A 144179-nucleotide genomic window follows, 5' to 3' on the forward strand; every position below is an offset into this window, starting at 1 on the left:
CTGTGGGATTGCAGCCTAGCCAGAAAGAACAACAGGCTGGGGATAGCACCAAGCCAAGAGGATGCTCAAGGTTATGCCAGCTGGAGCGTGGTCTAGGAGACCTGGATTCAGGTCCTGGCTGGGAATGCAGGTAAAGAAGTTAACATGTGGATAAAATTAGAGCTAATTATTCACACATTGAGATTGTTTTGAAAATATCAGAGGCCAGGCAGCAGTGGCGCACACCTTTAATCCCAGCACTCAGGAGGCAGAGCCAGGCAGATCTCTGTGAGTTCGAGGCCAATCTGGTTTACAGAGCAAGATCCAGGACAGGCACCAAAACACAGAGAAACCCTGTCTCAATATATAATATATATATATATCAGGTATAGAAGACTGTAAATGTAAGAAATTATATCAAAGTATAATGTATTATAATCCCTATCACAACACATTATGTCACATAAATATGATCTATGAGAGATAATTGCTACTGCAGCCAGAGTCTGTGTTGATGTCTGTGGCCTGTGTCACCACTAATGGCCATGCAGATGTCCATGGTCGGTGCTGCAGCCTGAACCCAAGTTGATGTCCATGGGCTGTGCTGCCTCTGAGGGCCTTGTCTGAGTCTGTGGTCCTACTGCAGCTGGGAGGCCATGTTCGTGATCTATGCTGTAGCCATGTGGAAGCCCACAATCGGTACTCCCACTGACTATGACGAGCATGGAGGCTACTTTTGCAGTGACATCGATAACTGCAGACACACAGTTGAAAGGGAGGGACAGGGAAGACTTCTGTGACAACCACTACCCCTACCCCAACTTCTCCAAATAAAAGGTAACAGCCTAGACAGGAAGCCACCGAAGAGAACTCTTAAAAAGTGTGATGGGGATGCTGAAGTGTAGTTCTCCACAATTGCTGGCTTCTGGTGAGGGTGCAGGAGGGGAAAGACTCAGATGTATTTAAGGGGCAGGCCCCTGAGAGTTTGACAATGACCCAGTGAGTATATAGATAACACAAATTAGACTCTTTTTTTCTTATTTTTTCATTCTTATTTTCATTTTTACTTTTTGGGGGAGGGAGGTCACAAGGGTAGAGGGAGGAACATGGAAGGACTGGAAAATGGGTGTCACAAGGTGCATGATGGGAAATTCCCAGAGAGTCAATAAAAATTTGTGTTTTTTTTTTTTTAAAGAAAGTATCAGTCATGGAAGGCTGTAAATGTAAGAAATTATATCCAAGTATAATTTATTATAATTCCTATAACACATTGTGTCACATGAATATGATCTATTAGAGATAATCACTATGATACATTGTATCATTTTAAAATATGTAGTATTACTTTATTTTTAGATTTATTGGTTTCTGATGTGTCGATGATTAAGTTGTTGCCCATACATAACTAGAATCACTAAGGTAACCATCGTTGTAGTTTAACCCACATTCGAAGTTAATTAAGAGGTGGTGGGGGGGGACAGAAGGGACATGGAGACCAGACTCTGAAAGGAAAGTGACAGAGAGAGTGAGGAACGGTGGAACTTGCTTTTAAAGGGGGCTTAGCGCATGCGTACAGAGGCTTACTCAGCCACTCAGCACATAGTGACATATGGCCAGAAGACCCTGGGCTAAGCATTTGCTGAGTACTGAAAACGCATGGGCAGCCATAGGACCCTGTGGCTGGCTAGGTGATGCCGGAAATGCTAGCAACCATGCTTTTTTTAAAGGATTAATTTATTATTTTTATATAGATGAGTGTTTCTCTATATGTATGCATGCGTACCACACACACACACACATAAATACACACAAATACACGCACACAGTGCCTGTGGAGGCCAGAAGAGGGTCTTCTATCCCCTGGAACTGGAGTTACAGTTGTGAGCTGCATGTAGGTGCTAGGCGCCAAACCCAGGTCCTCTGCAAGAGCAGCCAGTGTTCTTTTCTGTGGAGCCATCTCTCCACCTCTACGGACAGTAATACATTTGATGCAAAGACTATACAGTAGTAAATGTCTTTGTTGTCCTTAGAATCCAGGACCAGTGCACACCTTGCTCTGCACCCTCATCGGGTCTGATTAACCTCTGACCTCGTATGTACTCCACATAAGTACAGCAGAGAGGTTAGGATGATAGTCTCAGAGCTTTCCTACCTATCCAAAAATTCTGATTCTCTTACAAAGAATTTGGGTTCAGCATCCAAGTACCCAGTGGCCCTGTGAGTAATCTGCTTCTGCATGCAGCATCTACTCTCATTGTTTTTGGGTCAGAGCCCAGACTCTGCCAGGCTGACAGTTCCTGACTCAGGGGCTCTTCACCGGTCTCCACCAAGCTCTCAGTCAAGGCCACCACCATCACAGGATGAGCAAGGGGAGGATCTTCTAAGCTTACACACACACACACACACACACACACACACACACACACACACACACACACTCTCTCAGGTAGCAAAAGAAGGCTCTAAGGTCTTTATGCCCATCTACACATTTTTTTTCTCAGTAAAAAGAGGACATTAACCTTCCCTGGAGCTGTTTCTCAATTCTGTGCACCTGTGAGAACTTCACACACACCATGACTCCGGTATGCTTTCCTGTTAAAAACACTAATAAGGGCAAATGAGATGTGCAGCAGATGAAGACACTCGCCACCAAGCCTAGCAACCTGAATTGAATCCCCAGGGTCCACACACTGGAAGGAGGGAACTGACTCCCTCAAGTTGTCTTCTGAACCACACACACACACACACACACACACACACACACACACACACACACACGGGGTGGGGGGAGAGAGAGAAATAATTTATTTCTGAAAAGAACTACCAATTAGACAAGCTAATCCTGATCTCTAAATACTATAGTAAAATGCGGAAACAGGGACACTGTCTAAAAAGAACCTCTCTGCCCCTCCCCCTGCCTCTGCCTCAGCCTCAATGCTTTGCCTGTGGTAAATGTTTAAATGTTGTAAGCAAGATGACATGAACAGCACACTACCTCGCAGTCCCAAGAAGGAAGTGCTCTTGACTAAGAGTATTCTTTGAAGTCTTCCCAAAAGAAAGAAGGAATTTATGTTGGCTTTCCTTTGAAATGAATGTTTCCTGTAAAGTTTGGACAGCAGTTCCTGATGGAGAGAGGGCAACGAGATAGAAGGCAAACCCCCGTGGGACGCGCAGTGGCTAAAAACTGGAGAGAGCTGTTTATTTCCTCGGGTCTTCACACCCAGAGCCTTTGGAGTTTCCTGCCTCCTTTGATCATTCTTGATGCCGAGACTCAAAGGGGCAAATGTTGTCTTCATCAAAGGCAAACTACTGTGTGCTGTGAGCCTGTCGTCAGCCATCACGAGAAGTTACTCTATGGGGCACACACGTCCCCAAGTGGGTCAATGGTGTCCTCCAAAACTCCTTGCTTATTTACAAGCTCAAAATGTGACCCTATTTGGAAATAATGTCTCTGCAGATATAATCAGTTAATGATCTTATGATGTCCCTCGATTTAGGGACAGTCCTAAATCCAGTGTCTAGTGCCCTTGTTTAAAAACAGAAAAAGAGGACACAGACGTGACAAAGGACATGTGGAAGCAGAGGCAAGGATTGTGTTTGTCTACTATAAAACTGTGATTTATAGTAAGATTTATTATATGTTATATTGGCCTTTCTCTCTGGTTTCCAGCAGAAGGCTTCTAAAGTCCCTGTCCATTCCTGAGCAATAGGGACTGAGGGAGAGTATTTTTTCTAATATTTGGTCTTTGACCTTGGCTCCTGAAACAGAGTTCCCAGTCCTAGGGAATGTTATGCATCATGGAAGCATCTTTTGTCCTAGTGAAATATTCATGATAGATCCTCAGATAGCAATTGTAGATTTCTAGAGGCCCTCTGGTGTTGAGCACATTCATATGCTGAGAAACTGCCACACCCCCCACTCCACAGGGACAGAAACCCCGCAGTCAGACCCTGGAGACCTCATTCTGTGTATCTTTTCATGTGGCTGTAAGTCTAAGTTCTGTACCATATTCCTATTGAGATAATAAACTAAGAAACAGAAAAGGTTCCCTGAGTTCTGGAGGCCTTTCTAATAAATTATTCAAATCCAAGAGGGAGTTCCTGGCAGCCTCCAATACACAGACAAGTTAGACAGAGGCTGTGAGCTGTGGTTGGTGTGTGTAATTAAGAACAGTTTTATGGAATGGGAATCATAACCTACAAGATTTGAGACGACCTTTCAGATAGAGTGAGACTAGCTCCCCACGATTGCGGAGTCCTCATATCTCTGGTCACAGAAGTTTCTGTGCTGGATGTGTTGAATACTTTGGTTTTTCCTCACGTTTGCAACTTCAACAGCCAAGAAATACTGGAATCATTAGAAGCCACAAGAGCAAAGAGAGCTCAGACCCAAAATATGAGGTCCTGTGGACCAACTAGTCCCAGACCTGTGGCTTCCATAACTGTGAGAGAAGATCCTATTGTTCTGAGCCACTGAGTTGGTAGTAACTCAACAGCAAGCCAGTCCCCAGACACCCAGAACTATGTGTGAGCCCCAAACCAGCCGCATCAATTATTATATCCCCAATGTGGGTGCTTAGTCTCCAAGGCCTCCTGCACCCCAGATGATCATTTTCTGCTTGAGAAATATTGTACAGGAGGAGAAGAGAAGCACGGGAAAGTGAAGTGTCTGTGAATTGTTGGAGCTTGTAGCCCAGGCCATCCCTGGTATTGATTGCCCTATCGCTGCTCTGTCCACCAGGCTAACACACTCCAGCTATCCCAAGAATCTGAGAGAGCTGAGAGAGCCATTCCTTCACACAAATGGGAAAGCTGAAAATTCTGCAGAGCAGCATCTGTTGATGTGAAGTGGTTTCTGGCTCTTCCTGTGATCACTGAGGCAGAGGGGACTAACTGTGTGCTTGAGTCAGGGTTGATGCAAGATGGGCAGCCAAGAGGCAGCTGGCTGGGGTTCTTTAGCACCAGACAGAAATGCTAGGAAGAAGGAGGAGCTCTTCAAGGGCCAGCCTGGAAGCTTTGGTTTCCCGTGTTCATCAGCAGTGAGCGGCAGCAGCAGGCAAGTGGAAGCATCTGTAGGCAGAGTCCCCCAAGGTTACAGGCTTTGGTATTGTGGCCCCTAGATTTACAAGGATTACAGATTACAAGGTGGTCAGGATTCCCTAGTCTTCACACAAGCCAGTGTTAACAGATCTTGGTTTGGGATGCTCAAGGCCCTTGGCCCCAAAGACCTGACAGCTCTCTTATCTTATGGCTGACAGTTTCTCTACTTTGTCTTTTTACAGCCTTTTACCAATCGTCATTCTTAGTAACCTACCATTTCCTTACTGCGGTCCTCCCCAGCCACTCCTGAACTGCTCAGCTGATGTCTCTTTAGCTGTCAAGAAGTCAAATGTCCTCCACTCTCTAAGTTTAGCCCACTGACTGCCCAGTGACCACTGCCACTCAGCTGCCTCAACCACTGCCACTCAAACGATTATGCTTTCTTTCTTTGTGTTACCAGCTTAACACACACTATGGAAAGTAGTTGTGTAAAGTAAGCTAAAGTCATCTGAGAGGAGGGAGCCTCAATTAAGAAAATGCCTCCATAAAATCAGGTTATTTAGGCAGGCCTGTAAGGCATTTTCATAATTAGTGATTAATGAGGGAGGACCTAGGCTATTATGGGTGAGGCCTGGGCTGGTGGTCCTGGGTTCTATAAAAAAAAAAAAAAGTAAGCTGAACAAGCCATGAGGAGCAAGCCAGTAAGCAGCACCCCTCCATGGCCTCTGCAACAGCTCCTGCCTCCAGGATCCTGCCCTATTTGAGTTCCTGTCCTGACTTCCTTTGATGATGCACTACAATGTGGAAGTGTAAGCCAAATACACCCTTTCCTCCCCAAGTGGCTTTGGTCATGCGTTTTTATCACAGCAATAGTAACCCTGACTAAGAAGTAATCAAAGACTACTGGAAAGAAGTTTTTATTGGGCCTAAGGGATGACACCAGAGAAAACAGCACAGGAGAGGCTCCCAGACTACACACCAAGTAAGCCTGAGCAGCCTATGTATATAGCCAGAAGGAAAGGTGTAAGGGGGTGGGGACAGTCAGTATTTACACCAATCACAGCCTTGCCTCTTCAGCACCTGTCACAGCATCGTTCTGCCAGGCCACAAGGGGAAGTGCTTCCCTTCCCACCTAGCTGGAAATAGATACAGGGTGGTCTGGAGACCACCATGGCCGCTGCTCCACCAAGAGCCAGGATAATCATCTATAATCATCGCGTGTTTTCCTCAAGGCATCCATGGAATGTTCATTCCTCACAGCCAGCATTGACACAAAGATAGCCTGGCTGGCTGTTCAGTTGGCATCTTTTTGTATAAGGCAGCCAGGGCCATAAGGGAGATTCGAATAGCTGATAATTAGGGAGTTGGAACAAATGCTTACAATAAGATCTTGAAAAACTGATCAACACCAGCAGTGATTTTAACTCTGTTTAATACCCACCCAATACCCCAAGGAGAAAAGTCCCCTTCCTCTGTCTCAAGGGAACAAAGGTTGTGCTGTTTTAGCACCAGGATCTTGGTGTTGGGCTAGCTCCAAAGGTGAACTTTTATTTTGTTTCTTGCTAGGTGATCTTGGGTGAGTCTATATCTTGCGAATTTTCAACTGGGTTAGTTATAGTAATTATGTAACACTATAATTCTGAAAGTTGATGCAATAATTTTCATAAAAGTGCAAGATAACATGCACTAAATTATGAATAACACATAACTTAATAAGTTATTATCTCTTTAAGATATTTGTTCCAGGTATTTATCACTGTGATGGAATTCTAGCAAATATAACTCCATTTGTTATTTTATATTAGTTCTTGGAGAGTTTCATGTAATCTATATTGATGATATTTACCTCACATCCAAATTTTCCCAGATTCATCCCCCTTTTCCTACTCACCCAGCTTTTTAAAACCATCTCTCTCTCTCTCTTAAACCCATCAAGTCCATTTATGCTGCCCACATACTCTTGGCTATGTGGCTGTCCACTGGAGCATGGTTGACCTGTCAGGAGCGACACCATTGAAGGAAACTGACTCTCCCTCTCCCAGCATCTACACATTCCCAATAGCTCACCAGCTAGGGAGTGGCACTTCACACCCACTGCCATGCTGGGGTTTTCTCTGGCTTGAGCAAATGCAGCACTTGCATGTGCTGTCGTGACTGCCATGAGCTCCTGTGTGGATCTGCCACCGCATTTCTGGAAAGCACTTCCCTGTGTAGTTGTCCACTGCATGAGTCACTTCACTATCGCTGAAATAAGACACCATGACAAAGGCAACTTACAGAATTGGTTTATTTGTAGCTTAGAGTTTCAGAGGATTAGAGTTCATGACCATCGTGGTAGACAGCATGGCAGTGGGCAGGCATGGGTTACAGGCATAGAACTGTAACCAAGAGCTTACATCTTGAACATAAAACACAAGGCAGAGAAAGAGCTATTGGAGAATGTCTTGGGCTTTGGAAATCTCAAAGCCCACTCCCAGGTGTAGCTAGAGTTTTCCTGCCTGGCCCACAGTCAGTACAAATCTCTGTCACCTGCCAGTCCCACAGCCGCTCAGACCCGACCAAGTAAACACAGAGACTTATATTGCTTACAAACTGTATGACCATGGCAGGCTTCTTGCTAACTGTTCTTACAGCTTAAATTAATCCATTTCTATAAATCTATACCTTGCCACATGGCTCGTGGCTTACCGGCATCTTCACATGCTGTTTCTCATCGTGGCAACTGGCAGTGTCTCTGACCCAGCCTTCCACTTCCCAGCTTTATTCTCCTCCTTGTCCTGCCTATACTTCCTGCCTGGCCACTGGCCAATCAGTGATTTATTTATTGACCAATCAGCAACACACTTGACATACAGACCATCCCACAGCACCCAGGGACACACACCTTCTTATCTTTCCCAAACAATTCCAACTGAGGAACAAGTATTCTAATATGTGAGACTGTGGGGTCCCTTGATTCTCGTCCAAACCACCACATCCACCATGGCTGGCTTTTACAACTTTCCTCTTTCTTCTATATTTACCACACTACCTCTCCCTAAGGAGTCCCCCTTTTCCCATTTGCCCAATCACATCACTTGCACACTGCTATTAGCTACTTTATTTGCTCCCCAACACACTTGGCTGGTGATGGTCCCTTTTCACTTTCCAGCTCTACAATTACTCTGGGCTGTATAGTCACATCTGAAGTTTGGAGCTAGGGACCTCTGATGATAGAGAACATGCAGTATTTGTCTTTCTGGGTCTGGGTTACCTCACCCAATATGATCTTTTCTAGTTCAATCCATTTACCTGCAAAGTTCATTATTTCATTTTCTTTACTAATGAATAGTATTTCATAATGTATACATGCCATATTCTTATTATATATTCATCATTTTAGAGATACTCAGGTTGTTTCCATTTCCTAGCTATTGTGAGTAGGGCAGCAATAAACATGGTCTTTTTCACAATATTAAATCTACCAATCCATGAGCATGGGATATCTTTCCATTTTCTAGTGTCTTTATCTCTTTCTTCAGAGCTTTAAAGTTTTCATTGTAGAAGCCCTTTGCTTCCTTGGTTAGGTTTATTCCTACCAGGAGGTTGTTTTCTTTCAGGCTATTGTGAATGGAAGTATATCCATGATCTCCTTCTCTGTATCTTTGTTGGTAGTGTCTAGAAAAACTATTGATTTGTGCAGGTTGATTCTGTATCTTGCCATATTTCTGAATTTGTTTATGTTTCTAAAAGTTTTCTGGTAGAATTTTGGAGATCTCTAATGCACAGTATCATGTCACTTGCAGCTAGACATAGTTTCACTTCTTCTTTCCCTGTCTGTATGCTTTTAATTTTCTTCTCTGGACTTATTGCTCCAGCTAGTAGTTGAGAACAGTATTGACAAGGCATTGACATCCTTATCTAATTCCCGACTTCAGTGGAATTGCTCCAAGCTTTTCTCCATTTAGGGTGATGTTGACTGTGGGCTTATCATACATAGCTTTTATTGTGTTGAGGTGTGTTCTCTCTAGTCCTACCTTCTCTTAGACTTTTTTTTTAATGAAGTCATGTTAGAATTGTTCCATGGCTTATTCTGCCTCTATTAAATGATCATGTGATTTTTCTTGTCTTCAAGTCCATTGATGTGGTTTATTACATTTATTAACTTGTATATTGAGCCATCCTTTCAGTTCAGGGATAAAGTCAACCTAGTCAAGGTAAATCATTTTTTTGATGTATGACTGTATTCAGTTTGCAAGCATTTTATGGAGCATTTTTGAGTCTATGTTTATTAGGTAGGTTTTTGTTGTTGTTGTGTTTTTACTTGGTTTTGGTATAGAGTGATACTAGCTTTGTAGAAGGGGTTTGGGAGCCTTCTCTTTCTTTCCTTCATGTTTAACAGTTAAGAAGGACTGACTGTAGATTTCCTTTGAATGTGTGATGAAATTCTGCTGTGAATCTTTCTGGCTCTATTTTTTTTTTTTTTTTTTTTTTTGCTGGAAGGCTTTTTATTACTATTTTAAGCTCATTTGTTGTGGGTATGTTTAGGTTGCTGTCTTCTTGGTTTAATTTTGGTGGTTTATGTGATCTAGAAATTTATCAATTTCTTTTAGGTTTTCCAACTAAATGGAGTATATTTAGTTATAATATTCTGAATTTCTTTGGTGTCTGTTGTAATGTTTCCCTGTTCATTCCTGATTCTGTTAATTTAGGTACTCTGTTTTTTTCTTTTGGTTAGTTGGCCCAATCAATCTTGTTTATCTTCTTTTTTTTTTTTTTTTTTTTTGGTTTTTTGAGACAGGGTTTCTCTGTGTAGCTTTGCGCCTTTCCTGGTACTCACTTGGTAGCCCAGGCTGGCCTCGAACTCACAGAGATCCGCCTGGCTCTGCCTCCCGAGTGCTGGGATTAAAGGCGTGCGCCACCACCGCCCGGCTTGTTTATCTTCTTAAAGAACCTACTCTTATATTCATTAAAATTTTGTATTGTTTTCTCTGTGATTCACTGATTTATACTCTGATTTATAGTATTGTTTGCCATTAGTTATGTATGGATTTATTTTTTCTTGTTTTTCCAACTTTTTTAGTTGCATCATTAAGCCATTTATTTGTGCTCGTTCTGATTTGTAAATGTAGGCAGTCAGAGCTATACATTTCTCTTGTGAGATAGTTTTCAGTGTGTCACAAAGGTTTTGTTGTGCTGTGTTTTCTTTTTCATATGCTTTCAGGAATTTTTTTTTCTTTCTTGATTTATCCTTGTATCTATTCATCATTCAGTAAAGAGTTCCTTAATCTCTGTGAGTTTACATATTTACTAGAGTTTTATGCTGACAATCTTAAGCCGTCTTTCATTGTGGTCAGATAGGATGCAAAAAGTGATTTATTATCTGGTCTATTTTAGAAAAGCTTCTTTGTATATTCTTTGAGGTTTTGTAGAATACTCTGTAGCAATCTATTAGATCTACTTGGTGTATGATGTCAGTTAACTCTGATGTTTCTCTGTTTTATTTTGATCAGATCACCTGTCTATTGGAGAAAGTGGGGTATTGAAATCATCTACTATAAATGGTTGATATTAATTTGTATCTTTAAATCCAGTAGTAATTTTTTATGAAATTGGTCACTGCAGAGTTTGTTTGCTGTATGTTTAGGATAGTGATGTCTTCTTGGTTAACTGTTCCCTTGATTAGAATGAAATGTCCCTCTTTAGCTCTTCTGATTAATTTTAGATTGAAATCTGTTATGTAATATTATTTTAAGATGTGTTACATTTGTTTATGCTGTGGAACATTAATGATGCAAAGATGCATTGCATAATTTTATGTTGCATTTGTTTAACTACATGAAGCTTTGTTACTTTGCCTGTCTAACACCTGATTGGTCTAATAAAGAGCTGAATGACTAGTTGCAAGGTAGGAGAAAGGATGAGGGGCTGGCAGGCAGGCAGAATAAATAGGAGAAATCTGGGAAGAGAAGATCAAGGAGGGAGAGAAGGAGAAGGAGAGAGGATAGCAGGGGCCAGCCACCCAGCTACACAGCCAGCCATGGACTAAGAAGTAAAGAAAGGTATATGGAATAGAGAAAGATAAAAGCCCAGAGGCAAAAGGTAGATGGGGTAAAAGTTAAGAAAAACTGGCTAAAAACAAGCCAAGCTAAGGCCGGGCATTCATAAATAAGAATAAGTCTCCACTTGTTTATTTGGGAGCTGGGTGGCGGGCCCCCAAAGAGCAAAGAGCCAAAGAGTGAAAACAAACAAGTAGAGAAATCTGGTCAGACACTAGGCTAGTGATGCTGCTTACTTCCTGGTCCCCTGACTGGAGCACTTCTGTCCATCCTTTTACTTTAAGGTGGCACCTGTCTTTAAAACCAAGATATGTTTCTTGAAGACAACACACAGGTAGATCTTGTTTTTGACTCATTCTGTTATCCTGTGTCTCTTGCTATTGATATTTAAAATTATTATTGAAATGAGTATGTTAATTGTAGCTAATTTGGGGTGTTTTTGTCTGTGTTCTCAGTAATATTTTGGGCTTTAATAATTACAGCTTTGTATTCTTTTCATCCCTGTTTTCAGCCTGAAATAATGATTCTCATATTTTATTTAGGTTTGGTTTGTCAAATATAAATTTTTTAGGCTGTTTAAGTCATGGAATTTCTTTTCCTCCTTCAACTATGGCAGATTTTTTATTAATACTGGGTGTATTAATCTAGGTTGACTGCTACAGTCTTTTAAAACCTGGGAAGCTCTGCTTTAGTCTGGCTAGCAAAGTTCCCATTGAGAAATCAGTTGTTATTCTGATGGGTTTTCCTTTTTCTGTGGCTTGCATCTGCTTTTTCCTTAAAGCTTTCAATACATGTTCTTAATTGTGTATGCTTAATGTTTTGACTATGATATGCTCTGGGTGTTTTCTATTCTGGTGTTGTCTATTTGGTGTTCTGTGTGTTTCTTTTATCTGTATGGTTGTGTCTTTTCTTCATCTGGAACACTTTTTCTTCCATGATTTTGTTGAACATTTGGTATATTCCATCAACTCTGCATTCTTCTTCCTCATCTATGCCTATAATGCAAAGGTTTGGGTTTTGTTCACGGTAACCCATATGTTCTATATGTGCCTTTCCAGTTGTTTTTCAATGTCATAGTCCTTCCATATTTGGTCTAGCTTCCCAATTGTATCTTCAAGTCCTGCTATTCTATCCTCTGCTTGCTTTGTTCTATTTGTAAGATTTCCTTTGACTTTCTTAACTTAATTATTGTGTTTTTCAATTCTGTCTTCATTTCAGCTTGAGTCCTCTTCAGTGTTTCTATCTCCTGCTTGAATTCTGATCTCCAGTCCTGGGCTGTCCTTGTCGATCCCACATTTGTGATTTATAAGCTTCACTGGGCATTTATTCTTCTTAAACTCTTTCTTCTTCATTTTACTGGGGTATTTCTTTGTGCCTTCTTTAAACTCCTTGAATTCTTTGAAGAAGTTCATTATTGTTCTTTTAAATTCTGTGTCCAGGGAACATTTCTACAGGACTAAATGTTTTGGAGAGACTATAGTGGCTTGATCTTTTGTATTGTTGGTATTTTTGTGATGAGGTCTGGCATGTGGATTTGTTTTTGTTAGTTCTAAATCTGATATGGACAGAGCAAGTTAGGGCAGAAGAGAGGAAGTGTGAGCAGGTTCGTCCTAGAAGTTGGAAATGGCTTGGTTTGAAATGAAGTCAAGTGGACAGAGGGGGCTGGACTGGTGTACTGGCTGTGCTTCCAGGTTCAAGCCTGGTGTTTGAGGGTAGATCTAGATGGGTGGGAAGGTTAAATGTGGTGTGGGAGGAGCCTGTGGCATGGGTAGGGAGAGGCCTGTCCAAAGCCTAGTGGATGTTCACAGTCCAGGCAGGGGAGGGTGTGGGATCCAGCCAGATCTGGTGGGTTGGGGAAGAAACATAGATCTGAGTATCAGGAAGGCTGATACTCACTAAGCTGGACCCTTGAGAGGGGTGTGGAAAGCCTGGCTGGGCAGACAGGTTGGATGGCAATCAGAAGGGATCTGTGAGTGGTAGAAGGGAGGGTGGGAGCCTAGAGGTTGGCTCCTGCTCAGGCAGGGTTGTCCAAACTAAGGCAGGGCACTGGATGTGAGGCCTGACTGGGACACTTACTTTTTTAAAATGAGTGTTAACTAGCTTATACTAGAATATAATTTCATTTTTGGTTTAACAGATTTATATAAATTAAAATATACATAGAGCTATACTGTCCAGTACACCAGCTGCTAGCCTTACAGGGTTATTGAAAACTTGAACTGAGACTCACATGAACTGAAACATAGACATAGTCACAAGATTCATACTGCATCTTAAAGATTTATTATGAAATCTTTTAAAATGTTATTATCTCACTAATGACTTTATATTGTGTGGTGGTTTGAATGGGGATGGTTCCCCTAGGTGCGTATGTTTGAATACTTGATCCCCAGTTGGTGGAACTGTTTGGGAAGGGTCAGGAGGTGTGGCCTTCATGGAGAAGATGCACCAGTGGTCTGAGCCTTGACATTTCCAAAGCCCAAACCATTTCCAGTTAGTTGTCTCTTTGCCTTGTGCTTGTGGATCAAGATGTGATCTCCACCTGTTCCTGCTGCTGTACCTTTGCTCCACCATCATTGACTCCAGCCCTCTGAAACTGCAAGTCCAAGTACATGCTTTCTTTTATAAGTTACCTTGGTCATGGTATTTTGTCATAGCAGTAGAAAATTAACTAAAACGCTCTTTCTTGTGGATAAAGACGTGAGCTCTCAGCTACTTCTGGCCATTTGTTGCCAAGCCTTCCTTTTCCTATCAAAGACTCAAATGTTCTAGAACCATAAACTCAATTAAATTCTTTCTTTTATAAGTCATCTTAGAATAATGTTTTTGTTTGTTTGTTTTTTCACACTAATAGAAACCTACCTAAGACATATTGACTGTGTGTTGAAATGGTATTTCTAAGATATTTAGGTGTTGTTAATGTTAGTTATGTTTGGATATTTTTTTTCCTTTTAATATGCCCTCTAGAATATTTTAAATCGTGTATGTATTTGCAATGTGAAAGTATAAGTGAAACTGTCTAGGGTGACAAAAGGTACCATGGGGTGTGGGGGAAGTAAGGAGGTGTGGGTGTGCTCAATATATACTTTTATGAGAATTCCTCTGTGTAACTGCACCACATCCATCAATATGCACAATGAGAATTAAAGAAGGTCTTTTTAAAAGGAAAATTTAAGTCCTAAAGGTCTCGCATTTTCCTGTATGTGCTCACTGGTCCAGCGGCACTGGGCAGTAAGAGGCACAAGCCTCTAACCTGTGTGCATTTATGCATTAACACTGCCATTGTCGGCCCTTGGAATTGAGAATGCACAGAAACACACAACAGCCTTTCCTCCACAACAGGGCTTAGAGATTCTTGAGTTGGAGTGAAGTGTGTGGAGAGACCATGGCTGATCAGAGTGACCCAGCCCTGTAATCCCCCCACTCCATGCCCAGAGTGACTCAGCCCTGTAATCTCCTCACTGCATGACCAGAGCTCAGCCTTGTAATCCCCCCACTCCATGCCCAGAGTGACTCAGTCCTGTAATCCCCCCACTCCATTACCAGAGCTCAGCCCTGTAATCCCCCCACTCCATGCCCAGAGCTCAGCCCTGTAATCCTCCCACTCCATGCCCAGAGCTCAGCCCTGTAATCCCCCCACTCCATGCCCAGAGTGACTCAGCCCTGTAATCTCCACACTCCATGCCCAGAGCTCAGCCCTGTAATCCCCCCACTCCATGCCCAGAATAACTCAGCCCTGTAATCCCCCCATTCCATGCCCAGAATAACTCAACCCTGTAATCCCCCCACTCCATGCCCAGAGTGACTCAGCCCTGTAATCTTCACACACACTCCATGCCCAGAGCTCAGCCCTGTAATCCCCCCACTCCATGCCCAGAGTGACTCAGCCCTGTAATCCCCCCACTCCATGCCCAGAGTGACTCAGCCCTGTAATCTTCACACACACTCCATGCCCAGAGCTCAGCCCTCAATCCATGCTGCTCTCTGTGCCTGGCTGCTCTTTCTGTCACAGCCATTCCTTCTTCTATCCTCCAGCCCTCTTCCTCTGCTTTTCCAGCTCCAGAAGGAACCCAGCATTCTGATCTGCACAAGCAGAAGCAAACAGAACCTTCCCTAAACCTCCTGCACAGAGCTGGTTCCCTGAGGGGAAGCCTGGGTTTCTGAATTCCTTTCTAAAGGGCAGCATAGTCTTTGTCTTGTACTCTGAGGTTTGTTTAAAAAAAAAAAAAAAACCTCCAACAATTTTTAGTTCTCAATAAAATTCTGCTTGCCTTTATCTCTTCCCCTCATCTCTCTCAACTTGGAAAACTCCTGGTCTATCATAGCATAACACATGCTTGGACCCAGCCCGTTACAGTCTAGTCCTTCTCCTTAGCTCTCACTGTGGAGAAAATCTTAACAAGTGACAGGTACTCGCATATGTTTGTGTTTAATAAAACTGCCTTTCTTTTTTTCATAGCAAATGAATACATATTCTTGTGATGCTTTCATTTGTGTTGGGTCTTGCCCCTTTGTTGTTCTATCTAGGTTCTGAGGCAGTCAATTATTTCATGGACTCTCGGGTTCTGATTTTCTGAAGCTTGTTAATGTCTGTCTGTTTGGAGGCCTCACCCAGATGATCTTGGTGTTCCATTAAGCAAATGAAGCATCACTTTAAAGTATGAGACAAAGAACCCTTGCACCCTCCTCTTCATCTTTATTTATCTTCACTAAGTATTCCTGATCAGAGGGCCAGGGCTGCCTTATTGATTCCAGTTCAGCTTGCAGCCTGTGCCCTTTCTGACACTCTTGGTTCGGTTACCCTGCAGCTTAAAATTTGCCAAAAAAAAAAAAAAAAAAAAAAACCAACTCAAAATGATTATTTGAGGGTCTTGTAAGTGAAATAGCATAAAACAGGAGTTCTGCCTCCCCGAGAACAAGCTTTCATGGTACCAGAAAATGCTGTATAAGCTTCCAAAGTTTGGGAAATGACCAACAGTCCTACCTAGCTATGACACCTATGAACCATAAAACTGGCCAGCACAGTAATTCTAATGGTACAGTAGAAGCACACATACCTTGATGTAACCAACATCTCTCTAATTGGACCTAAGTGTTGCTGAATAAGAGGAAAATCATGCCAAGTCCTGGAAACCTAGCCAGCTACCCAGAGCTAGTGAAGTCATGGGCCTTAGAGGGGATCCTAAAATCTACAACCACCACTTTCCTAAACTAGAATAATCTTTAACCACATTCTAAGTATTTGTCCTTACACACATTGATAAGTGTAGTCCTCATCCCTCATCAGGAAAACGTCTTGTAGTAACAGCCACTACAGAAAACCACCCCTGATCAAAATTGGAGTTGTGGAGTCATCTACAACACAACTCCTGGACCTAAGGCTTGGGGATCGTTGTGCAGAAAGATTGTAAGAGCCCAAGGAACAGGGAGTTCACTGTGAGTTTAAGACTCTGAGAAATGTCAGAAAATACACTCAGAAACACAGCTGAACATGACCTGAACAAGGATGGAACCAAGACATGCCAATGTGGAAGAGGAAAAGCTCACAAGACCTCAATCCTAGATCTACAGACAACTAAGGAATGCTGAGAGCAGAAATAGTCTTCCCCCAGGGAAGAGCACAGCAGTTGCTTCTCAATATCAAATGATCAGCCCTGAAAAATATATGCGTACAAGTAAGATTATACAGACTAAGTTGTATTTATATACTTAAGGATACACACACACACACACACACACACACACACACACACACACACATATGCACTCATACACATGACAACAATAAATAGGCCATGAATTTGAAGGAGAGCAAGGGGGCAGTATATGGGTGGGGATTTGGAGGGAGGAATGATGTAATTATATTAATCTTAAAAAATTGGAGCACTGGTCTTTTTTATCTTTTAGCTTCTGTTATTCTCAACAGTGAAAAATGCACCTGCTACTTAAAATCATAATGCATTTGGCAGCAGTCTCTTGGTCAGAATCAGATTTCTTTTTCCTTCCAAATAACAGATATATCCACTGTTATTTTCTTCTGTATATTGATAGTGGGATACCACAGCATCTCCTAGCCCTGAAGATGTTTGCATCATCTAGTTCCAAAGCTTCTAGAGAACTCAGAGAGAAACATAAAAGACTGTGAATTTGGAGTCCAGGAAAGACTTTGCATGTGTTGTTTCTATTTTTAGCTTGTCTATATGTGGGGTTAATGTAGGGTTTGCAGTATACAGTGTGTTACTGTGGCTGAAGACATAACTGATACCGAAAATAATTTTGTCAGTTGATAAGAGTTCTTCAGCCAAAAGCTAAAATACAGAAATATTAAAATCATACAGAAAAGTAAGTTTTTTTAAAAATGGGAAGGAAATGAAAGCCAAGGTTTTAAATAAATCTTCGGTTTTTTTTTTATTTTTATTTTACATGTATGAGTGCTTTGCCTCTACATATATATATGAGTACCACATGAGTGCCTGGAACCTGTAGAGGTCAGAATGAGGTGCCAGATCCCTTGGAAATGGCGTTCCAGATGGTTGTTAGCCACCATATGGCTGCTGGGAACTGAACCCAGGTCCTGTGTAAGAGCACCCACTTCTCTTAACCACCGAGCCGTCTCTCCAGACCCTAGGTAAATCTTTCAGTAGTCTTTATTTGAAAGCCCTGAGTCTAAAAGTGAATGCATCTCTATTACAGTAAATAGGACCATGTGGGTAAGAGCATAAAGAAGAAAGGAATTAGTTTAGTTTTAATTGTATATTTTTACGTAGGAAAAATCTCTTTACGATTGTGGGATCCTCTCACCCTTCTCACTGCCTTCCAAAGCAGTGAGATCTAGAACAAGATCTCACACCCCAAGCTGCAGTCAGGACTCTGTTCCTTCAGATCCACTGAACTACACTGTGAATCTAGAGACTCCATTATTTGGCACAGAAGGTGAGGGCAGGGCCAACCTGTTTCAAACGTCATAATTATTACCATGACCCTCTCCCACACTATGAGCTTGTGAGGGGCTCAGAAATGCTAAAAGCTGTCAGAATGCCATAAATCGAAACATGCCTGTCAGATATACTTTTTAAGAGAGAAGTGTGAAATTTGACTACTACATGAAGAAGCACACTTGAATTCAACCTCACACACTCTCTGGTCATCCTGCCCTTCTGTGTGGCACAGTTAACTGGTACCAGAAACTCACAAGAAAAATGTCTCCTTGCCAGGAAGTCCTTTACAATTTGACCTCTAGTAAGGTTACATTAAGAACACTAAAGGTAAAGGCTCACAGTGGTGTCAACATTAAGCTCCATGTCACAAAGGATTGGGAAAAAAGAAATTTAAGCTACACAACAAATAATTTTAGCAGAACGGCAACAAACACCAAGATCCTATTGTTCCCTTTGAGCTAGATTTTTGTCAAATGCATAAAACCATCGTGTCCTGTGGTGATATACTGCATACCCTAATAAAATTTGCCCAAAGATCAGAGAACAGAACAAGCCACTAGATTAAACATAGAGGCCAGGCAGTGGTAGCACACACCTTTAATCCTAGCACTAGGGAGGCAAAGATCCATCTGGATCTCTGTGATTTCAAAGCCACCCTGGACTATATGAGATTGACTCAGTCTAGGAGAGAAATAAAGCCAGGCAGTGGTGGCACACACCTTTCATCCCAGTACTGGGAAGCACCCATGCCTTTAATCCCAGGAAGTGATGGCTGCGTGGAGAAAGGTATATAAGGCATGAAGAGACAGGAACTAAGGAGGAGTTGGTGAAGTAAGAGGTGGTGGCTGTGACTTGTTCCTTTGTCTCTCTGATCTTTCAGCATTTACCCAATATTCTGACTCCAGGTTTTTATTAAAAGACCTATTAGAGATTCATGCTGCAGTGTCCCAAACTTTCCTCAGCCCTGTAGCTTGCGTTTTCCTGCCTGGCCCACAGTCAGGACAAATCTCTCTCACCCGCCAGTCCCACAGCTGCTCAGACCCGACCAAGTAAACACAGAGACTTATATTGCTTACAAACTGTATGACCGTGGCAGGCTTCTTGCTAACTGTTCTTACAGCTTAAATTAATCCATTTCCATTAATCTATACCTTGCCACATGGCTCGTGGCTTACCGGCATCTTCACATGCTGTTTCTCATCATGGCGGCTGGCAGTGTCTCTCTGACTCAGCCTTCCACTTCCCAGCTTTATTCTCCTCCTTGTCCCGCCTACACTTCCTGCCTAGCAATGGCCAACCAGTGTTTTATTTATTGACTAATCAGCAACACATTTGCCATACAGAACATCCCACAGCACAGCCCCATCTCTGTACTCTCTGAAGACGGGCTGTATTATTTCACTGTGCTGCTGGCCCTATGTCCTGCTCCTCTTGAGCTCTGCTCTCATTCTGAGCTGAGCTTTGGAAGAAACTTAAAGCAAATTGTACTTTGGTCTGGCAGATGCCGATAACGAGTTAGCAGCCCCATACATTTGTTTTCCATTATGGAGCCACCCCTTACAAACTACATTACAAAGTAAGTCACCCGGTCTCCTTAACCCCTCAAGGATCCCACTGTATGTTAATGATAACACTCAGTGTGGAGAGCACTACCAAAGTCCCAGGACTAGGGACCTAATTAGAAGTAGGATTAGTATGGTCCTCTAGTTTTTTAACTGGAGCCTTTAGAAGTATGAAAATTCCAGAAGCTCCTTTCATGTGCAGAGCCCTGCGTGGGTCCTAAGAGGAGCACAGAACCCCCAATGGAAGCAGAATCTGCTGTGTGATCACAGCAGAACCCTGAACCACACAGAATCAAAGCCCCATAGCAGAAAAAGCACTCCTGGAGGCAGTGCTGAGGCTTAACCCCAAATCTCTGAATTCCCCAGTAGGCCTGAGAGAGTGGCTGTTTCCCTGAGCTCTGAACGCTGTTTTAATCCCCTTCTGAAAACTATTTAAAATTGCTTCAGTCCACTGCCCAGGCTCCTCTCCCGGGCACACGAGCACTCAAGGACATCCCTAGCTCTGAAGAGTCCAGGCTCTGGAACACAGCCAGGCAGCCTTGGCCACCAGGGATGTCATGTTACAATTAGAATCCAGGTCACCAAGTTGACATCTCGCTGTTACCAACAGGAGTTTCCTACAGAAGTAACAACATCCAACAAAGTCCAGGATTGCGGGCTTCCTCATTTTTAGTTTGACTTCCGGTTTTCACTGATTATAAACCCAGCACTATGTACCAGACTACTAAAGGAAGAGAACCAAGTGCCAGGCGCAACTTAACCATGGCCTTCATTAATGGCCTTTCTCCTAAGTCTTTGGCTTCAAGCAAAATTTTTGTTCAGCATCCTGTGCTATCAAACTGAGACTCTCCTACCAAGTGGAAGTTTGGTTTCAATAAATAAATAAACAAGCAGGTCTCATAATTTACCTGAAGTAATATTTGAGAATTTGTCTAGATTCATGCACTGAAGACAGGTGACTTCAGAGAAGTCTTCTGCTCCTCCCCTATTGTCTGGGTGAATCTGTAGGAAAAGCAAAATGGAACCCTCCCTCCTGGGTTCTGGAACCGCCCTACTGGGTGCTGGAACCCACCCTACTGAGCTCTGAGGACTGGTCCCTGTGGTGAGACCCCTGGCAGGACTTGGTGATGTGGGCACTCTCAGGTTTCCCTTCATACAGCACATTCATACTGTGATTACAACTCAGAGCTCCCCCACCCCTCCACCCCCAGTTTCCCTGGTCACAAAAGAACCAAAGCTATAAAGATGCAAGTGAGCAGAATCACAAACCCACAGATGCTAACGGCAACAGCTTGCCTCTGCTGAGAAGGGAAGGACACCCCATTAGTCCACAGGCCCGATGAGGCAAAGACTGACTCCAGCACTCTGGAGACTAAAAGCAGGCACGTATAATTGGAGCCTTCCTACTCACAGGAGGTATAAGCAGTGAGGTCCCAGTTTACCTGGGCAAGCATCACCAACCCCACCTCCCACCCGCTTCTACCCCAGCAGCTGAGGGCCAGATAAGAGATACAGCCCCAACTTGAGGATCTGGCCAACAGCTGTTTGCCTCCTAGAGGAAATAGATACTGCACAAATAGGAGATGGAAGGGAAACTGGGCAGGGACAAGACTCCAGCTGTGGGTAAACTGAGTTCAACTGATTGGTCAGATTCAGGTCTCCATGGGGGAAAAGGCCTTCTAGGATTTTTTGTGATTTCTCTCCAGATGACTAGGACTGGCGTGTTAATGGGAATATGAGTGGTTTCACATGCATACTTGTTTGGGGTTTTTTACACATCTTGGAAACAAATATTTCCTTTCATGTTCAGAAACACTGTTGGGATGATGAGAAGCACCCCAAACATATTCTGTGTGTGCCAGCTTCTTCCCTTCCCCCGCCCCAACCTACGCACCCCCAGCCATGGCAGACACCACTTTGAGCAACCGTCCTTTAGGAATGAGGAAAGATAAGACAGGTGGCCTGTCGCCAGGCTGAAGGAACTGGCTCAGCGGCAGTGTGGAAGAGCAGTGTTCTGCAGCTGCACCCCAACCAGGGGAGCAGGAAGCTCAGGCAGCCCAGAGGACAGTAGGCTCAGACATCTGTGGAAACAATAGCTTCCGGTGGCAGCTGGAGCACGATGGCATGAGGGCGCCGATCTGCAAGTCTCTCTACTCACAGCAGAGCTCTGCTAATCTAGGCTAGCCCAATTCCCTGCTGCAGGCTGTGTGGCATTTCTACCCTGGCATCACTGGAGCTGGAAACCCAGCTAAGCAGCTTTCATACCCCAGTTCTGCTGGAGCTGGCTGTCACGAATGAGGTATGTTTTGGTCCCAGGTTTGAACACACAGAGGAACCCAAAATATCCCAAGTGACTGATGTGAGCTCGAGTCCAGGGAACAGGACTTCTGGGATAATGTGAGGAGTCATGGGTGGAGAACAGCACAGGAGATCAGGCTCTCCCACTGTCTGCAGAACCCTGAGTTGCTCTCTGGTCTGAGCTAGGCTCAGAGCCTCCACTCCCAGCCCAATATGGCCATGTTCTTGTGGTATTATTCTCTGGATGACCTCACCCTGCCCTAAAGCCTCTGTTCAACATAGCCATATTTGGTCAGTTCTTATGCAGAGCACCTTCAGATTGTTCTTAACCTCATCCAGTTAGTCCAAAATGGCCCACTGAATGTTCTGTGTATAGAAGTAGTAATTAGTCACACCTACCTTGGTGCCTCTTCCTGAGCCCCTGCAGAGGAATCAGCAGTGGGCTGCACAGGAAGAAGAAAGTAGGCGTGTCGACCACAGGACCTTGACACAGACCCTGAAACACCTTCATTCCCTGCCACTGATACAAGGCCACTAGCAGCATCCAGTTGGAGGAGAGTTCTCTGTCTACGGCAAAGTCTGTGGTGTTCACCAAATGTTCTGGCTGCTCTCCTCCACTTCTCGGCCATTTCCAGTACGCCCAGCTCTGTCACCAGTGTTCCAGGGGACTGTGGGAAGATGCTGTGGGTCACTGGGTAGAGAGGGGCAAGCCCTGAGTGGGTCTCATTCTCTCTTTCCACGCCTCACTCAGTTTCCAGGGCCATTCTAGCCCTCCAGAGCCGAGTGACAATGACAAGCAGAACCCCACTAAGCACCATCACCCCAGTTCACAGTGGATAAGTAATAGATGCAAGAAACGACCCCTTTGCCTGTCCTGAGACCCCTGGTCACAGTTAGCCTCCGTTGTCAGCCTCACACACCGGGGAGGAAATAACCTCAGTTGAGGGGTTGACTCCGTCAGATGGGCCTGTGGGCATGTCCGTGGGGTGTTTTCTTGGTTGTTAATTGATGCAGGAGGGCCCAGCCTGCTGTGTGTGGGGGCGTGCCATCACTGGGGGAAAAGGGCCTGGACTGTATAAGGAAGCTAGCTGAACAAGCACCGAGAGCAAGCCGGTGAGCAGTGTTCCCCCATGGTCTCCGCCTCTGCGCCTCCCTGAGCTCTTTCCTCAACTTCACCTCAATGACAGACTAGAAGCGGGACAGGACAACCAAATAAACCCTTTCCTCCCCGGTGGGCTTTTGGTCAGTGTCTTATCACAACCACAGCAAGCAATCGAGAACACACCCTGAAACACTGCCTCTTCTTCTCAATCCAAACTGAGAGAATGTCCTTATTCCCACAAGTCTCAGCCACCCACCCACAAATATGAGATGACAGCCACAACAATGTGAAGGGAACATTTGACCAAAATGCAGTCTGCCTCCGTCTTCACATTGCCGCCTCCTTGCCGTGTCTGCCTCCAAGCTCCCTCTGCCTCTTTTGGATGCATACCATTATATTTAGGGTCCACCAGACAAACTCCTCCTGTGAAGAAACCTACCTAAATCACATTTTTTTGGACACATAAAGAACTCTTCACAGGTCCTACAGATTAGGATGTGGGCACATGACTCAGTTGAAGAGTAGGGCACCCTTCTGTCCCGGCACCTCACAGAAAATGGAATTTCCATTCTGTAGTATTTGTTAAATAGATCAGGAATTAGTAAGCGAAGGAATGGTTCCTCAAAGGCTTGGCCTCGTCTGTAACGTCTGGTGATCCTGCCCCAGGCTCACTCTCCATTCCCACTTGCTGGTTGTGATTCTGATCCTAGACTTCCCTTCCCACGACAGGCCTGGGGATTCCTCAGCTACATCTTTATGTCCCGTCCGTCCATCACCCCCACTGCTCCTTGGTACGAACTGTGTGCACATCCCAACTGCTTTGCTCTCAGGCCTCAGCGAATTCTCTGGCACAAAATTAAATGTTCCTTGAGCAAATATGTGAGTTCATACTAAACTAACAACAAGAAATAGGAAAAGCATTGAATTGCTGCAGTGCCTACCCCTGTACATTTTCCTGGATTGCAAATACTACATTGGGTTGGTTGTAATGCTCCTCGGTGTCTAGGAAAAGGTGCACTTGGCCCCACCCCAAGCCTGTGGCCTGGCATTGGCTCAAACGCAGGCAACACGAATTGTTCCCCATCATCCTTTGGGCGCACACAGACTGAGCCAATCCCTGTGGGGTCCAAGGCCTTGCTCAGTCAGAGGGGAGGATTAATCAACACTAGTAAGGCTTCTTTCTTTCCCCAGTCAGCAGGAGCTCCGGCTCAGAGGGAAGCTTACCAGATGGAAGGAAGGCTGGAATCCAGGCACCACCCCACACAGAATCAACACTCTTAATTATTAGTCACATTAAGAGTCAGCATAACTGAGCAGAGAGGCCAGCTATGGAGACCAGTGTGGCAGGGATGGGGTGGGGTCAGCACAGTCTCTGAGGTGACCTTACAGAAGTATCTAAGATTGGTCTGCTTTTCTCTCATAGGAGAATCCAACAGAATCCATCTTCCTCTTGTAGATAAGTGAGAGCTTTGTTTGGCTAAATCTTGGGCATAATCCAAGGTCTGCATTCTCAGTCAGGGAAGTCCCTGGCTGCTGTTAATGTTAGGACAGACTGACTTAAAGAACCATCAGATTGCAGCTTCTGGTTGCTGCCGGCTCTCACCAGCACTAAGCCATTCTCTGAAAGTGAAGAACATTTGGTAAACGCACAGAACTGGGAGCCCCCCCCCCCCTCCCTGCAGTCGTCAGTGGAGAGAACACAATTGCTCCAAGTGGAGGGCTGACATCAAAAGTCGAGCCAGCACCCTCCTTATCCAGGCAGGCATGACACAAATACACATTTACTAGGAATGTCTGGGCTCCCTCAGGAGTCCTGGGCTTGCAGATCAAAGCTGAGGCCAGCACTCCTCCTGTCAGGGGAACCAGAACCGCTGTGAGAGGAACAAGGGCAAAATGACCTTTTAGCAAAGAGGCGGCAGCTGGAAAGAGCTGGGGCTCTTCCTGTGGAGTGTGAAGGCCAGACTTGTGGACAAAGGGAAGCTCCTGCTCCTACACACTCTGGCCTCGCTGCCCCTGACCCTGGCCCCTGCTGACAGGGTTAAGCCATGAAAGTGGCCCCTGTTTGTAAACATGAGAGTGCACACCTACCCCCCCCCCCACACACACACACCCAACACACAGCCATTTTACAATTTCTCTTTGTGGCTTTCACACACACTGTCATTTAAAGCTGCCGCAGCTTTCTCTGGCTAGCTGCGTCTCACTCCAGCCCTCTCAGCAGCAAGCCCGGAGAGGCGGGGAGGAAGAAAGCAACCTCCATTAACCGTGTCTTCACACTAGTCAAGTGTATTAGCCTGACATTTTAGAAACGAAGGCACATACCCTTCTGCATACAAATAGAAAAACTACTGGGGAGTGTACAACAAAATCTAAGCCATGGTGCTCTGATCTGGAGGAGAGGGAGAAAGAAAACAGATCTTGGCTACATTTTTGTTTCGTTGGATTTTTTTTTTTTTCTGCAGTGTTCCTATACACATTGCAGTTAGAGGAAATCAATGTGGATATTTTCTATCTTAAATGGGGGGAGAGTGAGTTCATTTTTGCTTCTTACTTTGCCAGGGAAACGCAGGACGATGTCTGGGGTAGGGTGTGTGTGTGTGTGTGGTGTGCACACACTTGAACGTCTAGTAACAGTGGAGCGTGCAGGCGCATGGAGAGTGGTGGCACTTGGGTGTTGCCTTCCATCTGCAACCCCCTGCTGAGTGAAGGCGCCATCTGCATTCTCCTGGCTGTGCTGAGAAACAGTCAACACCTCCTTCCTCCTCTCACAGCTCGAAGAGTATCAGGAACCTGTCTGCCACTGGGGACGAGGCTCCTTCTGGTGTGCGCCAGGAGTCTTCATGGAAAAGCTGCTTCCTTCGTGGGGCTTGAGTAACTCGTAGGACGTTAACTAGCAGGGACATGAACACACAGTCAATTAACCAAGCAAACGAAACATATTCAAGCAAATAAACAAGAAAGCAAAGGAAAACCAGAGAGGAGGAAGTAGGAGTGTTAATATGCTGTACATTACATTGACAAAATATTGGAAGCAAGCTAACTTTTTAAAGAAAAGTGGGGGAGGGGGTTCCTCTCTACTCGATTATTTACTTCTGGCAAGGACTTCACGGTAGATGCTGGCATAGACAAAGAAATACATGGGGAATAAGAATTCACAGGTAGGTAAGAAGCATGAGAGGCTAGGTGGAGCCAGGATCAATTCTGCAAGCATTAACCAGGGTCCAGGAAGAACTGCTCTGGTTCCTGCTGCAGCATTCTTGACAACCTAATAACCTCCCACCAGGCCCCACCTCCACGGGTCCTACCTCCTGAGGACCCAACATCCAACACATGGGCATCAGGGAGTCAACTACATCTAAACCATAGCTGTGGAAATTGCAAAGTAACTGAGGGAGAAATGGAGCCAACTAAAGGCCCTGACAGTGAGAAGCATGAGCCCAGACAAGGAAAACACAATACAGAAAATCCCAGCTTAGAAACATAAACTCTCAAAGAAGAGTGCGCATTTCTGTTCTGTCTCTAAAGGAAAAGGCACAGTGGTCATATATATAACAGGAAAAACTGCAGCAAAAAGCAGGTTAGCAACATTTTCTGAACTTTCAGACACCCGGATTCACAAGGCAAACATCTATCCAAAGATAAAGAGAAACAGGCCACATATGGGGGCGGGGGCGGGGGCAGCCACACGCATCACCTAGGCAAAGGGTGCCAAGTGCAAATCCAGTGCTAAGATTTCCCTAGAGTTTTAGAGTTAAAGGCTGGAGCATCTCAATGAGAGTGTGAAGCTCCTACTGCCCACAGACAGGAGGGCAGGAGTCTAAAGCCTTCTCTTTGTGGAGTGTCACTCTGTAAACCCCACCAGACACTTACTGGAAAATCAGGGGAAATCCCGAGAAAGCTTTTGTCCAGAGAATACCAGGGACATTGCAGAAACCCCCAGACCCACCTTCCTGCATTCTACATGGAAGGGTTTTCATCACGGGGGTGGGAGGGGTGGGAGTGGGGAGCAGTACCTCCGATGAGATCTACCAGTGAGAAGGGAGCAGGGTTGTTAAAGCCCCACCTGCAAGGAAAGGCAGGGTCATGCTCTAGGATGACCGAGGCTTCTGAAAACAGGTGCACTTGTGAGAGCCACAGCCCCAGGACCCAAGCTCCCAAGACCTGCCTGAGACTGAAGCTACAGTGGAAATCTGAGAGCAACACCCTCATCACCCACACAGTAGCGGACATCCGTGTCAGTAGACCATGAAAGAAGAAACGACGTTGGGAGGGGCATATGGGAAGAATGGGAGCGGTGGCAGAGGAGGAATGGGGCTGGTATGATCAAGACAAAGTATATACATACGTGAGAGTCTCAAAGAAACAACAAAGCATGTACATACATGAGAGTCTCAAAGAAACAGTACAAAGGTTAAAGTAAAATAGTGCAAAATAAGCCGGGTGGCGGTGGTGGCGCACGCCTTTAATCCCAGCACTCAGGAGGCAGAGGCAGGCAGATCTCTGTGAGTTCGAGGCCAGCCTGGGCTACAGAGAGAGATCCAGGACAGGCACAAAGCTACACAGAGAAACCCTGTCTCGGAAAAACCAAATAGAAAAAAATGCTTGTGGAAATTTCTCTCTAGGGAGAAAGAGCAGAAATCTTCTGATAGAGTAGTGACCACATCCTCAAAAGTAAGGAATCATTGAAGAAACGCAAAGCCTGTGCTACACCCTGGGTTACTTAGCCCAGCTCCTCCCTAGACCTGTGATACCCCACACTCAAGCCTGGAAAAAGAAAGAGAAATGCCAGTTTCCAAGCATTAAAAACACTACTTAAGTACCTTTTGTTCTTAAATCGTTCAGACACACACACTCAAGCACACACATATTCACACTTACAGACATGGCAAAAGATAATTTTTTTTTCCTCAGAGCACATTCTGAGAAGACAAAATAATCACCAGTAACGGATTTGGAACTCCTCAAGAAGAGAACAGAACAGGATAGATGAAATTCTTCAAAGAATAACGGCTAAAATTTTTCTAAAATTAATGACACTAATCACAAATCAAAATCATAGAAAACATCTAGCAAAACAAATACAAACACCCACAAGGTACATACACACATCTAGAGTTATCATCTGAAAACTGAAGGGAAAAAGGAAGTGAAATAAACAGCCAGGCAGGTGGTGGCATTAGTGACAGAGACAGTATAAAACCATGTGAGATGTCACCATGCACCTAGCAGAGGAATTCAACAGCCTGGCAATATCAAGTGTTGGTGAAGATGTGAAAAAACCCAGATGACAGTGTTCGGTGATACAAAATGGAATGACTACACTGGAAAACCGTTTTCTGGTTACATATGAAGATGAATAGACTCTTACCATACGATCAAGGAATCCTAAATCTAGATATTTATCCTACAGAAATGGAAATGCATTTGGACAAATGTTTGTTGTGACCCTACTCCAATTCCAAAACTTGCAAACAACTCAAGCATCCTTCAGTGGGTAAACGAGTAAACACAATGCACTTCTCCCATGAACTGGGATGGCTCAACCATGAGAAAGAATCAACTATTGATGCACATAGTAGAGATGCCTCTCCAAGGGTGCAGACTAAGAGACCATTTCAAAAGTCCAGATGCTATTTGATGCCATTTGTATGACAATCTGTCCGAGGCAAGGCTACAGAAAGGGGCAACGCCTCCGTGCACCAGGTCTTGATGGTTAGGGATGATCAGGGGTCCAAATGGCAACATCCAGAATTGTGGATAATAGAACAGTTTGTATTCAAAATGTGGTTTTTACACAAAGATATATGTATTTTAAATTACCCAACTGTATCTTCAAAGGATCAGTTTTATACTGCATTTATTTTTTTAAAAAGCTTTAAGACAAAAGAGGAAATAGAGACAGAGATCGATTTTATAACCAGGAAACGTGTACTCTAGCTAATGAGCTTGCTCTTCGGTGACCTTTGAATTAATTAATTCAAGTCCTGACTTTTTAATTATGTGGGACTACCTTGATTCTTAGCAAGGTTCTGTTTACATGGCAGCATAGTGGCCTTTGCCTAGCTACCTGGTGTCGTGCAGTTTGCACTGGGTTTGTGGTTTGCTGGGCAGAAGGATGGCATTCCAGTGGCTAGAGGGATTAACAGCCGCATGAAGAATGGATATAACATGCAGCTAACATGTTTCGGTTCATTCTGGTTCCACTGCAGATTCCTGTTGAGTTGTTAATTTATGTTTTACTCTTTTGATAATTTTTTTTCTCTTGCCTCCACGCTACAAAAGATATATAGCCTTTTGTTAGCTTTGCTTCAGAGGACCTCAGAGGAGGGGACTCAAGTCAGCTACTCTTCTTGGCTTTCCTTTATGTAAATCTGGACTAACAGAAGGTATGATGTTTAGGATTAAGGATGATGGGGCATCATTAGAAATCCTCAAGGGATAGATCCATAACCCGGATGCAGGGAGGACGAAACTTTCCAGGTTCTAACAACTGATCGGTGCCCTGAGAAAAGCTGGGAAAGGAAAAGCAAATTGTGCTCGAAGAGACACGGTTTGGGCCTTAAGCTCCCAGCTGTGGCTAAATTCTGGACATTAAAAAGCCCTTATGATTGAAACAACAATGCAAAGATGGCCAGGGCTCACCAACCTATCTTCTTGGCAAGAGTCTTCTGTCCCCCATGAAGAAGCATTCACACGTCTTACTTCTGTCCTAGCGCCAGAGCCTGAAAAGGTGAACCCACTAGGGCTGGCTGGGGGAGAAGAGGAAAATTTGTTCCAGAAGGAACTGTCTGAGGGATTGAGTTTCTGTATACAGACAGGGAAGAATTGTCAGTTGGTAAAAAGCATAAGGTGGCTTGTCTCTAATTAAAAAAAAAAAAATCTTCTGGAACCATTGCGCAACCTACCACAGACAAGACCAGTGATGAATGGAGTTAAATATTCTGCCAGTCCAGGCGGGCAAGGGCTTGCAATTAGATTCTCAATTATAGACAGCAAAAGTACTATAAAATTTCTTGAATATACCTTATTAGAGCCCTATCCCTATGCCTTCAGGACTCATCAGTTTCCAACTGCTGAAACCCCCCCAGAGGTGCCTGAGGGAGGCCAGGCTACTGGGTTGGCTCCACCAACAGAAGGGCTATCCAAGAACTTCCTGCCATTATCTTCCTTTGATTCTGTCTCACTTCAGTGGTGACTTCCTACATTAATGTCATTTTCTGTGTTAGTTTCTCATCACTGTGATAATCCCTAAAATAACAACTTCAAAGAAAAAATATTTCTCTCGGCTCAGGGTTTCAGAGACATCAGCTCCTAGTGGGCTGGATCCATTGCTGTAAGCCTGAGCCAGCCTGAGCATCATGGCAGGGAGCAGATGATGAGGTAGAGCCACTCATTCACGATGGACAGGAAAACAGAAAGGACAAAAGGTGAGGGACAAGATAGAATTCTTCAAGGTACACCCCGACACACACACACTCACACACAGGGACCTACTAGCCCCCCACTCTTACCCTCCACCACATTTCATTAATGCCATCATTTTATGAATCCATCAACAGATTAATTCATTGATAAGATTAGAGCCCTCAAGATTCAGTCACTTGTCAAAAGTACATCAGCTGTCAGTCAAGTTCCCCAAATACAGCCTTTACTGGAACTCTGGGATCAAACAATATATAAACTGCTATTTAAAATGCTTAGACCAAAATCCCTGACCCATGGTCTGCTTTAGAGCAGCCCAAAGTGAGCATTCCCAAGGTCTTGGCTACAAATTAGTATCTACTCCATGTTCATATTTTTAAATAATTGTACTGATTGTTATTGGAGAGAGCATAATTCCCCCATGATTCCACTTTCCATGGGGGAAAGGATACCTCATCACTTTCAGATTTGTATTGCCCACTTACTTCTCCATGGGAAGAGTTAATTATCAGATTGGTAAGTTTAGGAAAATGAGTTGAGAACATTTTGCTCAGCTCAGTCTATCTGGGCTCATATTCACTTTAGACCTGTTGGCCTCCAGCCCTGTGACAGGACCAAGGAGAGGTATATCTGTTACTGTTCAAGTAGATTGTCTCACTCAGAGGTTCACCGTTACTCTTAACTCAATTTAATCAGAGATCTAAGGGAGTCTCCAATTCTCTAATCAACTTCATCAGTAGTAAACTTAATATTGATCTCTGTTTCTCACAGTTTCTTTCTTAACTGATACCGAACTTTGAAGAACAAGAAGGGAAAATTGGTCATTGTTGTTTGAATGTTGCTCAAGTGTTCTCAAAATCAAGCCCATGATTTACTTGTTGACTGGCTACTTACCACAGTGTGTTCTTTGAGTTCTTCAGCAACCTCTCTCCACCATTTTGGTTTGGGGGAGATGATTCTGTTATTATTTTTTATTTTGTATCTGATACATCTTTTCTGTCCACTTTTAACAATTTCTTATCACTGGTTCTGAATATTTAGAATGCTATAGGCCTTAGACTGTCGTGTCCGCCTCGACCAGCAAGGAAGACGCAACACCAGGCTCTTCTCCAAGCAGTTTATTCAGGAACCTTGACCAATCTTCTGACCCCGGGGAAAGCCATCTTCTGACTCTGGGGAAAGCCAGCCCACGCCCTTTATAGCCACTGGGCAACCAACCCCGTAGTGCCACGTGGACAATGCCGATAGGGTCAGACATATGCAAGCAAGCCAGATTCCACGCCCAAGCCAAATAAGGAGTTGTTTATCCCAGAGAATACCTGCCATCAGGAAGGCAGAAACCGGACCCCGGCGCCATCTTTGAGGCGCGGCCTTGCACGGCTCTCTACATTAGATATTTTTCATATTTTATATGCTTGGAGTTTGCTGGCTGTTTGGATCTACAGGTTTACAATTTTCAAGTCTGAAAGCTTTTCAGCCATGATTTATTCAAATGCCTTCTGTTTTGAGCCATCTCCCAGTGCTCTACTCACGCATACATTTGGCTGTTGGGTACTGTCCCATAGTGCCGAGTGAACTCCGAGGTTTTCCAGTCTGACTTACAGACACGGTGAACTGTTTCCACTCTTACTCTGCACTTCCTTAAGTCATTTCTTCAAATGCACGTGCTGATCATTACTCTGCTGAAGACTCGAGGAATCCTTTCTGTGCCTCTAGAATCCACCCACAACACTCATTCACTGGGCTTTGGCTTAAGTACTCCAGACACTCTGATCCTCCTTGGCTTCAACCCGAGGATGCCTGTGGCCTCTGTTTGAGTTACACTGCCTGTGCTATGACCTACTGAGGACAGTAGGCCGGGGGCAAGTATACAATCACCTCGTTTAATTCCTATCTGTTGTCATGTCAAAACTAGGATGAAATAACTTTTTTTTTCAGGAAAACAAAAGAGGAGTGAAATCATCATTAACAGAGCTTTTATAACACAAATATTAAAAGTTCTTCTGGCGGGAGAAAAATTATTCCAAATGGAAACTTAGAGGACCCAGGCTTTGTCCCCAGCACCCACATGGTGGCTCACAATGGTCTGTCTGTAACTCCAGTTCCAGGGGATCAGATGCCCTCTCTGGCCTCCATGGACACTGAATACCTGTGGTACACCTACATATATGAAAGTAATCAAAATAACTTTTGAAAAATATATAGAGAGAGAAATATCAAATCCTTTTATTTAAACAAACAGCCAGGTTTTAGTACCAGTCATGAAATACTGTCTATGAATTTTCTACTGAAATAGAATTGTACCCTTATTACTGTCTTATTTAGGTTTTTTATTGCTGTAGTTAAACACCATGACCAACAATATCAATTTGGGGTGGGAAGGGTTTATTTTAGCTTATGGCTTTTAGTCCATCATCCAGGGAAGTCAGGACAGGAACCTGGAGGCAGGAGCAGAGTTTGTGGAGAAGTGATGCTTACTGACTTGCTCCCCATGCCTCACTCAGCCTGCTTTCTTACAGCATCCAGGACCATCATCAGCCCAGGGGTAGTACCACTCCCAGTGAGCTGAGCCCTCCCACATCAATCATTAGTCAAGAAAATGTACCACAGGCTTGCCTATATACCAATCTGGTAGGCATTTTCTCAACTGAGGTCCCTTCTTCCCTAATGACTCTAGCTTGTGTCAAGTTTACCAATAACTAGTCAGCACAATTACGTATCAAACTTATCTAAGTATAATTGGACCTGTTTGTATATTTGTTATTTTATTCCAGTGATCCATTTGCCTATAACTGCATGAAAGTGCCTTTCCAGTTTTATTTCAGCTACCACATAATTTAATTTTTGTATGTAGATCTTACCATATTATTAATCTTTTAAATTTATTTCATGAGCATATTTCAACATAATAAAGTCTATAGACAAGAATATATACAAATGGGGAAAACTCATAGCATTTCCGCTAAAATAAGAAGCAAGGGTGTCCATTTTCTCCACTCTTATTCAAGACAGCACTTGAAGTCTTAGCTAAAGTAGTAGGACAAGAGAAGGAGGTCAAAGGCATGAAGTCAAATATTCTATTTGCTGACGATATCATTCTATAGATAAGAAATCCTACAGTCTACCAGAAAAATATTAAATATGATAAACACTTTTAGCAAAGTGACAAGATATAATACTAACATGAAGAAATCATTATGTGTTTACCAACATACCCAATAATACATGGTATGCCAATATAATTAGTAATAGAAATTATAATAATATATACTATAATAAACGTTCTAGGGTAGAAATCAAAGAAACAAAAACATTAAAGTTTCCTTTAAAAGAAGAAAGAAACTTTGTAATAACCTACCAAGGCAGTGAAGAACTTTATGAAATTAAAACTTTAAAACATTTAAGGAAAAAATTGAAGATATTACAAAATGGAAGGACTTCCCATTCTTAGAATAATTAATGTTATAAAATCTCATCCCAAAATCAACCTATAATGTAATTCCCATCAAAATTTTGATGTCATTCTTCCGAATAATAAAAAAATTAAAATTCATGTGGAAGCACACAAAAAATTAAAAACCAAATAGTCAAAGCAGTCTTGAGCAAAAATAATAATATTCCTGATTCCAAATTATACTATAGAGATATAGTTAAAAAACAAGCATAGTATGGTATAAATACAAACACCTAGATCATAAAATGTAATAAGAGGATCCAGAGATAAGCCTACACAGTACAGTTGCCTGATTTTTTTCATGCAAGACCTCACTATGTATTCCTAGCTGAACTAGCAATGTAGACCAGGCTGGTCTCATACCTGCCTATGCTCTATGAGTGTTAGGATTAAAGGCATGAACCACCATACCCAGCTCAGCCACCTGATTTTGACAAAGAATTGAAGAAATGATAGCCTTTTCAACAAATGGTGCTAGGAAAACTGGATCCCCATACTTGGAAGACAGAGATATAAAGTACTTATCTCTCTCTGTCTACCAAAGTAAACTCTAAATTTATCAGACACTTCAATATAAGACCTAAAACTCAATGGTAATAGAGAGAGAAAAAATGGGGAAAAGACTTTGAGAAAGAGGCAAGGACATTCTGAAGAGGACATCAACAGCTCAGGAAATAAAGACAGTTAACAAATAGGCCTTGTGAAATTACAAAGCTTTTGCAGAGCAAAGCAAACAGTTAACCAAGTAAAGAAACCACCCACAGAATGCAAGAAAATCTTTGGTAGCTGTACATCTAACCAATAATTAATATAGAGAATAAACAAAGAACCCAAAAAAACTAAACAAGAACTCAAATAACCTAATCTGTAAATGGATTAATGAAATGAACAGACAATTCTCAAAAGGATAAAATGGCCACTAAGTCTGAAAAAACCACACATTTAACTTCATCAGTCATTAGAGAGATGCAACTAAAACCACTGTAGCAAGCTTTCTTTGGGGCCACCAACCAGCTCCCAAATCATGACACGGAGATGTATTATGAATTATGAACGTTCGGCCTTAGCTTAGGCTCCTTTCTTCCTAGCTCTTAGAACATAATTTGACCTGTTTCTCTTCATCTACATTTTGCCTCAGGGCTTTTTACATTTCTTTCATTCTGCATGTACTACTCTGTTTCTGGCTGGATGGTGACTGGCTGGATGGATGGCTGGTCCTAGATATCTCCCTTTCTTTCTCCCTCATTCTCTTCTTCTCTCTCCTCTCCTTATTTTCTCTTCAGCCAGCCCTGCCTATCCCTCTACTGCCTAGCTATTGGCCATTCAGCTATTTATTAGACCAATCAGGTGCCTTAGGCAGGCAAGACATCACATCTTTACATCATTAAACAAATGCAGCATAAACAAATGTAACACACCTTTACATAGTTAAAGTAATATTCTGCAATATAAACAAATGTAACACATCTTTACATAATTAAAGTAATATCCCACAACAAACCACAATGACAAATCTCTTCCAGTCAGAATTACAGTTACTAAGAAAGCAATACTGGCTAGGATATGCACTAAACAATGTATCCCTATACGCTGTAAACAGTGCATACACTGGTGGTGGAAGTGTAAACTAGCTCAGCCACTATGGAAGTCAGTGCAGAGGCTTCTCTTTTATACCACCCAGCTACATCAGTCCTAGGTATTTACCCAAAGGAGTCCAATGTTGCGGGACATTTGATCACACTGTGAAACTTCAAGACCGTGTCAGTTAAATTAACCTTGGATCAGGGGGCAGAGCCAGCTATTAGCCATAGAGAGTATGGAAGACCCAGGAATACAGACAGAGAGACACACAGGAAGGAGTAGGGAGGGACTTAGAGATTTTCAGTCTTTTTTTTTTTGGTTTGGGATGAGTGGAGAGAAGCTTCTCTTGCTGGGTCTCCTGCCGAAAAGGAAAGTCAGCTTCTCGGCTACTCTGACCTAGCAGGTTTTCACCCCAACATCTGACTCCTGAGTCTGTATTGGTAACAAGAATGAGAGACTTCGTTAAAAACTACATTTGGCAGCTGCACAGCACAGACAGTAGTTAAAATATCAGTAGACTCAGGTGCAGTCATGAAGCCCACAGATAGATAAACAACAGTCCAAGCCTATGTATCGTAGAGACACCTGCACACTGATGTGTATTGCAGCGCATTCCACATTTCACAAAGGAATGGATAAAGGAAATGTGCTATACAATGGGTTTTTTCAGCCACCCAGAAAAAAAGAAGCTACATAATCTGCAAGGGAATGGATGCGCCTGTAGATCATCACACTAAACAAGCCAGTCTCTGCCAGTCTCAGAGAGTCAAGTGTATGCTTCCTCTTGTTTTTGGTTCCTAGAGTTTAGGATTTAAATTTTATTTTATTTATGTGAAGGTATAATGCATGTATGTGGATACCTGTGGAGCCCAGAAGAGGATGTCAAATCCCTTGCTGGTGGTTGTAAATCACTTAGTGTACTGGAACCAAATTCAGGTCCTCTGGAAGAAAAGGAAGTGCTTTTAACTGTTGAGCTGTCTCTGTCTCTACAGCGCCATTTAGATTTTATGGAGATATATAAAATCAAGCGTGTCTATATGGCATCAAGTGGGTGTCGGTGGGAACACAGGGCTAACGAGAGGGGGAAGAGAAGAAAAGGGGGAGATGCAGGAGGGAGCATACTTAACATCCAATATGAACTCATGTGATAAAAATTGTCCTCTCTACAACGGTACCATGGACAATGAATGTACACAATGAAAATTTTAGTACCTTTAAACTTTTTATTAAAATATATTCGATAGGGCTAAAACCACATAATCAATATCAAGAAATGTCATGAAATTAAATAATTGCCTTATTAATGAAAATAAAATGGAACATACACATGAAACAAAATTCCCTTCACAATTTCCCTATGTTTAGTCTGCACTTTACACTTAAAAGTCAATGTGTCCACTACCTTGTGCAAAAACATAAATTCCTGTTGGGATTCTGACTAAAATTGGAATGAGATCAGAGAACTGTAAATTCTCCATGTAACAGTTAACCAACAGCATGTTTCCATGACACGGCTTGCTAGTGAAAGAGATGGAGGGCACGGGAAGTGCTGGGAATTGAGCTGAGGCCCTGGCAGCTCCTGACATCACTCAGTAAGTGCTGGGTGTTGCTCTGTATGTCAGCCAAGAAGCGGGGAGGGAAGAATATATGTACAGGACAATAAATCTGATGTGCCTGGCTTGGGAATCTCTCCTGAAAAATTAGCTTCTTTGGGGGGGATGACTTTAATTCCAAAAGGTCATCAAAAGGAGAACTGGGAGAAGGGTTGCTGTAGCTGAGGTAGTGTGTAGATACAGACAGCGGAGGGAAGCCTTCAGCGCTTGTCCAGGCACTAGCCCAGGGCTCTGCCTCTCGCTTGTGTGTGCTACTTGGCAGTCTCAACATAAAAGTAAAAGAAGAATGACATCATGGTTTTCTTTTCTTTTTTTTTTTTTTTTTTTTTTTTTTTTTTTTTTGGTTTTTCGAGACAGGGTTTCTCTGTGTAGCTTTGCACCTTCCCTGGAACTCACTTTGTAGACCAGGCTGGCCTCAAACTCACAGAGATCCGCCTGCCTCTGCCTCCCAAGTGCTGGGATTAAAGGCGTGTGCCACCACGGCCTGGTGACATCATGCTTTTCAAATGACGTAAAAATACAGAAGCATTAAATAAATCTTCAAGTAACAGGTGAAACATTACAGAATCTAAGGAATATTTTTCTCTTCATGCGGGGGGAGGGGGGCTGCTTCAGTGGGGTCCTTTGCAATAAACCTATGTGGTAGGTGACTAGCCATCTTCCCTTAAGAAACTTGGAGCTCACTGTGGGGGTGAGGGCTGGGTGGAAGGCAGGAGCTGCTGGGCTCTGATCTTCCCCAAGCTGCTGTCACAGTGCTCTTCATCTCACTGACGGCAGGGAGACACTGAAAGGAAGCCTTCCTTATTCTTAGACTTTCTGCGGGGTCGTGGTTCTGTGCTAACATGGTTGTACTTCCCCATTGAAGGGCTAAACTGTGAAGTCTCGGAGATAAAGGCTTGTGGCACTCAAATATAAATGTGCTCATATTTTGCCCAAATCCTTTCATATAGGAATTTCAGAGCAGTGTGAAAACTATATGTCAAGTTCATACATCCTGGTCTCTCTCATGTGAGACAAGAGAGGAGCAGGGAGTTCTGAGGGCTTTTGAGCGGCAGACCTTGGAGCACCACACTGACTGCATCAGATAGTCCCTCTAGCTCAGGACTATGCCTGCCTGGGAGGGAGTTTATTAACCACACACGCAACAGATTTAGCAATGATTTCTTGAACTAAATTCTCAGCTCTGAAGTATCTACCAGGCAGGTTCAAAGGAAGGATGAAAGAAATCTCTGATGCCAAGGGGTATTATCTACTCAGGGGGGAAACACATTGACACGATGTAGGCAAAAGCATGGAGTCCTTGCACATAGTCTGATTTCATCAATGTTGTGTTCCCCAGGCCTGACTATTTAAAAAAAAAAAAAGCCACTGAGCTAAACATTCCCACAGTATACAAATGGCAGTGTGGATTACCAGCACCACATAGGTCCCCAGGACAGAGAGGACTCTTGATGGGCAAAATGGAGTGGGAACAAGTGCTAGCCGAGAGACTGACCTGGATCTCCAAACTCCTGAGAATGAATGTCTAGATGACAATTGACCTCACAGATTTCTCACTCTGTTCTGGGGAACATGAGAGAAAAAAAGATATCCCAAGCAGTTCTTGTCATTACTCAATAAGGACCAGTTCAGTCATCCCATAAATGGTTTCAGCCCATGGCAGCCTTTATAACCCAAGGGCCCAGGCTTGGAAAGATGAAGAACTTAAGTAACCCTTGTCCTGTTACAACATCGAGTTCTGGAGGATGTCTTCCCTTGCCTCGGCCTCCCGCCTGTGTCCTAAGACATTCTCCATGTCAGAAGCTGACATGTGCTCTCCTTTCTCTTTTGACCTGAAGAACACAGGCAAGAACTGCTGTGACTCTGTCACGGTGACGGAAAGGTTGGCGCTGACTATGAGCAGGTTACTCCCAGGCCCTCAGGCAACCACAAATGAAAAGAATCTGTCACGCTCAACGTCTCCTGGGATGGCTGCTTTGGGATACTCCCTTGGGAAACACTGACTAGACACAACACACTTTTGTGCTAACCGTCACCCATCACCCTTGAGGAAAGAGCGAGACTGTGGATAGTTCTGGGATGCTGTAATTAGCTGCAGGGTTCTCTTAGCATCAAGGAAATCAGATGGGAATCCAACCCCTGCAACCTGCCCCTGTCTCCTGCCTTCCTACTATTAGGTTTTCATTCTGTTTTTAACATTCCTCCTCTGGGGCAAAATATGGACTGTCTCCCACAGACCTCCACTGTAGCAGACCAGATGTGCCCTGGTGCAGTCTCTGGCATCATTGGCAGTATATCTGTTCTTTGACCTTGTCTGAGGATCTTCACTGTTTAGCAGAGATTGGGAATCCACTGCCCACATTCCCAAGCTAGCCACTACCTATTTTTGTAAATGAAGTATTAATGAGTCACAGCTCTACCCATGCACTTACATTACCACCTAAAACTGCTTCCCTGATACAACAAAAACATTGAGTAATTGTTACAGAGACCGTGCTGCCGTCAAAGCCTAATATACATGCTGTCCAGTCTCTCACAGAAAGTTTGATAACTGGCAATACAGAACAAAAGGAATCCTGTGCTTTTCAGGTTTTAAGATTCGTTTTTATTTTATGTATATGGGTGATTTGCCTGCCTGTATGTCTGTGCACCACATGCATGCAGAGCCTGCAGATGCAAAAAGAAGGCATCGGATTCCCTGGAACTGGAGGTACAAGCACTTGTTAAACAGCCACCACATGTGTGCTGGGAATCAAACCTGGGTTCTCTGGAACAGCAGGCCACAGAGCCATCTTTCTAGCCCTCAATTCTGTATTTTTCATAGTACCCAACATGCAATTGCATGTGTAAATAAAATGTATTAATTCCTACCCTCTTCAGATAATAGAAATTTTCTACGTTGATGGGTAATTTGTCTTTGCTCAAAAGAATCTAATAGGATAGTTTCTGTGTTTCTGATTTATTGGCTCCCTGTGTGGCTATGGGCTTCAAAGCAAGGTTGATAAATACAGAAGCAAAACATTTTGGGATATCCTTACATGAAGTTTCACAAGATAGAATCATAAAACTAAAATTTGGTGGCATTATCTTGTTTTGACACATACCATTCTTCCTGGTATAAAACTATCAAGTGGAAGAGAGCTGACAGAAAAATAATATTAATTTCACTTTTAGTTAGGACAAAAGGAAGTAATTTCAAAGATTTGAAAGAGAATTGGGCCTGGCTAGAAGGCAGGAGTTGCAGATACATGACAGTCTTTCCCACATAAATGGGATGTACTGAGGAATTGCATACAGACAAGTGGCCATCTTGGCTGCCTGATTAGAAGCAATCTGTAGAACTATATACTCTCAGCTAGCTGACAGTTGTTGGCTTCTATGTTTTCTTGAATTTGCTGGACTTTTCCCCCTTTTAGGAGGAAAGTTTGCTCAGTTAACAAACATCTCACATACCAGCAGAGCACCCCAGGCATGCTAAATAAAATATCTGCTCCTTAGAAGTGAGACTCCACTGGGCACTGTAGAGGGTCCCAGGAGTGGATCCCACACAGGAAGCCTCAGCTAGCATTGGGTATGTGGAAAGTATGAAACTTACTTACAAGTGGTATAATTTACTTAACTACAAAAATAAGAAACGTTTAAATATTATTAGGTGGAGCTCTGGGAACCCCACATTAGATGGGAGGAAGGATTGTAGGAGCCAGGGGCATCAGGAACACCACAAGAACACGGCTCACAGAATCAATTGAGCAGGGCTCCTAGGGTCTCACAGAGACAGGAGTAACAATGATGGAGCCTGCATGGGTCTGAGCTAGGTCCTCTGCATATGTGTTACAGTTGTGTTGCTTGGTGATCATGTGGGGCTCCTAACAGTGGGACTGGAGGCTGTCTCTGGCTCTTCTGTGACCCTTTTTCTCCTACTGGGTTGCCTTGTCCAGCCTTGATATGAGGGTATGTGCCTAGTCTTATTGTAACTTATGCCATGTTTGGTTGATATCCCTGGGAGGCCTGCTCTTTTCTAAAGGGAAATGAAGGGGGAGTGGATCTGGGAGAGAAGGGAGGTAGGGGGAGGAACTAGGAAGAGAGGAGGGTGCTGTGGAATAGTCCTTTTGTCACTGTGAAGATGTGCTGCTCTCATTGGTTTAATAAAGAACTAACTGGCCAATAGCTAGGCAGAAAGAGATAGACAGGAGAGTCAGACAGAGAGAATGCTGGGAAGATGGAGGGTGGAGTCCCCAGGAGACTTGGAGAGAAGGAAGATCAACATGTCATGTTAAAGAAAGGTACTGAACCACGTGTAGAACGTAGATAAGAAATATGAGTTAATTTAATTTGTAAGAGCTAGTTAGCAACAAGCCTAAGCTATTGACTGAGCATTTATAATTAATAAGTCTCTATGCCATTTATTGGGGAGCCAGTGGTCCCAACAAAAAACCCTGCCTGCAGGAAGGATGGGAAATTGTGATTGAGATGTAATATATTTGAGTATAATAAACAAAAATTTAAAAGAAACATATATTTTCAAATGAATAAAGGAATCTGTCAACAAGATTGAAGAGAAGATAATACACAAGCATGGAAGGTCTTTCTCTATACTCAAAGTATTTAACTGAAAATGGAGAGTAGCCATTCATATTTGCTATGACAATGGGGCGGGTAAGGGGTTCCTCCTCTCCAAGAGTCACGAATCTGACAGCTCCCCACTCTTCCCTGGGACTCTGAGGACTAGGCTATTCCATATGCCTGTTCTGTATTGGTTCCTATCAGCAATTTACATGGGGCAATTCTGACTGTGCTGAACACAGTCTTAGTTATGTCCAGCTGTCCACTTCCCCTCTCCTCCTAAATTCTTTCACTGAGATCTTTATACTCTTAATCTGATATGAGAAAATCTGACCTCTTGACAGTTGTTCACAGAAAATGCCTCCTTTCTTAGCCCTCTGACAAACAAGCTACTTTTCCTTCCATGTATCATGTTTCCTCAGGACCCGAAAAAAAGTAAGCATTGTGATTAACCATTGCTGCTTCTGACTCAGAGACCAGTAATGTCTTCTCTTTCTTCAAAATCCTTACTCCTTGCCCCTCAAACTCCCACTTGATTATTTTGTCTTACTGTCAACTGACAGAATAAAAGCAATTATTGAGGAGCTCTCCTTCCTAGTATAAATACATGGACTGATGACTCTCGGCCACGTTTTGACCCCCAGAGGATGTCTGGCTGTGTCTATAGACATTTGGTGATCACAGCTGAGGCAGAGGTCAGGGATGCTAGAAGTTGAACAAATATGCTCTAGAACACCAATAGTGTTAAGATCTAAATCAGCTTGTACAAACACATCTTTCTTCTGCTGTTTGACAGAATAACTCAGCCCCCATCAATTATCTTGGGCCAGAGAGATAGCTAAAGACATTCACCACACAAGCCTAGAACCCTAAGTTCAGTACCCAGAACCCACATAAAAGGGTGAAGAAAAAAATAATTTCACAAAGTTACCCTATGAACTGCACACACATGCCATGGCATGTACATCTACACACACACACACACACACACACACACACACACACACACACACACACACACACACACAGCATGTGCATACACATGACTGTAAATCAATTTTGGGCCAGTGAGATAGTTCAGTGGGTAGAGCCAAGCCTGACAACCAGAGTTTGATTCTCTCAGATCTAACCCACAGATACAAGGACCCACCCCGGAAGTAGCTCTCTGACCCCCCCACACACATTGTGGCCTGCACCCACACACATGCACACAAAATAAAGAAGTGCACTAACATACTTTAATTTTTAAAATGAACCATTTCTCACTTTCAAGGACTTTCCTCCAGAAATGATTGCTTCAGCATGTTTTCAGGTTTTCCCTGTCAGTTATTCAACAAAAATGATTCTATGGCAGATACATTTTTAATTAGTTCTTTGAGAATTTTGTATAACATATTTTGAGCATATTCACTCCCTCTCCCCCAATTCTTCTTAGACCCAATCCCATTCCCTCCCCACCAAACATTGTGTCCATTTTTTTTTATCCCCAACCAGGCAAATTTGTGCTACCCAAATATCTTTGGATGTGTGGCCTTTCACTGTAGCATGATTCATTTATCAGGGGTTATACTCCTAGAGAAAACTGACTCCCGTTCTCCCAGCAGCTAATGATTGACAAGAGTTCCTTTGGTAAGGAACGTCATGCACAATTCTACTCCCCCTGATGGGAATTGATCTGGTTTAGACTTGGGCAGGTCTTGTACATGCTGTCACAACCACTGTGAGTCCATATGCACAGCTGCCCTGCTGCGTCCAGAAGACAGTTCCCTTGTAGACATCCACTGCCTCGGGCTCCTATATTCTTTCTGACTTCTCTTCTGCAATGATTTCTGGGACTTTGGGAGGGGTACAGTACATATGTTCCATTTAGGGTGACCATTCTGAAGTCTCTTTCTCTCTGTGCCTTGGCTGCTTGTAGGTCTCTGTGCTAATCATCATCTACTGCAAACAGAGGCTTCTCTGGTGAGAGTCAGGAGAGATGCATTGATCTATGGGTATAATGATAAGTCATTAGGGGTTGGTTTAGTACTACATCCATTTAGCAGAATAATAGTAGTAGATTCTCTCCTAGGATCTATGATTTGTCTAGGTACAAGTTCTTGTCCTACTAATTATGCCAGGTATGGGTGTCACGTTGCAGAGCAGGCCTTAAATCCAATCAGAAAGTGATTGGTTATCCCCCAACATTCATGCCACTATTGCACGTGTGGGCATCTCTTGTCAGGTAAGTCATTATGTTAGTTCACAGGGTTCACAGCAGGGTAGTAGTGTGCACATCTTCAAGTGCTATGAAAGCTAGCCAATAGGGATGAAGCTTCCAGATTGATTTTTCCATGTTCTGGATTCAGGTGCATGGTGTTTGCAGCCATATGGTCTTATTGTCAAGTTCAGGAGGGTAACCAAGAGCATTGGTGATAGCCTGTCATATTTGGGGGGTCCTTGGTACCTTACTGGCCAACAATTCTGAAAGAAGTAACCCACTCCTGGAAGTAGGTTTTGTACTTGTTTGCCTCTGGTGTGTAGTGGGGCATTGCCACCCCAATATAGGATAATCCATTTGAACTCTTTTATGTATGTGTACATACTTAGTATCAGGTCTCCATGTGACCTTTGGGAAAAAATTCTTAGTGTTGTTTATCCCTCTTCCACCCTTCCCTCTGCTGTCCCATCCCAATTTACCCCTTCTTTGTTCCATAATTCCTTCTGAACCCTTCAGACCATGCATTCCAGATGTTCTTTGTGATGAGGGTACCAGACAGATGAAAATCCCTGCCCCTGTGCAATTCACATCTTGGGAAGAAAAGGAAACCAGTGAGCACCACACCAGTGGTGGGTTAAAGGAGGAGGAAATCGGTGAGCAGAGTAGAAGACACGCAGGCGTACAAGTGTGGAACCTGGAAGGAAGGTGGCCAAGGAAGGCCGACAACTACACCAAGAGTGAAGGAGATCCAGACGGAAGTTAAAAAGACAGGAGCTACACAAAATCTGGGGACGAGCATCTAAGGTAAAGGCAGCAGCAACCAGGAGGGGTCTGACACACCAAACAAAACCAAGCCTGGGAAACGAAGTGTGAGCACAGATTAGCTTGGTGGATGGAACCAACTCTGGAGAGGAGACAGGCTTTCCTATGTCTTCTTCTTCTTCTTCTTCTTCTTCTTCTTCTTCTTCTTCTTCTTCTTCTTCTTCTTCTTCTCCTCCTCCTCCTCCTCCTCCTCCTCCTCCTCCTCCTCCTCCTTCTCCTCCTCCTCCTCCTTCTCCTCCTCCTCCTCCTCCTCCTCCTCCTCCTCCTCCTCCTCCTCCTCCTTCTTCTTCTTCTTGAGACAGGTTTCCTCTGTGTAGTTTTGGTGCCTGTCCTGGATCTCACTCTGTAGACCAGGCTGGCCTCGAACTCACAGAGATCCGCCTGGCTCTGCCTCCCGAGTGCTGGGATTAAAGGCATGTGCCACCACCACCCAGCTATGTCTTCTTTTTAAATATAATATATTGCAACCAAGGAGCATTATTTTGAATATTTTTTAATAGGCTAGTACAGAAAAAAAAAAAACACATTACCTGGATTGAACTGGGAGTGATGTTTCTCTTACAGTTGTTTTGGTATACTTAGCAGTGAGCTCAAAGGCACGAATGAATAGTTTCCCAGGTCACTATTGTTTTCCATTTCTTTCTCACATCCACACACTCTGGCCTTCAGGTGCTCCAACCCCAAGACGCAGTCCTGATGTGCCTCCTTCCAGACACAACTCAGTTTAACTGCTTTCTCCCTTTACCTGGAGCATCCCACACAGGCCCTTGTCCTCATGCCTGGGAGCCGTGCAAGCTGCCACTCTACTAAATAGGCAGCAACAGTGCTGTGGAGAGCCATGTTGCACTTGAGGCAAAAGGAAAAGCCAGAAATGGTGGTACTGCTTTTCCTTTAAATGCTGTTATTGTATCCATGTGGACTTTCCATGGCTTTTGCCTTTTAGTATTCCATTACTGCCTCAATGTGTTTTCTGTCATTCCCCTACATTCTAACCCAAGGCATATGCCTCAGTGGTACTGAAGCCAAGCCTGCTGGGCCAAGACAGAAAGGCAAGAGACACTAAGATGAGCGACCCCAGAACCCCATAAGCTATCTCATGCACTGACAAAGGCCGCTGGACGACACTGAGCCCTCTACCAAACGGCTGCTCTACCCAATACAGCGATCCTAGCCACATGTGGCTGTGTGAACTTCACTTAAGAAACAAGCACAGGAGAGGAGGGAGCCCCTGACACACCTGGAAGCCTCTGCCAGCTCCTCTCACCTTCCCCTCCCCTGTCAACCTGCCAAATCCCTCACCTACTTATCAGAAAAGAATGGTGCATATCATCTTAGGAGATGTAGTCATTTGTTCCTTCATCCTTCAGTCAACAAACGTGTATAAGTGCCTACTGTGTGCTCTTCTCATCAACAGGTGTAAGTGCCTACTGTGTGCTCTTCTCAGTCAACATGTGTAAGTGCCTACTGTGTGCTCTTCTCATCAACATGTATAAGTGCCTACTGTGTGCTCTTCTCATCAACATGTGTAATGCCTATGTGTGCTCTTCTCATCAACAGGTGTAATGCCTATGTGTGCTCTTCTCAAACAACATGTGTAAGTGCCTACTGTGTGGTCTTCTCAATCAACATGTGTAAGTGCCTACTGTATGCTCTTCTCAATCAACATGTGTAAGTGCCTACTGTGTGCTCTTCTCAGTCAACATGTATAAGTGCCTACTGTGTGCTCTTCTCATTAACATGTATAAGTGCCTACTGTGTACTCTTCTCAATCAACATGTATAAGTGCCTACTGTGTGCTCTTCTCATCAACATGTGTAAGTGCCTACTGTGTGCTCTTCTCAGTCAACATGCATAAGTGCCTACTGTGTACTCTTCTCAGTCAACATGTGTAAGTGCCTACTGTGTACTCTTCTCAATCAACATGTATAAGTGCCTACTGTGTGCTCTTCTCAATCAATCCCTTGAAACCCACATCATGTTGGCCTTCATCCTGAAGCCCTGGGTAAGTTCTCATGGATTTTCTTCATTCCTGAACAAAGTTGCATTCTATAGAGGTAACCCACCAATGTGGGAGGTATCTCTCTAAATCTGACCATTAGCTAGGGCTCTGTTATTTAAGTTTCAATCCTTATTATCTCCCAGTGAGTCAAAAAATATTCAAAACCCTGGTGGTGGTCTTCACAGACAAGAACCAGTAAGGCAGTGCTTAGCACTCTGTCTCAGTAGACTATACAGTGACAGGTTGGCTTTGTTGTCCAGTGCCCAGAGGTCCAGGAGGTGCTGGGGAGCCAAGGCAGGGGATACTAAAAGATTAGGGAAGTAACTACTTCCTAACCAGTATAGAGCCACCGAGTCTACAAGTGCCCCTGCCACTCATTGCCTAGCAGCTGAACACGGGCCCTGTTTACAGCTATGTTCATAACTATAGAAACAACTCTGGTTTCTGCCTGATCACTGGGCCTTACAATTACAGCCTTGGGCTCCTGCAGCAGGATGGTGAAGGGCAGCTAACTCTTCCTCATGTGTCAGTGAGTGAGCTCCAGCCCTCAGCATGGCCCTCACAGAAGGGGCAGGAGTCTTCCTCGAACCGTCGGGCTGCAAAGGAAGATTCGTGTGGATGGGATTCACCCTCCTCAAGTTGTCTGGTGATGACTAGCCTGAGTGTACGGTAAACAGCTGCTCCTTTCATATCGGGCATTCAAAGCATGTTCCCAGTCACTGAACCGACAGCACGCAGACCTACTGAGAGCTCACACACCCAGCATAATCACTGATGCAACACAAGCTCATTTGTGACCCTGACAAGTGAACTTGAAGCAGACCGCCCCCACATTCCCCTGCCTCGCGCTCCTCACTGTATGGAAAACTACAGCCACTTCCTGGAAAATGCCGCTGCCCAGGCAGCTGTCGCTAAATTCTTGGCCTCTGCTAAAGATTCTCTAGTTTGCTAGCATCTAGCACAAGGCTGAGTACAGAGAGTGGAAAGAGGCAAACCTCTGCCCCCCTCAAAGAAAAAAAAAGAAGCAAAGTTGGGTTTGTGTGAGGACACCTCATGCTGTCTCTTTGAAGTTCTACTCTACCTGCTGCCTCCAGAGAATTCATTCTGCTCATCTTGCCTGAGAGGCACGGTCACTGGACATGTGTGGAGGTTTTCGTCTTGTCTATCATGCTACCCTGTCAGCTGAAAACATTGGCAGAGATTCCGGACTCACAGCGGTGAAACAGGCAAGCATATCCGCCTGCTGTGCATACAGAGCCCTCTCTCCACCAAAATGTGAATATGGCGTTCCCCTTTCCGGAAACCACCAGCTCTGGGTCGTAACTGGCAGAGCAAGGAGGGAGCTGAGTGCCGAGGGGCACTTAGAGAGCATGCTGGGAGAAAGGGAGGTGGATCTGTAAAGGAGGTAGCTAGTGCGATGGGCTGTGGACTCAGGGGCGTAAGAGTGCACAGAGGCTTGCTGCTGCAGCAGCTGGTACTAAAGTATCCGGAGCTTAGCTTAGGTTTCCTGTTGTGGATTTGATTTGGTCCATCTACTGTGCAAGTTATGAAGCTACCATTCATTTTCAAAAGAAAAATATCAACATTTATTGGTTCGTTTGTTTATTTAATATGTGTGTGTGGCAGTCAGAGGACACCTGGGGGAATCAGTTCTCTCCTTCCACCTTGTAGGGATCCAACTCAGAGCATCACCCTTGGTGGTAAGCACCCTTACTGACTGAGCTACTCCCTTGACTCTGTGGTTACTGCTTTTCAAATGTAAAGAGAAATGAGCCACATCAAGAGAGAGGACAGAAATGTGGATTCATCCATGAATGAGAAATGGAAGCCAATTTCTAGAAAACAAAATGCAAATGAAAACTGTTCAATGGATGAACAGATGGAAAAAGAGACAACCTAGAATATCCCGCCAGGAGAGAGTTCTAAGAAGGGCTACCTTCGCATGTGAGACCCAGCACACAGCAGTGATAGTCACTGTCCTCTCAGTGCTTCCAGGCCATACCCTACGCACGCATTTCCTGACACGATCACATTTAACATCCCCATGACAGCAGATGCTGAGTGAATGCGTGAGAACGTATGTGAAGGGGGAGAGGGTACATGGATAGGTGGGTTGACAGGCAACTCCACCATCCCAGATCCAAATGCCCCCCAAATAGCATGCCACGTTACCTCCGTGGGCTCGAAAGCAGCGTATAAGGCTGGCAGCCGGCTAGACATGGTGTCCATAAATATGAGTTAAAGCTTGCAGGGTTCGGGGACCCCGGATCACAGAAGAACAAACTCAGAGAGAGGAGAGGTGGGCATCAGAAATGTGGGGCACGGGAGATGGCTGTCAGGCAGGGAAAGGCTCGGAAAGCGCCGAAGCTTTGAAAGAGAAGCCAATGATGACAAGATGTCCTGACTAAAGGGACCGGCGCCAACACAGTGCGAGGACAGACTCTGTTGCGGCTCTGATTGAACAAAAAAGCCAAGAGGTAGTAGAGCGTGACGTGGAGCCACGGGCTCCGTGAGTCAGGTGTGTACTATATTTATTTGTATATTTATATCCTGCTTGGCTCTGAGAAGAGCGTGCAGCCCCTAACAAGGACACGAGAAGAACAAAGAAGTAAAATGTCTGTGGGAAAAGGGAAGTCTAATAACAGGGAGAGAGCACTCCAAGACGCTGCACGCGAGCAGGCACACATCTGCCTCTAAGCGTTCGAGAAGCCAGCTTTTAATTAACCACACCCTGGAGAGTGTGTGCCTGCACGCACACACACACACACACACACACACACACACACACACACACACACACACACACACACACACACACACACACACGATAGAGACAAACCAATTGCTCAGGAGAAAGACAGCTTTTCTGGAACTGAAGCCAGACAAAGAATGCCTCCTTTTGTTCCTCCTCATGGAGACGGTCTGTTCATCCTTGGAAACAGCCTTGTGAAGCACTTCCTGCAAACTGCTTCTATCCCAAGCCCAATTCTGGTCTCAGGCCTAGGGCCCTTTCCTGACTGCAAGAACAAAGCCAGACCCCGGGCCTTCCAGACTCAGGCTCCAGGGAAAGTCAAGACCCATGTACTCCCCAGGCACAGTCCAGACTAGACCAAACTTATTTTTTTTCCCATTTATCTTTGTATGTAGTTACTGCCAACCACTGGGAGAGGAGGCAAAAAGGGAAAAAATGACAAGAGCCAGAAGAAGAAAACCAAGCCCATGCTTAGGGGAGCATGCTCCACTCCTGTGTGTGTGCATGGAGACACAACTAGAGCTCCTCCAGCCTCTTCCCACACTCTTTTCTCCCACTCTTCACAGCAGAGGAGCCCTGACTGGCAGGTGACACCACAGCAAAGCTCTCTGGATTAGGTGAGTATGTCTTCTAGAGATAGTGACAGACACTGTTGGTACAGACTTCGGCTTCTTTCCATCCCTCCTTATCCTGAGTCCTCTTGGGAAAGTGCCTCTGGCTGCCCACAGAAACCTGCCCCAGGAAAGACAATCCCAAGGGCTGGGCTTGAGCCAGTGGAAAGCCCGGGCCAGCCCCTCAGCTGCACAGTCTGGCCATACGTGTGAGCTGGCTGTTGTCATTTGAACGTCCATGTGCCTGGTCCCCATGCCTGTATCTTCACTAACACTCCCACTGCTTGGGAGAAGAAGAAAGCAGCCACTGTGACTCCTCCAAAGACACATAGGTCCTCTGCATCTGAAGGAAGCTAAAAGCTGGAATGAGCCATTTGCTCTGATTGGAATGCTCGTGTCTATGTGAAATACAAATCCTCACTGTGACAGTGACAGGCTTCTGCCCTCTCCAGTGGAAATTAATGCCATTACAAGAGATTTCTGGCTGCATAGAGCGCAGTGATAGACCACTTGCTTAGCATGTGTGAAGCCCTGGGTTTGATATCCAAAATATGTACACACATGGGGGGCCAGTGGGGAGAAATTCAGAGTTTCCTGGTCCGTGTACCGTGTAAAGGTGCAGCAAGAGATATAATATAACATGACACCAGATCTGCCAGCACCTTCCTATCGGACTTCCCAGCCTCTAGAATTGTGAGAATAAACTCTTGTTCCTAAATTATCCAGACTAAGGTAATTTGTTATAGCAGCAGGAACAGACTTAGATATCACTCAAGGACAGGGCATGCTGCATGTTCTAGCTCTGTATCACCACTGGTTATCAAAAGCCCTTGTAACTAGTGGCTTTCAATTATTGTTTATTTAAAAACCTCCTGTGATTTTTTTTTAATGAAAAACGTTCAATTTTCATCGACAAAATCTAACTTGATTTTTTATTTATTTATTTATTTATTTTATTAGGTAAATTTCATTCCTGGATTATCTATAGTAGAAGTGTTAGATGGGTTAGATGCAGTAGGTGATGGGGAGCTGGTCCTGAGGTCATGGTCAGAGCTTGAGGCTCCTGCTACCCTGGGTGCCTTTCCCTGAGGTCTGACTCAGCATTAGCGCACTTCCTAGAACGTGTTGGCCCAGTGGTTAGGATCTGCAGGGAAAGGATGCTGTAGCTCCTAAGCATGAAGGGAGTCCTCTCTCCCACTGCTTTCCTTGAGGGAACTCGGCGCTCCTCATATGACCTGAGTTTCAGTCTATTTCTGACTCTGTGTGGAACAGCAAGTCTGGTAATGGGAGCATTAGCATCATGTTATTTTTAATCTTCTTCCCTGGCTAATCAATTCTTTCCAGCACAGCTAAGCCTTCCACCTCAGGCTGTCCTGCCTCAGACAGTTCCTCCTAACTCAGAGCCTCAGGGCCCACAGAAGCAGCAGGGGGCCATGGGAATCTCTGAAGGAGTCTTGCAGGCCTAAGAGCTGAGCTGAATCCTGAAGGACATTTTAGGACACTTATGGACAGCTTTCTTCAAATCCATCTCTTAGCTATCACCTCTTTCAAAAGGCTTTCCAAATGAAGCTAATTTCATGAGCTGATGTGGTTTTTATATGGGAAAACTGGCAGATGTTGGCGTCTAGTCACTTCTGTCCATGAAAATAATGAGCATGTGCGTCCATTCTGTCCAGCGGTTGTGGTAACCAGTCTTCATGGAAGAGAAGCATGAAGATAGAAATGCTTACCTCAGGAACAATGAGACAAATAACCTGGTTAAATAACCTCAGCTGATCCCTGCACACTTCGACAGCCTCAGCATTTCTGACAGGTCTTCTCATGAGTGTTCTTGCACAATTCAGGAGAGTGGGCCATCAACACGTACCAAAGTGTAGAGTTCTGACGCAATCCAATTCCACCCTATGAAATTTCCTTAAAGCAAAAAAACAATAATAATTATGTACAACTATGTTCACTGTGCTCTTGTTTATAGTAGTAGCAAATCCTAAATAACCTTACTCTTGGCACCAGGAGAATGTTTGCAAATGAAGGCATGTTAACTCAATGCTGTGTTGCTACCGACATGAGTTTTCATTCAATTCATACTTAACACTATTATTGAAATGCTATTGCTTCCATGACTCATGTCTGTCTTTCCTCTGTTCCTTTTACTGTCTTTTTTGTTTTAAATAAATAAATGTGTTTTAGTGTTTAATTTTAGTCCTTCCGTTGATTTTTTTAGTTACATATTTAAAGTTATTTTCTCACAGGCTTCTGTAGGAATCACAATGTGAATATTTACTTTATCATAATTAACTTCAGTTCAACACTGACTTAACTTCAGAAGAATACAGCAACTTGATTCCAATGTAACTCCATTCTCCAACATTGATATTATTATAGCTATATGTATCCTTCATTATAGATCATGTTTACTTAAGTATCTTACATAATCATAGAAAAGGTAAGATTTCATACAACACACATAATATACCATGTTACACATTATATATTTCATATACTATACACACAATAATATGGTGCCATTAACAAACATGCTTTTTGAAAAATTAAGGGGCAAAAATAAAAACATATAAACCTCCGGTGCCTTGTTTTTAATAACATGTTTTACAGTTGGTTCCTTTTCATTTCTTCCTATAGATGAGTCACCATCTGCTGGAGCATCTCAGTTGAAGTAGCGATCTCGCTTCAGCACTGTCTCTAAAGCAACACATCCTCTCCGTTTCTGTTTCTCTGGGAACATCTTTATTTCATCTTTATTTTTGAAGGACAGTTTTGTTTGATGTAGAATCTGTGGCCGACAGCCTTTTTCTTTCAGCAACTTGAGTATATCACTCCACTGGCTTTGGGCCACCCTTTAAAAACAAAAAACAAAAAAAAACAGAGCTCTCTAATGCTTTCCAATGTTTTACTGTTTTGCTCTTTATTTTAATATAGCCATATTCAGATGGGTTCCTTTATTTCCATATTACAAATTCTTCCCTGGAAGAAGGAAATTTGTTTGATCCATGTATCAGACAAACATGGTGCCCTTTGCTTTCTGAATTTGCAATGGTTTGCGGCCACTGCTGCTCATTTACCGTTCGAGGCTCCATGCTCGTGGATGGTGGGCGACTGAGCCTGGGCTCATTTTCCTACAAAGATATGACTTGGTGTTCAGTCCCGTGTAACTGAAGCTAGGGATAGATCAGAGCTGGTGCAGTGAGGACCTGCAGCAGCACCTGGGCATGCAGATGCCCAGAGGAAGGTCCAGCAAGCGGTGACAGGGGGAGTGACAGACAGCTAAGGCAGTCGACAGAGCAGGGAGGTATGCCATCAAGGGTGCCTGTGAAGAGGCTCACAATATCCATCCAGATGACTGGGTTCAAAATAGGATACAGTGCGGCTCCAGGACGCACAGCTCACGCCTGCTTATGTAATCTTGAGTAACGGACCACCTTCTCTGAGCCTTACTTCCTGTTTCTTAAATAAGGCTAACAATTCTTATTATTACAAAGTTAATTTGCTGGCTATAATTATTTTGCATACATTTTCCACACACTACACAGGACATGGCAGTTATAACTACCTGTATTGTTAGAAATGAAAGGGCTCATAATTTAAACAGATCCTTGATCATAATAGCTAGTCAAACATAGGTCCAGGCACTTGGTGAACGAGGAGATGATTCCATTTTCAGAACTAAGAAACAGGATAACATTCAGCCTACCTGCAGGGGTGCAAAGGTCAGACCTGGGCTATGTCCAAAAGTCACCTAAATGGATTGCTCATATTTCTATCTGAAGTATCTGGTAACACTGGTACTAAATGGGCATTGTTCAGCAGTCTGTAAAGTTCCTCTTTCTACAGTGGATCCATGCGGTTCTAGTTCTCATGATTCAGTAACAAATAATATAAGAAAATTAAAATAATGAATGCATTTAGTTTGCTTGCACTTCTTCAGCATGGATGGGTCTGAACAAGGCAGTGGCAACTAGGTGACTAGAAAGCTGGGAATTGCCATCATTTGAGGACTTGTCACTCCCATGATGCTGGCTGCCAGCTAAGACCTTAGCAGGGACCATGGTCTAGAATACCTAACCAGGATGTCTTCAGATGATGTGACCTGGACTGTTTCTTTGTCCTCTCACAGGACAGCAATTCTAAGAGAGAATGGTGAGGGGGAGTATGGCATGAAAGAAAATCAACATTACCATTGAAAGCAGGCTCGTTGTTGTGTGATACAGTGATGGCTTCATGTTTAGAGGAAAAATCTGTAACTAAGAAGAGTTTAAGACAGCAAACTCAAAAGTAAAAGAAGAGCCAGACTTCTCATGTCCTCCTCCAGGGTCTGACGTGGTGAATCTCCCTGACCTCTCGATCCACACATTCTTACAATCAGCAAGAATTAGCCTTGCTCCCACATTGTATTTCCTAGCCTAATTTGACCATCCCCACCTTTACTGCAGCCAACTTCTAAGTCAACCAGGACTCACCCTACCTGCAACTATCAACAGGTCCCTTCTGCTACACTTCCAACCACACCACCCACCCAAACTTTTCACAGCTTCCTCCAGAGTCTAGCCTAGTAAGTCTCCATGACATCTCCATGTATAACTTCTCCCCAACATGTCAGGTCTAGCCTGGAGCCCAACCACAATGCCATGACCTAAACTGGCTTCCCCTACCAATACCACAAATGACCTTTAGACTGTGTCTGGGACACTCCCTACCTATCTCCCAACCCACAGAACTCTCCCTCACCTTATCCAGTCTTTCCACCCAGCCAGATCTACCCAATACTCCAGACTTGGACAGGAAACACACCCTGCACACCAACCCAGCCCCCTCTGCTCACCTAACTTCTTTCCAAGCAAGCCATTTCCAACTTCTAGGCCCAAATCACCCACACACCCTCTCCCCTGCCAAAGCCTTCTCTGTCCATAACAGACTCAGAACTAACAAAAGAAGTCCACATGCTGAGATCTCATGACAAAAATACCAACAATATGAAAGATCAAACCAGTATATTCTTTCCAAAACCTACCAGCTCTGTAGACATGTTTGCCCATGAGAATTACCTAGATGCAGCCCAGGAAATAGAATTTAAAAGAATAATCATATGCTTCATGTAAAAATTCAATGAGTTTAAAGAAGACACAAACAGCTCAATGAAGTTAAGAAGAATAAATACCCAAGTGTTTCCAAGGAAACACAAATGTAAGGTTGATGGAAATGATGAAGACACCCCAGGACTTGAGGACAGAATTCAATAAGGAGATAGAAACATTGAAGAGGACTCGAGCTGAAAAGAAAATGTGATTGAAAACCCCAATAACTCAACTGGAAAACCTGAAGGAAAGAAAGCTTGCAAATAGGACAAACCAAGCCGACAATAGAATACAAGGACTCAAAAATCAAGTATCTAGATCAAATAAGCAAAACACATATAAAAAATTTTAAAACACACAAAAAAGCACATACTGAAAATGTGGAACACATTTCAGGTAACTCCAGCTTATGTCAAGTTGACATAAAACTAGCCAGCATAATATCCCAGGCTCATAGATTGGTAGAATTAATATAGTGAAAAATGACCATTTTTACCAAAATCTATTACAGATTCAATGCAGTCCTAAGTGAAATCTCCATCTCATTCTTCATAGAAATAGAAAGAAAAAAAACTGTCCTAAAATTCATATAGAACCACAAAGTCCCCAGATAGCTAAATCAATCCTGAACAAAAAGAACAGTGCCAGAGAGATTGCAAGTCCAGATCTTAAGATATTACAGAGCCATAGTAATAAGAACAATATGGGACTGGCACAAAAACAGATATGTAGACCAATGGAACAAAATCCAAGACCCAAACATGAGTACATATAACTCCAGCCTCTAATTCGACAAAGATACAAAATATATACGGTAGATAAAAAGAAAGCATCTTCAACAAACATTGTTGGGAAAACTGGGTGTCCACATGCAGAAGAGTGAAACTAGATCTGTATCTATCACCGTGCACAAAACTAACCCCAAATGGGTCAACAACCCAAAAGTAAAAACTGAAACACTGAAAGCAATAGGAGAAAACATAGGCAGCACCCTATATGATATAGGACAAAACTTTCTAAATAGGACTCCATTTGTCCAAGAACTAAGTCCAACAACTGACAAGTGGGAAGATTTCCGAGGAGCTAAAGAAACAGTCAACCTGGTGAGGAGGAAGCCCACAAATGGGAGAGATTGTAGCCGGAAGTTTCTCCAGTCCCACCAGGCCCCACGGACCTGCAGCTGCTTATAAAATAATCACTCAGAGGCTTAATATTAATTATAAACTGTATGTCCTATGACTCAGGCTTCTTGCTAGCTAGCTTGTATAACTTAACTCAACCCATAACTATTAATCTATGTATCGCCATATGTTCCATGGCTTTGCCTGTGTCCCATTACATAGTTTTTTGGACCATGGGTTGGCATCTTGTCCCGCTCTCCTTTCTTCTCTCACTACCTCTCTTGGATTTTCCCTCCTGGCTCCATCCTGTCCTGCCATAGGCCAATGCAGCTTTATTTATTAGCCAATGGGAGCAACACATATTCACAGCATACAGAAAAAAAAATCCCAACAGCAGAGAATCTTTGCTAGCTATGCGTCTCATAGAAGATTAACATACAAAATACATAAAGAAACAAGAGTTTAAAAAAAATCCAAAGAGTCAAATAAATCTAAATAACCTGGGACCTAAGCAAAGAGTTCTCAAAAGAAGGGAAAATGGCTAAAAAATATCTCAAAAAGTTTTCATCATCCCTAGCAAAACAACTTTGGTATTTCTTCTTATCCCAGTCAGAATGGCAAAGATCAGCAAAATAGCAGACAACAAATGCTGAAAGGGATGTGGGGGAAGGGAATCCTCATTCACTATTGGTGGAGTTACAAACTGATGGCGTCACCATGAAATTTAGTGTGAAGAATTCTCAAAAAGTGAAAAGTAAGCCACTCCTTGGCATATGCCTAAAGGACACAACACCCTACTCCACAGTTCAGCTGTGTTCATTGCTAGTCTATTCACAACAGCCAGGAAATGGAAACAACCTGAATGTTCTTCAACCTGCAAATGGATAATGAAAATGTGGTGCATATACATAAAAAGCTGAATAGTATTCAGCTTTTTAAAAATGAAATCATGAACTTTGCAGGTAAATAGATGGAACTAGGGAAGATCGTATTTAGTGAGGTAACCCAGACCCCTGCCCGCCCCCCCAAAAAAAAATAACATTGCATGCTCTCTTATCAGAGGCTTCTAGCTCCAAATCTTCAGATGTGAGCACACAGCCTGGAGTAACTGCAGAAGTCAGGAATGTAAAATGGGACCACTGTAATGATGGGAGTTGGGGAGCAATAAAGGGGGATGTCAAGATACAGTTGATCTTACGGGGAAATGGAAAAGAAGGGCTCTTTAGGAAGATGGAGGAAGTTAAATACAAAAGGATAGACACAATAGCAACGATGTCTAAAATGTCATTGGAATCATGCTAATAACTATTTATCTCAAAAATCTATAATACACATAATTCTGTGTATAAATGTACACATATAGTTTAAATGAAAATTTTTCATTTGGGTTGACAATGCTTTCTCCAAGAGCCAAGACCACCTAACAAAAACCCCAACACCAGACATGAGAATCTCTCTTTTGAGTTGTTGTCCAGAGCTGTACAAGAGACTTCCAAAATACACAGAGTATTGCTATTGCCCTTTGTTGACCCTGCAGAGGTGGAAGTTAAGTCCCTATTGCAGAAGACACAACATACTTCATCAGGAACCAGAGTACCCTGAGCTGGAACTGACATAAATGCCTCGTCTCTGAGGACCAGAAGGCACCATGCAAGATTCCAAAGGAAGGAAACAACCAATCATCCCACCCAGCTATGACACCTATGAACCACATCAATGACCAGCATGACATGATGATCCTAAGGATGTATTAGTGTGGCACACATACCTTGGCAGTAACCAACAGCTCTCTAGTTGAACTTAAGATCGGCTCAACAAGAAGGATACTGTGCACTAGAAAACTAGTTAAATACTCAGTGCTAGTGAAGTCATGGTTATTGGAGGAGCATCTACAACTACACATTTACCAAACCAGCATAATCCCTAACAATACTCTATAAACATTTGTCCTTATACCTACAGGTAACTGTATGTGGAGTTTTCCTGTCCCGATTGCCTGATCCCAAATAACCAGTAGCTGCTTCCCAAATTACAACACAGAGACTGAATATTAACCACAAATGCTCAGCCAATAGCTTAGACTGTTACTAACTAGCTCTTATGACTTAAATTAACCCATTTCTATTAGTCTACATTCTGCCACATGACTCATGGCTTTTACCTGTCCTCCAGCGTGTCCTGCTCGCTCTGCAGCTCCTACTGTCTCTTCTGACTCTGCCCTTCTTCCTCCCAGAGTCCTCTGTGTCTGGCTGTCCCACCTGTACTTCCTGCCTGGCTACCAGCCTGTCAGCTTTTTATTAACCAATGAGAGTGGTAGATTATTCCACAGCAGTAAGTGTCGTCTTCACTCTTATCAAGGACACTTCTCTTTGCAACGGGCAGAGATGATTACAGAGAACCACAACCAATCAATGTGCAGAGTTGTGGAGTCAGGTCTCAATGGATATATCTACAAAATACTCCTCACCTAAGGCTCGGAAAACATTGCAGGAGATGAGGTAGAAAGAGTATAAGAGACAGAGGATAATGGAATTTGTTGTGTCTCCTACTAATGTAAGATGCTACACCCATAAAGTCTCACTGAAATGACTGCCTAAACATGAGCTGAACAAGGACAGCAATAATAGACATGGCAAAGTGGACAAGAGAAAGCCCACGAGACCTAAATCCCATATAAAGAAGTACCAGATGTGTAAGGAATGCTGAGTGGGAGAGACAGTCTTCTCCAAGGAAGAGCACACTGATTGGTTATTCGATACCAAAAAGTCAGCCCTGAAAACACACATATAATGAATACTATACAGACTGAGCAGGTTAGGAATGTATGTGTATATACATATACATACACATATACATATAACATATAAGCATAGAAAAAAGAGCCTATGAATTTGAAAGATAGTAAGGATGGTCATATGAGAAGGTTTTGAGGGAAGGGGAGAGGGAAGAAAGGGAAGGGAAAGGAGAAAAGTATTTTAAGTAAAAGAAATTGATTTAGCACAGCAGTTTGAGCTAAGCAAATAGTCCTGAGATGGAATTTGTTCCTTCAGCTGCACATAGTAACTTGCATTTTCCCTCAAAACAACTGCTGAGTTTTGAAAAATAGTCCAGTACTTCTCAGAAAAGTTCTCCTCTGTCTTCCTGTGGTCAGTTACATCAGGGCAGTCTCCTGTGCTGATGACTTACTTAAGCAATTGGACACAAGTCACACACTCATCACCAACTTTCTGGAGATGTAAAAACTCAGCATTTCATGAAACGTTTGCTTTTTGGTCTCATCATCAGTGAAAGAGTGTATTACAAAATCAACAAGAAACCCCAAGTAATAAAATAAATTGGATGATCCCATATAGTAGAATATTATTCAGTCTTAAAAAGGAAGGAACATCTGACACACACTACAACATGTAGGAAACGTGGGGAGCTTAGCTACTAAAGCAAGGCAGTGGCAAAGGACAATGTCTGTGTTCTATAAACCTAGATCAACTGACTGCTCTATGTGTCCAGTGCTGGAAGGGGCTTGAGGAGTCAATGGTGATTAGATGCAGTGTTGGTTTTGAGGATGGTAACAAGTTCTGACAGTGAATGGTAACTATTGACACAGAACAACATTAACATGCTTACTGCCACAGAACAGTACACTGAAAAGAGTTATGTGCAAAGTTTCTGTGTTATACAGCTCACTTAATAAAAGAGCTAATAACAAACAATGGATATGTTATTTGGTACTGTCTTAGTTTGGGTTCTTATTGCTCTGAAGAGACACAATGACCATGACAACTCTTATAAAGAAAACATTTAATTGAGGGGGCTCTCTTAACAATTTTAGAGGTTTAGTCAATTATCATCATGGCAGGGAGCATGGTGGCATGCAGGCAGACATGTTGCTGGAGAAACAGCCAAGTGTCCTACATCTTGCAGGCAACAGGAAGTCAACTGACTCACTGGGTTGTATCCTGAGTATATGAAACCTCAAAGCCCACTCCCACAGTGACACACTTCCCCCAACAAGGCCACACCCACTCCAACAAAGCCATGCCTCCTAATAGTGCCACTCCCTATGAGAGTATGGGATTATGGGGAGGGGCAATTACATTCAAACTACCACAGGTACCTACATGTTAATACTCCGAGGAAATGACAAGGCAGTCTATAAGCTATTCTGTGAGCTCCGTTGAAGGACTGTCCTGTCTTCATATCTTGCATATATTTCACTTCTCTTGCAAAGCCTGCTACTTCCAAATTACCTCCACTGATCTCAACAGCTCATCGCTCCAGCCAGATGGCTTGCATGAGCACTCAGTTGGTCACCTAGTCACTAGCTAGGAGGTGGCAGCAATTACATCACCTGAAAAGAAAAGAGATAGCTATTATAAAGTCTGGGTGAAGGCTCTCAAGAACATGTCCTCCTGCCTGCTGCATGTGGAGAGATGCATCCGCTCAGGGTGAAGAGGAAAAGGGGCCAGATTTGAAATGCTGAAGCAAGAATTCTGCTCACTGCACATTTGCCCTACTCACTGTTGCACAGACCAGTGCAGAGGCAGGAAGTACTCCATAGATGTGCATCAACTATCCCATATTGTTTTAGTGCAATCATTAATAATAATGCTGTCATTAAAATTGAAAACATCTAGAAGAGAGAAATAGAGAAGGTGAATCCTGGGGCGAGAGCATAAAATAAGTCTGCCTGAGAATATGAGCCGGTATATGAGTGAGGCTTGCGTCATAAAACAGGAGTAATAATAGTTAAACATGCCTTACAGAAAGAGTCAGCATGAGCTTTAGATGAGATGATGTTATGAAATCACTTTATATAATCTAGTGTTGTAGAAACAGTTTTCTATATTGATCTGTCTATGAGTCCTTGTCCACAGATTATTTCCAAATGAGTTTTACTATCACTTCCTAAATTTCCATAAAGTATCTTGCTGTGATCTTAATAGGCATTGCAGTAAATTGATACACTAATCTAGGGAGACTTTGTCACTATTTTTAGTCTTCCAGATAAATAGTATGGTACAACTCCCTTAATGATTCTCATTAAAATGTTATAGATTCTTTTAATAAATCCTTTTGTCCTGAGTTACATTAGTAGCCAAAGATTTAATGTTCTGTTGCTATTTTAGCAGAATTGCACTTTGGTCACATCACTAGGTCTCACGTCACTAGTGTGTCTGGAGACTTGGTCTACGTGCCAAGGTAAGCTTATGTCCTCTCCTCACACCTTTGCCCCATTTCACCTCATTCCCTCCCATGGTCTCCATTCCGAATTTTCTACCCTGAACTCCACCCACTAAAGGGTCAGGCACATTTACATAGCACCTCCAACTCAACACAACCAGAGGAAACTTCTCCTTCCTCCAGAAACCTTTTGTCTGCTGTGCAACAGAAACTCAGAAGGCAGATGTGATCCTGCCTTCTTTCTCACACTTCCAGCTCATCAGATTCCAAGTCACACACACACACTCCTCTCCAGCCCCTGGTCTTATCTAGCTTCAGTTTCTGAGTGAGAAATAGGTTTTTGGTTTGGGTTTTGAATTTTTGGCTGTTCTCTCTCCCTTCATTTTGCCTAGCTTCCCCCCACCCAATTCTTTCTCTATCCTTCAACATATGCAAGTATTGCCATACTATAACCAAAAGGATCTTTCTGGAACCGATGTGCTTCTGCTAAGAATCCTTCCAAAGCTACCCATAACTTTTAGAATAAAAACAAGCTTCCTGGCCCTCTCTGAGGATGCACAGAGCCTATGGCTTGGTCTACCTGCATCCACACCCCCACGTTTCAACACTGAGCCTGTTGCCTAGCCTTCACCCCATTTACCACAGTCATGCTGACTCCTCTGTTGCGGTCTAACGCAGCTGCCTTGGCCTCTGAACTCTCTAATAGCCATTTTTTCCACTCAAGGATACTCTCAAGTCTTTCTCCTGTAACAGACTCTCAGTTCCAGGAAGCCTTCTCTCACCTCCTTGGGTTTTGATTGACAGATGCGAATTCATGTGTATCAGAGGTGGCATCCTTGAAGTAGGTTTTTGCTGAGGACAATATAAAACATTTCTTGTTCTTGGAGTCTTAATATCCCATAAGAAAAGCAGATGGAACCTGAAATGGAGCGGCACTTGCAGCTACTATTTGTTCAGCATGCATGCTAAGTACAGAAGAATCACAGTCACAGTGGACTCAAACCCAGGATGGTCACAGAGGTAACTGCCACTCTGTGCCAAGCGGTGGTTTTGCAGCTTCTGCCAGGACTGCTGACTAGGGACAGTGGTCAGGTGAGCAGAGTTGTGAGGTAGGCATTTCAGGGGCTGCACACGGCCTTATTCACATGAGGGACCCTTGTTGGCTATTTATTTCACACTTTTAATTGGCAGCTTAAAAATAAAGGGCATATTGTTTGGGTGCTAAAGCCCTGAGAAATACAATGATCAGGAACAGCACCACAGCCCGAGGACTGGTCCCCTAGGTTCTGGACCAGTCAATAGCGGCGCGGGGGGGGGGGGGGGGGGGGGGGGGGCAGCAAATATATATCAATAGACGTTTACATGTTTAATTTTGTGGTGAATTTCTAACATTTAGTGTGTTAAAATGCCGTGTACCTACATGTCCCTCAACAGAAGAATGGATAAAAAAAAATGTGGTACATTTACACAATGGAGTATTACTCAGCCACTTAAAAAATTAAAATCATGAAATTTGCAGATAAATTGATGGAAATTTAAAAAAATCATAATCCAGAGATAAGCCAGACACAGAATGATAAATATGGTATGTATTAGATTATATGTGGATATTAGCTATTAAGTCAATGATAACCAAGCTACAATCCCTAGAACCACAGAGGTTAGGTATAGAGTAAGGAATGCAGAGGGGGTGCAGATAGATCTCCGTAGGAAAGGGAAATAAAAATAGATAATTATGGCCAGATGGGGGGGGCTGGAACTGGAGGATCCAGTGGAGAGGGGGAGTAAAGAGAGGAACAAAGGAGGGAAGACAGGGAGAGACAGCTAAAATGAAGGGCCGTTTGAAGGGTCTTAGGGAAATCTAATACAGTAGAAGCTCCCTAAAATGTACGCATATATGAAGGGGATCTAAATGAAATTGCCAAACAATGAGGAAGACAGAACCCCAGCTGGCCATCCCTTGTCACCAAATGAAGCTTCCTGGATGAGGATTGAGTTACAACTAATTGAGTTGTTGGCCAAAGGGGTCCCATGGAAATCCCCAAACAAGCCAGACTGTTGTCAAGACTATAGGTTGCTTTCCAGACACTGACGGTAAGACACCATTGCTGAAGACAACACCTACACAACTCACTGAACATGGAGATGTCCAGCTGGTGCACATAGAGCCTTCACCCCTATGTGCTAGCAGTTTGGGTACAGGAAAACACTTTGCACACTACAAAGGAGAAACAGAAACACCAACCCTGCCACAAACCATTTGATCCACAATGATGTCCCGCCTACAAATATTCTAGGGCAATGGTAGCACAAAGCTTGTGGGAATAACCAACCAATATCTGATTTGACTTAAGGCACAATCCATGAGATGGAACTCATACCCAACACTGCTTGGGTGACCAAGAACTTGAGACTAGATAGCCCAAGGACCTATGGTAAAATCAAATACTACTGTCCTAAACAAACAACAAAACTAGCAATAAAATGACCCCTAATGACATTCTACTATACTCATAGATCAGTGTCTTATTCAGCCATCATCAGTGAAGCTTCCTCCTAAAGCAGATGGGAACAAATACAGAGACCCACAGTCACACAATGTATACAGAGTGAGAGATCTTGGAACACTTAGCCCTAAACAGAATGTCTCCATCAAATCCCCAACCCCTACCCCCAGGGTTTAGGAAACACTGTAGAAGATGAGACAAAAAGTGTGTAAGAGCCAGAGGAGATAGAGGATACCATAAAAACAAGTTCCTCTAAATTAACAAGATCAAAAAACATATGAACTCACTGAGACTAAGGCAGCATGCACAGGGCCTGCATGGGTCCACACCAGATTTAGTTCTAGAGTTGAAAGGGGAAATGGATACATACCCTCATCCCTAACTCAGAAGCAATCTCCAATTGATAACCACTTGCAAATGAAATTAGTTTCCTTCAAATAAGTATCACTAGCAAAATAAACTACTCTTAAGGGTAGGCTGTATGCCCAACAGTAGATGACCAACAGAAAAGGAACTCAATGGCATCTTTGAAAGTTCCTTGTCTCATAATGTCATGACAGGGCTTTTCCTTCTTTTTCAAAAATTTATCTTATTATTTTTTATTTTAATTATATATTTTTTCTTCTCTCCTTTTACTCTGAAGGTTCTTTGTGTATATTTTATAGCTTCCAGTTTAGTGTTTTTATGAGATTCCTAAGTGTGCAAATGAGTAGGTCTCTGTTTCTTGTGTCTTCTCTCGGGGTCTTTTATTTCTGTTGGTTTGTTTTATCCAATTTGGATGTGCTTGTTTTTGTTTCATCATATTGTATTAGATCATATTCCCTTAGAAGTCTGTTCATTTTCTAAAGAGAACCAGAAAGGGTGTGATCTGGATGGAAGAGAAGGTGGGGAGGAACTAGGAAGAGTAGGAGGGGAGGGGAACCATTATCAGGATATATAATGTAAGAAAAAAATGTTTTCAATTAAAATAAAATAAATTACTTCACTTTTGAAGGACGATAAAAAGGCACCAATATTCAATAGAACACTGCCACTGTAAGGCTCTCTACAACTCTAAAACTGACTATTTTTCCCCAAAGCACAAAAGTATCAGAAAATAGATTAGACATTGTTTATTCTGAAACAAAAATGAGCACCACTGGATTTATCTGTAGTCTAGAAAATCAGCCTTCAGACTTTATTGCTATTGTTTACAGTAGACAATTATGTTGGTTTGTTGACCAACCATGTCATTCTGAATAAACTATAATGAAAAGGTAAAGAAAAAAATGCCACGTGTGGACAAATCGTAGCTTCACTAATGATTTCTCTGCTTTCTAGAAAATTATCATATGACATAAAGGAAGAAGGCCCTGGAGGGTTATGCCCCGAGTGGGCCATTTCTTCCCCTTTGTCACTGGCTAAACCATGGTTACACCTTGGTCCTAGCACACTCTTCACATCAGCATTTGTACCACTGGAAACTGCATCCTTTTAGTCTATCTAGCTGCTATTTTCAAGATAATATTTTCATGGAGCAAATGCCCAATTCATATTTATTGTTTTCTGACTGTTTAAAGCAAAAATCAGCACTTCTTTCTCTTTAATGGATCTCATCAAGCTTACTTAATAATTTATATATTGTTCTATAAACCAGTTTTTCTTTGCTTTTTATTATATAAAAAGCATAAAAATAAGGTAAATGCTGTTTTGTTCTTAAAAAAAAAACAAGTTGTAATATACAGATTGAGCATCTGTCATCCAAAAATATGAAATCCAAAATGCTCCAAAAATCAGAAGCTTTTTGAGTAGCTAACATGTGTCATAAGTAGAAAAGTCCACCTGTGAGCCCATGTGATGTGTTACGATCAAAACACAGGTGCACTAGAAACCCTGTATGAGTCTCTCTCCAAGCTCTGTGCATGCAGAACTTCTGCTGCATAAATGAACCTTTAACACCGTCTCACCTCATTATGTGTATGCAAATGTTCTGAGGCCGGAAATCTGAAACTTCTCTGCTCCCAAACATTGCTGATAATGAATGCTCAAGCATAACCTGTTTTCTAACCTAGTCTTGCTCCTTTTATCCTTACCAGTAATGAGTCAGCAGAGACGATGGAGTCATCACAGATGATGGAATCAGCAGAGACGATGGAGTCAGCAGAGATGATGGAGTCAGCAGAGATAAGGTCAGCAGAGATGATGGAGTCAGCAGAGATGAGATCAGCAGAGATGACGTCAGCAGAGATGAGGTCAGCAGAGACAGAATCATCAGAGACGGAGTCAGCAGAGATGATGGAGTCAGCAGAGATGGGATTAGCAGAGATGGGTCAGCAGAGATGGGGTCAGCAGAGATGGGGTCAGCAGAGATGGGTCAGCAGAGATGGGGTCAGCAGAGATGGGGTCAGCAGAGATGAGGTCAGCAGAGATGGAGTCAGCAGAGATGATGGAGTCAGCAGAGATGATGGAGTCAGCAGAGATGAGGTCAGCAGAGATGGGGTCAGTAGAGATGGGGTCAGCAGAGATGGGGTCAGCAGAGATGGGAGCTGTTAGGGCTTTTCCTGTTGACTTGACTTAATTGCCTCTGTGATGGTGTCATCTTTGGAATTCTATCTTCACACCTGCTAGCTTTTAGAGCATATAAACTAATCCACTGATTTATGGACTCAATCAAGTAGCAGATCTTTATAAGTAGAGATAATATTTTTATATTCATTATAGCACCATAAATATTCATTCAGCAAATATTTACTGATTTTTTTCTGTGCTCAGATTCAAGGATGCAATGACATATCAGGCCACTTTTTTTTTCTGGAGACAAGGCCTCACTGTTTAGCTCTGGCTGGCCTGGAACTCATGGATATCTACCTGCCTCTGCCTGGGATTAAAGGAGTCATAACCACGCCTAGCCTCAAGCCGCTTTTGATGCACGTGTGGAGGCAGGGCAGCTCTTCTGTCTGTGCCAGCTGAAAGGACCTCAGCTGAATTTGCTCACGTGTTTGTGATCATCTGACAAGAGCCTGGGGAATGGTGAACCAAAGATGAACTCACCAATACATCTAGCAATTGGTTGATGTTGGTTGAGGTCTCTAAGCTCCTCTCTGTGTCCACTCATCCTCCCAGGTTTTCCTCAGCTAACCCACCTCACAGTGTCAGTGACCCAGACATAGTCAGACCCATTACACCCACATCTACGCCATGTTTGCAGATGCCCTAATAAGCTGAACAAATTGCTTAGACAGTCTAGATGAAAGCCTGGAGAGACAGTCTTTGCCTCTGGTGATGAGATGTGCAAAGTCACACTGCAGGAGAGAAAAGGTGAGGCAGAAAGATCACGTGGTCATTCTTGAGATCGTCTGTGGTTCCTTCCAACCACAAATTATTCACATTCTTTCCATATGAGAGGACTCGTCTTCTAAACTAAAAGTGAAAATCCTACTGTGAGAAACATTTTTTGCCTTTTGTTTTTCTGTCAAAGCTTGCCAAGGGCCAATATAAACCCTCCCAGCAGACCTGCCCCTTTCTGAACAGAAACAGAGGAGCGGACTGAGGGGGAGCGAGGCATAGAAGCTGGGGTGGGGGGGCGGTGGAAGGAAAGGAGGAAGGGGAAACTTTGGTGGGGATGTAAAATGAATAAATAAAAAGATAAAAATAAAAATAAACCCTCCTGTCTTCTGAAGCTGATGTATACAATACCTCTTGACCCAACCCTGGACTTTCCTGAGACTTGACTCTCTCATACCCTTCTCTTCCACACAGATTATGAATTAGCCAATCATGTCAGATTTTGAAGTTGAGCTCCTAACAATAGGATGTGTTAGAATAAGGATGAGTGAGCTTCCTGCCCGTGTGTGTGCTTGACAGCCCAGCTCGTATTTTGGAACAATAAAGCCTTGTTGGGTTATTTTCACTTGGTTCCCATGTTTCTCTGTGTGATACCAATAATATCATTTGGAGGTTTACCATCCAAGATTTCAAATCCATCTGAGAGAGTGTCAGTTCTCCTTCGGGAAGATTCATCTGTAGCCCGTTATAGTGGCTGCTAGGCTGTAAGATGAATGGCACTCTGTTGGATCAGTAACAATCCCAAGACGGAAAGTTTCTCAGTAATTCAGTGAAGGACTGAGGACAGCAACATGGTGACCAGGCAACGCCGTGCACAGACCAACTTAGGAAATGCCATGGAGGATGGCAAAGTACTCCTTGGTGGTTTGTCTTGGTTGTTGTTGTTGTTGTTTTGGTTGTTGTGTATTTGGGGAGTTTTTACACATTGTCTTGCATGATGTAGTTACTGATTTCGAGAGGGGACTTGGAGTCTTCCCAGCCATGTGCCTCCGTCACTAGCCAGCTAGCAACAGGAGCTAGCACTAGTGAGGTCAGACCTGGAAAGTATTTGTGAATTTACAGGAGGCTGGGGCCAGAAGAATAGATTGCTAGGTACCAGACAAGCCACTGCCAGCTGGCAGCCGCAATAGCTGCTTAGACAGGACTCTAGAGATCGACAGCCTGCCGGGTCTTAGGGCCTGCTCTTTCTGTCCAGTGTCCCCAAGCCTGCTTTCCTCGCACCGAGATGGAATCATCTCAGCTTCTTGAGGTTCCTTTGCTACAGGATTGTTGTCTGCATTCATTTCTGTCCCACAGAGCCCGAGCACCGTTGTTTTTATGTTCCAATTACCCTGACACAGACAGGCTAAGGAAAAAGAGCAGGCTGATGCCCCCCCCACCCCCACCCCACCCTATCCCAGGATCTTTAGATGTTATTATTTTCTATGTTCTGTATTTTCTAGACTATAGGTACTAGATAAAAAACAACAACAGCGATAATAGGCTGACAGTGCATACAGAGGAAAGGCTAGAGGAGCCAGGGGAGGCAGGGGAGCTCACATAGTCTCACGTTGTTTATCTTCCTTAGCTGAGTTCTGCTGGGTGTAAACATCAATTCGATGGTGTTTTACTGTGTATGGCTACTTCTACCTGCTATTTACACTAATTCAAAAACAAAAGCCACAGCAGATCATTCTCTGGACTTTTAAGTAAAAGGCATAAAAAAGAGTGTTTCGCTATCTCATCTTTTCAATACGATTTACCTGGGAACTTGCAAAGCCCCATAGCTTAAAAACGCATACACAGGTAGTATTAACTTGTGCTGTGCACGTAGTTTGCATTCAGCTTTCCCTTATTAACAACTGCCATCATCATAAGACCGTCTGTGTCTGCTCATAAGTGATCACAGCTGGGCTTATTGATTATTGATGTTCCTTCACAGAAGAAGGGGGTAAAGAGGGTCACTGAACCCTCACCCGGCTATTCAGCCGCTCATTCTAGTCAGTTGTCTGCAATTCTGTTCTAATTACATGTGGCCTCGTGGTCTTGGGAGGAACTAGAGCATACAGGCTGGGGAAGAGTGGACCTCCGGAGGGAGGGTCTCCACCTATGAAGCTACAAGGAAGCCATCCATCATCCACACTAGGAGAAGACTTCCCAGGGAAGCTGCTTTGGGTCACCCACATGCCTGTCAGTCACCCAAAGCGCTTGGTGAGTAAGCCCAATAAACTCACTGGTTCCCCAGGGTGAACTTGGTGAAATCAAACTTTGTCATTGGTACCTTACGAGGAGGGAATATGCATTGCTTAGTGCCCCCCGCGGGGGAGAAAACTCTCACCACAGATTTATGTGTTAATGTTCTATGTCTCATGGTATTAAAAAAGAAGCCAGTATGTAAAGGGTCTAAAAATGGAAATAATTTCAGTAAATAATGACTTACATATGAAGATTCCAATGGATGGATTTTTTTACAGATTGGGGAAAAAAAAGAAAGAAAGCTGGAAATCTTAAGCAAGTCACAAAGGTCTGAGCAAGTTGCACAACATATATAAAAGATGACACTTTATGAATATGACATTAAAACATCTGAAGTCAAAGTCCAATGCATCAATATTAAACCTCTGCTTAAGTCAATGAAGTTCTTGTTTTCATAACAATTATAAGGACTTGCTTAAGGAACAAAAATGGATATCTAATCAAAGTTTACTTAAAGGTGTTTAGGTTTTCTTGCCCAAGAGTCATCTAAATATTACATAATAATTAAAAGTATCAAACTGATACAACTGACTTTCTGGGTGTTCCATAACCACTCGAGAGGCCTATACTGACCAGGTCAGAAGAATTTTAAAAATGAGACAATATTGAAAGGCAGAGGCATATGTATCTTGAGTCCAACCTGGTCTAAATAGTGTGTTCCAGGCCAGCCAATAACACATAGTGAGACCCTGTCTCAAAAACAAAACCAAACAAAAATGGGACAATATTTTGACCCTTGCCTTCCAATGTCAACTAGGTCCCAGGAGACTGGAGCACCTCTTGGCTATATATATGTCCCATAACTATGGAGGGATACTGTTCTTCTGTTCAGAGAGGCCAAAGAGTACTTCCTGATAAACTCCAGGAAGTATTCAGTCAACACAGAGGGAAGGTTTCTTCAATGCTTCCACGTGAAGCTGTGGTCAAGCAGTGCCCTTGACATCCGCACAGAGATAAAACAACTCATAAAGGAAGGCTGGAGGAACCAGAGTCTCCTGGCAACCAGAGGACCAGACTAAAAAGAAAGATTATTATTGTGGCTAACTTCGTGGTCCTAAACACCTAACAGGAAAGTACAGGCAAGGACTAAAATGATTGGTATGTTTCTTTAACAGCCCTGGGGGTTGTACTCACCAGATGTTAGATACTCATGGGATGTTATTTAGACAACTAGTTCTCACTAGTGATTTTCTTCTTAAAAAGAAAAGTTCTGCCCAGAAATAAGATTTCAGTTGGCTCACTGCAACAGCTAACAACAGGCAAGAGAGATGGGCCCACTGTTGTTTTAGTCTAAACACTAAATGATGGCTAACTCTCAATTTCTCTCCTTCCCTCGAAGTCAAATACTGATTCTAGCCATTCCAACAGCTATCAAAGCACCTGAATGCAGATCTTTGGTTCTTGACTTTGAACACCAACCTTAGCGGCCAAAGAAAAAGTGAGAAGGAACCAACAGAAGGCTGTCAGTCGAGAGACTTTAATGGACTTCGCTTTGGACATTTAAAAAATGTCCTCTGTTTGATTTCTCCTGGGTTCCCTGCCTAGAACCTGTCATGCTGTCAGCCTTGGCTTTACTTCCCCTCACATTTCCTCTCAAGCGCCAGTGAAGGGCTTCCTTTTCTCCCCAGCTGGCTGTTACACAAATGGACCTGTGTACTTGGGGGTCTTTTAAATAACCCTACTGGGTGGAGGGGAACCCCTGATTTCCACACCCAGCAACTCATTCAGCTGGTAGAAGCCAGAGTGGTAATCATCCAATTCCATAATGGCATTTAGGGTTACCTCATTGGGGGCAGGGGATGAAAACAGGATGTAAAAATTGGCTAGGCAGTTTAAGGGAAGAAGAAAGTAGAAGAAGGAAGAGGAGGAGAGAAGGAGGAGGAGGAAGAAAAGGAGAGAAAGAGGAGAAGAAAGAGGAGGAGGAAGAGGAGGAGGAGGAGGAAGGGAGGAGGAGGAGGAGGAGAAAAGTAACCAGTTTCCCTTTTGACTGAAAGCCAAGAATGTTTCTTGGCCCTCTTGGCAGCCTCATCCTTGCCAGAGGCAAGGGTTCCTAAAAATTTCTTGGGTTATCTCTAAAGCGGGGAAGATGTTAGAGTAGGAATAAAAACAAGTTCGGAGGAAATTCCTTTTCATCAAGAGAATAGAATATCTAGCCTAGGTAGAGAACTAGCATTCCAGTTGGACCAGGTCCATCACCCAGCCAAGGAACTACCACTAGGAAGGTAGACTCACCTTAAAACCATGCTAAAGAGATAGGCAGATGACTAATACCTCCTGTGTCAGGGGCTTTATCCAGAGGCTGGCCAAGACTACTCTCACAAAACAATCCCTAATCCCTTACTGTTACTATAGACTTTTTAAAAAGTCATCATATGCTGGCAAATTTTAAAGAAAAAAATGAAAATGTACTACAAAGGGGAAATTGGGAGACACTGAGGCTTTTTTTTTCTATCATGGTGGCCAATATTCCAAAAGCCTGCCCCATCTTGTAAAACTCTTGTGTATTGCCCAACCCTTGAGCATTCCTGAGACTTGACAATCACACTCTTCCCCTTTATATCGATTGTGAGCTTTCACCATTGGGAGGCATTAGACCAGAAACTAAGTCAACTTCTTTCCCCAGTGTGTGCTCCCAGCCTAGCCTCAGTGGTGGAGCATCCTTTTTACAAAATAAGTTGCCTTGCCAAGTTACATTTGCCTTGTTCATGTGTTTCTTTGCGCAGCACAGAATAGATTGTCCAACACTACCTGTTGGCAAGAGCTAAGTTTGAAGTCCAGAGTTCAGTGTTGTAAATCAAGTCCACCTGTAGGTCCTCTTGACTTCAAGGGGATGAACTTAAAAGACAAGCTGTTGGCCTTCACACGTCCAGTGCACCCTAGCAAGGCAAGGACAGGATAGATCTGACAGGCATTCTCACCTGAGGGGAGAGGATGACAGTCACCAGTCCAAAGCTATGGGACATCTGAGGATGTGTTACCAGGATCCCCTGTTGGAGACATGGTATTTCTTGGTTAGGGACTAGTTTTTGTTTTTGAAAGCAGGTTCTTTGTGAGTAGCCCAAGCTAGCCTGGCAATTACTATCCTCCTGCCTCAGTCTTCCAAGAACTGAGATTACAAACATGAGCCACCATGCCTAGCAGAATTCAGTTTTGCTCCCTGGAAATAGCTTCATGGACATGGCCCCTGTTTTTTCCTGAGAGTGGGTCCCTTATTCATTGCCCTTCAAAGCCTATGACCTCACCCTCTGTGCTCCTACCTCTCTGAGTGAATCCTCTGACACATGCTTATTGTCCTATAGGATGGCTTGTGTCTCAGAGTAGCATAAGAACCACAAGGGTGCAATAGTAGCATTCCTATCTTGGTGGTAACCAACAGCTCTCACTGGACGTAGGGCCTACTCAACAGGAGGGGAATCATGCCCGGCACTAAAAACCTAACTAGGTACCTAGGGCTCATGAGGCCATGGATCTTAGTGGAGAACCTTCTACTGCCATTTTACTAAACATGTCTGGGAGTCCAGCTCCCAACTTTTGAAGGGTTCTTAGATGGAGGAGAGAGGAATGAGGAAATATTAGATAGAAAGAGAGACCTAGATGATGAGAAGAAAGACAGAAACACAGGATAGCTTCAGAGGGCCTGGATCAATACCTGCCAGCCTCTTGGTTTATTGAAAAGGCTTTTTATAATATGCCAAGGGGAGAGATAAAAGACTTCCCCCTTGCAAAATCAAAGCACACTGTACAGCCAAGTGTAGACCCTTCCAAACACCTGGTAAACACGTCCATGGCCAAATCATCTCCTTATGCAGCCCTGCTGGGTAAAGCAAGCTCAGATTCTCTGACCCTTAGTAAGTTCCCACTAGGAAGCCTCTGTGGGCTCCCACAAACATGTGTAATTCCTAACTGAATTCTAAACACTTATCCTTATACCCACAGCTAAGTGTAACTCTCACCATTCATCAAAGAAACTTCTCTTAACAATAGACAGACACTATTATGGAAAACCACAACAGGTCAAAATGCAGGGAACAAGTAATTGTGGGGTGCCCAGCCCCAACTGATACATCTACAACACAATTCCTGCACTTAAGGTCCAGGGAACATTGCAGAAGATAGGGCGGAAAGAGAGCCAGAGGACCAGGAAATGCTGTGAGAATGTGTCTTCCAGAGATTAACAGGGAAGCTTCACTCACTATACAACTGCCTAAACAAGACCTGAAGAAGTACAACACCAATGGACTTGCTAACATGAAAGTAGTAAGTCTTCCAGGGCTTCCTCTATTGAGAGAGAAAAAATTACAGGTGACTAAGGAATGCTGAGAATGGGAGTCTTCTCCAGAACGAGCCCCCTAATTGGTTATCCAATACCAAGTGGTCAACCTTGAAACCATAGACACACAAGTAAGATAGATAGATAGGTAGGTAGATAGATAGATAGATAGATAAGTGAATAGATAAAGTGGATAGATATGGAGGGATAGATGATAGATAGACAGATAGATAGATAGATAGATAGATAGATAGATAGAAGATAGATAAGTGAATAGATAAAGTGGATAGATATGGATGGGTAGATAGATGATAGATAGATTCATAGATATGCATAGATATATAGATAGATAGGTAGGTAGGTAGGTAGATAGATAGATAGAAGATAGATAAGTGAATAGATAAAGTGGATAGATATGGAGGGATAGATGATAGATAGATAGAAGATAGATAAGTGAATAGATAAAGTGGATAGATATGGAGGGATAGATGATAGATAGACAGACAGACAGACAGACAGACAGACAGATAGATAGATAGATAGATAGATAGATAGAAGATAGATAAGTGAATAGATAAAGTGGATAGATATGGATGGGTAGATAGATGATAGATTCATAGATATGCATAGATATATAGCTATAGATATAACAATATTTTTATGCATAGATATAAATGTAACAATATCGATTAAAGAAAAGGTTTCAAGAAAGAAAGGAGGCACATGGGAGAGGCTTGGAGAAGGAAATGGAAGGGGAAAATTATGTGACTTTAATTTTTAAAAACAATAATTAAAAAAATAATGTTTGCAGCTGCCTGTTGTTGGGAGATAATTCTGCTTGACTGTTTTGCATTTGTAGACATCTTTTTTTTATAGAATTTTTAAAGATTTATTTATCTATTATGTATACAGCATGTTTGCCTGCAGGCCAGAAAAGGGTGCCAGATCTCATTACAGATGGTTGTGAGCCACCATGTGGTTGCTGGGAATTGAACTCAAGACCTCTGGAAGAGCAGTCAGTGCTCTTAACCACTGAGCCATCTCTCCAGCTCCATTTGTAAACATCTTAAAACAGAGGTGTTGACTGCTCTTATTCAAACTAACTGCTTTTTCAAAGACTCTGAGATGGTTTGTCCTCTTGGAGCAATGGACAGGCTGTCTAACCTCCTGCTATCATGATTAGGGTTCCAAACTTCAGAGGTCCAGGCAATGCAGCGCACTGTGCTTACAGATGTTCATGGGGTAGGGGATGGTTTGTTTTCTGGGGGGATTATTTGTTTTGTTTTCTTTTCTTTTCTTTTAGTGTTTGATGGTCAAAACCAAGACCATGCTAGGCAAGGATTTCATGACTGATTTAACTTCCCATCCTAGACGTCCAAGTGTTTTAACCCATAAATTATGATAGGCTAACTTGATAACTTGGAAGGAGGATAAAATATCAGACTGTTCACAGTTCTTGACCATTGCTTTAACACAGAAATCTGAGAAATCAGAAACCTCTTAACAACTGAACAATTTCATATTTTTAGAACAAACTTGTGGTCCTTTGGTGGTATGATTCGCTTAAAATATTTGTGGGAATTTTATTTATCAGATTATGGTCCTCTCCCTTTGACAGAAGCTACTTCCACATTCATTCTTTTAGTTTTTCTACTTGAAGAGTATATTAGGCTCATTAACTTAGTGCCTACTGATGCTTAGAAGTCCTTTATTTACCTGAGATAGCTAATAGGCATTACTGTGACTCTTTCAGACATTTAAGTCAAGAATTGTGTCAATCTATCCTTCATTTGACCTTTGGCACTAGGGCTACCACATTCACATTCAGAACCTTTTACTGGCTGGAGCTGAGATGACAGTTTCATTTTCCAACCCAGCAACTCCCAGGCACTCTAATTCCCTCTAAATTCTGCTTGCAAAATGAAGTTCCTGCTTTGGCTCATCTGTCTTGGAATAGCTTATTATATACATTCAGAAGTGATGGGACATTTTCAGTATTTTGCCTGATCTGCTTAGCCAGATCTGAGCATGTGTGTGTGTGTGTGTGTGTGTGTGTGTGTGTGTGTGTGTGTGTGTGTGTGTGTGTGTGTGTTCAGATTCACGTGCATGCACATGAAGGCCAGGGGCCAACTTGGTCTTTCTCAATAGCTCTCCACCTTTTTCTTTCTTTAATTTTGAGAACTCCATACATATGCACAGTGAAATGTGATTCTATCTATTCACATCACCCTTCTTCAACTTCCCTATACCCTCCAATACACCCATATCCCAACCTCATGGCCACTAAGTGCAGTTAGCGCTGCCCATAGGCATGACTGACCCACTAAAGCATGGGAAACCTACCAGTAGCCATATCCTCAATAAAGGATCTCCCTCCTCCAGCAGCTGTACACTGCCAGTAGTTCCTTAGTGTAAGGTAGGACCTGGGGGTCATCTACCCCATCTATGCCAGGGTTTTGATGGCTTGATCTTGTATAGAGTCTATATTTTTGGTTGTGAGCCTAGCCTTTAACAGCTGAGCCATCTCTCCAGCCCCTCGGATATGTCTTAACGCAGGTTGACAACTGCCATGAAATTCTATTTTTCTGAAATAGTCTCTCACTAAACCTGGAGCTCTCTGATTGGCTAGACTCTCTGGCCAGAAGCCCCAGCGTGCCATGTCTTCTGTGTCTGCCTCCCAGCACTGGGATTGTGGACACACTCAGATTTTTATGCAAACGTTGTAGAGTCAGGCTCGGGCTCTCATGCTTGAACAGCAAGCATTTTACTAACTGATCCATCTCTTCAGCCCCTAGGTCTGGATGTTTTTAGGTCCATGGTCTAGTTTGCCCCCCATCACTGTGATAAAAGCAGCTTGCATAGGAAACATTTATTTCAGCTTTACAGTCCATCATGAAGGGAAGTCAGAGCAGGACCTTGGGGCAGGAACTGGAATGGAAACTATGGAGGAATGCTGCTTAGTGACTCACTCTTCATGGCTTGCTCAGCTTGCTGTTTTCATTCAATTCAAGACCACCTGCCCAGGGGTGGCACAGCCAACGGAGTGCTTGGCCCTCCCTTATTAATCATAATCAATCTTCAGATTTAGGGGTTTATCAGTTTGGTCATGATGCCTGCAGCTGTGGTCTCTGGAAGTTTGGCTATGGTGGAATGGTTTAGGATAGCCTCATGTAAAAGGCTGCTGGTTGTCCTGGCCATGGGTTTCACAGGGCCCTTCATCATGTATAATATGAAATTGGGACTTGAAGCTACAAAATGGTATTTCTACCACCTTCTAATGGTTAGAGCAGGCCACAAGGAGAGCCCAGAAATAAATACTGCCTTTGGATACAGAAAGTATCGCTGGAGAATGCTGGGTTGTGCCACCCAAAGCGTTCCTTCCATATCCTCTTACTTTACAGCCAAGTCCCCAGCTACTCTGACAAAAGCAACCTTTAACCCCAAGTTCATCCTCTTCCCGGGGCCACTCTAATCCTGTCACTCAGACCCGTTGTCTCCAAGAAGGACAACTCGAATTCTTCCAGGTTCAGCATTTTTACAAAGTTAACTAAGGCCACTCACAGAATTATGTTCAAGTTCACATCTCCCTCTGCCCAACCCTGTTTCTTCTAAGCATTTCAAGAATGACCTTGGCAACTCTTTGTTTCAAAAAAGAAGAGCTTGATGTGGAAAAAAATCTACAAGCAAAGAGAAGTAGCGTCACTGTAAGATTTGAGTTTGGAAAGAGAATTGAAAGAATGGAAACTCAGAAAGACCTAAGCAGCAAGGGTAGGCTTTGTCTGAAAGCAGCGTCAAGACATGGGGGTGATTGACCAGGGTGTGCAGGAGTGTGCAGTGTGGGGTCTCAGCTGGATTTTTGTTAGCCAAGGTTAGGGAAGTGGAAGGGCAGGACTTAATTCAGGATAGAATGGAGAAGTCTGGATACATTGTTTTTTCAAAACTGTGGAGCAGGAGGAAGGTGATTCCATTTGGGGACCTCTGGGAATTCTTGTGGGCAGCAGATTTCCTGGAACTTTTAGCCTTTTTTATGGCCTTGTCTCTGAGGGAGTTTTCTGTAATTACCACCATAATTATTGTATCTGGGTAAGAAAGCTTTATTTCCTAAAGCAGAAGTAGATGGTTTTGAGGGCTAGAGAAGTTCTTTCTTGCAAACTTAGTCCCCAAATCATTCCTCAATCTATTGTATTCACTCAAATCTTCCTCGGAGGCCAGTTCCCAATACGTATATGATATATGATTGACTATCTGGTGATCTCATAGCCTCATTCACATTTGAGCCCTGTATAGTCTGCGCACTCAGTTACAACCATCTCTCCTGCTCTGGCAGGATAGTTCATATTGCAAAGCAGCACAGATTTAAAGCATGGCCACAAATTTCTCTCTCCTTGTAGCCATGCCCTTGCAATAGGACATTCCAAATCTCACTGAACCCAGATGCATGAGTCAACTCAACAGAGGTCAGTGAAGATAACCCAGACTGACCCACAGAATCCTAAGAGATCACTTACATTTGCTGTTGTGAAACTGAGTTTGTAAAGGGGGCTCCATCCACTGCAAAAGCTATTTATGCTAACATACTATGCAATGGAAAGCAAAACAGGTGTGTGCTCAAGTGAGAATCATTACCTTAGCAAAACAAAGATGTGCACAGTGGGAAATCGCAGGAAGAGAAAGCAGGCATCCATACAGATCAAAGGGGCTGGCTGACGGGTTCTGTCTTTTCCTGGAGTCTTCCAGTCATATCTCTCTCCTGTCTCTTCTCTCACATAACAGACATGGATTTTTTTAATTGACAAAGCAGAAGTGGGTGCTGAGGAAGCTTTGTTCTTCTGCTTGTTTGGTGTTTTGCACATTAAAACAAACACAATCATTTTACTGGGAAAGGCTATGAGAATGGCAAGACCAATGCATCAATTCCATTTTACATTAATCTTGCCCTTTGGGAATACTCTTATCCACTCATCCGTTATTGGTAATTTTTTGTAATGATCGTACCAAATGCAACACTGTCAACAACAGCCTATCTGGGCTGATCTAGCCCTCAAAACCATCTACTACTTCAAAGGAATACATCTGCTTACCCACTCATAATAGCAATGAGGATAGCTTCCTTCTCTTTGCTTGCAGATTTTCCACAACAAGCCCTTCTTTTTCTGAAACTGCGGGTCAACAAAGTCCCTCTCAGCATCCTTAGAAGTCTTTCCCCGCTTCCTTCCAAACAACTCAGAAGCAGACAGTAAACGTGTTCGTTCTGTTACAAGAGAGTACCAAGTGGAGCAGCGTGCCTCCCCTGAGATTTGAAAGGATTCTTTTTTTTTTTTTTCAGTTTGATTTTTCTGGTCTACTTGCTCAGCAACAATACACTGAGCAGCTATGGTCTGAAAAGCATCGTGCTGCGCAAGCCGGAGTTGCACCTTCAGAATAATCGAACCTCCCCACCGCGCCACCCTGTCTGCTGACCCCTGGCTCCCCTCCTCTGGCTGTGCCCAAGTCCTTCCTCCTGCATGGACATCCTCCTAAGCAACTTTCTCTGGCAAACTTAGCTCTGACTGGGCTTTCCAGGGCTGCAGCCTAGAACGTCGTCAATCAGTTTTCCATAGGATAGCACTTCTCGGTCACTTCGGCGGGGCTTTCTTTGTCTTCTGTTATCATCAAGCGTTATTTGAATTGGAAATGTCAGTTACGTGGAGTCAAGATGGCAAAGGGTTGACCGCTCAGCAGAACAGCTAAGCACTGAGATTTGGAAGGGCCAGAGGGAATTTGAGGGTCCTGGAAGTAAACAGTCCTGTCTACACAGAGGCAAGAGTGTGACTAAAATGTGTCTTATTTTAAATAATGGCTGTGCTTCTGCTTGGAGGTCTGTTGTTCTGGTTGACACTGTTGTGTGAACTTAGGCTTCCTCTCGGGTCCCAGTCTTGTTGGGATTTGCCATTTCTATGACTCTTCTCCCTGTCTCTGTCTCTCTGACTATCTGTGTCTCTCTCTTCCTCTCTCTCTCTCTTCTCCCTCCCTTCCTCCTTCCCTCCAATTGCCCCTCACTCCTTTTCTTCCTTCTCTCCTTCTTCAGTGCTTACAATTGATCTTAGAACCTCTGTCACTGAGTTATATCCATCACCAGCTTTTTTTTTTTCATGTAGAGATACAGTCTTGCTAAGTTGCCTAACCTAAGTAGCCTTCCATCCCAGTACCTCATCTTCCTGAGTAGTGAGCAGCCCAAGCCTAGGCCCCAGGCCAGTCCAGACACTCACCTTCTGTGTCTCAAATCCCTTCTCTGCAAAATAGGGATTGTGAGATAATCCAATGAACAGGGCTGCGGAGGGTGGATAATCCGTGGAAGGCACAATGTTAACATTGTTGTGCCTGTTCTGGGGTAAACACTCAGTAAATGGTTGTCATTATTGCTATGTGTGCTCCAGTGCTGGCCTCAGTAGATGAAAGATGTTGAATTTTTCACAAGTGTTTCTCTAAAGGTTATGAATTTGGCCTTATCAGCCACTCTTATAACTCATCATGCCTTTAATCAGAAGATACATCATGGATAAATAAACTTTGATAATAAAAACATAAACAAAACGCAAGAAATGTTCCATCTACACTATGAATTAGCCAAGATTTGCTCATTGGACACATGGATCTTGACTGAATTCAAATAATACTAAAAAAAAGCAACTTACTACTTGAAGTACTATTTCATAACCATTAGAAATATAACTTCCTAAATATTGTATAATGAAATGAAAGAAAATTCCAGCATTACTAATTTGCCTAGAGGTCTCTGGATACCAATCTGAAAAGAGCATAGCTTCATAATTCACACAGAAAATAAAGTGATAGGAATATGTGCTTTTAGAAGTTTAGACTCAAACATGCCAATACAATTTACAATTCTTCAAATAAAAATACCCTGTATACATAAATAATATCCTTATAAAACCCTAATGGAATAAAATGCTAATATATATTTTATATATATATATATATATATATATATATGATATATATAGTATAAAATGCTACTATATAAATTCCCAAACAGCCAAATGGAAAAGACAAAAGCAAATCTATGATTGAGCTTCTTGTCCAAAGGGAAAGTTACTCTGTTTCTATAATATTTGGAAGCTATGAGGACATTTTACACACACCACTTCATCATTTAAATATGCAAAATATATCTCACCAACGTTGGGGAGGCAAAGAGACAAGAGTGAAGCTTGCCAAGAAATGGGCAGCCCTCCCCATTGAGTCTCCAAGCTTGCTTCTGCTAGTGGTTTATCAACACTCCGAAATCTCTTGTGGGCTTCCGTCTGGGCATGTGGCCTCTGGTAATCAGCCCCCAGCTAAGTTTGAAAAAGAAGCCTGATACTTCAGACACTAAGAAAAATAAAGTGGTAGAATTTTTGTTCTAAGCTCTGAATACCAGCTTCTAAGTGGTTCTTGTTGTGCGAAGGGAGTTCACTTGTTTTGCTCTTGATCTTGGCCAAAAGACCAAAAGCAAGAACAAGTTCCAATGGGGAAGGGAAGAAAGCCATAGAATCCCAGAGTGTCATCCTCATAGAACAGGACCTTGATTTTCACATATTCCCTAGGGATCTTCAATTTTCACCCATCTCCTAAGGGACCTTCATCTGCAACCAGTCTTCTCATGGCTACAGCCTTGACTGAGTGGAAACATAAGCAGCCTCAGAGAACCCCACGTAGGGTTTTGTTGGCCACTAGAAAGGGCTATGGCACCTGCCAAGCAGTGAGTGTCAGTGTGGTTCAAACAGCAGGCAAACAAACCCTTCCGCCCTGCCTATTTGTCCTTGGGCCAGATGGAGAGGGACATCCAAGGACCTGGCATTCTGTGCACTTGGAGTGGGTGTCCACACAAGGAGATGGGGAAGATGGCAGTTGTCAGTTAACCAAAGAATGCAAGGTAGGATGTAAGTGAGGAACTTCATTAAAACTTTTTCAAATGTTTGCTAAAATACCACTTTCTCTGAGATGCTAGCCAACAATGACAGCTCCACTCAACATTCTGCACTTGATTTTTACTTGGCTTAATTTTTCTCTGTCATGCTTCTAATATCCATCCACTGAGCATCCTCTGTAGCATGACTGTTCTAGGCACTGAGGTTGCCACATCAAACTAAACAGACCAAGAGCCACTCTTGGGCTTCATCCCGGTTAGGGTTGCAGAGAAAGACTGAAAACGAGCAAATGTAATTAATGTCTGTCAGAAGATGACAGTGACAGGAAAGGATGGCGTGTGACTTTTTGGGGAGTAGCACTTTCCACAGTGTCACCAGGAAAGCCTCACTGAAAAAGATAACCTGGTTTTTGGTTTTGGTTTTTATGGTGCTGGCGATTGAACCCAGGGCGCTGAAGATCTACACAAGAGCTCTTCCACTGAGCTACATTCCCAGCCCAAAGATGACACTCGAGTGGAGAGCTACAAGAAGTGAGGGGGCATGTGTGGTTATCCAGAGAGGAAAGGCGATCCGGGCAGCACAAACAGTGGGTGCTGAGGGCCTGAAGCAGGCATGTGTTCAGAGTGTTTCAGGGGAAGTAAGGAGGCCAGCAGAAGAGAAGGTAGCCAGACAGAGACGGGTGATGGGGTCAGAATGATGGGAGCACCAGATCACATGGAGCCCTTGTAAGGATTCTGCTTTGACTTGGAGGACCTGGGAATCCCTGGTGTAGCACTGAAGACCAATGAAGCAGAGGGTGGCTTACACAGAGAGCAGACATCGTTGGACTTGGTCCTTCAACAGGGTTGCTCTGTTTGCTGATATGAAGATCGTAGGGAGCAAGTCGAGAAGCAGGGAGTCCTCTCGGGCTATGACAGGAAAGGGAGAAGAGGGATGGGGAAGAAGGGAGGGAGGGAGGAAGCTTGACCTGAGAGTGAAGCCAGTTAAAGTAGGCAATGGAGAGACAATATTGGAAATGTTTGTTGGCCCCAAGTCAGCACAGACTTTCAGAGCAGACAAGAGATCTGTGCTCTGTGTTTTAGAACCAAGAAGTCCTTAGGGGTTTAGAGCAGGTGAGTGGGTCCCAGAAAGACTCTGCTACCACTGGATTAATAGAGAAATGGTTTACAAGATTATTTCATCTCTGGGTGAGCATCGCTGAGGATCCGAGCCAACACATGGCCTATAGAACTGCTATTTATTACCTCCAAGAAGATGTACCTCCTTACAAATAGGCCCATAAAATATCAACTATGTCCAGGCTCCAGAAACTAAAAGCAAAATGTGTAGCACATCTCAAAAATTGACCTATGAATGAGAAGGCCTCCCCCTTCTGATAGTGGAAAGACTCCCTGAGATGTACAATCTCTTGCAATACACACACACACACACACACACACACACACACACATACACCAGCACACTTTCACATGGCACATAACTGGGAGAAGATGTCTTATGAAAGAGAGAGGAACTCAAGCCTGGGTTCAGCCTCATCATTCCCTCTCGACCGCAAGATTGCTGCCCTTCCATAAGCTCTAGGCCTGGCTTCTGTCAGCCATGCCAGAGACCAGGTGGGCCAGTCTAATCCCAAGTGAAGAATAAGCAAGCCTAGTTTAAAGCTGCATTCCCCTGCCTGGCTTCAGCAGTGACAGCCGTAGTATGGTGATGCCCATCTGTCTGAGGCTGGCGTCCTTTGGCAGTTCCTCCTCACCTCTGTGGTAACAGGATAAAGACCAAATTGAGGTAACCAAGTGGCCCAATAGGACGGAGACTCTGATGAGACAGAAATGCCTTCTCTAGCATAGAAGAGGCAGGCAGCCTCCACGGCCTTCAGGCCCTGCTTCACTCATCTGGGAGCCTCAGCTGTCTAACCTGTAGCTGCCACCCCATGTCAGGATCACAGGAGTGAAGGAGACCGTCATTGCCACGTTCATTATTCAGCCCCCAGGTGGAAAGGAGGAGAGCGGGGGACAAATACTCAGTTTTGGAGGTGGCACACAGGACACTGGCTCCCTCCAAAGCCGTGCTGCCTCCACCATTGTCAGGACCCTCTAATTTGATGGCCACGTTCCTGGACTTCTGATTCCTTTGGACAGTTCACTGACTCCAGCATGCACTGTCCTTGTTTATAAGCTAGAGCAGTAATAGCCTATTAGTATTCTGGGCTGAAACTGAACAGCAATGGGGCATGGCCACTTGTGGGCATTGCAACTACCAGGCAGTAGCTCCCGCACACTGCTCTTCCCCAGCATGCTGCTCTGAGGCTCTGAGGTCACACAGAGAGCACTGTGGTCAGGAATCAGGTTCCACCCTCATCTAGCACACAAAGATGCACTGACCAAGCAAGCGTCGGTGGGATGGATGAATGACTGAATGAGTGGCTGAGTGGAATCAGCCCTCCTCACAGGCTGACATTCTCTCCCGCGGGCTATCCCGGGGGCTACCACTGTCTCGAAGTAGGCTGACCCCAGCAGACACATTCAGAGACATGACCGGCAAGAGGCAGCCGATCGGAGGAAGACAAAGCAAGGCTAGGACGGGGCACTTGAAAACAAAAGCGAAGAAGCCTTTGTTCTTTGTTTCTTTGTTGTGAAGAGTGTTGCTCTGAAGAGGACACCGTGCTCTCCTCTCCGCTATCTTCAAGGTTTCTCAGGCTCCTCTCTGAAGCTCCTGCTGGTACTGTCTGTGCAACCGAATGCCATCACAGGGATTTCAGTCACGGAGGCAGACAGCCAGCCAGGCCCCGTGCTGCTGCTCCTCAGCAAAGAGTGCGTCCAGTGAGCTTAGTGCTGCAGCTGCAGCCCAGACTAAGCTGCCGCCTTAACTGCAGAAGCAGGACAGACTGGCAATGCATGAATGCTTTATGCGTGCTGTTCCTGCTTTCAGTGAGGACAGACCAATACGATCTCTTCTCAGATGTAGAGCATTTGCCTAGCAGGTTCAAGGCCCTAGACTCAGTTCTGACAGACTCAGTGTCTGTGTGTGTGTGTGTGTGTGTGTGTGTGTGTGTGTGTGTGTGTGTGTGTGTGTGTCTGTGTCTGTCTGTGTGTGTCTGTGTGTCTGTGTCTGTGCTAGAGTGGCTGTATGTATAGCCCAATAGGAGAGCACTTGCTGTGTGTACTTGGGACCCTAGGTTGGATCCACAGCACTACAAACAACAAACAGAAATCCATGATGCTCTCTTACAGCATCCTAAGCATCACTAACAAGTCTGGTGTCTCATTGCCCCTACTATACTGGAGGTCTCTGAAGTGCCATGTAAGGTTGTTTTGAAGAATATGGTGACTCAAAAGAGATTAGCAGTTTCCCAGGATCTGCCTAAGGTTAAACACCTTCCTTGGGGTTTCTTCTTGTCCTGCCCTCCCATGTGTGAGGCTCCGCCCTCTCATAGTCCTGCTCTCCGAGATATCATCCGACAAGCTCTGGAGAGAGGAAAACCACGGACCTGCCCTCTTGGCAATTTTCCCTAAGACTTTTACACTGACAGGCAGGGTATCCAAGGCAGAAAGGAGATTCCAAGGGAAATGCTCTCATCTTCCCCATTCTGAAGCAAGCCCCACATGCTGTTAAGAGGGGGCAATGACTTGCATTTAGAGGGACCCTTTTCTCTTGCCCAGAACCCAAAAGAAGGGATGCTAGAGTGAAGGAAAGTATAGAAGCAGCCCGGAGGAAAGAAGAATAGGGAAAGGCAGGAGCAAGGGACGGGAAGAAGAGGGTTTTGTTTTTCCCTTCTGCTCTGAAAGCTAGCCATGGCTGGCTGGCCTCTCCTAAGAAAACCTCTGCTTGCCCTCTTAGGTTCAGACCGATGCTGCACAGCAGCACAGTCCCTGGAGGAGGACGTCTCAGAGGACTCAGGAGCTAAGCATCCCTGGGCTGAAGTGCAGGAAGTCACAAACAAGCTGGAAAAATAGAGGGACAAGGGGAGATGCTGACTCCCTACGTCCTCTGTTTGTGAAGTGCAGAGGGCAGACTCTGCTCTTTACTTGCTTGCCAAGGCCATGTTTATCACCTTAGAAAGCAAATATTTTGTTCCACACCAGAAAAGAATTGTCTCCTGGGCGCTGCTGCAGGGAGCAGCACAGGCTGGCTCTGAGCTGCTGGCCATTGTGCTGAAGGAGAGCTCTCCAGTCCTCACGCTCCTGGGCGGCAAAGCACTGAGCTGCTTCTGGGCTGAAGCTGCCAGCTCCAGTTTCTGGTTCTCCCAGATATTTCAAGCAGGGGCAGGAACAATGTGGCATTGGCAGCACACTTCAGATGGAGAAGCACAGACAGGTGCCTGTCCAAGGTCGGGCACTGGTTCTCAGTCCTTGCAGCATGTAAGAACCACACTTGGAGATGCTTATATCCCTGCCAGCAGGCTGCCCCAACCAATTAAACCTGAACCTCGTGAGGTGGTACAAGGACACCAGGATCCCAAGGACACATATGCTATCTCCTGGGAATTGTTCCGGGTACAGATATCCAATCCACTGCAACAAAATCTGAGAATTCAATCTACTAAGAAATCTTCCAAGCAGTGGGCCACAAGCTGCAGGACAGACAAATGTCATGCCATATCTATTTCTCCAGCAGCAGTCCAAATCCCAGGGGTCTACAGGCATTGGCCAGACAAGAACTCAGAACAGGAAACACCAGTCTACCCCGGATTAAATAAAAGAGGGAAAACAGAAAGGCTCTGAGCTCCAGCATTTGCTTTCCTTGACTTTGTGGCCCACCATGGTGTGAAGTACTCTATCCCTTCACAGCGATAACGAGACACCTCTCAAATCATTGGCAAATTAAATCTCTCCTCCCTTAAGTTCCTGTGTCAGCCATTTTTAACCACAACAAAAAGCAAGGGAAATAACTAAGGCACACAGTCAGAGAGATGATACTCTGTCCTTCAATCACAGACCTGAATGAAGCAATTTGCCTGTAATAACTGGTCATTTCACCAACAGATTTTCATAAAATTGACAGGAATTCCCCAATTCAAATCCTTATGCACACTTATAGCATATGAGTTCTTGGGGTCCTGGACAGGTTCAGGTTTAATTGGTTGGGTGACATCATGTACCCACCGAGGCCAACACTTACGCTGTTTTAATTCTTCTTTACTTCCCTCCTGCAAAGGACTAAGGGCCTTCAAGGACAGGGGTGGATTACTTTTCTCATCACTCAACTAAAGCCCTGACAAAAAAACAACTTGAGGAAGGAAGGAGGGCTTGTTTGGGCTCACAGTTCAAAGGAAGATAGTCCTTCACAGTGGGGAAGGGATGGTGGGAGCAGTGTGACCTGTGGGGACAAACAGGAAGCAGAATGAAGAGAATACCCCTACTTACTTATTCTCCCTTCTTATTCAGTCAAAGACCTCAACCACAGGGAGGCTTCTACCCACATACATAAAGGGTTTTCCTTCCTCAGTTAACCCTCCTCAGAAATGCTCATAAAAGGCATAGTCATAGGTATATCTCCTAGGTGATTCCAAGTCCAGTCAAGTTAACAAGGAAGATAAACAAACATCACAGTGGGTTACCATAAAATCCACTGTTGTGCTATAGACCCCACCCCTCTAGCACAGAAATGTGCACCCTTGCATGCACGCACACATACACATCTCAAACAAGGAAACTCTGAGACTGAGAGGGGACACTAATTCAAAGGGATACTTGGACTAGGTATAAACCAGAACTGTCTTGGGATCATTCTAGATAGCAACAGTAGACACTGTAAAATATTGGTTGGTTAATAAAATCATTCTGTTAATGTGTAGTCCTGGGTGTCTCCCAGTCAAGATAGGTATTTCTGTGGGAACCTTGGATAATATGAATTATGAGTGTGGACATGCTTGTCCTACATCCAATCTCTGTGACTGCCACCACTCCAGGCTAATCATATAGCACCCACCATAAGAAAACATCCCTTAAATATCTGTTAAGTTGAACTGACATACCTTGTTGAAACATCCCCATAGCTGAATGCTTATTGAATGAATAGTGCTCTGACCCACAAATGATGTGTTAATTCGGGAGATAGAAACAGGAGAATCAGGAGTTCAAGGCTAGCCTTGGCTACATGGTGAGCTTGAGATTTTGATTCCAAACTACATGACTATTAGGTTTGTTCCTCTTCCCAAAGACTTGTTTGGCCATTGTGGTGGTTTGAATGAGAATAGTTCCAATAGGCTCATATATTTGAATGCTTGATCCCCAGTTGGTGGAACTGTTTGGGAAGGACTCTGAGATGTGACTTTGGTGAAGCAAGTGTCTCACTCTAGGTGGGCTTTAAGGTTTCCAAAGCCCACTTCATTCCAGTTAGGGTTCTCACTCTGCTTGTGGGTCAGATGTGAGCTCTCACCTACTGCTCCAGGGCCATGCCTGCCTGCCTGCTGCCAAGCTAGCCACCATAATGGTCATAGACTGTAACCCCCTGGAACTGAGAGCCCTAAATTAAATGCTTTCATTTATAAGTTGCCTTGGCCATGGCGTCTCTTCACAGCAGCAGAAAAATAACTAAGACACCACGTTCCTCCTTTTACACTCATCTCTCAACTCCTAATTTAACAGCTTCTCACCCTTCAAACAAGAATTAAGACTTTGCCTCTCTGAAGTCCTACAGAGTACACTCTCTCTTTGTTCCTTGCAATTATTATTGTCTGAGTGGTGTGCCCTTCTATGAGCTTTGCCTTTCTCCTGTAAAAATGCATGGTACCTAGAGAGCACTCGCTAAGAACAGAGGCATTGTAATAATTCAAATGATGGGTTTCAAAGACTGGAGTCTGGGGGGCAGTGAGACTTCAGTGAGTAGCATGTGCATCTGGTTGACCTGGAGGCTAAGGCTAGCAAGATGAACTGAAGCTAAATACCAAAGAGTATCAGAAGCATGAAGAGTCTGGACCTTCTACACAGTTCTTGAAGCCAGTAGAATTGTTGGTGGTGAGCTATGCTGAGGTGAGATCCACGAGATCTGTGCTGAGGTGAGATCTGTGCTGAGGTGAGATCTGTGCTGAGGTGATGTCTATGGAGAGGAATTGTGATTCTTATGATGGTGTGATGACAGGCCAGAGATGACAGTGTGTGGATGATGTGAACTTTCCTCCAGTGTTTTGCTCTTCTAGACAAGAGGTAACAATGACTCAGCGGGACTCACAGTCAGCTTGGTGGGGAACAGTAGAGAAAAATAAACCCCCAGAAGGACTCTGAAGTTGCCAGTTCATGAGCACGAGAGGCAATAGAATCACCCACCCTACAAGGAGCATGTTTAGAGGAAGAGTGGGAATGTCCAGAGGAACACTGAGGATCCCAGGAGATGCCTGTCTATGTGCTTCTGCAGCTTAGGGAGACTGCACATCTGAAACACAAGGACAGCGGGGCACAGGTCGAGGGTGACAAGGCTGCAGGAGGAGGTGAGAGACCCCACATGCACAAGGACAACACCCATGTCCAAAGCAGACGTGGGCCTCCAAGGAACACCAACAGGTTGCCCTGCAGACTTACAGCAGCCTGTCCCCCAAGTTCTTCTGAGGAATAATTCTTTCAGTCTGCCATCTCTTAAAATTATTTTTCTGTTTGCTAATAATATCCAGGCACAAAACCTCTGGCTCATCAGCTTGGGTTTAATGTGATAAAAATCCATATTCACCTTGAATAGGCTATTCAGATAACAGATATTTATTTGATCAGACTCCATTTTCCCCTCAACTCTACCCTGCCTACAACAATAACAACAAAAAAGGCTCCATCCAAAGGTTTGGGAGACCATTGTTCATGGTCCTTCAGACCCTAGAAGACAGCAACCACAAGGAGAGACATTAAAAATTAATGAATGTGCTGTACTCGGTGTCTTGCAGTCAAGGATATTTAAGTAGATAAAAGAGGCCTGGGGAGGGAAAGTCTAGTTGCTAATGTTTTCTTTATAATAGGTGAAAAAAAAGAAGTGGGAGAAGTCAGTTGCCACTGAGACAAAGTGAAAGGCATGCATTAGACAAGGCCAGCAGAAAGGACGGTACACAGAGAAATGGAGCATTCTTAGGCGTGTGTCTCAAGGAGAGGGGAGGAGGCACAATGAGGGTGGAGAGAGGCAGGTGAGGAGCAGAAGGTTCCCACCCTGGCAGCTTCGCCTACAGCCTGGCCAGCCCTGACTTGAATAATGAGATTGTTTGGACAAGCCTGAGGCCAATGGCAGAGACTTGTATAAGAACAACAACAAAAAGTCTCTGGCTACTCTAGTCTCTGGAAAGAAAACCTGAGGTCCCTTCACATTGCAACTGTCTGTAGCCAAGGAATGGTTTCATGCCGTCACTATGCCTCCTGTGGCACCCACCAAGGGAAATATGTGCTCCTGATATGTGAATTAAAATGCCAGTCATCAGGCCAGACACAAGGGTGTTTGCCGAACTCTGAAATGGAAAATCCAGTACCTGATTTCCATGAACTGCAAGGCCAATCAGATTTCTCCCCAAACACAGTGTTTAGTAAGCTAGAAATGTTTCTACTACAGTATCACAGACTCAGAACATCAACACATTTTCCAAGTCAAGCCTGAAGCAAAGGATTCTGTTTGGCTCACGTTGTGCTTCATAAGAAAGTCTGTGACACCATTCTAAGGGGAGAACTGGAATGTTGTGGTTTACAGTTATATAGAAAGCAGATATTCCCAGGCAAAGAACTGGCCCGGTGTCACATTGTCTATGAAACAGCATGGCTTTTGGAAAACTTAGGTCAGGTAGAGATTGGGCACACACAGAGAAGATTAAGGCTGTCATGCCACATGTATCAATTGCTCATTGTTTTATTTGGGACCATGAGCCAAAGGAGCTTGGGAGGTATAGCTATGAGGTATAGCTGATATGAGCTACCTTTTTTTCCCATAATCCAACTCAAAGTGCAGATTCTGGTGAGTCCCCCCCAGCTTAGTCACACATGGGAGCCATATTTACTATGGCCTCTCAGACTTCACCCAAGATTCAGAGACAAGGGTCTAGACTGGGAGGATAGCCCCGGCATCTGTGGGTCACATGAGCTCTCAGGGTCTGCAAGGGGCAGTTGTGATGAGAGCCCTGCATCAGCTTTGCATAGCCCCTGGTTGAGTCATCTTGGTTCCAACCACACTTCTTCCTAAGCCAAGCGTCTGCAGATGGTGTGGAGCCCAGTCACACTGAACGCTTAGTAAACTGATGATTGTCTCTAAATAAGGAGTGACGCAATCCGTTCCTATTTTAGGAAAGTGGCCATGTAGGAGGAATGGCGGAAGGACTGAGGACGGAGAGCCCGAGGCCAAGAAGACCAGTTGGCCGCTTGAGCAGTGACAGCTAGCTATCAAGGCCATGGAGGAAGGGAGGCTGTGACTGACGGATAGGAGAGTCTGAAAACATGGCTGAGAAGAAACTTCAGATCTGCTAAGTGCAGCGAGAGCAAAGGCAAGAAGGGTTTGATTTCAAGATGGGGAGTCGAAGTTGGGGTGACAAATGAGGCCGGCGGAGCTGAAGAGGGGAAAGGACGCCATCTGCCCGAATGCCTGTCTCCTTTTCATGTCCCGGGCCCTGGAAGGACAAGGCGCATCACACAGAGGATAACTTGTGTTTCTGGCTGGACTCTGAGCTGCTGAAGGGCGGTGTTCCTCTTTCCCAGTCTGGGCATCTATACCAGTCAGCACATGATTGGCACACAGTGTGCTCTGGGTAAGAAGGAGAGGGGCATAACGAAGCTGGAGACAGCCTCACTGGTCAACCTGTCATTGAGTCACATAGAAGCCAAAATGCACCTGGGCTGCAAATGACGTTCTTGTCCAGGAAGCCAGTATGGCCGACAGCTTCTTTCTGTATGTGGGAAAGGAGAGATGTGGGTGGATCCCTGTGCAGAGGGCCTGTGTCTGTCATAGTTGGGGACTCATTGGAGTAGGGGGCAGATAGGGAGGGACTGGAAGAGAACCTGGTCAGCAGAATTTAGGAGAATGGGGAATACGCCATTCAGCTCCACCGACAGTGGAGAAACCTCCCTTTGCATGGGGGTGGGGGGGGGTGAGTGTGGGGAGGTGACCTCATTAACAGCTGCTTGGAGAGAAACACTGCCAAGACACAGACTTTGTCTCCTTTTCAGAAATGCTGGTCTTCACTTTCAGATATCCCTGCAAGGCCACTTTCTTCTCCTAAGTTCCTGAAATGGCATCGTAAGTATGTTTAATTATCAGTCAATCACAGCCAGGAATCACCAGGCAGACGCTGTGCTCAAATCAGAAGAATCTGCCCACATGCACACCAGGGGCGGACCTCAACCAGTACCGGTCTGATGTGCGTGGGGCAGCACGTGACCTGTCTCCCCATCCCACCTCTCCTCACAGATGCTCTCTAAGTAGTTTGACCCCTCCTGTACTGAGAAATGGGTTGCGTCAGCTATAGTTATGTTTTTCACATGAAATCTCTCGGTGTGGTTTATTTTATTGGGATTCCTCTTCTTCTCCTACGGCCCTCCTCCTCCTCCTCCTCGGTGCCTGCAGCGCGGGGCCGCACTGCCAATTCCAAGTATGATTCCTCGATTTCTCTGCCTGCCATGCCGGGAAAGCTTCATTTTCACATTTCTCTTGGGCTGAAAATGTTAACTTCCCGTTTCAGGAGGGCAGTGCAGGTTTTCCTTTCCAGTATCTATGGAACTGAGTACACATTTACACTCACTGCCCCGGCCACACAGGTCCTCCTCGTCCATTTCTCGTTCCCTACACGTCAGAAATCAGAAAGTTTCTGTAGTAGGCAGGAGCTGTTGTTCACAGCTGGGGAGGGAAAGGGAAAGCTGGGGAAGAAAAAAAAAAATGGAAAGACCAAAAAGACAAAGGGCTCTTCAAGTAGAAGGCGCTGCCGCCACCGCCTTGCAGAAGAACTCACTGCTTCTGCAGTCTGCTGTGGGCTTTTGTTTTCGTGGCGGTGAACTCAGTCACCCCTTGTTTACTCAGTCCTGTGAGCCTGGTACAGCTCTAACACAGCCTGCTCCGTATCTAAGCATGCTCTCTGCAAAGGCGTCTGTCATGGAAATGAAGCTGTGTCGCTCAAGACTCAACTAAAGCTGAAGGGAAGGATTCAAGCTAAGAGATAGAGAATTAAGACATAAATATTCAGAGCTGTGACCTCTCTCGCCTGGGCCCTTTGCATAACAGAAACTGTGCAAGGAGAACCTGGGAACCTGGCTAGGTCTCCTGCGGGAAGGGCAGAGAATGGGAGACTGAAGGGGTGAGCCACCTGGCCCCAGCGCTGTCTAGGAGAAGGTCTGGGAAGGAAAGAGACAGGGCAGGGCGGGGTGGAGGTGGGAGGGGGTTTGGGGAGGGAGAGAATTTATTGACAACTCCTGTGTTTAGGTCTGTGATCTGTCTTCCACATCTTTTCAGTTCACTACAGTGAAGTATCTTGGAGAAGTAGGCTGTACTTTGAATGTGACTTCGCCAGCTGATTCTAATATGGATTACAGACACATGTAACATCACGTAGACACCAACTGTGAGGAGGAGCTGGCAAGGAAACTGGGAGAGGGTGTTAGAAGATAAAAACACAATTCTCAGGATGGTATAAGGAAATAGGACTCAATTTTCTTCTAGACAGTCGGTCCTTGAATATTGAACTCCATCCCTCAGTCCCTCTGGGTGGGCGTGTTAGGATTTACATATCAAATGCATCCCACAGGCTCCTGGGTTGGCATGTTGATCTCCAGCTGGTGCTACTCCTGGGGTAAATTATAGAAACATTAGGAAGTGGGTCACCGGGGACCGGTCCTTCAAGGTGCTGTCTTTCTCTTTGCTACTACTTGGTCACTCACAGAACAGTTCTCCCAGGACACAGGCTCCCATCAGGACATACATATGTTCTACCTAAGCAGCTGGAGCCAAGTGACCATGGACTGAACCTTCTGAAGCCATGAGACAGCATAAATCTGTCTCCCTTAAGTTATCTCTCTCAGGTATTCTGCCGAAGTGTCAGGAAAGCAACTAACACATTCATCAAATGACAAGTCTCGACAGTCCAGGACCCAGTGAGCACAGGGTGGCAGGCTCCCTCTTGATGGAACAACCTTCTTGCTACTTGGGATCTTCCCTTTGTGGCTACAGAAGCAAAACTGACTCCCTTACAGAAGCCTTCAAAGCTACACCCCCATGAAGGCCGGGCATTCCTTTTGCCCTTCCCCTTCACAGTGTTATCTGGAAGCCTGCACCATCGTGAGGACTGACAGGAATCCATGAAAGAACAATCTTCCCTTGGAGCTTATTGAAATTATTAAGATATTGCTATGAGATGTCACTTGACAGAAAAAAAAGAAGGCTACTTTCCCCAAATCACCAAATCACTCTCAGACTCTCAGAATATTTGGGAAAATAAAAACGATTTGACAGCTGTTCGGGAAGTGGGTGGGAGAAGCTTCTAGCCTTGAGACCACAGCTCAGCTTCCCAGCTCTGAAAGGCACATGCATCACAGAACTCTTCATGGACCACTGAGCTGAAGAGACTGCCACCGGGCAGGGAGCTGCAAAGGCACCTCATTGGTAGAGAGCTTAACCCAGCGCCCAAGGCTCCAGCCCCCAGCCCTCCTCAGTAGGAGTCGGGGTCCAGTCACCCTCTGACATATCATTTTGTCAAAACAACCCCAGCACTCATTCCCTGGGCCCCCCAGTTCTGCCTGAGATCCAAGACAGAGAAATGGGGGAGAGACAGAGTCGAGAGAGATTAGAAACATAACCGGTCTATATACATTCTAATTTTCTCCATCAAATAAAACGTTCTGAGTTTCCCAATTCTCAACCACAATTACTTGTAACTTTTATAATTAGAAAATTGTGAAGAGGATTAAAGCCTTCTCTTTGCCCCAGATTGCCCAAGGGTGATTACCCTTCCTAAGCCCTGACTTCTCGTCTGCGCAATGAGAAGTTGTGTGTGTAGCCTGCTTACTAAGATCCTACTCAGTGCTGACACTCTGGAAATCTGAGAAATTTGATCACAAGTTATTACTGATTTAGCCACAAGAGACTACAATCCTTAAAAGCTTGCAAGGAATCCCAATTACTTGTATCTAACTTGACAGGAAAAGATAGTTATCTTGGCATGCGGAAAATAATTAAAGATACAAATTCCTTTTCTCTTTTGGAGAGCTCAACAACCCACTGGCCCAGTAGACATTGTCTAGGGCTGATCTTCATCATCTTGAGACTTTGACGGTTTTAATGCATTTGTGAATGCCAGATGCTGTGACACATAAACTAGCAGCTGACAGCACTTTAGGAGATCAGATGTTTGTATCTCACTCACTTGAAAGCCAAAATAGATACTTCTAATTGGGGGTGGAAGGATGGTCTCTCCATGTGGTGATTTAGGGGTGAAGGATGCCCATCTTCGTCTCTGCTATACTTAACAAATTTAATCTCTTGGGGACAGAGGATGCACGCAGGATTATAAAGGCCTCCTGCTGTAAGTGGTCCTCACCATGTCCTCTCATTTTCTTTTGACTCTATTCAACCACAGAACCAGCTGTCAGTCTTTACGTAGGCATGCCTTATCACCAAAGATAAGGAAATTGAAGCCTGGCCAATAAGTGAAAGCTCTGTAACTTGATCTCAAGACTTCTGACTGCAAGACAAATGCCACATGAACAGCAGAGCCAAGAGGCTGTTGACTGCTGTGATGATTCCACAGGAAGCAATGTGACAGAAGAGCTCCTTGGGAAGGGAGGAGTTGAAGGTCACCTGCCGGATGTGGATGGGTACAGGGGACGAGAGAAGTAAACTGCTCAACACCAGCCAGTGTGTCAGCAGCTAAACTGGAACTCCAAACCGGAAGTCATCTTTTCCTCTGCTACCAGATGGCCTTAAATTCCACCTGGAAGGTAGGTCTACATTTACTGACCGGAGGAGGCATAGCCCTCTGAACCTTTAGGGAAGAGAAGGTGAGGTAGCAGAAGTTATCACTGCGAACCAAGCTGGAAGGCGATTGCATCTGTGGAATATTAGTTCCTGAATACATACCCTGTGTGCTACATTGCCTATAACTTTTATTTTTCATTTAAATTGAGTTTTATGGTTTTGTAGTAATAAAATCATTCCATTTATACTGTGTTCCTACCCAATAAGCTTTTACTAAGATATAATCTTTTATGTTCCCACCAGATGCTTTGATTAACAGAGTTATAGACTCATCTGGTTCCACATTCAAACAACTGCCCTGATTAATTTTTGGTTTTCATGCTATTGCTCTGATCCATTGCCCAGCTTTGTAGAGTGGTGCTAAGATCACTCACCAGTTCGGCACTCTTGGCCATGTGTGGGTACTGACCTGTGTACCTCAGACTTGTGCTAATCAGCCTGACTTGATCGGTGTTATCCTTATTACTTGTAACCTGATTAAAGTTACGAATCTCTGAAATATAACTGTGTTTTCAAGATTGTCATCTAAATTATGTAAATAACTAGCACAGTAATTAGCTCTCTCCTTGATGAGCTTCCGTTTAGGTTCAAGATGAGCTGATCTATATTTATCGGCTCAAGGCATGCTTCTCTTGCAGACAGGCATGCAGGAGGTGAGCATCCCAGAGGACTGTCACATCAGCATCCTCACCCAGGATGGCTGGCCACCAGCTCTTCTCTCCACTCTCACTCTTTGCCCATCCTCAATTCAAGCAGAGTCTTCAAGAATGTGAGCAGCTGAATTCTTACTTCCCCTACCTACTTCTAAGACAGAGAACTGTTTTCTTTATCTACGTTCTTTCTAGAAAAGGGGAATTTCCAGAGTTTTCTAAAGAGCTCTGCCTATTTCTCTCCTCCATTTGGAGACAAGAAAGCAACAAAGCAATTTCCCCATAACAATAACTGGTTTCCTTCCATGAAATAAGAGTTTCAGCTCCTTGGTCGAGCTTTGGTGGCCCTGGCGGCTCTGTGGCCAGAACTGTCCTTGGCAACCTTGCTGTGGGAGGGACACATGTTAGCCAGGGTTTGCACCCCGACTCTACCACTTACACTCATGACAGTTCATCTTTCTCGGCATAAGCCCCTTAACCAGACAGTAAGTGTAGACAGTTGCCATTCGTAATTGTGCTGGCAATGAAAGGAGGTTCTGTCAAGTTGGCCTCATCCCTTCAAGAAGCAGTGTTCATTCATATACTAGATTCTGTCCCACAACCCTACACAGCCACGCATTTCTCTGGGTCTCAGTTTTTCTATCTCTAAAATGGGTATAGTGATTATACCCAGGTCATTACATAGTTCTGAAATTTGAATGTGAGCACTCGTTGCTGAGTTCTGCATTTGTTAGCACTATTCTTAGGTATATTTTTCTGGCCTGGGAAGACATGGAAGACACCCTTGAGAGTTATTTTCCTCCCTTTCCAACTTCCATCTCACAGAGCCCTAGCCTTGGCTCCCAGAGTTTACAGTTCCTTGAAGGCAGCTCTCAGACCACAACTAGCATCCTGCTCTGACCCCCCCACAAAACCACTCACTCCACAGGCAGTTAGGCGCTAGCACTCTACAGTCCAGCGCTGCTGCCAGGCTGTGTGGGTTCCCCTTGACTTTCCACCTGTGTGCATGATGCAGTGTCCCATTCCGAAGACTGCCAGTTGCTGACTCCCCAGGATACTGACTGGCCACACGCTCACCTCATCGACCTTCTTACCCAGTGTCTTCCTTTGCTGCCGCAGCTGCTGCAGCTGCTGCTCTTTAAATTTCTGCAAAGCACCCTTTTGAGACCCAGGATGAATCACATAAAGACCCGTCCATCCTCCTGCCTCTGGCATGAGCGTGTGGTGGGAACTTGCATAATGTGGCGAGCAAGCCTCTGCTTCTGCACAGCTGCAATGGGTTCCACAGCCAAGAGGGACAATTAGACCACTGGACCTGAGCAGAAGCCAGGGCCATGTCCTAGAACTGGAGAACCATGAACTGATCTCGAGGCAGGTTTTAAAACTCTTCAGTGAGAACAGAGCTGTTAGGTCAGGAGATGGGACCCTGTTATCATCAGCTGTCAGAGTCCCAACCAAATAGCTCACATTTGAGAATGGAGTATAATCGATTAGTAGATGAACGCTTACGGAAGGAAGCAGGAAGGACACGGGAATGGAATGTAACTGCACGTGGGCAAGAAATTCTTTTGTAGATAATGAAAATGCTCTAAAATTATGTAGTAATGTTGGCACAACTCTGGATATTCTACACACCAGTAAGAGGTCTACTATAAAAGAGAATATTTTATGGTAAGTGAGCTATATCTTAATATTATTAAGCTTTAAGAATGGGATCCTAATATGAACCCATCCAAGAGGCCTCTCTCTTCTGCTCACCCCCCACGGGAGCTGCCAGGAAGCAGATGTGCTGTTGGGACAGTGCCACAAACCATTAGGAGACACACAAATATTAATTGATGATAATATTTTTCCATCCAGCTCAGCGCTTTCTTCACCGGGTGCAATTTTGCCCCAGAGGACATTTAGCAATGTTTGAAGACATCTTTGTCATCATGCTTGGGGACAGCTGCTGGTGTATGGTGGGTAGAAGCCCAGGGCACTGACAGGTATCCCGTACTGCACAGACTGAGCGCCACCCAGAGCACCTCACTGGAAACCTCTGTAACGCTAAAGCTATACTTGAAGTTCCTCTCACCCTCTTTTAACATAAGCTGTTTTTTTTAAGGCTCGAAGCTGAATATCTAAGACAATTCCAAAGTTCTTTCCCCAAGGTATTTTTTTTTTTGGTAGATAATTTTGATAGTGATAGCCTAGTTTCAATTTGTTCCAGATTTACAAGAAAAACAGACTTTTTTTTTTTTTTTACAACTTCTCAATGCATTTCTCTTTTGCAAGAAAAGCTAGGTAAATTCTTCATGAGAATATTGTATTTTCAGTAAATTAAAAAGTTTGTATGTTCAATGTGATTATTTCTTAAGCTTCCTATGTATTCCTTTAAGCAAAAAAAAAAGCTTATATTCAATTGAATAAAAACAATATTACCTTTTCTCTTTAAAATGTAATTTCAATGAAAAGTGTCTTGCTGAGGAAACCGAAGTGTGTGTTTATTGTTGGAGGGTGTCGGAGATGGAAGGCGTGAAGTGTGGGAAAGTACTAGAGCTCTGAGCTGAGCCGAGTTTGAGTTTCAGCTCCGCCCTTGGTACCCAGTGGCCCTGGCCACTCACTGTTCTTCCTGAGCTTCCTCTGATAGAAACAAAGTGACAGACACTCATTCAGAATCCCACGTGAGCACTAAGCCAATGCCCACTAGTATTCTCCTCTTTCTTCTGGTAGCTTCCACCAGTGGGCCAACCTGACCCAGCCAGCATGCTGCTGACACCCCACACCCCACTCCTCATCCAGTTACTATTCACGGGTACCTCCTTTGCAGACACCAATGGTAGTGTGTATACATAACAGTATGGACGGGAAGGGATACAGGCCAGTGGCAGGGCACCTGCTTGGCATATACAAGACACAGAAAAAAAGACAGACATAAGCAAGTTTGCTTGCAGAGGTTTTCTGTCCATTCCTGCTTGCAGAGGTTTTCTGTCCATTCCAGGGCGGGGGGGGGGGGGGGGGGGGGGGGGGGGGGGGACAACAAGAATGGCTGGTGGCAGCACCTGGCATCTCCTCAGACTGGCATCTTAGGGTGGGCAGTAGCCATCCCTTTTCTGCACTCAAGCAGGTTCCAAGTGTACTCTGAGCAGGTTGTGAGATAATGTCCTTGGTATCTGCCCAGTAGCTCCTCATTTTATTTTAAATGTTTTATTAACATATTAATTACACATACAGATAGGTTTTATGGTGACATTTTCATATCTGTATATAATGGGTTTCAATCATCTTCACCCTATGTTACTGTCTTAGGTTTCTATTGCTGTGCTCAACACTATGACCAAAAGCACCCTGAGAAGGAAAGGGTTTTCCAGCTTACTGTGAAAAGGCTATTTCAGCTTCCAGATCACAAGCCCTTCCTTGAGGAAAGTCAGGGCAGGAACATGGAGGCAGAAACTGAAGCAAAAAGCCTTATAGGAATACCACATACAGATTTGCTCCTCCTGGCTTGCTCAGTCTGCTTTCTTATACACTCCAGGACCACCCACCCAGGGTAGACTGGACCCTTCCCCATAAATCAAGAAAATGTCCTATAGGTTTTCCCACAGACCAATCTGATGGGAGCATTTTCTCATTTGAGGTTCCCTCTTCCCAGATGATGCTAGCTTGTGTCAAGTTGACAAAAAACAAACAAACAAACAAACAAAAAAGCCAATCAACAGTTACCCTCCTTTGTCCCCTCCCACACCCACCAATCCTGTTCCTCTCCCCAACTACTTCAAGTGTGTGTGTGTGTGTGTGTGTGTGTGTGTGTGTGTGTGTGTGTGTGTTCTACTGAGTTTTATTAGCATATGGGTAAAGGTTTGCTTACAGGAGTACGGACACCTTACCAATGGTTACACCCACTGAAGAAAACATTTCTCCTTTCCCTATCAACCACTAACTGAAAATGTATTCTCAAGTATCAGTAGGGCTCCATGAACCCCTCCCACTCACATAACGTAATAACAACAGGCCTGAACTTGTGTAGAGCTGGTTTGGAGAATCACAGCCTGCACAACACAAGAGTGCAACAACTATGTCATGCTCAAAAGTCAGATTTCCACTCTGCCCCCAACCTGTTTCCTCTGGCTGTTAAATTCTTTTCCCTCAATGTTCCCTAAGCCTTGGAGTGGGTGATGTAGATGTCCTGTTTATGACTGGGTATTCAACAGTATTTTGACCAGTTCTGAATTTGTGCCATCACCCCTAAGCCTTGCCTAAGGCTCCTTTGATTGCAGCAGACAGCAGCATTGATCTATAGGCATAAACACAGAAAGGAATTTGACTGATAGGTCATGTCCATTTAGCAAAATAACAGCAGGAGCTTCTCCAGTTGATCTTATGACCTCCTCATGTAACATGAATCTTAAAAGATCTTATTAATAAAAACAACCCAGAGCCAGATATTAGGGTGAAAGCTGAAAGATCAGAGAAGCAGAGAAAGCCAGCCACAAGCTCTTATCTCTACAAAATCCTCAGTCTCAAGACAGTGAGTTCCTGTTTCCTCACGCCTTACATACTTTTTTCTGCCCTCCCATCTTACTTCCTGAGATTAAAGGCGTGTATGCTTTCCAAGCAAAGGCATGAGATCTCAAGTGTTGGGGTTAAAGATGTGTGCCACTATGCCTGGCTCTGTTCCCAGGGTGGCCATGAACTCAGAGATCCAGACAGATCTCTGTCTCCCGAGTGACAGGATTAAGGGTGTGTGCCATCACTGTCTGGCTTCTATGTCTAATCTAGTGGCTGGCTCTGTCCTCTGATCCCCAGATAAGTTTTATTGGGATGCACAATGTATCATCACATTTTCCCTTTTTTGTCTAAAATAATAAGAGAAGGTTAAAACTAATATAAGAAAAACTATATACAGTAAGTACAATAAGTATATACAATACATATAGTCAAGAATTACATTAACAATGTCTAGGCCATTAACATTTGACAGATTCAGACAAAAAACTCCATTATCTATCCTATTTTGGTGAATCCAAAATGTACCTAATTCACTTTCTATCCTAACTTGTATTACCAACCAAAAACTTCTTTTGATGTCTTTCAAATTTATACACTTATACACCTCTTAGTGAGTTTATTTTCTGAATTTGTTAAAAAGGGAAACTATAACTATAATTATCTAATTTTCAACTCCTTCAGAGACCTGAGAAGGAAATAATATTAACTGAGTAATCAGAAAGTGCAAACAAGCAACTTCCAAAAAATATGAGAAATGACAGAAACAGCTGACTGCCTGGACAGTCACCCAAGGTTCCTCTGCAACGTTGGGGCATCTATCTTTGGCCTACAGGCCTAGCATATCTGACAGACTCATTTGTGAAGCAGGATTTTCTAAAGAGCTTTCCTACCTTGTCTTGGTAAGGTCCTTTCTTTTGTGTCTTGCTTGTCCATTTTGGACAGCATACTATCAGCAGTCAAGGCAAGGGCATTTTCTTGCCCAGTGGCTAACTTTTGCCAAAAAGAAAGTAAACTCCATAAGGAGTTTCTTCAATGCCCATTATCTTCTCTGAAGTACATTGGAGCAGACATATCTCATAGTTATAAAAAAAAGAAAAAAAAATCTATGTTATTAAAATATCTTAGTGCTGGAGAGATGGCTCAGTGGTTAAGAGCACTGGCTGCTCTTCAAGAGGACCTGGGTTCAATTCCCAGCACCCACATGGCAACTCACAACTGTCTGTAATTCCAGTTCCAGGGGACCTAACACCCATGGCAAAACACCAATGTACATAAAATAGAAATTAAAAAATATCTTAAATGTCATATTCTGCAGATCTCTAAAGTGTTTGAAGATGACCTGTACATCTAAGATATATCTCTGACATTGAAAACATATATACCTAACATGACTACAAGTTCAATTGTAATGTCTAACTACTAACTTTCATTTCTTTATATCTTAATAGTTGGTAATAATAACTTTCAAGGATTAGCAAACTGCATTACATTGTTAAATGAACTGTATAGGTACAGTACCTTGAACAAGATTAGAAATATACATACAGTATTTTCTAACAAAATTAATCTCAAATTTGTATTAATATACAAAATTTGTATACAATAAAGAAAAATCTAATCCAATGTAGAATATTTAAAACAAGTAGTTCCCTTTTAAAAGTAGATTCAATAATCTACTTTTTTGTCTTATCATATCTATATCCTCTCTTTTCTCTTTTCAGCATAGATTCAATAATCTACCCTTTTATCCTATTATTTCTGCATCTCTTTTTTTTCAGAATAGATTCAACAATCTACCTCTTATCTATATCCTCTTTCTTTTAAACAAGAACCCTAAATCTCCTTCACTTAGCTTTTTTTCCTGACTATCATCAATTAACAACTTGTAACCAATCATCCTAAACAATGATAATTATTCATAACCCATTGAATGATCAAAAACCACCCACCCCACCTCTTGGGAATATGGGCATATTGTTCTTAAAATTACTTCCTGCTGTCTGGGGGCGAAGGCATCTTTAGGGGATCCTGAAAAGAAAAGTTTTGGGTTAATTGTCAAGTCCTGAGAGAGGTAGTTGTATAATTTGTTGTCCAGTCTCTGCATAATGAAAAATGCAAGGCTTGTCTCAAGTCCTTGCTCGAGTAGTCTGTGAGGCTGGATCATCTCAGCTAGTCATCTTGAAATTGTCCTGCGCAGTTTGTAGTCCAAAGCCTGTAGTCCATGCACGGCCGCGCCTCAAAGATGGCGCCGGCGTCTGGCTTCCGCCTTCCCAATGGCAGGTGTTCTCTGGGATAAACAACTCCTTATTTGGCTTGGGCGTGAAATCTGGCTTGCTTGCGTATGTCTGACCTTATCGGCATTGTCCACGTGGCACTATGGGGTTGGTTGCCCAGTGGCTATAAAGGGCGTGGGCTGGCTTTCCCCAGAAAAAGAAGATGGCTTTCCCTGGGGTCAGAAGATTGTCTCAAGGTTCCTGAATAAACTGCTTGGAGAAGAGCCTGGTGTTGCATCTTCCTTGCTGGTCGAGACGGACGCGACAAGTGGTGGCCCGTACAGGGAACCTTTAAGGCTCAGAACTCTTTGCAGTCAGGGCAGTGCACTGGTAAGTCCCCAGGTAAGGTGGGGATCCGCGACAAAAGCGGGAAAACATAGAGCCGTGACAAAAGCAGACGGGAAAATTAAAGAGTGGAGCCACGACAAAAGCGGACGGGAAAATTAAAGAGTAGAGCTGCGACAAAAGCGGACAGGAAAATTAAAGAAAGTGAAAGCAGGTGAAGGCAAAAGTGCTGCTAGTATCATGGGCACAACTTCTTCGCACCCAATTTTTCTGGCTCTTAACGAGCTGCTCCTTTCAAAGAAATTAGAGATTAAGAAGAGTACTTTAGAAAGATTTCTAGAGGAATGTGATGTTGTGGCACCCTGGTTTGCAGTTTCCGGAAGCCTCACGGTAGCTTCCTGGGAAAAGTTGGGCCGTGATCTAGACTTCGCTGCAGAACAAGGGACACTTAAACATGGGGTTAGACCAGTTTGGAAATTAGTGAGAGGGTGTCTCAAAGACCAGCACTGCAGCGATGCAGTAGAGAATGGGCAGGCAGCCTTAGAAATGTTGCAGAAGGAAAGATCAGAAAAGGCCATGTCTGCTAAAGCAGCACCTACCAGAAGTAAAACAAAAAAGGGGGAAGAAAAAACAAGGTAATATCCTGACCTTTCGGACCTCGAGCGTTCCGAGTCCCCTATCTCTTCCCCTGATTCTGATGATGTAGAGTCATTATGTGAAACCTTGCAGAGTGTGAGAATAAGAAAGAAAAGGGGTAGAAATAAAGGAGAAAGAGAAAGAATTAAAGGATGTGAGTCTGAGTGTGGAGCCGCTCCCTCAGCTCCTCCACCATATCTGGAATCTGCCTCCATGTCTAGAGTTGTCTCTATGGGGAATTCTTTTAACCCGGAGGTTTGGAGACAGGTTATAACTGAAATGTAGCTAGCTTGCCCAGTGTTTCTCAATGCCCAGACTCAACAGAGATACCATGAACCTTTGGATTTTTAGGTCATCAAGTCTCTAGCGGAATCTGTCTGGACTTATGGCATCACAGCCTCATATACTGTTGCTCAAGTGGAGGCTCTGCACAGATTTTGCATGACTCCATCCGATTGGATGAATCTTGCTCGAGCACGTCTCAGCGCAGGGCAGTATTTAGACTGGAAGGCATTTTTGATAGAATTTGCCAGTGAACAAACTGCGATTAACAGGGCTGCAGGTGGAGGTCAAGCAGCTTGGGATGTAGACATGCTGCTGAGACAAGGCCGATTTGCCAATCAACAAAATGAATATCCACAGCAGGTTTATGACCAGACAAATCAACTAGCAACAAGGGCATGGAAGTCCCTACCTAATAAAGGGGAAGTGAGCGGCAACCTTACTAAGATCCTTCAGGGACCTATGGAAACTTTTTCAGATTTTGTGGCCCACATGGTCGAGGCTGCAGGCAGAATCTTTGGGAACCCAGATGCCGCGATGCCGCTTATAAAGCAGCTAGTTTATGAACAATGTACCAAAGAATGCAAGGCTGCGATCACCCTTTATAAGAACAAAGGTCTAGAAGTATGGATGAAAGTGTTCAGAGAATTAGGGGGACCTCTAACTAACGCAGGCCTTGCGGCTGCAGTTATACAACTTAGTAACAAGAAAGGAGGGAACACCGGGGCATGTTTTCGGTGTGGAAAAATGGGCTATCTCAAATGTAGCTGCCCTCAAGGAGAAGGTAACCAAGGAATAGGGAGGAGCCAACGCCCTACACAGCCTGGACTTTGTCCTAGGTGTAAAAAGGGGAAGCATTGGGCGAATGAGTGTAGGTCAGTCAAGGACATAAATGGTCAGCCTATAACAACGGGCAATCTTTAAAAAAAACGGACAGCAGGGCTCTCGGCCTCAGGGCCTGCAAATATATGGGGCAGTGGAGAATCAGGAGCAAGGCAGAACCCAGAGCAGTGGCCAACCCTCCGTCATCTGAGGAACCTCAGAGAGCCACTACAGGCTCAGCAGGGTTGGACCTCTGTGCACCACCAGACTCGTACTGACTCCGCAGATGGGAGTACAATTAGTGGAGTCTGATTTTAAAGGCCCTTTGAAGCCGGGCACGGTGGGTTTATCAATAGGAAGATCCTCCACCACCATAAAAGGTCTTAAAGTACACCCAGGAGTGATTAATCCTGATTATACTGGGATCATGAAAATTATGGTTGAGTCTCCAAAAGGAATTACTGCCATTTCACCAGGTGATAGGATTGCACAACTAGTTTTATTACCCAGTTTACATGAGTCCTATCCAGCCGATGATTGAAACAGAGGAAATAAAGGCTTTGGATCCACGGGGACAGATTTAACTTTTCTGTCCCTTGATTTAGATCAAAGACCCACCTTGCAATTAACTATTAATGGTACCAAGATAACGGGACTCCTGGACACTGGTGCAGATCGGAGCATCATTGCCGTAAGGACTGGCCCCGTGGGTGGCTAGTGCAAGTCTCCTCTCAAACTCTACAAGGGCTAGGATATACCAATTCACCAGATATTAGTGCAGGACAATTACAGTGGCAGGATGAAGGGGGCCATTTGGGTGTTATGCAACCCTACGTCCTCGAGCTTCCAGTGTCCCTTTGGGGAAGGGATCTTATACAATCTATGGGATTCAAATTGAGTAACGAATATTCAAAGGAGTCTAAGGAAATTATGATGAAGATGGGATGTCATCCTAGGTTTGGTTTGGGGAAGTTTCTCCAAGGCAGAAAAAATCCAGTTCAGGCGCAGAGTAGATCACCTAGGCAGGGATTGGGTTTTTCATAGGGGCCACTGAGGAAGGAATTCCCATTTCCTGGAAAACAGAGGACCCGGTATGGGTACCTCAGTGGCCACTTTCCTCTGAAAAGTTATCAGCGGCAGAAGAGCTAGTAAAAGAACAGCTTGAGGCTGGACATATACGACCCTCTGTGTCCCCTTGGAATACACCTATATTTGTCATTAGAAAGAAAATCTGGAAAGTGGCGATTGTTACATGACCTTAGGGCTATTAATAATCAGATGCAGGTCATGGGTCCAGTGCAGCGAGGGCTACCGCTTCTATCGGCTCTGCCAGCCTCCTGGCATATTATTGCCGTGGATATAAAGGATTGTTTCTTTTCCATTCCCTTATGTCTCTGTGGATACTTGTTCAGGGATTATACATGCCTCACCTATGACTGGGGAGAAAGCATTGAATGTCATTTCCCACTGTCTAGAAGCCTGGGCAGCATGGGGAAAACCTCAGCAATTAAAGACAGATAATGGGCCGGCGTATACAGGACAGAAATTTAATTCCTCTGTCAGCGCATGGATGTGCAGTTAACGCACAGTCTCCCTTATAATCCTCAAGGCCAAGGCATTGTGGAGCGTGTGCATCAGTCCCTTAAAGAAATTCTTCAAAAACAAAAAGGGGGAATAGGCCGTGACCGAACCCCAAGAGAAAGACTCTCTCTGGCATTATTCACCTTAAATTTTTTGAATTTGGATGCCTCGGGAAGTTCATCAGCAGATAGGCATCATAATCCACACAGCCCTATGAAGGGCATGGTGAAGTGGAAAGATATCCTCACGGGTAGCTGGCATGGCCCCGATCCCGTGCTGACATGAGCACGAGGTTCTGTTTGTGTTTTCCCACAGGACCGGCTAGACCCTATCTGGGTACCTGAATGATTGGTGCGACGGGCCCCTGAGATGGAGAGACGTGATGACACCCTGGAAGCTGATGTGCCTGATCCCGATAGCCCTGATTCTGACAAGCGTGCCAGCAGGAGCAGCTGAGGATCGACTCACGAGCGGAACCTGGTCAGTGGAGTTTGATAACCTGACCCAGATTCTGCGCAATGAGATCATTGCGGTCAACTCCACCCGTGTGCACCTGGCCTCCGCTGCGGAAATGATGTCTTGGCTGCGAAATTCTATCACCTTTTTAAAGGAGTGGGCGGGATTAGGTGCCCTGGCAGGCCTACTGGTACTTGTCTCCCTGATGTGCCCGTGGTGCATTGTTCGTTTAAGGGTTTCTCAGCAGCGCAATGCAGCCATGATTATCCAAGCCTTTACAGTCATAGAGGCTGGACAGTCTCCCCAGGCCTGGCTGGCCGCATTAAAAGCTTGATCGCACAGGATGCGAGGCTAGTGCACTGCACTTGGGTCTAGCTGTATTGCAAAACCGAAGAAGAGCAAGTCTAATTGCATGTGGGTTGATACCCTAATTCCCACCTCTGCAAAAAAGGGTATCGGACGGGTCAAGTGTTCTCTGGGTGGATGACACCTGAACTAACACCAGTACAATGTCCAAGTTGTATTTTGGCAGAGATTAGACCTCTGCTCTTGCCTGCTGCTTAAAACAATAAAGGGGGAACTGTAGAGAGCCATGCACGGCCGTGCCTCAAAGATGGCGCCGGTGTCCAGCTTCTGCCTTCCCGATGGCAGGTGTTCTCTGGGATAAACAACTCCTTATTTGGCTTGGGCGTGGAATCTGGCTTGCTTGCGTATGTCTGACCCTATCGGCATTGTCCACGTGGCACTACGGGGTTGGTTGCCCAGTGGCTATAAAGGGCGTGGGCTGGCTTTTCCTGGAGTCAGAAGATGGCTTTCCCTGGGGTCAGAAGATTGTCTCAAGGTTCCTGAATAAACTGCTTGGAGAAGAGCCTGGTGTTGCATCTTCCTTGCTGGTTGAGGCGGACGCAACAAAAGCCAATCTTTGGGTGGTGTTTGTCAGCTTAGTGATATTATCATCGCCTTGATGGTATCATTGTTGTGGGGCCCCATCATCATTTTGGAGACTTCAAAGTTACTGTTAGGCATGGTCATGGTTCACTGCAGAAAACTTTTAGTGCCTCCTCTGTGGTTTGGAGCAATATCAGTTGTATCTGTGGCAGAATCCTGTCTCACAGCCAGTCCCAAGTCTTCTTCACCAAGATAATCTTGGATCTCAAATCTCTGTGAGCAATGGCTGGCTTTCCTTGGGTACCAACAATCTCCATGTGAAGATGGCAAGACCACTTGCCATGGACAGAGCAGGTTTGATCATCCCTTCCACTGTAACAGTGTATCTGTTCAAGTAATCCAAAAGGGATCCATGCTCATGGCAATCTGACACCAGCCACAGCTGAGTCCATGTGCCATTGTCTTTGTTGTCTGCTGCTATAAATCCTAGGATGTTTTCATGGTGTATTATCACAGTCTGATAAATCTCTGCCTCTCGGAACCACGAATGTTCTTCCCTAGAAGAGAATATCTTCACAGCAACTTCTTCTCCCTGCCACTTGCCTGGCCAAACTTCTCCAAACCGACCTTTGTCAATGCTTTCTTGTAACTCCATGGTCCTGGCAACTGTTCTCTGAACAAGCAGCAGTAACCCCTTTGTCCTTGGAAGTAGCCGGCATTGCAGAGCAACAGCCACCACCTCCATGGTCCAGCCACCTCCATTTGTGGCCCTGCCTGGTCCTGGTCACAGCTTCTCCTCAGCAAGCCTCCCAGACTGGCCTCAAACTGAGGATCCTCCTGCCCCCGCCTCCTTCAGCAAATCCTACTGGCATGTGTCACCACAACTGGCCATGTGCAGCTCAGGCCTGAGCTGGGGACTGCAAGGCCACAGGCAAGCAACTTTCTTGTGAATCTGTGCCACAAATGTTGGGTGCCAGATGTATCACGGATTCCACTCTTGACTGGGTTTCTGGTACCAGCTGTAAATGATCTCCTGAGGTGGAGGCATGGAATCTAGTCATAAAGTGATTGGCTACCCTATAACAGACTTGCCATTATTGTGCCCATAGGCTTACTTCACATGGCTGTTCTGTATTGTTATGCACAAGGTCCACAACTGAGTAAAGACTAATTCTCACCCAACAGTCTGCATAGTACCTTCCAGCACCAGGAGAACTAATCATCAGGGAAGAAGCTGCCAGTCCAGTTTTCAGCTGGATTTCTCTAAGTCCTGTGACCAAAGTGTGTGGCATTTTCAGCGATAGGGTCTTACCATCTAGTTCTGGCTGGCAACCTACAGAAGTAGAAACTGCCTGTATTATTTGGGGGATTTCTGGGACCTCCCTAGCTAACAACTTATAGGAAGCTAGCCCACACCTGACATGGGTTCTTTTTAATTACTAACCTGCGTATTCTGAGAATGGCTTTTAAATTGGGGGATTTTTGAGGGGTTTGGTGGGACTAGTGAGATGACTTCACAGATTAAGGCACTTGTCATCAAATTTGGTGACCTGAATTTGATCCCAGGATCCACAGGGTAGAAGGAAAGAACCAACTTCCTCAAGTGTCCTCTGACTTCTGCACACTTACCATGACACATGCGTGAGCAAGTACACACACAGGCACAGTAAATAAATAAATAAACAATAAACAAAGAAAATGTAAGAAAAATGCTAATAAAAACTTCAGGTTTTGATCACCTTCCCAACTCTCAGTCTTGCTTATATTTTTTCATGATCTGTTCCTTTTGATTGTCCCTCCCTGACTCCCCTCTTCCCCCATCTTTCTACCTTCTCCCCGCTTAAACATTTCCACCTCCATTAGTCTCCCTTCCACTTCCATTTCACTACCCCTCCTCCCCTAAAAGCATATTTCCCCTCTAGGACCAGGAATGGGGTACATATTACTGAGTCATTGGCCAAAGGGTTCCTATAGACCACCACCAGGCCCCCCCAAAAAAATCACAGGCTATTGACAGGTCTACAACTCTCTACAACCTAATGCTGAAGACACCACTTACTTATCTCATCAAACATGGAGAAAGCAAGCTGCTGCCCAACTAGAAGCTTCACTCCTACAGACTAGCACTTATGGAGCTAGAAGGTACTTGCATACTACACGAGGAGAACATTTATCATCAAAACCACCCGGCTGTAAACCCTGTGACCTACGATTGTGACCTGCCTGTAAGATAGACTGATGCAATAGTGCATCAACGCTATAGAAGTAACCAACTTTCTTTCTTTTTTCTTCTCCTCCAAATTGGATTTAAGACCTACCACATGAGATGGAACCCATTCTTGACACTACTAAAGTGGCCCCAAACCTGAGACTAGTATTATTCTGCTAAATGATGATAGCAATAAAATTGCTTCTAATAACATGCCACTATACCCATCGATCAGTGCATTATACAACCCTCATCAGAGAAGCTTCTTCTCGAAGTAGATGGTAATTAATGTGGAGACTCACAACTGAACAGCATGCAGAGTGTGAGACACTTTGGAGCACTCAGTCCTAAATGGGAAGTCTAAATTCCTCCCCTCGACGCTCAGGGATCTATTCAGAAAGGAGATGGAAAACTTGTAAGTGCCAGAGATGGTGGATTACTACAAGGAAAAAGTATCTTCCAGACACAAAAAGGCTGATACACATATAAACTCACCAAGACTTTGACAGCAGGTATAAGACCTTAATAGGTTCAAATAAGACAAAATCCCAGTACTGAAAGGGAGAAATAGACACAAAGTCCCATCCCTAACTAAGAAGCTATTTGAAATTGATATCTATAGGGTTTTCTCCAGTGGAATATCACTGGGTATATAAACCACACTCCATGGCAGGTCCCATGCCCAAGAGCAGTTGGCCAACAACACCATGGTTTTTTATGCACTTTTGGTTTCTTTCTTTTTTTTTTCCTTATTTGGATTTTTGATGGTTTATTTATTTTAATTTCATTTTGTTGGTTTTTTTAACCTCTACTTGGCACTTTCCTAGTTTTTTGGGCTCTATACACACTCAACTCCCTCATAAATATACCTATATAAAAGGTCTGCGCTGGGGATATGGTTCAGTTGGTAAAGTGTTTGCCTACTGCTGTGTTACTGTGATAAATTTCCATGATTTGAAGTGAGTTATGAAAGAAAAAGTCTATTTTGGCTTATGGCTCCAGAGGAAGAGTCCATAAAAGCAGGAAGCTGAGCAATCACATCTTCAACCAAATGTAGAAAATGGAGGCAGGAGAGTTGGAGACATAGGCCTACCCAATCCCTTTGGAGTACAGCTGATCACGAATCCTAGAAATCAGACACTGAGCTATTTACACTGTTAAGATTTAGCCAACAGGAATTAGAATGCTGGTTGAGTTCTTTACTTATTTACTTACTTATGTGATCTTTCTTCTTTCAGTAGAAATGTTTGCAGTGTTGGCAGGGGTGAAGTTATAATAGGGTTGAAGTGTCATTTTCCTCTGTTAGACTGGCATTCGGGGCACCAGGCTCTATCCTCAGTCTTCCCGAGTGAGTAGAATACTGTCTGCTATAACAGTTCTTCTCCATGGGAGAGCTCACAACTAGAATAGAACAATAGTCGATTATAAAACCACAGCTCCATAATTGCTGATCATTTCAGAGTCAAGTGCTGTGTGCGCTAATACATTCGTTACAAGGGTAGGACTGGAAAGGGGAAAACCACAGTAAAACTAGTAACAGGTACTGAGAGAAAAGTACAAGGAAGAAAGAAGAAAGAGAAATTGTAGGAGCAAAACAAAGTGGGGAGCAGGGAGATAAAGGGGTTTGAGTTAAAAGCTGACTGAAGAAAAAGGTAGAGACGTGTTATTAAACAACATAGAATAATCCTGTCACTTCAGAGGCTAAGGCACCAGCACCCTGTAAACCAAGCCAGACTATAAACCAAGCCAGGCTGTGACAGAAACAGACACACACACACACACACACACACACACACACACACACACACACACACACACAGGGGTGGAGGAAGGGAGCTAGTCTGTTAAAATGTATTGGATATTAAACACAGACAAAATAAATGTAGGGGAAGAGACCTGGATGGAGATATGGGAGGTGAAACTAACTGGCCCAACCGCTGGCTTACGTCTGAAGCTCTCAAATTCCCCAGGTTGGAATGCTGTCCCACCTCTCAAAGGTCCTCTAAAGTGGCAGTCATTGTAACACAAGGCTGGCTTGCTTAACTTTTTGTTTCTCCACTTATCATAGATCAGCACCAAAAGGTTAATTCAGCAGAAGTTTGAAATTTTATCAGCAGACATCAGTGACCTTCACTTCCTTTCACATCTATGAAAAAGTGAGCTGTCTTAACCCTCGTGATGCGTTCCATCCTTTACCACCCCCATATCTCACTCTCCATTCCTGACCAAGCTGTCAGCCTATATCTACTCTTGACTCACAGACACCACCTGACTTGAGTCCTGACTTCAGAATTCCAGTCAGCTGGAAAGTGCCCTTGGGAAAGGGCATTGTTGATCACTGGACACTTATAAAATGATAGCACTATGCTGGAGACTTGGGATACATCATCCAGGCACCTGCTTGTAATCCCAGTGCTTGGAAGACACAGTCAGGAGAATCCCTAGAGTTTGCTGGTCACCCAGTCACCAATGGTCAGACTGCAGATTCAGTGAGAGGTCCGTCTTAAAAATAATAATAAAACAGGAGGCAGAAGCAGGCAGATCTCTAAGTTTGAGGCCAGCCTGGTTTACAGAGCAAGTTCCAAGACATCCAGGAATACACAGAGAAATCCTGTCTCAAAAAACTCAAAATAATAAATGATGATGATGCTGATAATCATGATGATGATGCTGAGGATGATGATGATGATGATGTGGGGAGCCACTGAGGAAAATACCTGACATTGACCTCTGGCCTCTACATGAGGACACCACAGAGAGAGAGAGAGAGAGAGAGAGAGAGAGAGAGAGAGAGAGAGAGAGAGAGAGAGAGAGAGAGAGAAACTTTGATAGACTCCTTCGTGGCCTGTTTAGCTCTTGGTAAAATGATTTCATGGTCATGGTCATCTCTGTACCTATCACTGCCCACTTCAGGAGTCCTGGGCCTGCACCTGTGGTGCAGGTCAATTGTTCCACAAGTCCTAGATCCAGTAAAATGCCAGTAGACCACCAAGACAAGAGAGGACTAACCCTCCCAGAGCAGCTCTGCACTATCATCACTCCCCATGCCCAGGACAGACTCTGAACCCAAAAATCATCTTCAGGGACACAATGCAAGTAACAGAATGTCCCCAACAGTCCAGTATTCCATCAGCTGTCACAAGAGCAAAAAGAAGTACACACAAGGATCTGTCTCTGATGCTCACCCCCTCAAAATCCACCTTAATGACATTTTCCTCTGCTCACAATGCCTCTTCCCATTCCCCCACCCACTTTTATCTCGCTTCTCAAGGGCAACAGCTCAAACGCTCCCATCCTGGGAAAGCCCCTATGTCCATGCTCCTCTTTCCCACAGCATCTTGTACCTACCCCAATCTCCAATACAAACCGTGTGAAATGACCAGTTGGACCTGTCTCCACCGCCTCACTAAAGGCAGGCAAACCTCATGTTTAAGCATGTCAGGTGTTTGCTCCCAGATGGCCCTCATTAAGGAAGGCCTTTGTGAGGAGAGCTGAGCTTGTGGAAAGGGAGAGGGAAGGAACGGTGGGTCTTCAGGAAGGGATAATCTGTTCAACGGACTGCACATGTGTTCTCCATAGGGGGCAGATGTCAAGGTGGAGTCTGTACAGATTTTCTAGGGTGGAGAAACAAGTGACCCCAAGCTTGCTACTAAACACCAGAGATGTCTCTGCCTCAGGTCTAGGGGCCAGAACCCAAAAACCAAAGTGTCCAGATCCCACTCTCCTGTCTGGTCTTCCTTAGAAACAGAATTTCCAGGCTGTCTGTGCATAGCTCCGATCTCTACCATCATCTTTGTGTGGTCTCCACCCCTATGTCAGATGTCCTCTTCTGTCACTAGGTCACAGACCTACTCAACCTGCGATGATGTCACCTCTAGCTAATTACATCTGCGAAGGCTAATCTTCCAAAGTAGGTCATGCGCACAGGTGCCCGTGGAGTAGGACTTGCCTGTATCTTTTTTTTTTTTTTTTAAAGATTTTATTTACTATGTGTACAGTGTTCTGCCTGCATGCCAGAAGAGGGCGCCAGATCTCATTACAGATGGTTGGGAGCCACCATGTGGTTGCTGGGAATTGAACTCAGGACCTCTGGAAGAGCAGCCAGTGCTCTTAACCGCTGAGCCATCTCTCCAGCCTGCCTGTATCTTTTTGAGGCATGTAATTTCACTCACTGTAGAAGTGACTTCCACCTCCAACAACCCCCAATACCTCCTCTGTCTTGCCAGAGGAAGGGACTCTGTTCTAAGGCTTCCCATCCATATTCACTTCACAGCCCCCTGGGTACCAGTGCAGCTGCTCATGGGCTGTGGCTGCTCTAAGGGTGGGTATATGGCTGACCTACATCTGCCCCTGTGTCTCAAAGCTGAGGAGAATTATAATTTCTATAGGCTTGTGAGCCATTCCCAGAAGCTAGAGCCACCAGTATCCTGTAAATGGAGTTACGAACTTGGATCCCAGTCTCCGATCTCATAGTATATGAAGTTGGCAGAAGCCTCAAAAGCAGTGTTTCATTATAAAGCATCTCCCTTTTTCCTCCCCCTGACCCCCTCCCAATCAAAAGTACTTGCTATCCTTTTTTTTTTTTTTTTTTTTTTTTGGTTTCGAGGAGAGAAAACAAAGAGTTACCGGAAGGGTTGAGCCCTTTCCCTGTGAACTTTCTCCTGCCAGGTGGTGTAGATTGGACGTCTGTGAGTCCAGTGTTAATCTTCCAGTTTCTCATCACTTTTCTCTCCTCCAGAGGCTCCTAATCAGGCAGGCCATGCTCAAAAGCACACGGAACCCAGGGGATTCCAGACTTTCACTTCTGTGTGTGTCTTGGGAAGGTCATGTTACTCAGCAGTGTCCAGGTTTTTTTCCTAGGGTCTTGAGAAAAGGGAGGCAGGATTTCCCCTTACAGGGAACACACACTTCTACTGGCTTCTCTATGTGATTCTAGAAAAGACGTTTCCTAGGCAGAATTCACGCCACATCTCTACTTTGTATTCTGACAGTGAACGGAGTATAATCCACCCTCCCTGAAGTGCTAATCAACTTACTTGCCAAGTTCTTTCCTAAACAAACTAACTGTGTGCTTCTTTCTCCATAAGAAATACAGAACCCACTGCTCTGTGCCTTGCTGATGAGCCCCGAGACCTTCATTTCATTATCAGGCCAAGCCTGGCCTACAGGGAGAACTGCCCAGAATATCTAAAATCTTCTATTGTTGAAGTTCATTTCATTTCTGTTCTGTGTACTGCTTCCATTGTGATCTTGAACATGGACTGTATACCAAAATGCTACCAGACGGAAGAAAATACATGAATAAGATGATTTCAATGGTGAAAGAATACAAGCCTGCTTAAAATGCCCACTTTTCTTTTCAGATTTAATCACTCCTTGGTCTGTGCAAGCTTGATCGTCACCAATGGCTGATCATAAACAGGATCAGTTAATTTTTCCAGGAATATATGGAAAAACTTCTCAACTGTTCTGCATAATATGTGGCCGGCTGTTCACATGCAGACGGGAAGCGAGGCTAGTCGGTCTAAGAGCAACTGTTGCACTGGATGCGTAGGCTCCGTGAGAGCTGGGGAGGCCTCTCTGGTGTGTGTGTGGGGGGGTCCTTCGGCCTGGCCCATGCCTCAGCAAGGCCCCTGACAACCCTGTGGATTCGACAGGGCTCATTTGCAGCTTCAAAGACAGGAGCCATTTAAATTCAGCCTCCAAAGCAGTCGGATGTAAGAAATGATGATGACGTTGACCTTTGCCCCTTTTCTCAGCTGTGAGTCAGAGCACAAGCACCAAAGGGCCAAAACTTGGAGGAGACAGTGTTCATGTTCTGGTCTGAATTAATAGGAGCAGTATATATGCTCGTCCCATGCCCCATGACCACTCTGCAGTGACGGTGCAATTCATCACTCAAATGCAGACTTCTCTGAGAGCAAAGGAAGATGTGCTTTGAACGATTTCAGGAAAAAATATTAATTTTCAGGACCATCTCCAGTAAATTTGGCAATGTCCAACCATCCAACACCACTTCTCACTTTTCTTCCGCCTCAAGGCCCACATGCCATCACCACCTCCACCACCTCATCCCTGGATGTCCAGTCCTTCAGACCTCCAATGACCCAGGGGGTAGTGATGACCATGGACCGGGGCTGGAGCGGGGACAGTTGGAAGCTGGTGGCTGCTACTTCTACAGTGCCTCCTCTTATTCTCACACTCAGATTCTCCCACAATCCCCATAGGGAAGTACACGAGGACAGCTGAGTGTGGACCTCGGCGGGTATGTTTGTGACCCCTGAATGGATTTGGGAAACTTGTTACCATCTGCAGCCTTCTCCTCATTACCAAGCCCTGCCTGACAACATGATAACCCACTCAACCCAGATGTGTCAAGGAACCTAGAAACATCTGAACTCATACTAGCCAACAGTATTAAACAACATTTCTGGCTGAGCCATGTCTAGCCTTGGAGATAAGACTAGATTTAAGGTCATAGACGTGGAAGAACCCCTGAAAAACATAGCTGCCCCATTCACTAATCCCAAAACAATGAGGTTCAGTCATTCAAAAATTATTCAGGAGAATAAATGTTGTTGTTAGAATTGTTCTCAAACTAGAGCTCCCAAAGAATTATTTCAATAATTCTAGTTTTACGTTTGCTGCAGATCCAGGCAGCAGAAACTCCATGCTCTGCAACTCAGGGCTTGCTTTTCACCTGCCGACAGGGAGCACTCTCTGCGGAGCACTCCCGCTTCTGTGCTCTTTCCTAACACTTCTGCCATCTGTGTTGTTTCATGAGGCTTCACAGTAGACATACGAGGGTTGGTCCAGGAAGAATGGGTTTTCCACTTGTTATTTCCAGAGCCTGGTAACTTGACTCTGTTGAGACACCTAACTGCTGTCCTTGTTCATCTAGCCAATTCTTACCTTCACAACTTGTTTCTAAATATGGGATTCATTTCTAGAGTTTGAGGATGCCATATCCTGATATAAAGGGCTCCTAGGATTGTGGTTTCTAATCCCTTCCTTGGTTCACCTACGACATTTGGATTTGTTATTACATCTGTATTAATTAAGCCAATTAAGAGGAAAGCCATCACAAAGAGATGAAATAGATCTATGAGAGTCTCGTCTAGGGAAAAAATGTATAATCCCTTGCAATTACTAGACACTAAATTTGTTTAGTGACTTGAATTCATTTCAAGCCCAACCTGTCCTTTCAGAAAAAATGTCCACACATTTGCAACGTCTCCAGTGAGGAGCCTTCCATCACTTCCCTTGGAGTGAGAGCAGGATGGATGGTATCATTAGGAAGGTTTTGCTTCCAGTCCGTGCTTGTGATATATATGAAGCTGAGACCCTAGTGTGCACATGAATTATATCCTTAATGAGACCAGTTCTGTGGCCTTAAAAATTATCATACTTCTTCGGACTTGGCATTCTCATTCATAAAACATGGGCCACAGATTAGAATTAGAGTTGACCTCCTGGGTCATAAATGTCATGAATTCCATTCCCATGCTCAGACAAACAACACCATTTCCTTAAATTTGTAGAACACATTGTTCATATGAAATGCTCAAAATATATACAGAAAACTACAAAGGGTATAAAATATTTCTTTGAAACCTAATGAAGAAAAAATTGAAGAAAAAGAGGAGAAGGAGGAAGAAAAAAATGAAGTGAGTAAGGGAGGGAGGGAGGAAGGGAGGGAATGTTCAAATGCCCCATTTAAAGATTTCCCTAAGTCCTTACACTCCACCACCACAGACTTAACACTATCCTGAGACCCTGTGCGTCGTCTCCACCTTTACTTCTATACTTTGGCAATATGGACAGATGTTCAAAGACGATGACACCATTTTTGTGTATTTGTTCTGGGTTTCATACAAATGATGTCATGTTAAATTCTGAAGTCCTCATCTCTCGTTTCAGCTTCCAGGAGGTTTGGAATCAACACTATTATTGGATGAGCCTGTGAGGTTTCTGTTGGCAGTTTATCTCATGTATCAAATCCCTTACCCCATTAATCACTTTTGTTCTCCTCCTGGGAGCTCACTTGGATTTATTCGATTTCCTTGAACTCTGCTGTTCCCTGTCATAATCTAAAAGTATATATTCTTGAAGTAGAAGGACAAATCTTATCCAGATTTTAAATATTAAATGAGAGTAGCAATTATGAAACGTGATTCCACTTTGAGGTGAAGCTTTCTCTAAAGAACTGGTAACAATCTCCTGTTCTCTTGACATGAGAAGCAATTTCCAGGGGATGTAGAGGAAAGAACGATGGTTTCATTCCGCCAGTGTCTGTTGGGAAGGCCCCACGAATGGCTGGCTAAACACTTGGATGGACTGGTAAATTTCTCACACTTATTTATCAAGACTGTCTCTCTTACAAGGTAAGCACCAGGGAACTCTTTATCTTGTTGAGTGTGGTGGAGAATAGCAATGTATAATAGAAGTTCTGTGAAAATGGTGATGACAGTCTGTTCTAGATGCAAGACACTGGGGGAAAAGGACTGGGACAAATGAAAGCAGATTGTAACCTTTATTTGGACCAGAATTATACACCCTGTAATTATCAGACCAAAAGAAAATTAGAGTCAGCATTATTAGATCCCCTTCAGCTAAAAATGGGTGAGGGTGCTAACAACTGCTTCCTTCTGAACATCTCACATTAATACAATGCAATACTTCAACATCTGGCAGAATTTCACTTTCTGTGTTTTATAATTATTACTGTTGTAGGAATACTAAGAGTCCAGGCTATTGGATAAAATTATAGAAGCCAAGCCAAGATATGAACTCTAGTGGAGAGAATAATACTAACTGCTCAGAGAAGCTTCTGCCTAGATAACAGAAAATACTCCCAACACCAATAAGCTACAATACTTCTGAAATAAAGACCAAATTAATTTTCCATCTGAGGAATATCTGCCAGATTGGCAGCTATTCACCTGGGAAAGGATGGTCTTCTCTAAGGCTCTAAGAAACTGGAAATGTGATTTTTGTTGTTGTTGTTGTTTTCTGATATAAGTCAAGAATTTAATAAAAGTTTGTTAAATAAATTATTTTCATTAATTTGAACAAAATGCATGGGTTAGTTCATTTAACCATTTATATATTAATGCCAAAACATAAGTCTATGTGCTGTTGCTCTTTAACCACTGACATTTACATCCTGAGGAACCCATTATATATTGAAAATATCCTACATCAGAAATGCATGGCACAATGGCTTGGAAATCAGTGTACTTACGGCACTACTTGCTTCTCCTCCCGATCATGTTGCTGAGGGGGCCAGTATCCCGAAAGTATGATGATGCCACTTACATCAGACTGGGCGGGGGTAGGGAGGAGTCACCTTTCAAAATTCAAAGCATGATTTTTCTATTTTATGTCTCATAAAGTCAAAAACACCTTAATCCAACCATCCTATGGGGGTGGACAGGGAGGAGGGGAGAGGGAGTGGGAGGGAGAGGGAGGGAGGGAGGGAAGGAGGGAGAGAAAGAGAGAACACTCAGATCAGAGTCAGGTTCATTGGTGGAGAAATGCCAAAAGGCTCAGCATTCTAATGCTAAAAATGTCAAATATTAAGGTTTTTTAATTCATCTATTTATTTTATTTCTTGGCCACAGCCTCCCCCATCCTCCCCTCCCAGCCTTCCCTCCGCCCCCACTTCTACCTTCTAATACCCTCCTCTTCTGTCTCCCATGAGTATCAATAAAACATAGTGTGGTGGTTTGGAAGAAAATGGCCCCCAAAGGGAGTGGCACTCTTAGGAGGTACCACCTTGTTGGAGAAAGTGTGTCACTGTGGGGGTGGGCTTTGACGTCTCTTTTGCTCAAGTTTCCCTCAGTGTGACAGTTACTCATCTTCCTGTTGCCTGCCTATAAAGATGCAAGGACTCTTAGTTCCAGCACCACATCGTCTGCCCGCACGCTGCCACGCTCCCCATCACGATGATAATGGACTAAACCTCTGAAACTGTAAGCCACAAACTCAATTATATGCTGTGGGATGGTCTGTATGTTAAATGTGTTGCTCTGATTGGTTAATAAATAAAACACTGATTGGCCAGTAGCCAGGCAGGAAGTATAGGTGGGACAGAAGAGAGGAGAATTCTGGGAAGTGGAAGGCTGAGGCAGAAAGAAGCTGCCAGCTGCCACCATGAGAAGATGTTAAGATACCGGTAAGCCACGAGCCACGTGGCAACTTATAGATTAATAGAAATGGGTTGATTTAAGGTATAAGAACAGTTAACAAGAAGCCTGCCACGACCATACAGTTTATAAGTAATGTAAGTCTCTGTGTGTTTACTTGGTTGAGTTTGAGCAGCTGCAGGACTGGCAGGTGACAGAGATTTGGCCTGACTGTGGGCCAGGTGACAGAGATTTGTCCTGACTGTGGGCCAGGTAGGACTGGAGAAAACTCTAGCTACAATTATATATTTTCCTTATAAGAGTTGCTGTGGTCATGGTGTCTCTTCACAGCAATAAAAAAGCCTAACTAAGACAGAAGTTGGTACCAGGGTCAGGGGTATTGCTATGATAGGCCTGACCATGCTTTTGTTTGGAGTAATATGGACTTTGGTACTTTGGGTTAGGAAAGCATTGGAATGCTTTAAGCATGGCTTAATGGGGCATACTAGTAGGAGCATGGAAGACAATGGTGCCAATAATGATTTGAAATGTCAAGAGCTGGCTCAAGAGGTTTCAGAGAAGAAGTTTAGTATGTGGCCTAGAAATCATTCTTATGATCTTTTGGTAAAGAGAGTGGCTGCCTTTTGCAGTTGTCCAGAGTCTACCTGAGGCTAAAGTGAAGAGTTCTGGATTAATTCCATTGGCAGAAAAAAATCTCAATACAGCCTAGTATAGACTCTGTCATGTGGTTTTTAGTGGAAACTCTAATGCAGATGTATAATGAAAAGGAGCAAGGTGAGCACGATAAATTACAAAATATAAATTGTGAGGAGAAAAAGAGCACAAAGAAGTGGAATGGAGCTAAATCCTATGTTCAAGGAGATGAATGGATTGAGATGGAATATAGGGAGTGGTGACCTCAGGGCAAGATCCCACCTAACAAAGTTTCCAAATTGTGTGAAGGAACTAAAGAAAAGCTTAGAGCCAAGTGTGATGGGACACACCTTTAATCCCAGCTCAGCAAAGGCAGAGGCTGGCAGTACTCTGAGTTTGAGGCCAGCCTGGTCTACAGAGCAAGTTTTAAGACAGCCAAGTTTAGGCAGTGAAGGACAGAAAGCTGGTGAAGAAGTAACTGAATGAAGGGGCCATGTTCCTAGCCCAGTAAGCAGCAGAACTTGGCAGCTTCAGCCATGTGGTTCTCGATTTAGAGGTAAGGATAGTAAAAGGAGTTATGGAATAAAGTTGCTGAGGCCAGGCCTGTGTCAGGGGTGTCCCTGAATGGAGGCCTAGTAGAGAGGCCATTGTGTGAAGCTGTGAAGTTGAAGCCTGGATTGCCTTGGAGAACCCAAGATGTTAGAGATGCCAGAGTTATGGGATACCTGCTGAGGAGAGCTGCTAACAGGGAGTGGAACCAGCCCAAGAGAAAGAAGTGTGTTGAAGTCAACAAAGCTGAACACAGTTGGAGATCTGAAGAGCGTTTTAACATCAGACATGAAAGATGCAGAGTTTGGAGTTTGCCCAGCTGGTTTTTGGTCTTGCTTTTGTGCAGCATTTCCTCACTATGCTCCCTTTCCTCCATTTTGGAATAGTAATGTATATCCTGTGCCATTATACGTTACAAGTATGTGATCTGCTTTTTGATTTTGATTTTTACGGGGGGATTACAGTTAAGAGATTTCCATGCATCTCTGAAGAGACTTTGGACTTTAGATCTTGAAACAAGTTTGATAATGTTGTAAACCATGGGGACTTTTGAAGTTGGACTGAATGGCTATAAGCCTTTGGGGGCCAGGGAGTAGAATGTGGTGGTTTGGGAAAAAATGGTCCCCAAAGAGAGTGGCACTACTGGGATATGTGGCCTTCCTTGTTGGAAGAAGTGTGTCACTATGTGGGCAGGCTTTAGGGTCTCTTTTGCTCAAGCTTCCCTCAGTGTGACAGTTACTCATCTTCCTGTGGCCTGCCTATAAAGATGTATGGACTCTCAGCACCAGCCCCACTGTATGCCCGCACACCACCCCGCTCTCCACCATGATGATAATGGACTAAACCTCTGAAACTGTAAGCCATCACCCCAATTATATGTTTTCTTTATAAGAGTAGCCATAGTCATGGTGTCTCTTCACAGCAATAGAAAACCCAAACTAAGACACATGGCATATCAATTGTCATCAGAAAGGTGCCATCCAGCAACTGATTTAGGCAGAAGCAAAAAAAAAAACCCACAGCCTAACATTAGGTAGAGTTCGGGAATCCTGTGGAGAAGGAGGAGAAAGGAGTGTAGGAGCCAGAGGGGTCAAGGACACCACAGGAAGGCTCACACAATCAACTAACCTGGGCTCATAGGGGCTCTTAGAGACTGAAATGACAACCAGGGAGCCTGCATGGGACTGACCTAGGCACTCTGCATATATAATACAGTTGTATAGCTTGATCCTCCTGTGGGACTCCTAACATCAGAAACAGGGGTTGTCTCCAACTCTTTTATTGGTTTGTTGGGACCCTACTCCTCATACTGGGTCACCTTGCCCAGTCTTGACACATGGGGAGGTGCTTAGTCTAACTGCAACTTGATATGGAAATGTGTTTTTTAAAATGTGAATTAGTAACCAGGAGACTACGTCAGACAAAGCATTGATTTACACTGTTAAACAATGTGCCATCCTGCATCCCAGCCTCCAAAATCAGAATGCCAAGAGAAAGACTTCTGTGAACATCTTTCCAGTCTATCAGCAGAGTGACAAAATGCCCCTGGAGATCAGAAATGATGGACTTTCTTAAGCATGAAGAAGCAATCTTCACGCATGACGGAGTGTTTCTGATCCTCTAGAAGTCAGGGAAAGGAAATGCAACCTCGCTTTTACTCCCACACCATTTCCTCAACATCCTCCAGCATTCATTACTGCACAAAGCACGACTTGGACTGTTTCACTGATAGGAAGAGCATCGTTTAAAATGTTTAAATATATTATTTAATCTCGTCCTTCTGTGACTATGATAATGCCTAATATTTTTGGCCATTCCCTCTATAAGGTACTGTGGCTAAGGACTTTATGTCTGGAGTCCATATCATCCTCACTGTAATCTATATAAGTAGCATGGAGGAGTGTGAAGAGATAAACCATTATAAATTGACTTAGTAAAAAATAATAATAATAAAGTAAAAAGTCCACGGCCAGCTTACGCAGGGCTCAATGCTAAGAGCTACTGTTCTCTCCCCGTGGCTATATTCTCTGCTTGGCTTGAGCCAGACAATCCAATGCCAAACCTTATTTCTCACCAGCTTCTAGGTCTAATGTGGAAATCTTTTCCATCATTTTTGGCAAATGACCCTGGTTCTAAGCAGGTTGCACTCAGGCCACAGACAGTGTCATTTTCTCAGGCCCAGTGGCCATGATATACCCTTAAGTAATAAAATGAGTTCTACCAGAGCATCTCAGCTGAAGACAGAGAGAGAGATGCTGAGGAGGAAATCCCAGAAGGCAAGGTGGATGCTGGGGAAATGACTGCTACAATTTTTCTTTATTTTCTTTCTTTCAAAAAAAGAAAAAAGAAAAATAATACAGAAAGGCTGAAAATATTCTAGGTTAGAAAAATGGCAAGGTCCAAAAGTGTAAGCACAGTGTTACTACCAAGCCAGAGCTGATTACACCAGCAGAATACAGACACACTCTGTAGGGGATTGATTGCAGGGTTTGAATAACAAAACCCACCTATAGATGTTCAAGCTTCCAATATGAAATGGCATCATGTTTGTATGAAACCCAACATGTCTTCCTAATGTGCTTCAAATCATCTCTAGATTACTTATCATTTCTAACATATTATGCAGAGCTAAGTGTAGAATGTTCCTATTGTTTAGGGCATGATGACAAGGGAAAATGCCAACCCAACTGTTTTCCAAAAATACACACATACATACATAAGTTTTTGAGTCAGGGTCTCCTGTATCACACCCTAGCCTCAAATTCACCTTCTAGCTGATCTTGAACTCTTGATCCACCTGTCTCTACTTCCCAAGTGCTAGAATTACAGGTATATACATACCATCATCCCTGGTTTATGTAGTGCAGAGGATTGAATCCATGGCCCAGTGCATGTTAGGCAAGCACTCTGCCAACTAAGCTATATTCCAGCTCTAATATTCTGTGTGTTTCTTTGGTTTTTTTGTTTTGTTTTGTTGAATCAGGGTCTCTTATAACCCAGGCTGTCCTTAAACTTGCTATTTAGATAAGGTTGGCCTTGAATTCCAACTCTTCCTGCCTTTGCCTCCCAAATACCATGAGAAGCTCTTCTTAAGTACTTTTGAGTCCTGTTGACTGAATCTGTTCTGTGGAACCCACTGGTAACAAGAGCCAACTGTACTGTGACTGAATGGAAGGAAGCCCCTCTAAAGCAGTATGTCTAAAATAGGGGAGTCCTTACAGCAGACCTACAGTGCACTCCCATCCAGTTAGCAATAGTCATTATAGAGACTTGAAGAAATGAGGTGAAAAATAATTGTGAAGACAGAAGCTTTCTGGAAAATTTAAAAGATGGATGAAGAGATGTGATTGAATTTTGTCTTCCTGCTTCACCCCTGATGTCTCCACATTATTGATGCTGTTTGGCTTCAGAACGAGAAAAACTGAGGGGTTTTTATGAACTTCCCTATACAGACAGGTATGGGTTTGCACACCTGTAATCCCCGCACTTAGGAAGTGAAGGCGGAAAGACCAGAAGGTCATTCTCAGCTACATAGTGCATTAGAGGGTATCCTGGAACACATGAGACCTTACCTCAAAAGACAGTTCATTAGTCAACGGGTTAATTAAACATTCCCTTAAATGGAAGCTTAATAATGTGGGTTAATAGAACCCATTAATGTAGGTTCTTCTGAAATAATAACTATTGAGATTCAAAGGGCAGAATGTTGGCAACAATTGTGTTTTTATTATTGATGGTGAGTTCAAGTCCCATCAAGAATTTTGGAACCAAAAGAAACTGCACTGGCATGTGTTGTCTGCCTTCCCACTGTGTGGCTTCGCTGACTCAAATGAGACAACCTGACAGATGAATTGTCAACCTGACAGGATCTAGGATCACCTGGAAGATGGGCATGTCCCTGGGGTATTATCTTGGTTGCAGTGCTTGATGCCAAAAGACCCACATCACTGTGCAAGAGACTAGTTCCTCAGCAGGGGCTCCTAACCTGTGCAAAGTCCAGAAAGCAAGCTGAGCACTAGGAAATGTTTGCTGTTCGGTTTCCTGGCTGTGGATAGATGCACGTGAGCAGCTGCTTCAAGCTCCTGTTGCTGTGATCGCCCCACCATGAGGGATTGTACTCTGAACTGTGTGCTAGAATAACCCTTTCTCCCTTGTGTTGCTTTTGTGGGGGTATTTTTCCATAGCCACAGGAAAAGCAAATAGTAGTTTCTATTATTTGAAAAAGAATTGCATTGGATTTCACAGCTATAGGTAGAGGAGGCTCTGTGACAGAGTCTGCAAATATGTGAGAGTCACATGCTGTCACATGCTGTCTTCTGGATATGGCAGAGTCATTGCACTCATGAGCTCGTAGAAGCTATGATTGCTTCCATAAGACATGTAGGAGACCGAGCCACTCAACATCCCACCATGGAGAGAAGAGAGGCTCATGAGGCTCCATCCCTCCTGATGAGCTATTGGTGATTCATTGCTGTGGGAAAGGGGAAGGAAGTCATTAGGGGGTTGTGGCCATGCTCCAGTGGATGTGGCAGGTTGCCCATGCTCCAGTGGATGTGGTAGGTTGCCCATGCTCCAGTGGATGTGGCAGGTTGCCCATGCTCCAGTGGATGTGGCAGGTTGCCCATGCTCCAGTGGATGTGGCAGGTTGCCCATGCTCCAGTGGATGTGGCAGGTTGCCCATGCTCCAGTGGATGTGGCAGGTTGCCCATGCTCCAGTGGATGTGGCAGGTTGCCCATGCTCCAGTGGATGTGGCAGGTTGCCCATGCTCCAGTGGATGTGGCAGGTTGCCCATGCTCCAGTGGATGTGGCAGGTTGCCCATGCTCCAGTGGATGTGGTAGGTTGCCCATGCTCCAGTGGATGTGGTAGGTTGCCCATGCTCCAGTGGATGTGGCAGGTTGCCCATGCTCTAGTGGATGTGGCAGGTTGCCCATGCTCTAGTGGATGGGCCCATACCTGTGTGCATGCAGGCAGCACTAACTGCACTCAATGGAATAGATAGATAGATAGATAGATAGATAGATAGATAGATAGATAGATAGATAGATAGAACATGAGAATGGGAGATGTATTGGAAGATGTTATGGGGAAGTGGATGGGAGGAGTTGGGACAAAATGTGATCAAGATACACTGTGTGCATCTATGAAATTGTCAAGGAATAAGTAAAATAATTTGAAAAAGAAAAGAGAATGAGAAAGAGACCATGGGCCTCTAAAGCACTAGCCTCAAGCTGCTGAGAGAAGCCACCACCTGCCTTCCATGCCTGTTAACTTGTTTCTGTTAACAGCAAATAAACTACTACACAAACTTGAGTAGCTAGCTATCCAGGTGCACTCTATCAGGTTGACAGGTAACCAAGTCCTCAGACCCAAGTGTTCAAACATCCAAAGAGAACAGACTCCCTACAAGGCTGTGTCCCACAGGCCCAGCTCTGTTCACAAGGTCCACAGCCTTTAGGAACGGGCATGAATATTACCTAAATGAGAACTATGACTGCTTCAGTCAAGGTTTCTGGAACAGTGATGTAAGCACTAGTCAGAGGGCTACACAGAACCAAAAACTGGTGGGAACAAAGCACAGCAATCCACGGAGCTCCATAAGAAATCTAGAGCCTGGCACAGGAAGCCATTCCAAGAAAGGACACTTCATTCAGGCTAAGAGTCATATCCCATACAACTATTCTCTATTAACCATAAGGAAGTCAGTGTCTCCTCGGTTCTGTGGGGAGGGACAGTGGGAGCCCTCCTGCTGACCCACAGCCCATTGGCACAAGCCATATCTTACCTTGAGATTGTATTTACCTTTGCTGGAAAGGAAGGGCTGGAACTTCTGGAGTCAGAAGTCAGAAATTTGTGAGTTTTTTCCTCTGCCCATTTCACTGCTGCCTAAAGAGCTCCAGCTACCTGAAAAGTGAAGTTTAGCTTACAAATATTTTCCCCTTACATCTCAGCAGAGGCTGTGAAATTGAACTGGAAGACATTTATGATTCCTGATGAAAGGTACTCATTAAGTATAATTGTGATCATTATCTGGGTGCTATTTTTGCTTTTGTCGTTTTTTTAATGTATAGATGGTACGCCTGGTCTGGAGAACTGCAAAATTTGCATTTTCCCTCTTCTGCACGTATCTCAAGTTCTGTCCTAGCCTACCAAGGTGGGAATTTCAAAGTCCCAGGTCTGATGGCAGTCTCGCTCTCCTGCTTCTGTAGGTAGGGCAAGCATAAAATTTCATTCCAAACGAATGCACCGATAGTTGGCTGGCTGTGGGTACAATTAGTCACTTTCTCATAATAAGGAGCAAAGGGCTAATTGTTCTGCAAGTGGACAATTGCTGCTGTAATTATTAGCCCCTGTAATTTTTCATCCACACATAATTGCACAGGCGGATGGGGAGGCTCGGCAGGCTTCAGGCACTCCACCCCAAGGCTTCTTTCTCGGGTTCGGGCTCAGGGTTTTTTCCACTCGTCTCCGCCACAGTTGGTTGTGCTTTTCCATGATTGTCCTTTTCTATTCTATGAAGTATAAATGCAAAAGCAATTTTGAAAAAGTTCCCCAGAATAATTTAAATCCTGAATCAGCCCTCTAGTTATGTGGTTTTTGTTAAAAAGCAATTTGAGTATTTACAAAGGCAGGCTGCTGGCTGGCATTTGGGAATCTTGGAAAAGGATGAAAACTTAGGAACATTCCCTCAGCTCTGCTCTCCCCAGTAACCTATGCTCCTCTTGGAAGCTCAGGGGTCAGCCTCTCTGGATACCGAGTGTTACCATCCCAAACGAATTCGGTCCAGGCTGCTGGGATCATGGGGGGTGGCAGGAAGTTAGCTCTTAGTTTCTCTGGGCATGGTGGAACTTCTTGTCCTTAGCCAGCAGCCACCTACAGGTAAACTAATTGGTTTTACTTTTCCATGTGAAACTTCAGACAGCAAATGGTTTTTGAAGCAGCTGATGTTTCTTGTGAAGCATTTGGCAAAATGGACTGCGCTGCCCTTCCACTCACATCGTGCATCTCCAAAGCCTGAACTCAGAGCAGACACTCAGGGGGCATCCGAGGGAGCACAGGGCAGCTGCCTCCACCTAATTTGCAAAGCTGCTTGAGAACGCCTTGTACCAAAGGGCATCCCACTGCTCTCTTCTTCCGGAGCCTGGCAAGACAAACAAGCTCACTGACACCCGCCATGCGGCAGGCTTGTCTTCAGAAGAAAACTTGGAATGTTCAAGAAAAAGCTTTTCGGCTTCGTGAGCTCTCATCACACAAGAAGTCACAAAGCTTGGTAATGCTTAGAAAGGCAAAATTGATTTGGAGGATTTGGGGAGAATCATGCTATTAGGCAACACTTGGGATTTTTTTCTCCCTTGTTCTTTCACTGGTTTCAAAGAAAAGTGAAAGTCCCAGGAAGATACAATCTGTACCTGATGAAATTGAGAAGTGGGCTCTGGCCAGATTACCTGGATGCAGGCAGTGAATGGTGTGTTTGCACACACACACACATACACACACACACACACACACACACACACACACACACACACACACACACACACCTGTGACCTGGCAGCCTCAAAATAACCTCCCTTTGGCCCCAAGAGCTAAGACCTGAGCCCCCATGGGAAAACAAGAAAGGAACCCAAATCCTGCTTTTCCTGCTCCAATGAGTGGGAGCCCGAATGTGCAGCGTTTGCTTTTGTGAAGACACATTGCAAGCGGGCCTCAGTGAGAGACAGCCAGTGTGCCAGTAGCGCTAACAAGCGGGTACTGATCTGAAGAGCCTTATTTGGCCCTAATGTTCACCCTCAAAGGAAATGTGCTGCTTGCTAATAATAGAGGATGAGACCAAAAACAGAGTCTATCGATTTGTGCGAGTCCAGCGGCCAAGGCTGATGCTTTCTTCCCATCAGTGCAGTGCTCTCAGCAAGGCTCGGGCAACCCACCACTTTCCCCTTCGCCTGTCTAATGCCAAGGCCACGAATTCTAAACCCGGGTGGGGTGTCCAACTGAGGACCAAGTTGACAGCTAATAGTGGTGAAAAGAGCTAACATTTATTGGGCTGGATGCTGGACACTGCTCCAGAACTTGGTAAGTGCTGCTTCACCAAATGCAGTACACCACGACCCAGTGCCACAGGAGCCAATTGTCTATGGTCATGGAAACTGATGCCAGGGTGAGGACTTTGTCCAAGACCACACAGCTAGGAAAGGATGCTCTCTGGGGATGCTATCTGTGTATAATGTTGCCCCTGTACCACGGCTGTTACAGGGTTGAAGATGTCATGGACTGATGCATGCTTTCAATTAGTGTCAAAAACACAGAGCAGAGCAGAAGGGCTGTCCTCCTATTCCCCAAAACGCAGCTCCTCAGAAAGGCCCTACCGTCATTCAGTGTATGTGTGATCTCTCTTGAGTTCTGACTTCTCAGTCAGATGTGATTTTTAACAACATAGTTGTGGGCTTTTATCCAGCACAGTTTCTTTCATGTGCACTTGGAGGACCCTAAATACGTTTGCAGTATGGCACACGTGCTAGATAGATGAGCTAGTGATCCAGTGTCTGTCAAAAAAAGTAGCACACAGCACAACACATCAGATGTACAGCCAGCAAGGGCCCAATGTGTCACCTCCCCTTAGTGCTGGCTGCTAATCTCCCGTGAGCTATCCAGTGCCATCAGACCAGCAGACAGTGCTGCACAAATGCATTGCCTCGCACATCTCCACTCTTTGATTAGACCCATCTCCACAGACCACAGGACAATGGGTTTTTTTTTCACTACGTACATGAATATTTTTATTATTTTAAAACGAGTTTTCAGAGGCCGTTTGGACTTTGCAATAATTAGATGACCACTAGTTTGTTGTTGTGTTTATTTGTCTGTTAAATGAAAAAAAAACTCTTAGGCATTCATTTTAATATAGTCAGTAGGATCTCTATAGATAATGATCAGACAAAATAAAAAATGACAAGAATCCTAATTTGGAAATCCTTCTGTAGGTCAGGCGACTGTGCAAGGGCTGCTGGATCTGTGGCCAGAGTGTTTCCCTGGCCAATGTCTCTGTGTTGCGATCTTCCTCCGGAAGTCAGCAAAGCCCACTGCTCCGGCTGACACCTGCTGGCTGCCTGCTCCCATCTCAGGATCTGACTGCGAGGCCAGAATGCCATAAGCAGGCCTTCTCCCCAACCAGCATAACGGCAACTGGGTGGACTCACAGAACATTAACTTGTAAGAGCTGGTTATCCTGTAGTTTTTAGACCACAGGATGCTTTCCTCCACGTGAGAAATGAGAGCAGGTTGTAAACCATCTTTCTGTATTCCCAGCCTCAAGCCTTCCAAGTCTTCTCACAACTAATAGTGTTTCTCTTCATAGTAATTAACTTGAGGAGAAGCCAGCAATCTGCCTGGAGCTTAACCTTCACCAGCTTCCAAGTAAAAACAAAAGGAAAAGAATCCAACATTGGGCAGCTAGCCCAGTCCCCATTCCCTGCCAGGAGTGTTCTCAACAGGTGCTGGTGCAGCCGGGGACCTGGAGACATCAATTCCGAACAGCCAATGCTATTTTCTCTTTCGCCTCCAGCTTCCTGGGTCCGGAGATGATTGTGTTTAACCAGTGACCTGCAGATCACAGAGGAGCATTTCTCCTCTTCAAGCAAAGGGAGGCACAAAGCCTGGGCTTGTTTTTTTTAGGCCATCTCTAGCAGTGCTTTAATGAAGTGTTAACCTTTCTGTGAATAATTATAAATTGAATTAGATCATAAACGTCAACCAACGACATTTAAGACCTGAGCTGAACTTATGCAATGTTTCCAATAATAAGTGTGTCTATTTAAGATGTCACTTAAAAGTTCAAAACCTTGATTTGTGGGTGCCACCAAAGAGAACAGCTGGAGCCCACACACTGGGGTCTTCGGAAGGAATTTCCAGAGAGCTGAAATGTTTTGATTAGAAGTGAAAGCTACTTGTGGCCTGAAGGTGCAGGGTTCTCCATTCCCCACTCCCCACCTCCCAGGTGCTTGGGGAGATCACAACGATGCGTGTGTTTACAGTTGGACTCAGTCAATTTTACAGTCACAAGCTATAATGCCTTTGTCCCTTCTTAACAAGATAATCCCCTGACTGACATCCCTCACCCTGGAGTGATGATCTTGCTGTCTCTAATCTCCCAGAGTCCTTTCCATCTACTTACTGGAAAGAAATAGCTTTCACTGCATCTGCCTGACAGACGCCATCAACCGCATTTGTCACCCCTGAAGTCAGGGCATCGATAACTTCTTCTTCGGGACAGAGTTGGTAATAATCTCCTGGTATAAAATTGTCCTTTAAAATGCGAGACAAATGTGAACCTCTCCATGCTGTCAGCAGCCTCAGTTAAGGTTGCTTCGTGGGCTTTGGCAGGCCCTGATGGCAGGCCACTGCCTGTCACGTGCACATAGGCCTATTGCTCTTCAAGTGCATGCCTCCTCCTGTATTCTGGGCAGGAAAGGTGGCCCCATAATGTGCTTGCCACACCTCAACCCTGAGCAGGCCTGACAGCCCTGTAGCCACCTGCCTCACTCTGTAAATCTACTGACTCGGAGGAATGAATGACTCACCTCACTCCAGGGATATCCACCATATTGTTTTTGTTAATTCTCAAGAAGTAAGAAGAAACAATGGCAAAGAAGAAGTCCCAGCTTGAGCTGCGGTATTATGTCACATGGTTACAATTCACACTGGAGTTTTGTTTTTTAAAGACTTACTTTCATTTTAATTGTGTTGATATGTGTCTGTTGGTGTAGGGGTGGGTACACATGAGTGACAATGCCTGTGGGGGCCAACAGAGGGCGTCAGATCCTTTGGAGCTACCTGACTTGGCGATCTTGAGAACTGGTCCTGCTCGAGCAATAAGCACTCTTAACCACTGAACCATCTCCCCAGCCCCATCATTAGAATCTTTTACTTTCGAAAGCAGAGCCTCACTCCACAGCCCAGGTGGTGCTTGAACTCGTTGTCTTCCTGATACAGTCTCCCGGGTGTGGAACTACAACACAGCATGCACCACCACACCTAGCTGGAAAAATACTAATTAAAGAAACACATTTTTTAAACATTCACATGTGTGAGGCATGCATGCCACGGTGCACATGTGGTGGTCAGAGGTCAGCCTTTACAAATTAATTCTCTCCTTCCACCCCATACTCTGTAGGTATAAAGTACCACATGCAAGTCCCCTGTAGGTACAAAGTACCAGTGGCTCTGATGGAAGACTTGTCCCCTCAGTTCAGCTGCGCTCTGCTGTTGCACAGCACACAGTCCTGTGGCACTTGCTCTGAGTCTCTGGAGAGGTGGTCTTTCACATGGTACTTTATACCTACAGGGGACTTGCACATGGTACTTTATACCTACAAGGGACTTGCACATGGTACTTTATACCTACAGGGGACTTGCACGTGGTACTTTATATCTACAGGTGACTTGCACATGGTATATTATACATACAGGGGACTTGCACATGATACTTTATACCTACAGGGGACTTGCATGTGGTACTTTATACCTACAAGGGACTTGCACATGGTACTTTATACCTACAGGGGACTTGCACATGGTACTTTATACCTACAGGGGACTTGCACATGGTACTTTATACCTACAGGGGACTTGCATGTGGGGGTCAGGGATAGAACTCTTGTTTCCAGGCTTGAAGGCCATTTTTCTGGCCCCAGATGAATTTATAGGGCCAAGAGCTGGACCATTTCCTCTAGTCCAATCGAGGTTCCAGGCAGGACTGCTCCTGGCTTTCTAGATGTTTCCCCCAGTGGTTAATTCCACTAATAATAACCTCTTTCCTCTGGACCCAAACTCTGTTGCAGAAGTTAGCATCCTTTGCTGAAGCGCCTTTCCTGATTGTGCCCTCCATCAGGCATCACTGGAGATGTAGATCCCATCTCTCACAACATGCACCTGTGAGCCCACATACAGGTATTTAGGGCATTTTTCTCCATGCTGGAGTCACATACTGGACATCCCAAACTGGTCCATCCTTTAAGAGCTTGTTCACTGAGATTTAAGGTTTCGTGAGTTCACAAAGATCCAGAACTAGAGAAGACTGAACAAAACTTGCAACAGTTCTGTTTCACCAAATAAAAGAAGTCTATACAACAGTATTCAAAATCTGCATACCCTCAGCACGCACGAGAAACACACACACACACTCATATGTACAACCTCTCCCCCAGCATCCTATTCCTTCCCATCTATCTAGCTCCAGCCATGTCCTTCAGTCTGACTCCCACCTCCTGCCGCTCCTTCTGCCTGGGACGCTCTTTCCCTAGAGTCCCCTGAGCTGACTTCGACACCTGCTGCAGCTCTTCAGTTCAAAGTCACCCTTTTACTGAGGCTCAGCCTGGCCACTAGATGCCACACTGCTACTTCACCCCGCCCTACACCCACACCCCCCACACCCCTGATCCCCTTACCCTGCTCTGTGATTTCTCCTCATGTATTAGCCATTTTCCCCAAAATGTTGTGTCAACTGGACCATAGAGGGCTAGATATCCGAGTAAACACTCGTCTGTGTGTGACTATGAGACAGAGAGAGTAAAGCAGATTGACCTCCTCGGTATTGGAGAGCCTGGACACTGGAGGTCCAAACAGGCCAGAAGGCGGAGGACGGGAGACCCTGCTCTCCCCCCTGCTGTCTCCTCTGCTCTGGGACTGGGGACAATAATGATGCTTCTCAGACTGTCAGACTTGGGAAGAACTACAGCTGCCAGGTCTGCAGCTCCTTTGAAGTCCGGAGACTTCCCGGCCCTCACAACTGGGGTCCCTAGTTCTTTATGATGAGTATGTACACGTAATAGAAATGACTTTTAGGAAGATGGTGCATGACATGATCTGCCCAAGGCTCCTCATGGGAAAAGCTGAAAAACAACCATCCGAACGTGGCTGAGTCTATTTCTATCTCGCTTAGAACAGTAAAAATTGAGAACTTTACAAAGCAAAATGGAAAGCCTGGAACATGTTCCAAGGGGGCTGACTCAGTCTGAGGTGCTCTCTCTCCCAGAGGGAGCACCCACAGCAGACCTGAGAGCCAGGGAGCTTACAGGATCCACACTGCACTTACATTGACAGACATTCTAATTGGAAGGAGGGCTGCAGCCAGAGCAGCAGTTACATTAGCAGAAGGAGGTTCTAGGGGAAAGTCTGCTGTCCTCAGCCTTAGCACTCTACAGAGCAGAAACCAGGTGGTGTTTAAAAAGACCCTGCCATGTGACCACCTCTCCAGAGACTCAGAGCAAGTGCCACAGGACTGTGTGCTGTGCAACAGCAGAGCACAGCTGGACTGAGGGGACAAGTCTTCCATCAGAGCCACTGGTACTTTATACCTACAGGGGACTTGCATGTGGTACTTTATACCTACAGGGGACATGTACATTGTACTTTATACCTACAGGGGACTTGAACATGGTACTTTATACCTACAGGGGACTTGTACATGGTACCATGTATCTACAGGGGACATGTACATTGTACTTTATACCTACAGGGGACTTGCACATGGTACATTATACATACAGGGGACTTGTACATTGTACTTTATACCTACAGGGGACTTGCACATGGTACTTTATACTTACAGGGACTTGCACATGGTACTTTATACCTACAGGGGACTTGCACATGGTACTTTGTACCTACAGGGGACTTGCACATGGTACCATGTATCTACAGGGGACATGTACATTGTACTTTATACCTACAGGTGACTTGCACATGGTATATTATACATACAGGGGACTTGCACATGGTACTTTATACCTACAGGGGACTTGCACATGATACTTTATACCTACAGGGGACTTGCACATGGTACTTTGTACCTACGGAGAACTTGCACACTGACAACAGTGCAGTTGACAGAGGAGAAAATCACAGGGAGTATGGTCAGCATTTGCAACTGTACCCTGAAGGAACACAGGAAACTGTGAGGAGCATCTGAGACTCCACCCACCAACTAGCATCTGTAACCAGATCATTGAAAGCTATACCCGAAGGGGAGGGCAGGACCCCCCCCCCCCCCCCCCCCCCGGAATCCCCTGAGTGAGACTCCTAGGAGCCTGGGAAGCAATGCTATCAGACCACTTCCTGTATCCATTTTGCCACCCAGCTCTGTCCCTCCTCCACATCTATTCCTCCCTTACATAATAGTCACTGTCAATCTAGCAGACCAGCTCGGTCTTCATTTTTTCCTTTTTCTTCAAGAAGTGGGATAACAAAATGAGCAGACGATTCTCAAAAGATAATATACAAGTGACTAATAAGGACATGAAAAAATGTTCAGCCACACTAGCCTTAAAGAGATGCAAATTAAAACTCCTCAGAGATTCCAACCCACCTCACTCAGAACAGCACTATCAAGAAAACAAATAATAACAAACTCTGGTGAGGACGTGGACAAAAGGAGCCTGATAGACTACTGGTGGGGATGCAAACTGGTCCAGCCAGGATGGAAGGCTCTCAAAACACTGAAAATAGACCTGCACCCTATGACCCAGCTGTACCACTTCAGTGTGTTTATCCAAAGGAGTTCAAGGAGACAGTTGTACATCAATGGTCACCTCAGCACTGTTCACAATAGGTGAGTTACAGAACCAAGCTAAGTAAGTGCCTGCCAACAGAGACATGGGCAAGGGTCAAGGGTGTGTGTGTGTGTGTGTGTGTGTGTGTGTGAGAGAGAGAGAGAGAGAGAGAGAGAGAGAGAGAGAGAGAGAGAGAAATTTTCTAGAAGATAAATAATGTATGTTTTCCTTCCTTTGTTGCTCTCAGATTTCATAGAGACATAAAATCATACATTTGCATATATAAAACTATCAAAGGGGACAGAGAGGTCAATAGAAAGAAGAAGAGGAGAAGGGGGAAAGGGAGGTATGAAGAATATACTCAGCATACAATATGTACAAGCTTGAGGAAAATTTTTACTTGAATTGAATTTCAAAAAGAAAGATGAAAGTTAAACTACTGTTATTTGTCAGGATCAGCTGAACCACTTTTTTCTGCTTTATGTGTAAAGGGCCAATGAAGTTGATACAAACAAGAAAATACCCCAGGGGAAAAAAGATACAAAGGAGCTCCTAGCCTAGTCCCGGGTAAGCACACATCCACTAACTCCCCACTAACACACTCACCACACAACTTCCTTACACACTCACTTGGCCTCAGTGACCTCCGGTTGGAAGTCAAGCCGTGAGGGCAGATCCCTGGGCTGTATCTGCACACTGCTGTCTTTGTGGCTTGCTGTCTAAGAGGTGCTCAGTAGCTATTTGCTGACTGTGTGGTCGGCCTCACAGGCTGCCATGGTGGAGGAGGAGCTGGAAAAAGGATTGAAAGCTGTCCTAGGATTGAAAGAGCACCAGGCAGCCTCTCCAGACAGCCCGGACTTCCAGAAGCTTCCTGGCTGACTTACATTCTATTGTCTCTCAGTTCATAGCACCTCTGGTTTCTCTAGCAATATCGTCCAACACCACTTATCAGCTCCACTCAGTATCTTTCAGGCTGGGTCTTCTAAACACAAATCTATGCATGAAGTCGTTACCTTCATACCAGAATGTTCTCGGGATATCACAATGAATGAAACAGATAAAACTCTCTGCCCCGGAGGCTTACGGTCTAGATGGTACATAGACAAGTGAGAGTAATGAGTAAAACACATGCAGAGCAACGCTTCTGAACACTCTTCTGTGGATCCTGATTGTCTCTGGATAAAATTCAAGCCATTGTACCCAGGAGCCCAGAGCCCTTTGTGTCGGCTTCTCCGGCTCAGTGGAGCTGGCCAGATGCACTCCACATTCCAGGCGGAACAAATGCTGCCGTGATCTGTGTGCATTGCGTGACGCATCTATGCCTGTCACACTGTCCTTTCCACACAGGGTCCCATCACCCTTCCACCTTGCTTTGCTAGTCTTGCCTGCTCAATACCAGGGCAAGGCTTCATACTGTCGACTGGTCTTCTCCCTCTGAGCTTCATCCTGCCACTCACCCCAAGTTTAGTTAGGATGCCCTCCCATTAGCTCGTCTGCCTCTCCCATCTCACTGGGCACTCTTCTTGATGGATACTTTCCCCTGTCTGATTACAAGTACCCACTGTCTTGAAAAGCCTCTGATAGTTATAGTTCTGAGTACCTAACCAATCACAGACTACCACAACATATTTGCCAAGTAAATGAATCGGCGGATGAAGAAACAGGGATGGAAGATGTTTTAGCCCACCTTCCGCTGCTATCATAAAACATTTGAGACTGAATAGTTTCTAATGAACAAAAATTCACCCGAGTCCCTCCCACTGGAATTCATGTATAAGAAGCTCTACCATCCCTGACTCCAAACACTCAGCTCTCCCACCCCCAGATCTGGCACACAAGCCCTCCACAGACCCAATCCAGTGGCCAAGTCATTGACTCAATTGTAAAAGGCCTCCTCCCTAAGGGACTCCAAAAGTCACTCTGATCTGGACTCATTCCTCACAGAAGGGGTCAGTCTTGACCTCATGGGGCTTCGGTTTGGAAAAACACAAGCAAATAAGAACAGGAGATAAAGAGGGATAAAGCTCTGAGGACTAGGGAAAGCATACCCTAGAGAAGAGGCCAGGCAGGCAGCCAGTCAGCTTCCTATAGTTCAAGCTGTGACTGAAGCCCTCACCCCATGCAAGTCTGTAGTTGCCGAGCTGCTCCGCAGAGGTCCACACAGAGGCTAGGAGTGGAGGCAGAAGACGCAGATGAGGAATATTTGCCTAGCCCTTGGCTCTAGCACCAGGTGGTGTCCAGCCCATGGATGGAGACTCATTTCCAGTCACACAACAATGTAGCATGCACTGGCAGACAGCTCTGAGGCTCCCACAGGGACACCTGCATGATTGAGATGATTGATGAAAACGAATTCACCCCTTCTTGGAACACCATGGTATGATGAGGTACATCGAGGTCTGGGCTTGGTACCAACTCAGTCTCAGAAAAACCATAACCGCAGCTGATGAGTTGGGGAGAGCATTACGCAAGTGCTGAGCTCCTTAATCCACAGAGTAAACATCTCCTAATATCAGCTCAAAGACTGGGCATCAGGTCTTCGCCTTCACTCAAAGACTAAAGTGACAGGCAGGAACCCTGAAGGCAGAATAGAGTGATATTCCAAGTCCAGTGTGGTACCTCGCGCCTGCCCATTCCCACCCATTGGCCTAAGAATCCCTCCTTCCCGTTAACCAGCGATCTCCCAGGGTACGGGGGATAATACCCTCCCAGTGGCTGCTCCGCAGGGACAACACATAAGAACCATCCAAAGTGCAAGGGGATTGACCCTGCTCCGCAGCGTGCTCGCGGCTTAATGGGAACAGCTGGTCAGTGAAGTGTTTGCCAGCGATTTAACAAGGCTCCAGCAGCAAGAGGCGTCTGCCGATAAATCAAAAGGGAGCGTCTAGCTAAATGAGGTTTCATTTAAATTCCAATCTCGAACTCAGAGAAGAGCTCATTGTGCCTCCTGGTTGTATTAGCACCGGCAAGGCCTCGCAACCTGGCATCCATGCTGACCCCCGCCCCCCAGGCTCTTCTCACCAGGCAGTGCCTCCCACCAAGAGTGAGTTATCAAACTCAGTCACCCTGCTGATAGGAGGCGGAGAAGCAAAGGAAGAGACAAGATGTCACGTCTTCTCCAAAGAAAAAAGAAAAGGCTCCGTGTGGATGCTGTGAGCCCCTTCACATCCCAGCGCACCCAGAGGTGCTGCAGAGGGCCGGAGGAAGCCAGTGCTCAAGGACAGGTGACAACTCAAAAATGTCACCAGCCAGCCTGCTGTGGTGACATCCTAAGAACGTAAGATCTGCTTTCTTCACAGGAAACTGGACAGACTTCACCACCCACACACAAGCCAAGGGCTAAAACACAGCCTTCCTCCCCCGGCTGCCCTGCCAACAGCTGGTATTTTCATATGCAAACACTGATCCTGAATGGGTCTGCCACATTCCAATTTTAAATCAGGGTTCCTGGACTTTCATCAAGGATGAGCCTGAGCTGACTCATCCCCAGGGCAGATGGCAAAAGGTGGCACAGGAAGTTGAGCTGCTATAGCTTCCGGTGAGTTCTTCAGCAAGCTGTCTCAGCCTCCTTTCTCCCAGTTCTCATCTCACTGGAACCAGCAGTAGCCTCTGTGTGGGCAAGGCCCGGAGAGTTAGCAGGTAGCCCGCTCCCAGGACCCACTGCACAGAGGGACTGAGTCAGAAAGCTGCCCATGGGGAGAGCTGGTGGGGTGGGGCGGGGAGGGTCTCATAGCAGCTGACATCAAAATTAGGTCTTAAAGCTCACATTCAGTCAGGCACCAGTCAGAAGGTATTACGATTATGCCAACTGGCATAGAAGTACAGAGTGGCTGACACAGACCTGCATCCTGATGGCAAATGACATCAGTGGCCTCCAGTGAATATTTCCTAAAGTCCAGAAAGAAGATAGTATCTATCCTCCAGAACCAAAGGACGGACAACAAGGAGTGAATACAGCACAAGGTGACAGCTCTGTGGGAGTCCCCAGAGGAGAGGATTCAGAGAAATGGGGAGCACAAGGAATCTTCTGGCCTGCATTCCAACAGTGGGGGTTACCGTGACACCTGTGGGAGCTTAAACATACACAAACACCAACACAGCAAATAAACTGTGTTTCTTTCTTTCCCCCACACATTATTATGTCTATGCTAAGTGAACACGTACTAGCAGGTCAATATTAGCCACTGAGCTCCAATCCTTGTGCTAGCGGAGTCAGCGAGAAGAGGCCGACAGAGGCTAGAGTCCTCAGGCTCGGGACAGCCTCAGATTCTCACAGATATTTTTGGTATGGAGTGTTAGTTTGAAGGGTTCTCAAGACACTCTCTCTCTCCCTCTCCCTCTCTCTCTCTGTCTCTATCTATCTATCTATCTATCTATCTATCTATCTATCTATCTATCTCTGCCTACAGATTAGGATGTAGCTCTCAGCCTACTTCTCCAGCACCACGCTTGCCTGCCACCATGCTCCCCAACATTCTGATAATGGACTAAATCTCTGAAATTCTAAGCAAGCTCCAAATTAAATGCTTTCTTTTATAAGAGTTGCCTTAGTCATGGTGTCTCTTTGCAGCAAGAGAACACTGACGAAGACAGAAGTTGGTACCAGTGAGAGGGTTTTGCTGGGACAGGCTTGACCGTGTTGCTTGTTGACAGAAGGTAGACTTTGGGACTGTGGATTAAGAAAGCAGCTGAATGCTTTAAGCAAGGCTTAATGGGCCATGTTAGTAAAGATGTGGAAGACAATAGCGCTGAGAGCAATGTAGATTATGATGGCCTGGCTCAAAAGGTTTCAGAGGAGAAGAATATTAGTAAGTGGCCTAGAGACCATTCTTGTGATATTTTGACAAAGAATGTGACTGTTTTTACCCTTGCCCTAAAAATCTGCCCTAAAATCTGAGGGTAAATTTGAATTAATAGTGTTAGCAGGAGAGATTTCAAGACAGCCTGGCATTAACCCTATCACACGGTTGTCAGTGGCCACTCAGCCTAGCATTGACCCTGTCACATGGTTGTCAGTGGCCACTCAGCCTGGCATTGACCCTGTCACATGGTTGTTAGTGGCCACTCAGCCTGGCATTGACCCTGTCACATGGTTGTTAGTGACCACTCAGCCTGGCATTGAGCCAGTCACATGGTTGTTAGTGGCCACTCAGTCTGGCATTGACCCTGTCACATGGTTGTTAGTGACTACTCAGCCTGGCATTGAGCCAGTCACATAGTTGTTAGTGGCCACTAAGCCTGGCATTGACCCTGTCACATGGTTGTCAGTGGCCATACTCATGCAGGTCGCTAATGAAAGGAGCAAGTAGAGCAAGGAAAACACAGAATGGATTATCTTGGAGAGAAAAGGAGCACCAGGAAAAAGTAGTAATGGAGCCCCAAGTCCAGTACTCAAGATGGTAAGTTTAAAGAAAATCCTGATACTAAATGGAATAGGGAGTGGTGACCTCAAGGTAAGACCACACTCAACTAAGCTTCCAACTTGTGAAAAAATATTAAAGAAAAGCCTAAGAAGTGAAGGAAACCATCAAAAAACAGAAAGCTGATGCAAATGCATTTGAGAGAGGGAGCCAAGTTCCAGCCCCAGCAAGCAGCAGAGCTTGGCAGCTTCAGTCATGTAGTTCTGGCTTTAGAGTCAAGAGTATAAGAGAAAGATTGTGGAGTCTCCTTCTGTGGCTAAGAAAAGCCACAGAGGCCAGGCATATGCCAGGGATGTCCTTGCATGGAGGCCCAGAGGGACCACTGCATGAAGCTATGAAAGTGTAGCTGGGATTTCATGAGGACCCAAAATGCTGGAAAATCCAGAGTCATGGGATACCTGCCAAGGACTTTGCAGACTGGGTATGTAATCAGCCTTAGAGAAAGAAGTAAGTTGCAGTCAACAAATACGAAAGGAGTTGGAGATCTGAAGAACATTTAACTATCAGACATGGACATGCAGAGTTTGGAGTTTTCCCTGATGGTTTTCAGTTTTGCTTTGGTCAAGTATTTCCTCACTCTGCTCCCTTTTACTCTGTTTTGGATTGGTAATGTATGTTCTACACTATTGTACATTGGATCTGCTTTTTGATTTTGGTTTTATAGGAGACTACAGTTAAGAGATTGCCATGAGTCTCAGTAAAGACTTGAATTTGGAACTTTTAAATGGTATTGATGTTATAATTCCTAGCCACTCCCCCATGATCACACACGCACTGGCAAGATGCTTAGTCATCCCAGGGCCTTACGTCCTACATAATCCGTGTGCTGCATGATCATGTAATCTATGTCCATGTGTGATGTAGCTATGTAAACCCATATTCACATGTGTGTGGGAATCTATAAAAGCAGGTCCCACTTATCCCTCTGCCCTTTTTCCTGCACAATCATTTCCATTGACTTATCACATCCTTTCTGTTCCCTTCCCTTAACGAACTCTTGTAGTGGGTTTTGTTGTACCTTGTGGCTTTTCTCGAATAATAAATAACACCACTTAATGAATAACATTGAGCCGCTTAATAAATAACAGTTGAGACTGTGATAGACTATGGAGACTTTTGAAGTTGGACTGAATGCAGTTTTGCATTATGATATGGCCAGGGAGTGGAATCTGGTGGGTTGAATAAGTATGGCTGCCTTAGTTTCATATATTTGAATGCTTAGTCATCAGGGAGTGGCACTATTTGAAAAAGATTAAGAGGCATGGCCTTGTTGGAAGAAGTTGTCACTGGGGGTAGGCTTTAAAGTTTCAAAAGCCTATGCCAAGCCCAGAGTCTTTGTCTTTCTCTCTCTTTCTCTTTCTCTCTCTCTCTCTCTCTCTCTCTCTCTCTCTCTCTCTCTCTCTCTCTCTCTCTAGTGAGGATATAGCTCTCAGCTACTTCTCCAGCACCATTCCTGATTGCCACCATGCTCTTCACTATGATAATAATGGGCTAGACTCTGAAACTATAAGCAAGTTCCCAATTAAACGATTTCTTTTGTAAGAATTGCCTTGGTCATGATGTCTCTTCACAGCAATAATAACCCTAACTAAGACACTAAATATAAGTAACAAAGAAAGTGTATTGAAAACTGCAAGAGAGAAAAATACAAGTCCATATATAAAGGAAAACCCATCAAAGGAACAGCTGATTTCTCAATGGAAACTTTGAAAGCCAGAATAGATTGGAGAATTCATTCCAAGTCCTAAAAGATTATGATGACTAATCTAAAATAAAATACCCTGCAAAACTATCTGCCATATTTGAAGGAGAAAGAAAAAAAAATCTACAATGTAAACAACCTAAAAATTTTATACCAAACAAACTGAACATGAAGAAAACACAGGAAGCATTATTTCAGGCTGAAAAGATGAATGAACAGAGCAGAGACAGTGTGGGAAAAAATTACAAAGCTATAATCATTAAAACACAAAGTACCAGGGAGAATACAAACAACAAAAGAAAAATACAACAACAAAATGACTACAATCAACACACACATTTAAATAATAACTTTAAATATCAATGGCCTCAGTTCTCCAACTGAAAGACACAGGTGGACTGAATGGATCAAGAAACACAATTCATCTGTCTGTTGCCTACAAGAAACACATCTTAGCTTTGAAAATAGGTACCACCTTAGGCCAGGTGGTGGTGGCGCAGGCCTTTAATCCCAGCACTCAGGAGGCAGAGGCAGTAGGATCTCTGTGAGTTCAAGGCCAGCCTGGTCTAAAAAGTGAGTTCCAGGCCAGACTGTTACATAGAGAACCCCTGTCTCACACCCTCCACCACCCCCTCCCCCAGCAAAAAAATAGGCACCACTTTAGAGTGAAGGGATGGACAAAACCATTCCAATCAATTGGGACCAGGAAGCAAACAGACATAGCTAACCTAAGATTTGACTAAATAGACTTTGAACTAAAATTAATCAGAAAAAAATAAAGAGGGACAATTCATTCTTATCAAGGAAACAGCTAACCAAGAAGACATTACTATCCTGAACATGCATGCACTAAATTCCAAGTTAACCAGTTTCATTTTTTTAAATGTTCTACTGGATTTAAGGACACAGATTAACATCAATCCACTGATAGTATGTGATTTCAATATTCTACATCCTCCAATAGACAGATCATCCAGTAAAAAAATAGAGAAATATCGGAATTAATTGTGCTGAGGGCTGTGGGAGTATACAGCAGGTGACAACTAGTGTTTGACAAGTTGACCCACCAGATGTGTAACTCCC

General features: G+C 44.3%; 1 long non-coding RNA gene, 1 other non-coding gene and 1 pseudogene across 3 annotated transcripts; 1 reads left to right on the forward strand and 2 right to left on the reverse strand.

Moving 5' to 3' along the window:
* Positions 1 to 25421: 25421 nt before the first annotated feature.
* Positions 25422 to 119510, reverse strand: LOC128097554 (uncharacterized). 2 transcript variants are annotated; one of them, XR_008213900.1, is made up of 5 exons: positions 119344 to 119510; positions 111315 to 111500; positions 52556 to 52832; positions 51705 to 51888; positions 25422 to 25847 (listed from the first exon to the last, which is right to left on the reverse strand). It is a non-coding gene; the product is annotated as an uncharacterized LOC128097554 (long non-coding RNA). The 2 variants fall into 2 exon arrangements; XR_008213899.1 differs by lacking the exon at positions 119344 to 119510 and adding an exon at positions 114726 to 114976.
* On the forward strand, positions 29630 to 29754 carry LOC128098051 (small nucleolar RNA SNORD22). The gene has a single exon (XR_008214086.1). It is a non-coding gene; the product is annotated as a small nucleolar RNA SNORD22 (small nucleolar RNA).
* On the reverse strand, positions 100673 to 109654 carry LOC128097553 (TGF-beta receptor type-1-like; annotated as a pseudogene).
* Positions 119511 to 144179: the final 24669 nt, after the last annotated feature.

The sequence above is a fragment of the Peromyscus californicus genome, unplaced genomic scaffold (genome assembly GCF_007827085.1).
Source record: "Peromyscus californicus insignis strain IS unplaced genomic scaffold, ASM782708v3 Scaffold_5__1_contigs__length_169319896, whole genome shotgun sequence".
NCBI classification, from domain to species: domain Eukaryota; kingdom Metazoa; phylum Chordata; class Mammalia; order Rodentia; family Cricetidae; genus Peromyscus; species Peromyscus californicus.